The 121,896-nt window shown below is 51.4% G+C and overlaps 1 protein-coding gene across 4 annotated transcripts; it reads right to left on the bottom strand.

Annotated features, from left to right (window-relative positions):
- Positions 1–25,412: 25,412 nt before the first annotated feature.
- Positions 25,413–118,109, bottom strand: PHF2 (PHD finger protein 2). Of its 4 annotated transcripts, XR_009051436.1 has the most exons (23): positions 117,942–118,109; positions 62,503–62,588; positions 57,907–58,021; positions 52,420–52,580; positions 48,482–48,623; positions 47,495–47,681; positions 46,011–46,173; positions 44,961–45,048; positions 44,382–44,488; positions 42,735–42,826; positions 41,283–41,372; positions 40,349–40,708; positions 39,211–39,330; positions 38,652–38,770; positions 36,699–36,877; positions 36,495–36,565; positions 35,515–35,678; positions 31,064–31,338; positions 29,704–29,799; positions 29,074–29,183; positions 28,063–28,468; positions 27,163–27,386; positions 25,413–26,086 (listed from the first exon to the last, which is right to left on the bottom strand). XR_009051436.1 is itself a non-coding variant. In XM_057723222.1 (22 exons), exons 1-22 carry the CDS (start codon positions 118,037–118,039, stop codon positions 27,298–27,300), a joined length of 3,315 nt encoding a protein of 1,104 aa, XP_057579205.1. In that variant the 5' UTR covers positions 118,040–118,109; the 3' UTR covers positions 25,413–27,297. The 4 variants fall into 4 exon arrangements, 3 of the variants coding, with proteins under 3 accessions (XP_057579205.1, XP_057579206.1, XP_057579204.1); XM_057723222.1 differs by having other exon boundaries at positions 25,413–27,386; positions 35,515–35,675; XM_057723223.1 differs by having other exon boundaries at positions 25,413–27,386; positions 31,064–31,317.
- Between the last annotated feature and the right edge of the window lie 3,787 nt (positions 118,110–121,896).

The following is a 121,896-nucleotide window of genomic DNA, read 5'->3' on the forward strand; positions in this document are numbered from 1 at the left end:
TGAGAACTTGGGCCTCATGTGGCCAGAGCTCCCAACTTTTTCTTGAAAAATCAAAGATCCAGATAATTATGTAAAATATCTGTAGCAATCAAGATTGTCTTGTTTTGTTGCAGTAACAAACAACCTCAAATCCCAGGGGCTGGAAGCAGCAGAGGGTTTTTTCCTTGTTCATTCATTGTCTGTGTCCCACAAAATCTGCAGGGGCCCCTGCAGGTCATCATTTACTGTGATTTTTTGTCCCATGTGGCTTGTTGGCAGGATTGAGCAGACTGGCCCAATTCAGTGTTGGCTAGAGGAACAGCCCCCATCCCAGATGTCTCTATAGCAGGAGAGAGTGTTGGAGGACCACCCCTCCTGCAGTCAGATGCTCGGACCCAGAAGAGACACGTCATCTCTGCCCATTTCACTGGTCAGAGCCACACACGGAGCCCCATCTGGCGCCACGTGGCATGAGGTATGAGCTAGCCACAACCTTCGGAGGAGGTCCCAGCCAACTACATGGCTAGCCACCCCATCTCCTGATTAGTCAAGATTGGCATCAACCTGCAGGCCACACAGAACCCATCTCAGGTAGGATGTGGCCAAGGCACCCAGGCTTGTGTCCTGGGACTGGGAGATAGTAAGGAGTGGTGCCAGAGACCAGATGTGGCAGGCAGCCGAACACAGAGCCTGCCCACTCCGGCACGTGCAGGGACTGGCAGATGCCATCCCCACACTGCCCTCACCATTCCTCCATCTCCTCTGAGCTGGTACCTCTCCAGAAGCCTCTGCCCTCAGGCTTGCGAGTGTGTGTTCTCAGTGGCCTCATTCCTGCCCTTTGATCTTTTTGAATGGGATCATCCCGTTGCACCTGTCCCCCTCCCTGGCCCGCAGCCGCCAGGATGGACCAGCCCCGTCCCAGTTCTGGGCCCGCAGGACAGGTACTCAGTAGAGTGGTTTGGAAGAAACAACAAATGATCACATGGGATCCCCATTTTTCCGATAAAAATTATTTCAGCCAATATCGTTGCCCATTTGCACATGTTGAGTACTGAGGCAAGTACTAGCCTAATAACCCAGCACTGGGTACTGGGCATTTCCTGTGTAGCAGAACCTGCTCTCACTCACTCCTCACAGCAGCCCCCAAGGTTGACAGCATCATCCCGGTCTACAGATGGGGAGACTGAGGGATGGAGACGCTAGGAGCTTGCTTTTAGCCACCATCTTCACCATCTCCCCACAGCCACCCAAGGGTCCTGGAGTGAGTAGGGGGCTTGGGTGGGCCGTGGGCTGTGTGCACCCCTGGGGCCCACACCCCTCCCACCTGCAAGCTCAGAGTCCAACCCAAGGTTCCATCTCCATCGCCCCCTCTAGAAAGCTCTTGTTTCTCCGGGTGTCGGCAGAGGGTTCCCAGCTCCTGGAAGCCAGGCCAGTCCAGAGACAACATCCACCCAGCTCAGCCCCTGCACCCCCGTGTTGACCTTGGACACCTGCTGTGGTGTCCTCCTCAAAGCCTCGTGCTGGGGAGAGGCAGCATCTCCCACGCTATAGGTGAGAAGAACCACAAGGGCCGGCAAGCGTGGAGGCACATTCCAGCCAGAGCACCCCCCGCAGGGGATGCCTTTGAATAGAGCCACTGCATCAGACGGAACTGATTTGGCAAGGAGGAGGACACAGATCTGGGAAAGTATTTTTAATTGTGGTAAAATATACATAACATAAAGTTTACCATTTTAACCATTTTTAAGTGACAATTGAGCAGCATTAGGTACATTCACCGTGTTGTGCAAACACCATCACCATCTCTATCTCCAGCACATTTTCTCCTTGCAAAACTGAAACTCTATCCTTGTTAGACGCTAACTCCCCATTCCCTCCTCCCCCAGCCCCTGGTCCCCACCTTTCTACTTGCTGTCTCTATGAGTCTGACTTCTCTAGGAACCTCACATAAGTGGAATCATACCGTATTTGCTCTTTTGTAACTGCCTTATTTCACTTAGCATAATGTCCTCAAGTTTCATCCATGTTCTAACTTGCGTCAGAATTTCCTTTTTAAGTCTGAATAGTGTTCCCTTTATGGATGTACCGCATTTTGTGTATCCATTCGTACGTCAGTGGGTTGCTTTCCCTTTCGGCTTGTGAATAATTCTGCTGTGAACATGGGTGTGCAAATATCTCTTCAAGAACCTGCTTTCAGTCCTTTGGGATATATACGCAGAAGAGGAATTATTAGATCATGTGACAATTCTATATACATTCTTTGAGAAAGAGAGATATATTTTTTAAAAGACACTTTTAGTAATTATATTGATTGTAGAAAAGTGGAAAAAATATAGTTGAGAAAAAAAAGAAAATCAAAAATGACTGTCCTTTTCAATTTTGCAGAAGAAACCCGCTATTAAGATATGCGTATGATTCCCTCTGGAGGTGTCAACATGCTTTCAACCCATCCCTCAGTTCACCTCCTGTCGGCGTCCTTCACAGCTGTGTGCTCTGGGCTCAGCTGGACTGGGTCATGGGCCTTCCTCACGGGTGGATGTTGGGAAGAGAGCCCCAGACACGGGGTGCCACACAGGCCTTCCCTCAACAGAGGTCAGTGCTCCTCGAGGTCCCACACCCACAGGACCTGGGGTCCCCAGTGCCTCCCCCTCTACCCACCCTAGGCCAGGCACCAGGCCCCGCGTGCTTCGCAGGTGCTGGGGGCCCAGCCTGCCCGGCCTCCCAGCGGCTCCAGAGTCATCGAGAGAGTATATTCGAGCTGTCGTGTGGAGTTGAGTTTCTTTTGGCAAAGGCTGGAGACTGACAAAAATATTCATGTCAAAACATTTCTGGTGCAAAATTTATGAAAGCATTTGAATTTGGCCTGGGCGTTTTTTTCCTTTTTCCTTCTCCCCCTCCCCCGCCTTGTCCTGAGTTGGGGGTGGGGAGAAGAGATAGAGTCCAGATGTTGGTAGGAGTTCACTTCTCTTCTCTCCCTCCCCCAGCCCCTCTGGCCAGAGGAATGGCCGAATCAATGGTCGCTGTGTGTCCACACAGCACAAAAGGCCGTGCGGCCGCGGCCTGGGCTCTCCCTGCCTCGTGAGCACCGAGGAAGTACCCCGGCCTGGAGTTTGCCCCCTAACCCCAGGGTCTGGGGTAATTGTCTGCAGAGGTAGCCTGGGGCCGGCCGGGCCATAATGATTTAGGCAGGATCTATTTCACTTCAAGCCTTTTCTACTCCGAAGAGGCCTAATCGAAAGTAATCTGAAAATTAGGGAAAATAAAAACCATGCCCACCGTTACATAAATACCCATTTCCTCGCATCGGCTGCTCGAAATCACCTCATTCCAGAGCAATGTGATGTTTCCCTGATGGGCAAGGCCGAGCCCCCAGGGGCCTTTTGATCCACACCGCCCACGCCCAGCTCCCCAACAGGGATCCCAGACGGAGGGTGGGAGCTGGAGGGGGAGGAGAGCAGCCGGCCGTGGGGTTGGCCCAAGCCCCTGGGGCGTCAGCGCTGCAGCCCTCTAATGTGGCCTGGGGGTAAAGAGGGTTTGGGTTTGAGGTGCCCCATGGGCCATTCCTGCACTCCTCAGCCCATTTCCTGCCCCAGCCTCAAGACTTGCAAAACCCTCACGACAGCTCCAGACCCGGTGCTCATACCCTCGCCCTCTCCTCCTGAGCCATTCCTTTCAGCCCTCAGATACAGCCAGCTCAGTTGTACCCCAGGGCCTTTGCACAAGTTGTTTGCAACGCGTGGAGGGCCCTTGTCCAGGTTTGCCTTCGCCTCAGGCCTGCTCTGCTCTGCCATCTTAGATGGAAAGTCGCTTTCTCAGCGTCACCTTCCCTTGCTCTGTTCATCACGAGACCCCTCCTCGTGGCACCCCCATCTCACACCACCTGAGCCCGGCCAGTCTTTGCTGGCTTCCTGTTTTTCGAGCCCTGTGTTCAAGCTTCAGCACGCAGGGGCCACATCCAGCTGGGTTGCCGTGACTCAACTTCAGTGGACATTTGCTGCCAGAATGGAGAAGTTTTTCACACAAGAACAAAGTTTTGGTGGTTTACAGAGTGGGGTGGGGTGGGGTCTGGAGCTGGGGAGGAAACCTGGGTTAAATTCTGCCCACACCACCCACCTCCACACGAATCTGGCCGGAAGCAGCAGCGTCCTGGGCCCGCAAAGCCCCCAGGTTGGCGGCCGGCACACTGAATGGTGACCTTTGATGCGGTGCACACCTGCGGACATTCCATCAAGGAGTGAGGCTCCCCTCGGCTGCGCTGGGCCTGTGATGCAGAGGCTTCCACGTGGTTCTGGAGGTTCCCAGCCATTCGAGTCTTCCAAGTCAGGCCCCATTGGAATGTAGGAACTGACTGTCTGGGCCAAGCCATGTGCTAGTCATGGAGATGTGACGGGGAACCAGATTCTCTCTGTCTGTGGGAGATGGACCCACCCTGTGTCCTTGCACAGACCCTGCCACGGCCCACCCACACTCACTCAGCAGCCCTCACTGTGTCAGCCACCCCAGCCTGAGCTGGGACCCTCTGCAGAGCCTCTGCCTGCGCCAGGCAGGTGGAATGGGTCAGGATAAAGTGCTCCTTTGCTGACAGGGGTGGCAGGTAGATGTGCCCCAACTCACGCAGGTGGGGAAACTGAGGTTGGAGTTGTACACTAACATCCACGTGCTTTATTGGGCTCTTTCTCCCCTGTCTCCCTTCCTCCCTCCTCTCCTGGCATTTGCTGGGCCTCCTTCCACACACTGCTGCACTCAGATCCTTGTCTTAAGTCTGCTTGCAGAGGAGACAGCCCCTCTGGGCCTCTGTCTCCTCACTGGGATGAGGAACAATTGTTGATAGTGACAGATGATGGGATCTCTGTTGGCCAAGGGGAAGGACACAGACTGCCCCAGCCACACAACCAGGAGGTCGGCCATTCTTCCCCAGCACAGCCATCTAGCTGGTGTGAGTTTTGCTCATGGCAACATTTATAACAAGAAGAGGGTGGCTGAGGTTCTGCATAATGGAGTCAAGTTTGCTCCCAAAGGCCCTGTCTGTCCTGGGTTACAGAGATCCCAGAACATTAGAATTTGGGGGGGTCTTAGGGTGGGACTTGCCCAGAGACACCAGGCCAGTCAGAGTCTCTGAGTCCCTGAGAGCAGGAGTGAGCCCCTGCATCTCAGGCTAGGAGTCACCTGGACCTATGTCCACAGCCAGCTGTGCCCATGGCTTTTCAAGAAGGTCTCCAGCCCCCAGTACCTGAGAGGTGGGGCCCTTGCTCCAGAGCGAGGAGGGCATTTTTGGAACCAACAGTTGTGCCAATAACTCACATCTGTCACATGCCCAGAGGAGTACGAATTTCACACACGGTACTGTACTTGACGCTAACCACAGTCCCACAAGTTAGAGACGAACAGCCCCATCTTTTTACAGATGAGGAAACTGAGGCACTGTGAGGTGGAGTGACTGAGTCCACTGTGACCTCTGAAGCCACAGAGCGGCTGACACCCAAGTACTGGTAGCTCCTTTCCTGCCCCACAGAGATCCGTCTCGGCGCTGCCCCCACCTCAGCATCGTCTCAGCGGCGCTGTGGGAGGCACGTCTTCCCAGTGGGAACTCAGGCAGGATGGAGGGAAACGCCCAGGAGGAGGGAGAGGCCATCGCTAGACCATGAGCAGGGGCAGGCAGCGCTGAGGCAGGACAGCAGCTGCCAGTCTTGGGTGGAGGCTGGGCCAGGGCCCCTTCGAGGCCTCTGACCCCCAAGTTCCATGGGCCTGCCTGTGTGCCACAGGGAGATGAACACGTTCAGAGGCCCCGACCCTGGCCACGGGCAACCCCCACCAGCACTGCTCTCATAGCCAGGGCTTTGTCTTGGCTCCCCACCTGGAGCACATTGTCACCCATTGCACCATCCCCCACCTGGCCAGCCCCATCTCAGGGTCTCCCCTGGGCTCTGAAGCCCCACTCCGGCCTCCTCTCCTGGCAGCCTGTGGGGTCGCATGCATTTCTGCATCAGCCTCCCCACCAGCCTGGGCCCCTCAAGGAGTCACTCTGGGTCAGAGCAATGCCCAGCAGAGGGCCCAGGGGCCAGCAGCTGCTGAGGGGATGATGCCTGAATGAATGAGTGAAGTGAAGAAATGCATGATGTGGGCTGCACACACACCCCTCCTCTGGGTCCCTGAGTCCAATGCTTCACAGCATATATGGATTTATAAACACATGGCTCCCCAGAGGCCATCTCATGCAGACACACTTGCCCCCTCCATCCCTTACGTGCACCCAGTGGACGCCCACACCTGCCCGGGATGGACCCCAGCCCGTCCACACTTCTCCAGGTCCCAAGGCGAGGTGAGTCACCCTGTCACTCTCGTTTCTACTCTGGAACCTGGTGCTACGTCCAGCTCTGGGTGTAGGATGTGTGGCAGGGGCAGCCTCAGGCCCACCCAGAGAGTAGCCTGGGCTTCAGGAGACCAGGTGTGGTCCCTGTGCCAGTTGCTGTCACAGGCCTGGAGACAAGGCTTTGTCCAGCAGCCCCAGATGACAGCCTCTGCTCATTCAGGCTAGGGGTCTCTCAGTGGCGGAGACAAGCCCCTGCAGGACCCACAGGACACTGATCCCCTTCCCTGAACCTTGCTGGTCGGCGTTGCAGGAATTCCATGTCTGCCTTTGGAATGTCTCATCTACTGTATCAGGGGACTTTGGCTGAAACTTCCATTTAATAGTCCTGCACCCTGGCCAAGTCTTCCCAGGAAGGCACCGGCCCCAACCCAGAGCCCAGATATGGTCCAGTCCAGTGCAGACAAGGGCCACACACATCACTCTGAGAAGATTCAGAAAAGTTGTGAAGCAAGAGAAAGTCGTGCAGCTGGGAGCTCTGGAAAGGCTGCTCTGAGTTATAGCAGGAGATAAGTATTGAACAGAATTGCAAATGGCCAGTCCCAGGTGAAGGCCTCCCCAGGAGCCAGGCAAGGTGAGCCAGGGTGGAGCGTATCACGGAAGCACAGGGCTGGAGTGTCCTCCGAGCTGAGGCTGGAAGGGGCAGGCCCAGCTGGGTGGGCCTGCAGGACGGGCCTGATGGAATGAGCCTGGAGGCTGGACACCATCAGGAAGCTGGGGAGGAGCTGCTCAGACCTGAGCCAAGTCAAGGAAGGCTCCTCTGGACTAGACTTTGTGGATCGGAGCTGAGGAGTGAACAGAGCTAACCAGGAGAGATGGGGCACCCAGAGGCCCCAGGAAGCTGGAAGTCCCCTTTCCCCACAAAAAGAACCCTTCCAGAAGCCCTGCCTCTCAGTCTGGGGTGGGGGCCCAAACTGGCTCATTTTCAACCCTTGAAGCTTTGGGGAGTGGGTGCTTTGGGGGCAGGCAGGGGCTCCTGGGGGTAATGTGTGTTTACCCGCAGTAGTCGGGGAAGGCAGGCCATGTGAAGGCTCCCGGAGCAGAGCCGGTGCTCTGTTGCAATTACCCGTAAGCCTGGTGTTTACATGGGGGTTTTACAGAGAATTCAAAGCATATCTTCCTGTTGCTTTGGCAGGGAAGGCGTATCAAGTGAGTGTTCAAAAGGGCCGAACCGCGTTTGCAAAAATAAAAACCAAATGGCTGAGTAATTTCCACCAGAGAAGGACTTACTCTTGCAATTGCACGGTCTATTTAGCATGCTTTCATAAAACCTTTTAACGAATCAGCCCTGAACTCGAGCTTCAGGCCCAACCCACCTGTCAGCCTTGCATTTCCAAACACAGGTATGGCCGCTAAGGAGATTGGATGCAGGTTTCCGTCCCCGCACAGAGTAGAAGTCCCCAGTGTGCTTCAGGACAAGCCTGGGGCAGGAGGCAGGCCCTGCGCGCCCAGCAGCAAGGATGTGAGGAACCTGTGCCAGCCAGAGATGGAGGTCCCAGCCCGGAGGAAATCCCGGAGAGGGGGGACAAAGCAGCAGGTCAGTGCCGTGACACCATGGGGACATGGGGGGAGCCACAGAAGGCCCGACTCAGCCTGGGGAATCAGGGAGAGCTTCCAGAAGGAGGAACTGCCTGAACCAGACACTGGAACGATAAAGTAGGAGAGGACAGACCGTAGTAAAGGAAGGCCCTGCGAGAGGAGAGCACCCTGAGAGGAGACCAACCTGGTCCAAGGAGGGTCGGTGGTTTGCATGTAGTAACCTAAAGGAGACAAAAAGAAAAGTGTTTTCACAGGGAAGATTACATTCCAGAGTCATTCAGCCAAGTTGGGCGGATGGGGGTTGTTAAAGGAGCAGGCACTCAGCCTCAAATGAGGGGAGACATGGAAGTTGTTATTAAGTCAGCCTTACTGAGGTATTGGGTCTTAGGGTAACTATGCGTTTAACTTAGGAAACTACCAAGATGCTTCACCCAGTGGGGCCCATTCAATCTGCTATCTGTGGTGTATATGAGTTCCAACATGCTCCACGTTTTCTTCAACACATGCTATTGTCAGTGGTAGTAATGTCAACATTCTAATGGACACAGTGAGTGATATCTCATCACAGTTGTAATTTGCATTTCCTTGATGAATAATATTGAGACCATGCTATGTGCTTACCAGCCCTCTGAATATCTTCTTCTGAAAAAGGTCTTTCAACTCTTCTGCCCTTTTTTGCTGTGTTTGTCTTATTATTGAATTATGAGTTCTTTATGTGTTTTGGAGACACAAATTCTATTTAGATTTTTTTCCCTTCTGAATTTTGGCTTGCCTTTCATTTTAACCTTTTTATGTCAAAATAATTACAGATTTAAAGCAAGCTGCAAAAAATGTTTGAGGAGTCCTATACACCCTTCACCCTTCCTCCCCCAAGCCTAATGTATTACATAACATTAGCGTATAATCAAAACGAAGAGAATCACATTGATACGATCCATGGCGCTTATTCAAATTCCTCCAGTTATAGGTACATTCATGCGTGTGTGTGTGTGTGTGTGTGTGTGTGTGTGTGTGTGTGTGTGCAGCTCTATGCATTTTTATCACGTGCAGCTTAATGTAAGTGTCACCAGGATGAAGACACTCATAAGACTCCCTCACGCTGCCCCCTTCTAGTCACTCCCATCCCATCCCTATACCATGGCAACCAGTAATCTGTTTTCCATCTCTATAATTATGTTATTTAATAAATGTTATATAAAAGGAATCCATAGTATATGTCCTTTTGAAATTGGCTTTTCTTCACTCAGCCTAGTTCCCTGGAGATTCATCCACATTTCTGCGTGTGTCAATATTCATTCCTTTTTCTTGCCGAGCAATGTGGTCCTTTGTATGGATGTACCATAGTTTTTCCAAATTCACTGGTTGAAGCTCATTGGATCCTCTCAGATTTTAGCTATTACAAATAAACATTCCTGTCCAAATTTCTGTGCGAAAATACATTTTCGTTTTCTGGGATAAATGCCCAAGCGTACAATTGCTGGGTCTTCTAGTAATTCCATTAATAAGTTTGAAAGGAACTGCCCGAGGATTTCACAAAGTGGCTGCACCATTGTATAGTCCAAGCAGGGACGCCTGAGGGATCCACTTTCTCCGCATCCCCACAGCATTTGGTGTCATTGCACTTTTTTGTTTCAGCTATTCTGATAGACATGTAATAATATCATTTCCCTAATGATTACTGTTTTTGAGCATCTTTTCACAAGCTTATTTGCCATCTGTGCGTCATCTTTGGTGAAATGCCTGTTTATGTATTTTGCCCATTTCCTAATGGGATTGTTTATCTCTTACTGTTAGATTTTGAGAGGTCTTTATATATTATAGACACTAGTATTTTGTCATACATGTGGCTTGCAAACATTTTTCTCCTACTCTGTAGTTTATCTTTTCATCCTTTCAATAAGGGTCTTTCACAGAGGAGCAAAGTTTTTACTTTTTAGTCATTTTCTTTTTATGGGTCATTCTTTTGATATCAAGTCTAAGAACTCTTTGCCTAGCCTAGGTCCCAAAGATTTTGTCCTATTCTTTTTCTAAAATTCATTTAGTTTTATGTTTAAATCTGTGATCCATTTTGAGTTTATATTTGCATAAGGTGTGACACTTAGACTGAGGTTCATTGCTTTGAATTACAGCCCACTCTAATCACCTCATTTTGACTTGATTACTTCTATAAACACTCTATCTCCGGGACTTCCTTGGTGGTGCAGTGGTTAAGAATCTGCCTGCCAATGCAGGGGACACAGGTTCAAGCCCTGGTCCGGAAAGATACCACATGCTGCAGAGCAACTAAGCCCATGTGCCACGACTACTGAGCCTACGCTCTAGAGCCCATGAGCCACAACTACTGAGCCCACATGCTGCAACTACTGAAATCTGTGCACCTAGAGCCTGTGCTCTGCAACAAGAGAAGCCACCTCAATGAGAAGCCGGCGCACTGCAACCAAGACTAGCCCCCACTTGCCACAACTCGAGAAAGAAAGCCAAAGTGCAGCAATGAAGACCCAATGCAGCCAATAAATCAATCAATTAATTAATTAAAATAGAAAAAAAAGACTATCTCGACTGAGATTCAGTTACATGAGATCACTGAGCAAGCCACTTGGCATGAAAAGGTGACTCTTTCAATGGGGTCTTTCTTTGACTTATTTGATTTCGATTGGTTTGTGTCTTGAGGACCATGGCTATGAAGTGCTCTCCAGTACAGCTCCTCTTGACCTGCTAGATGGGATGCTGCCTGATTCATAAGTTGTTCAATAAAGCCAATTACATCTTTTGAATTAAAGAAAGACTATCTCCAAATAAGGTCACATTCTAAGGTATGGAAATTAAGATGTCAGTATATGAATCTTAGGGAACACAATTCAAACCATAACACTACTTTAAGGCCTGTGCTTTTTAATATAAATTTTAGAATGAGTTTGTCTATGTCCACCCAAAACCTTCTTGGAGTTTTGATAAGAATTACATTAAACCTATAGATCAACTGGGGGAGAACTGACTTGTTTATCATGTTGTCTTCCAATTCACGAACATGGCATGGCTCTCCATTTATTCAGGTCTTCTTTGATTTCTTTCATCAACATTTTGTAATTGTCAGCTATAGGTTTTTTGGTAGATGTTCTTTAGCAAGTTGAGGGAGCTCACCTCTCTATTCCTAGTTTGTTGAGGTTTTTTAAAATAATAAATGCCTACTGGATTTGTCAAATTCTTTTTCTGCATCCATGCATATAATCATACTTTTCATCTTTGACCATTTGATGCTGATGGTATTGATTGATTTTAAAATATTAAACCAGCCTTGAATTCCTGAAATAAATCCCACTGTGAGTGGGTAATTTTTGCTTGATACTCCTGGATTTGATTTGCTCATATTTTGTTGAAGAGTTTTGCTTCTAGGTTCATGAAAGATATTAATCTTTCATTCCCCACCCCCACCTCATACTTTTTTGGGTTTTGTTATCAGGGTATAAGTTGGCAAGTGTATTTTGCATTTTCTGAAATAGATTTTTGCAGAAATGGTGATAATTCTTTTTTAAATGTTTTCTAGAATTTTCCAGTGAAATCATTTTAGCCTGCAGGTTTGTTTTTCGGGAGTTTTAAAAATTATCATTCCAATTTATTTAATGGTTATAGTACTATTCAATTTGTCTCATTCACCTTGGTTGAGTTTTGGTTGTTTGTGGTGTTTGAGGAATTGGTCAATTGGTTTCTTCTGAGTTGTCAAATTTATTCTCATAGAGTTTATTGCAGTATTCCCTTACTATGTTTTAAATGGCTGCAGAATCTCTTATAATACCCCCTGTTTCATTCTTGATAGTGGTGATTTGGGTCTTCTCTCTATTTATTTTAGTCTTGCTGAAAGATGATCAATCTTAATGATATTTTTCATTAATTTTCTGTATCACTTTCCTTTTATCAATGTCATAAATTTCTGCCCTTATCTTGGTTCCTTCCTTCAGATTGCTTAGATACATTTTGCTCTTCTTTTTCTAATTTCTTGATGTATGAATATATATTATTGTTTTGAGAACTTTTCTCATTCCTAATATAAGCATTTAATGCTATAAATTTTCCTCTCAGCATGGCTTTTGCTGTATCCCACAATTTTGGATATGGCATGTTTTTTGTTTTTACCCAGTTCTATTTGTTATTGCATTTTCTTTGAAACTCCCTTTTTGTCCCATGGATTATTTAGAAATATAATTTCCCAATCTCTATCTTTTAATTGATGTATTTGTATCATTTACATTTAAAGCAATTATTGACATGTTAGGGTTTCAGTCTACCATTTTATTATTATTTTCTGTTTGTTCCGATTGTGTCTACTCTTTGTTTATTTTTTTTTGCCTTCCTGTGGGTTATTTGAACATTTCTGAGATTCCTTTTTTGATTTATACTAATTTTGAATAATTTTAAATCTATTGATCTGTATAGTTCTGTTAGTGGTTGCTCCAGGTATTACCACACAGGCAGCATTTATCAGAGCCTAGTGGTGTAGATGTTTGACCAGTCTGAGTGATGTGCAGAAAAGTTTCTTCCATATAGACTTCTTTTACCCTGCCAACTTTTAAAATATAATTTTTCTAATTATTTCTTCTACATCCATTGAGCACCACTTATTTTGTTTCAACAACACAATATGATTAAAGAAATTCTTGAGGTGAAGAGAATGCATCTACTTTTCTTCTCTTTTTATCTATTTTGTTTCCTTATATTTCTGTCTATTCCTTCTTCCATTTTTACCTATTTTGTTGTTCTTCTTTCCTTTCTGAAGTTCCCAGTCTTCTGTTATCATTTCCTTTCTGCTGGAGAGCTCCCTTTAGCCATTTTTTTTTTTCTCCTTCCAGTTTTTAATTGAGATTTGATTAACATACAGCACTGTACAAGTATAAGGTGTATAGCCTAAGGATTTGACTCACATACATCATGAAGTGGTTATCACAGTAAATTTAGTGGATATGCATTATGTCATACAGATACAAAATAAAAGAAAAAAATATTTTTCCTTGTGATGAAAACTCTTAGACTTTACCCTCTTAACAACTTTCGTATATAACATATATCAGTGTTAATTATATTTATCATATTGTGCATTACATCTCTAGTGCTTATTTATCTTTTTTTTTTTTTTTGGGGGGAGGTACACCAGGTTCAATCAACTGTTTTCATACACACATCCCCGTATTCCCTCCCTTCCTTGACGCCCCCCCCCTCGAGTCCCCCCCACCCTCCCCGCCCCAGTCCTCCAAGGCATCTTCCATCCTTGAGTTGGACTCCCTTTGTTATACAACAACTTCCCACTGACTATTTTACAGTTGGTAGTATATATAAGTCTGTGCTACTCTCTCGCTTCTTCTCAGTTTCCCCTTCACCCCCCGCCCTCTCCCACACCTCGAGTTCTCCAGTCCATTCTCTGTATCTGCTTCCTTGTTCTTGTCACTGAGTTCATCAGTACCATTTTTGGATTCCGTATATGTGAGTTAGCATACAATATTTGTCCTTCTCTTTCTGACTTACTTCACTATGTATGACAGATTGTAGTTCTATCCACCTCATTACATATAGCTCCATCTCATCCCTTTTTAGAGCTGAGTAATATTCCATTGTATATATATGCCACATCTTCTTTATCCATTCATTTGTTGATGGGCATTTAGGTTGCTTCCATGTCCTGGCTATTGTAAACAGTGCTGCAATAAACATTATGGTACAAGTTTCTTTGGGGATTATGGTTTTCTTTGGGTATATGCCCAGGAGTGGGATTACTGGATCATATGGTAGTTCTATTTGTAGTTTTTTAAGGAACCTCCAAATTGTTTTCCATAGTGGCTGTACCAACTTACAGTCCCACCAACAGTGCAGGAGAGTTCCCTTTTCTCCACACCCTCTCCAACATTTGTGGTTTCCAGACTTTGTGATGATGGCCATTCTGATTGGTGTGAGGTGATACCTCATTGTGGCTTTGACTTGCATTTCTCTGATGATGAGTGATGTTGAGCATCTTTTCATGTGTTTGTTGGCCATCTGTATGTCTTCTTTGGAGAAATGTCTATTTAGGTCTTCTGCCCATTTGTGGATTGGGTTATTTGCTTTTTTGGTATGAAGCTGCATGAGCTGCTTGTATATTTTGGAGGTTAATCCTTTGTCCGTTGTTTCATAGGCAATTATTTTTTCCCATTCTGAGGGTTGCCTTTTAGTCTTGTTTATGGTTTCTTTTGCTGTGCAAAAGCTTTTAAGTTTCATGAGGTCCCATTTGTTTATTCTTGATTTTATTTCCATGATTCTAGGAGGTGGGTCCAAAAGGATCTTGCTTTGATGTATGTCAAAGAGTGTTCTGCCTATGTTTTCCTCTAGGAGTTTTATAGTGTCTGGCCTTACATGTAGGTCTTTAATCCATTTGGAGTTTATTTTTGTGTATGGTGTTAGGAAGTGTTCTAATTTCATTCTTTTACATGTTGCTGTCCAATTTTCCCAGCACCACTTATTGAAGAGGCTGTCTTTTTTCCATTGTATACTCGTGCCTCCTTTGTCAAAGATAAGGTGCCCATATGTGTTTGGGCTTACTTCTGAGTTCTCTATTCTATTCCATTGATCTTCCTTTCTATTTTTGTGCCAGTACCATGCTGTCTTGATCACTATGGCCTTGTAGTATAGTTTGAAGTCAGGAAGCCTGATTCCACCAACTCCATTTTTCCTTCTCAAGATTGCTTTGGCTATTCGGGGTCTTTTGCATTTCCATACAAATCGTAAGATTTCTTGCTCTAGTTCTGTGAAGAATGCCATTGGTAATTTGATCGGGATTGCATTGAATCTGTAAATTGCTTTGGGTAGTACAGTCATTTTCATGATGTTGATTCTTCCAATCCAGGAACATGGTATGTCCCTCCATCTGTTTGTGTCGTCTTTGATTTCTTTCATCAATGTCTTAAAGTTTTCTGCATACAGATCTTTTGCCTCCTTAGGCAGGTTTATTCCTAGGTATTTTATTCTTTTTGTTGCAATGGTGAATGGGAGAGTTTCCTTAATTTCTCTTTCTGCTCTTCCGTTGTTAGTGTATAGGAATGCAAGAGATTTCTGTGCATTAATTTTGTATCCATAGCCATTTTTTTAAGAGTAGGTGTGCTTGCAACAAATTCTCTCAGTATTTGATCATCTGAGAATGTATCTTTATTTCCCCCTCTGTCATGGAGTTAGGTGTACAACTCTTTTCTTCCCTTATTTGAAAATCATTATGCTACTTCCTTCTGACCTTCACAGTCTCAAATAAGGAAACTACTGTCACTTGAATTGGTGCTTCTTTGTAGGTGATGTGTCATTTCTTTCTGAATTTAAATTTTTTCTCTTTGTCCTTACTTTTCACAAGTTTAACTCTGGTGTGTCATGGTTGGTGTGGATTTCTTTGGGTTTATCTTGTTTGGAAACACTCAGCTTCCTGAATCTGGAGGTTTATGTCTTTCATGTGGCTTGGTTTTTATTTTTTAATGGAAATGTACAAAAAGCAAAATATTCTTATTTTGATGAAGTTCAATTTGCCAATTTTTAACTTATTTTTTGTTCTTTTTGTCCATTCTGAGAAATCTGTGCCTCTACAAGTTCATGAAGATTTTCCGCTATGTTTTCTTGAAGATGTATAGTTTTAGCTTTGAAGGTCTCTGGTCCTTTTGACCTTAATTTTTGTGTATGAATGAGGTAAGGGCCAGAGCTCTTTTTTTTTTCCTGGTAGATATCTAGTTTTCCCAGTACCATTTGTTGAAAAGAATTTTCTTTTCATAGTTAATTGCATTGGTACCTTTGTTGGACATCAATACCATATACATGTGAATAAATTTCTGGACATTCCATCCAGTTTTATTTTTCTGTATCAACTACATTGTTTTATTTGTTTAGTTTAATAACAACTCTTTATTGGACTTAAACTTGAAACCAACAAGTGTAAGTCCAATGTTGTCCTTTTAAAATTGCTTGGTTTGGATGTTTTTAGGTCCTCAATTTCTACCAAAAGAATTTGCTAAGACTGGAATTGCAATAGATGTATAGAATGATTTTGGTGAAACTGACATCTTTAAAAAAATGATCTTCCAATCAATAAATATGATTTATCTCTTCATTTTTTAAGTCTTTAATTTCTTTCAGCAGTTTTTGTAGTTTTTAGTGGAAACATTTTTATTAAATTTATCCCTAAGTGTTTTGTGTTTTTATGCTATTGTGAAAAGTATCACTTTATAGTTTCATTTTTTCCAGTTGTTCATTGCTAGAATATAGAAATACAATCAATTTTTAAATTCTGATCCTGTATTCTGTGACCTTGATAAACTGGTCTTTGCTAATCTCTCCAGTCTTAACACTTTTTCCTCTTTCTCTCTTTCATTGTTCATTACACATAAAACTGATTTATGCTCCAGGTCTTTGCTCAAATGAGTTCCAGTAGCACTTTTGCATATTCCTTAGGAATTCCTATGTATACAATACTAGCATTTATGAATGCCGTCTAATAAACAGGCCTTTTATTTCTTTCTTGCCTTATTGCTTTGGCCAAGTACACTATTAAACAGAAGTTTTAGAATGGATTTCCTTACCTCAATTTTGTTTTGGGGGATAAGTATCTAGTCTTCTCACAAAAACAGATGACTTTTATCAAGTTGAAGCTATTCCCTTCCATTTACAGTTTCATGAAAGAATTGTCTTGAATGGGTGTCCAATTTTATGAAGTGGGGTTTTTTTGTTTGTTTTTGTTTTTTGAAATGATTATATGGTTTTATTCTTTATTCTTTTAATTTGGTGAATTACATTGATTGATTTGAGAATGTGAAACCAATCTCACCTTCCTGAGATAAACTCCACTAAATATGATGATCCTTTTTTTATATTGCTGGATTTGAATGCTAATATTTTATGGAGAATCTTATGTTTGTATTCATAAGGGATATAGATTTATAGTTTTCTTTGTAATTTTTGGTAACGTTTCTAGTTTTGACATCAGTGTAATGCTGGCCTCATAAAATGAGATAAGAAGTGTTGCCTCATCCAGTATTTTCTGGAAGAGTTTATATTTTATATCATTATGAAATGTTAGCTAGGATTCACCAGTAAAGCAATCTGGGCCTGGAATTTGGGAGGGGGGTGCTTTTAAATTATTAATTCAAAAATTTTTATACACAGAGCCTAACCAGATATTCTCTTTCTTCTTGCATCAGTTTTGGTTATTTGTGTCTTTCAAGGAATTTGCCCATGTTATGTCAGTTGTCAGACACTTGCATAAAGTTGATCACGATCAACTTTTTTAATGTTTTTTTAATGTCTTCAGGATCAGAAGTAATGACCACACTTTCACTCTTATATTGAAAATGTGTATCTTCTCCATTTTTTTCTTATCTGTCCAGCTAGATATTTATCAATGTTATTGATCTTTCCAAAGAACTAAATTGGGGGTTCACGGATTTTCTCCATTATTTTTCTATTTTCTATTTCATTGATTGTTTCACACAACCATTTACATTTAAACTTAAAGTAATTAAAAGTAAATAAAATTAAGAATTCAAAACTCAGTCACACTAGCCATATTTCAAGTGCTCAACTACACTATATGAACATTTTCATCATTGCAAATAGTTTATTGGTCACCCCTGTCCTAGAGTGTGGGAGGTCTGTTTCTCAATTGGTCCCATCTCTCTTAGCTAGGCATTTTCTCTAAGCTTCTTAAGGGTCATGGGAGGGCCAGGTGGCTCTTGAAACCATCCTGTCCTCTTGATGACCCTGCCCTTGGTCCCAGCACAGACCTTGTGGCCACCTCCCTTCTTCTTGGCCCCTTTGCCTCCTCTCAGTCCCAACTGTCTGTTTTCCACCTTTGCTTCCAGAAGAAGCTTCCAACACAGTGATCTGCCCCTGCACCACCCTATTCAAATCTTCCAACGTAGCTATCTGCCCCTGAACCATCCTTCTCAAATTGCAATGCTCCCACTGCCTGGACCCCCATAGGACTTCTCAGCAGGGCATGATCTGTTTCCCCCATAGGCCTGAGCCAGCCCCCACTTTTAAAAAAGCCACCAAGAACATCCATGTCACTTGCATCACTTGGCCTCAGTCACCCACTGGACTACCAAAAAATGGGGACAGGAAAAAATGCCACCAGCCCCAGAGCTCCATAGACCTGGTTTATGGCCTAAGCCCCAGAGCCAAGCCCCAAGTTACCTCCTCTCCAGGCCTTCCAGAGCCAGCCTAGGAAGATAGGTTGCAGATCTCTGAGTCCAGCCAAGTTTAAGACTGAGACAGAGACTACAAGAGGATGTGAGCACCCCATCAGAGGTATTAGGGGTGTGGGATTGAGGGCCAGACAGCACTCATCTGGAATGGGCTCCGAGGCTGTGGCTGGGATATCTTACACTCTGTCACCCGGGCTCCCAGGATCCTAGGCCTGCCTGCACAGGTCAGCCCAGCCCACCATGTGGGAGTGGCCATGACTCCTCCCTGCTGGCCCAGCCATGCCCCTGACTGCCTGCCCATCAGCCCTCAGGCCATGAATCAACAGCAGCCTCACAAGAGGAAGCAGTGATAACCCCAGGCCCCAGAAGGGCCGCCCTGGATGCTTGTCTGTCCTAATCCACCCCTGCAGGGCAGGAATTAACAGCCCTGCTCCACACCCACCAGGAGTCCCTCTGCCTGGAGCCTCCTTCCTAACAAACCAACTCCCTCCCCCCATTTGAATACCCCTCTTCACAAAGTCCCCTTTTGTCCCCCTCCCACCTTCCTGTTCCCTCCCTCCTCTGGGGTCCCTGGTCCTTCAGTCCACCAGCCACTTGTGCCCTTGTCTGCCCCGAACAAGGGCCTCCCCATGGCTCCAGGGTCCACATCAAGGACATAGACTGTCCCCTGGGGTGAAATGGGCCGGGAGAGGTCCATTTGACACTCAGAGGATACCCTGCTGTGGCTGCAGGCATAGAGGCATGAAAGGATGGAGGGCCTGGAATGTAGGGATCCCATAGGCAGTTAGTGGAGACCTATGGAAGGTGGCTGAGCTGAATAATGACCAGAGGAGGTGGTGTTTGGGGCTGAATTTGGGGACCATGAAGAAGGAAATCAGGGAAACAGAGGCAGGGCAGGGCTGGTACAAGGTGCCCTGGGGAAGGCTAAGGCAGGGCTGACAGGACCATGAGACCTGACAAAGCCAACACCAACCCATCTAAGCATGTTGGGGGAAGGACAGATAAGAAGGGCCTCAGGGGTCCAAGGCACTGAAGATTGAGGGTTTGGAGCAACTGAGTGGGCACAGCTGAGGGGTCCTCTCCAGAAGACTGCAGGGTGGGGGCAGGAGAGCCAAACCCAGAGAAGGTCTGCATCTGGGGAGAGGAGGAGGGAGGTTTGAACAGATGGGGAGTATGAGCCCCCTTCCCCCACTTTCAGAACTTGTTCACAGATTGCAGCACAGCAATTCAAGAAGCACATGGAGGGTTTGATAGATTGGAAATATATTCTAAAGCCACAGTAATGAAAACTATATGGTCTGAGTCTGGAACAGAAAAAACAAACAAAAAATGAAAGAATTCCCCAGAAAGTATCGTTATTTACATCTGCCACAAGCCGCCAGATGCCTCCTTTTCATAGAACCACCCCCCAACCCCTAACCCTGGCACTGCTCCTGGTCACACCCTGGGAAGAGCAGAGTACAGACACCGATAAACCCTGCCGTAGATTAATTCACAGTCACCAAGAGAAGCCCACCAACAAATGCCGTGTGACATGGGCCACAAATGCCTGGATGTTGATGGAGGATAAACTCAGGATCCTAGCTCTCAGCCATGAACTACAGTTCATCCCAGGGGGTCATAGTTAGATCATTTAAAAAGAGAAGAATAAGAAAGTAGGACTGGGTTTTTTCCCCAGATTTAAGCATTTGAGCAAAGATACTGATCCCAGAACACTGTAGGGACCCATCTGTGAGCCTGGCATTAGTTTATCCCTATGACTCCATCGAAGGTAAGATAACTGTCCCCATGTCACAGCTCACAGAGGTGGCATCTCCACCAGCTGCAGGTGCAGAGCAGGGAGACCCCTGATGGCCCATCTCAGGCAAAGTCACGCAGTTTCCCTAAACTCTAAAAGAAATGAACCCAAAACGGAGGGAAGGAAGGAGATACAAATGTGACAGACCAAAGCTTACTCTACAAAATGTGTAAAGAATTGTGGCCCATTTATACGAGATTTCCCTTTGGTACGCAGAAGAGGTATTATTGGTGTACACATACACACGAGGTATCACTGATTCTAGACAAAATTCTAGAACAGCATTCTACAAAAATCCTCCCTCTCCAGGGGAGAAAGGCACATGTTGTAACACACGTGGCTTTACACACGCAGCCAAAATGAGTAGAAAAGGTAAAGGGCAGTGCTGGCCAAGCTGAGCCCACATCTGGGGTGCAGAGACCCTGCTGGCCTGTGGGGGCTGCGCTCTCTCAGCGCCTGACCCATCCGGGCCGAGCAGCCCGAGACAGCACGTTCGGGGGCGTGAAGATGCTCTAGCCCAACTCAAGCCAGGCACACAGATCCTGTGCTCCTGACAATCCAGGGGTGCGGGGGGTGGGCCCGGGCCGATGGCTCCATTTTACAGGCAGGAAGTTGAGGCCTGCAGAGCCAGGACCACCTCTCTGCTCCTTCCTACGAGCTCCAGCACATCCGCTGTTTGGTAAATGCAGTGGGGGGCGGGGGGCAGGAGGGATTGCAATCTTGAAATAACACGGGCTGGAGTGTGGGTTCAGGCCGGCGGGGCGGGCGGGCGGACAATTAATTACGAGGATCCCGCTTTGAGCCGGGCGAGGGCCCAGCTAGGCCGGGTGTTTACATGCACGCTCGTCTGTTTGGGGCCTGCAAATCCGTGTCAGATGTTAATGGAACAGCATCATTTTTCTGCCGAGGTGGCATCCCCTGGGATGTTTGGATGAGGCGGCCGATGGGACTCGGCCTGGGAAAGGCGGGCTGGCGGCTGAGGCGGGAGGCCATTTGTCAGGCTGCCCGACAGCCCGCAGTGCTCCCCTCCCACCACCACCCCTCCTCAACCCCGCAGCCCCACCCGGTGTCCCTCCATCCACTGCGCTCTGGGGACGCAAAACTGTGAGTCGTGAAAAGTAAGGATCCACTCCAAAAAATGGGAAGGCTCCTACAAAGTGGAAGTGAATAAACATTTAACTGGTCATCGATGCAACCGAAGGGTTCACAGCCAGCCCAGGGCGCAGCCTCTGCTCCACGCCTCGCACCTCTGCAAGTCGGGGTACACATAGCATGTCCATTGGCAGGCCTGGCCACCTGACGCCGGGCTGTGTCCTGCGTCCTGCTGCGACTTGCCTCCTGCAGGAGCAGTACTCCTCAGGCCATAGCAGAGAAGGTTTAGGGCAGACCAGGTGGGGACATGCCACCCCCCAGCCCCACCTCCCCACTCGGTCCCCCTCCTTATCATCAAGAAGGCTGATGGGAGAAGAGGCCCAGAGAGGGGAAGTGATGTGCCTGAGATCACACAGCAAACAGGCTGTCAGGGCAGGCAGGTGGAGGAGCAGGGTGCGCCCCAGCAGAGGGCCAGGTGGGAATGGCGGGCCTGTGGGGAGAAGTCGGCCCTGCAGCACCCCTGTGTGGGGTTGTGCCATCAGCCACTCTGCAAATGAGGAAGCTGAGGCCAGCCCCGAGACTCCACAGCCAGGCTGGGCAGGGCCTGCCATGGACCTTGGCAGGGTATAGCAGAGTATAGCCACTCACGTCAGGGCACACAGCCTGGACCAAGGCCTGGGGCAAAGAAAGCCTTGCTGGAACCTGGCCCTGCCGACCTCTGCACCCACACTGCTCCATGCTCCTCACAAAGCTTGATCCTGCTCCAGGGCCTGTGCTCTACTGTTCGCTCGGTCGCAACACACTTCCTCCATGCTCTCTGGGCTCTCACAAAGGTGACCTCCTCAGAGAGGCCTTCCAGCCCCAGGACCCAAGCCTGAGGTGTAGGGACAGAGGCAAGTGATTAGCCTGGGAAAGCTGTGGTACCCTGCCCAACACACAATAGACACTCAGGAAATGGGACCACCCTGGAGGCATAACCACTAGTGAAGCCTGTGGAATTCAGCACCAGCGCTAATATCTTTGGTATGAATCTTACGCACCATCATCACTATGGAGAATTGCTTTCAAAGGGCTGAGAACAGCAGCAGCACCTTTAGCCTTGGAGAGGGAGCCCTCTTCACTCTTCCTCCCACACGCCATCCACCTCTCAGTACCACGGACAAGGAGGGCAGAGACCCCTGGCAGCCACATGTCCAACACAGGACCTGCCTCAGTGTCCTCATCTGCAAACAGGGCTCCTTGTTCAGGGCTGTGCACAGAGGCAGGGTGGGCTGGGTCCAGAGGGGGAAGTGTGGTTGGGGAAAGGGGACCTGAAGGTCTCTGCACAGCCTGGGGCAAAGGGAGACCCCAAGATGGAAGAGAGCTGGGCAAGGGGATGGCCCAGCCTGCTGCCCTGTCCAACCTCCCACCCCCTCCCCTGTGCTCAGCCCCTCGCCCCGGCCACTCCCAAAGATGGCACCTCAGCTCATCCCCACCCCAGAGCCTTTCTCTCTGCTCTGGCACAACTCTTCCTGCTGGCCGCTGTTTGCCGGATGGTGTCTCTCATAAGCTCCAGGACTCTGTAACAGTCCTGCCTGGACTTGAACCCCAGCTCCACCAACTGTGAGACTCTGTGCCTCAGTTTCCCCCTTGGTAAGATGGCGACCGTTGTAGGACCTGCCTCAGAGGGCAGCTGTGAGGTGTGAACGTGCTGATATACGCCCAATAAGTAAACAGGTCCTGGCACACCCAGCACGTACCTAGCCCAGGACCGAGCTGATCTGATTATCATCCTCTCCTTCCCAGCCCTCACAGCATGCCGATAACTTCACTTCTCTTTGCCCATTGCTGTCCCTTCGGCCATTGGCCCCAGGGTCTTGCCTGCAGGACGCCAGACGCCAAATGAACTGCTGTTGCCATCGCGGGAGGACTGTTCGTTCCTGGCCCTCCCCTGCCCCCTGGTGGTCACCCTCAGTATTGCCCCAAGGCACCAAGTAGGACCCTTTCCTGCAGGTTTGGGAACCGGCTCTGGGTCCGTCCAAGGCTCTGAGCGCCCAGGCAGGACCATGCAAAGCAGACTGGGCTGCCGGCGGTGCTGAGCTCCCCGTCTGCACAGAGACGATGGGGACGTGCCTGACGGGCACAAGGGATAGAGGCGGAGACCCAGGGCGAGGAGGCGCCTTTGAGGGGAGAGGGAGCCCTAGGAAGAGGCGCATCCTAGGGGAACAGGATCCAGGGGGAGAGTAAAGCCCTTGTCCTCAGCTGACCCTGCAGCTGGCTGCTCTCTCAGAGAACCCACTGAATCTGCTCGCTAACCTGCAGGGACTCCCCAGGGCCTGCCACGTTCCCCACTGTGTGGACACACCCCGCCTGCTCTGGCCCACTCCAGCCCCACCTCCCACCATCTGACCACCCTGAGGTCTGGTCACCTGGCCTGGGGACTTTGCTTTTGTTGCTGAAGACATTTTCATCTCATGGGCTGCTCCAGGGAAACTCCCAGACCCCCCTCACTCACCTGGAATATAAGACGACACCACGGGTGTATCTCGGCACAGCCTGTCCCGTTGTACACAGGAGCAGGTGCAGTGTGGGTCCCAGGCAAGGCCCACGCATCCCAAGAGGCGCAGGGGAGCAGGTGTCTCCTCTGAGCTCCGTGTCCTCCTTGGCAAAATCGGCCCCAGTGAAGCCTCCGGAAGGTTCTCAACATGGAGCCTGGAATCATAGGTGCTCAAGAAATGACTGTAAAATTCAGCTGAACTTTGGAAGCGGAGTTAAGGGGCAGTTTGTTTATTTATACCGTGGTCAATGCACGGGACACCAGCCGCACGTGAGTCTCAGTCAGACAGAGCCAGGGCAGCCTGCAATAACAAACAGCTCCAACATCTCAGAGGCCTAACATGCAACCCTTCATGTTTCCTTTCGCAAAGTTTGTTGCTGGTCAGGTGGCTGTCCAGGACCCTGCTGCTAGCATCCTGCGGCCCCCTGGAGCTGCCTCAATACGATGGTGGTGTTTCACTTACACCTGTCACCAGGGAGCTGAGAAATTATGGTGTGCAAGGGATGACCCCAGAGCACTCAAGTCTCACCCATGGAGGGTTTCAGTCTGGGCCTCAGTTTATCTACCTGTCAAGTGAAGGGCTGGGTCTGTGGGGCCGGGCAGGGAGTTTGCTCAGCCCCTCTCCTTCCAGTTCACTGTCATGGGACTGTTGGCCCTGCATGGAGATGGGGAGGGCTGGAAGGGCCACAGCCAGCACCAAACATGGAGCGACACAGGCCCCTTGCTGCTCCTGCTGCGGGGACACCCAGAAATGCATGTCCCTGGTCCACCTACAGGCATTCCTGGACACACGGGCTGCTGGGGCCACAGTGAGGGCCCAGGGCATGACCAGGCCATGCTGCACCAGGATGGTGTGGGTACAGCCCAGGACAGGGCCTAGGGCCGGGGAAGAGACTCTGGGCACCTTCTGGGAGGCTCTCCCCAAGCCTAGGGCCCCAAGTCCTAGATGGCCCTCTGCAGACCCAGTCTCTACAGCTATGCTTGGGTGGGGAGATCCAAGGAGCATCCAGATAGCTCAGCCTCAAGGACTCCAGCTCAGAGGCAGGGCAGCCAAGGCCAGCCCTGGGGGCGCTGTACAGAATAGCCCAGGACTCGGCATGGTCCCCTAGTGGCTGTGGGATGAGAATGTGGGGACCCCTGGGGGATCCACAGGGCAGAATCTGGCTGGATCTGTGCAGGGACAGGACAGCTGCCAGGAAGGGTGAGTGCCCAACCTGGGGGTGTGCAGAGGCCTCTCTCGCAGGATCCAGCAGAGCGAATTCAGGCTGTGGAGCTGCCTGGACTGTACACTGCATCCCAGGGCCCATCAGTGTCCGAGATGCCTGGCAACTGGGGCAGCCCTAGCATGGGCCCGGGGTCTCCTCTATGGCGGCCTCTCTGGCCAGCTGGTCTTTCTCCCTAATCCTCGATCCTTACTGTGCCCTGCTCTGTGCATCTGTGTGTGGGGGTGGGGGGCGGTGAATAACATCCGCTTTAGATTGAAATCCTGCACATGTTCTCAGGTTCCTCTCACTGGACTCAGCTAAACTGCACACCTGTGAACACTATGAAGGTACTAGAGGCTCCTGAGGATGCTGGGGGTGGGGGGGGGTATTGCCAGGGTCTCAAAGGCCTGCCCACTCTGACCCAGGGTCTCTTCTCCCTGCTCCTGCAGGCTGGCTCAGGGTGCTGCAACTTTGGGGTACAGGACAGAGCATATGCCCTGTGGGCAACCCAAAGGCTTTCCAAGGGGAATGTTGGCAGCCAGGGCCTGGGCCTGGGTAGGGGGCCTGGCCCGACTGCCCACCCTCACACCCAGCCCATTCACTGGCCCACTCCTCTCCCCAGTGTCGAGGACCCCCACCGCCCTCACTGCCAGAGTGGGTGACGGCGAACGAGGCAGAAATGACACAGACGTGGTTCTGTACAAAACCTGAAATATTTTTACTCTTTAAAACTTTGATCTAAGTTACCTTAGACCTCATGGACTCGATACAAGAGTAATATGAATTGGGAAATAAAACACTTTAATAGCCACAATAAACTTTGTTAGAAATGTACATGTTGCCAAAATAATAATAATAAAATTAAAAAAATAAAAGAGAGAGAGAGAGGAAGAGAGAGAACAGCTTGATGGCCAGGTTAGATTATATAAATGTTCAACAAGGACAGGAAAGGAAACCTTCAAAACGCCGGGTCCGGATCGTCAGGGCCCTCTGAGGCTCGCCCCTCCCAGCCTCTGGGCCCCCAAACAGGATGAGCAAGGGTGGCAAGGCCCACATGAAGCTGCCTCTCCTCATGGACAGAACACCCAGGGATGGGCATACAAACAAAGCTCATAAGAAATGTACAAATATAAAAAGCTACAAACATTAATAAATTACAGCATCACAAAACACAGAAACACTTCACAAGGTGCTAGTAAAATAACTGTACCCCCACCCCCTTCATCAACAAGAAGGAAAGAAAGAGCTGGTATTCAAGTTGAAGATTCCTCTTCAAATGTGTCTGAAATAGATCTTTTGTGTACTGTTTGCTTCTGTAAAGACAGATATAAGGCTGCACAGACATCACTTGTTTTTCAGGCAATACCTTAGTTCCTAAAAGAAATAATAATAGTAATAATAACCATAATAATACAAAGAAAGACGGAAAAGGAAAAGCATCGGAAACCCAACTGTTTCATCATACTCGGCAAAAAACTCGTATAAATGTTAATGAAGGACTCTATAGAAAGAAATTCCTAAAGATACTTTTACTCTTATAAAAAAGAAGTTATTTAAAAAGCTATTTACACGCTACATTCTATGAAAAATATGCTTCAGGAAATACATCTAAAATTAAAATACAGGATTGCCTGAGAAACAAATCCAGCCCCTCCGTGTCGGTGGGCAGACACGTGGTCCAGGAGCCACCCATGCACTCGACACCAAACGTTAACAGGTGACAAGACAGAAGTGCCTGGCCCCCAAGTCCTCGGGCTACCCGGCCACCATCTGCCCCACCAGGCATACGGCGGGGTGCCTTGGCTGGGAAGTGCTTCTCGGGGTACAGACGATCAGGCTGGACAGGGCCCACCCGTGTGGCTTAGCCTGGGCCCCTGGGGCCCCACACTGTGGCTGGGCCTGAGCCCTTCCCTGGGGACCCCGTGATGGCTCCCCCCCACTGACACACTGACCCTGCTGCCGGCCCCAGCCAGCCCCGAGAAATGCCCCAGGCATTCAGGGCACAACACCCACCAACTGGCCCACTACCCACCAGTTAGGGAGCACAGAGACTCCTCTCCTGGCTGGGCCGAACACTCTCTGGACTTGTCTGAGAATCACTTGGGAAGAGAAGGGGGGCACATACACACCCCGATTTCTCCTCCTCTTCCTCTCTAGTGTTCTTTGCCTTTTTTAAAGCCTCTGGAGGCTACCAGCCTGTGGCCAGCTCAGACTCTGGGCCTGATGAGCATTGGCTCACTCCTCCTTCCTTGAAGGACTCATGCTCCCAGCAGAGCTGCAGAGGCCCTGCAATCACACCCATGCTTGGGGATGCCTGGAGGCTGTCCTGAAACTGGAGTGGTCCTCAAACTGGCAGGGCCACGTTTCGGGAACTGGTCACTCTAAGCAACTTGAGAAAGGACATCTGTCCACATTGGCGAGCTCCGCCTGCTGAAGCAACAGATGCTCACGTGAGGGGGGTGGTTGCTGGGAGGAGGCCAGGCCCTCCCTGGGGTGAGGCAGCGAGACCACCCTCCTGGGGGCTGATGTTCTAGCGGGGCTCCGGGGGTCCTGAGCGGAGCAGAAGGATCCTGGCTTTCCAAACTTTAAAGGAGCAGTTTTCCATTCCGATGAATTTTCAAAATTTTCCCAAGCCTCTGTTTGGCAGTGGCCATGCCCTTTTTTGTACGTTTTCCTGGGGGAGGCGGAGACACAAAAAAGACAGATGAGTGAGAGGAGCGGCATGTGGGACGGGAGGTCTGGACCCCTCCTTGAGCCCCCACCCTGTCTGTAAAATGGGCCTGTGATGCCCAAGTCCGGGCAGTTCTGCATCCCTCCAAAATCACCCGCTCTCGACAAAGCACCCCACTCACAGGCTATGTCGACGAGGGGCTGGGCTGTGGTGAGGAGAGTAGGGACAGGCCAGGCACGGCGTCAGGGCCACCTGGAGCCACACTCCCCACGTCCACGGCCAGTGGGCCTCACGCCCAGAGTGCAGGAGGCCTCGGGGTGACAGTGGGGATGCTGTGAAACCCAACCAGCCGTCCCACCCCTAATTCACACAGAGCAGCCTGAGCCACCTTAGGCCCCTGCCAGTGAACCCTCGCAAACCAAGCACACGCTGACTCCAATCCAGGCCCCAAAGCCGAGGCCCTGGGAGTCTGAAGGGCCAGACCTAACTCCAAGGTAATCAGGACCGCCCCCTGCCCCGGTGAGTCACCAGAGCTCTCAGCCTTGAAAGGGACCACTGCTTTCACACATGACCGAGTGCCTGGCCACAGACATGCATGGCTGCAGGGACAAAGCAGACCTGTGGTCACCCACAGGGACCGTCTGCACATCTAGGTGACACGGGTCGGCAGACAAGGTACCTTTGGCAGCGGTGTTGTTGGGGGATGAGGAGGAGGGCCTCCTCTGCGTAAGGAAGACCCCAGGGGCCATGGGCTGAGAGGCACGACCGGCTTGGGCCCCGGCGAAGGTGCCGGCCGCCGTGTACTCGTGGTCGACCAGGCTGCTGCTGTGGGACTCTGGCGGGGGCTCCGGTGAGCTGCCCTCCTGTGAGGCCTGGCTGCTGGCCGTGCTGGTGGAGGCCGGGGTGGTGGAGGCCGGGGTGGTGGAGGCTGAAATGGTGGAGGCCGAGGTGGTGGAGGCCGAGGTGGTGGAGGCCGAGGTGGTGGAGGCCGAGGTGGTGCTGGCGGAGGCAGAGGCGGAGGGGGAGGTGGTGCTGGGAGCCAGCTTCCTTTTGGTGTTCTTTTTCTTTTTGCTTTTCTGCTCCTCCTTTGAACAAAAACATGCAGGTGTGTCACCCCCACAGGATGGACCAGGCCTCAGACGCTGGGGAGCAGCCCGCAGCCTGCGAGCAGCCTGGTCTGCTGTGCACAGGGCTTCTCCCTTGGAGCTGAGGAGCCAGCACTGCAGGAGCAGAAAGTGCTGGACCATGCCTGAGCCCCGCCTCCAGCCACCACAAGCCCCTAGAGCAGTACTGGGACCTCTGGAGGGACCAGCAAGGCCCCCTCTGCGAGGGGGACCATCCTGGACACAGGGATGCATGGGATGCGGCAGCAGCACTCGGCTGTAGTGGACAGACCCTGATCAATCTGGGTTCACCTACTGGTGGGCATGTAGCATGGGCCCCCTCCCTCAACACCCTGACCCCCTCCGTTCCCCACCACCCCACTCTGAGCTGCACGGGACTCCTGCCACCAGTTCCCAGCTTCTCTGCCTCCCGAAAACAGGGCCTTGGGAGCCTGGAGGAGCCAGGCTGAGTGATACTCAGTGTCCTCCAGGCTGCGACAGCGCCAGCCTAGGTGGTCTCTGTGCAGGAGGGTGGGGGAGCAGAGGCATCTGGGGAGCCTAGAGCTCAGGCGGGGGCCCCTCCTCACCTGCTGGGACAGTTTGGCTGCGGCAGCTGCCAGCCCGGTCTCAATGGAGGCCACTCTGGTCCCCTCGCGCACAGGCCTGTCCTGCCTTGGCACCGACGGGCCGACCCTCGCTGCAGGAGAAAAGGTCAGCCTGCCTCGAGCAGCCTCTCACTGCCTGAGTGCCCTCCTGGGAGCCCCTGGTCCTGCCCCAGTCTGTCCCCGAAGCCCAGGGACAAGTCCAACTCAGAGAGCATGGGCCCCAGCCTGGTGTGGGAGTGGTTTCCCTACGCCAGCAAGATGGGAGAGGTCAGGAGGGAAGTCCCGTGTTAGGTGAACCAGACCCCACCCCGCTGGCTGCCATGGTGGGGGCCAGGTGCAAACGTGACCCTCCCAGAGCTGCTCACTGAAGAGAAACTAGGTGGAGGGCCAGCTCACCGCAGGGACACCAAACTGCCCTACTGGCAGGAGCGGGGATGCCTTTGGGAGCTTGCAAAAGCACCTGGGCTGAGGTTCCAGAAGAGAAGTGGAACCCCAGTCAGGCTCCTGCAGGCAAGCGACACCCTCTCTGAGCCCCGCAGAGAGCTGGAGGGTGTGGACACGGCTGCAGGCATTCAGTGTGGACGGAGCTCCCCTCCCAGCCCCCAGCACTACCTGTCGGGCTGTAGGGAGCATCGTCTGAGCCTTTCCTCTTCTTGGACCTGGACTTGAAAACAGGACTGTCCTCATCCGACTCCAGGGAGGGGTACACTAGAGGGGGAAAGGGGAGGAAGGGCTGAGCTGCTGGTGTGGCCCCAGGAGGGAGGGCGCTGCAGGCTACTGGCATCCCCCAGGCTGTCCTCAAGTTGCCCCATGCACAGGTAGAGGATGCACAGGCACAGGTGGCCCCCTTGAGGTCCAGAGAGGACCAGACAAGGGGCTTGACCCAGCCCCCACAGCCCCCTGACCAGCCTCGCCATGGGAGGGCACTCCAGGGACAGGCTCTCCAGGACAAATACGCAGCCCTCGGACCATCAGGACTGCACCGAAGCCAGGCTCTGCACCACAGCGGCCAGCACAGCCCTGGCCCTGAGGAGCACCCATGCCCTGCGGGGGCTGGGACCGCCACGGGCAGCAGGCTGAGGCATGGAGGAAGGTCCTTGCTCCAAGCCCCCCTCAGCTGGCCAAGAGCAGCTCCCTCAGAGCCCGTCGGAACCCGAGTGCCGGGCCTGTAAGGGCTGTAGTGGGAGGTGTGGGGCCATGGCGCTGGGCAGAGGCCACAGCTACGGCCCAGCTACCAGCTCACTGCCCACCTCAGACCCGGGCCACAGAGCCACCCTGGGCCTTGGTTTCTCTGTCTACACAGACACAGGATGGACGTGGTCTCAACGTGTCCGAAATGGTATAGCCACGTGGAGGACAGTCGGACAGGTTCTCAGAAGGTGAAGTAGACAGTGATCCAGGTACATGCTGCGGGGGCACCACAGACACAGGCCATACAAAACCCCTGCACACCAACATTCCCAGCAGCACTGTTCACAGCTGCCAAAAAGTGGAAGCCACCCAAATGCCTGTGGATGGATGGAGGGATAAACAAACATGGTGTGTCCACGTGGTGGAGTATTATACAACTGTTAAAAGGAACAAAGACCTGACACGTGCTACAACGTGGATGAAGCCTGAAGGGTACACTCATGAAAGCAGCCAGGCACCAAAGACCAAGCATGGTGCAATTCTGTTCATGGGACATGCCCAGATTAGGAAAATCTATGAGGCAGCATACATCCGTGGCTGCCAGGGGCCAGGGGAGGGGTAGTGACTCTTCATGGGTACAGGGTAGGGTTTCCTTTCCGGATCATGAAATGGTCTCAAATTGGGGGTGAAGATGCCAGCACACCCATCCCTCTAAATACCCTAAGCACCACTGGGTTGCGCGCTTTTAAAGGGGGACTTTTAAGGCCTGTGAATTACACCCATCAGAGGGCCTGGCTCCCAGCACCCAGCATCCGCACCCTCCCCACACAGCCGCGCTCACCGTAGTCCGAGTCCTTGAAGCAGGCGTCCAGGTGGTCCTGCTCCTCCTCGTAGTCGTCCAGGTCCACACTGTTCTTGGCCGCCCTCTTCAGCAGCCGCTTGCCTGCGCTCTTGCCACCAGCCCCATTCTTCCGGGCGCCGTGGGCCGCCAGCGAGCTGCCCTTGGCCTGGCCGGCACCCCACGTGGTCTGCAGGCAGGAGTCGGATGCCTGCAGGTTGGCCATGGACAGCATTCCCTGAATGGCTTCCTGTGTGCTGGGGGAGGCGGGGGGCTGGCTGGAGGCACAGAGAGACAGGCACTCAGCCCACGGCCCACACATCCCCCCACTCGGCAGCCAGCAGAGGGTGCGGGGTGGAGGATAGTGGTGGCTGGTAACGTCCCCGTGGAAAGGGCCAGCTACTCCCTTCCCCCACCCTCTGCCCCTGCCCCCCCAACACCGAAGGGAGGGCTACAGGCCTTGGCACAGAGAGGGGCATAAAGAGAGAACAGGAGGAGAAAGTGGAGGGAGGGGATGAAGAAGGGCAGAGGGATAGAAGGTGGCATTACTTTCAATCTCTCCCATAGTGAAGTCAACAAGCAGATTCCCCCAAGGACCCAGGCCACCCCCCTCCCTCCCTCTTCCACTCCAGCTGGTTCTGTGCCCCCTCCACCCACCGTGGACTCCTGCACTCAGCCCCAGCCCCGGCGCTCCTTCCCCCAGGTCTTCAAGGGCATCCTCGCACCCGGCACCTGAGACGAGGCAGCACAGCCCCCTCCCTCCCATGGCGCCCATCTCCCCGGGTGACCCACATCATCTTTTCATGCCTGCACCTACACCCGCACCCAGACCGTCGCCCTTGCCCACCAGCCCAAGCTTCTGTCCACCTGGGTCAGAACAACCCACCACAGCTTCTAGGGAGCCTGGCCCCACCTCTCATTGCTCCCTGGGATGGGGCAGGGCACGGCTTAGCCCTCCCCGCTGGCCACAGATCCAGGAGGCCCAATGGCAGGCCTGCCCTGTGTGTCTGACACCCAGGCCCCCTTCTGCCTGCCCCACGTGCCCCCAGGGGATGGACCCACTCACACAGCTGCCAGACCCAGAAACAGCACCCGAAAGTGCTGGTCCACACGGGCCCCTGGTAGTTCTGCATGGTCCCTGCCCCCTCCCCGACTTCCAAGAAGTGTTTGAAGCATGTTTAGTAAGAAATCAAAAAAGAAAGAGTCCCTGCTCAGAAATAAGGGTCCCAAGACTGAGGCTGGAGGGTGCAGGGAGATGGAGCTGGCCCCCGGAAGCACAGACACAGAGGGTGGTCCCCCGTGGTCCTGGGGGCCCACCGAGGCAAGCTTGGACAAACACCATCCTGCGAGGGGTATTGCTGGGCTCCAGGCCAGGGACTCTGCCCCAAGCCAGGAGGAGGCGACGGCTGGGCGCCTCTCTGGGCAGCCCTCCACAGATACCACTTCCTCCAGCCCTGCCCCAGACGCACTGGACCGCAGTGTTCTGGGGTTTTGCTGGAAGTGAATGGCTTATGGTTCCAAAGCCGCAAACAGTAAGAAAAATCAAGTATGGTCAGACCGCCAGGGAGAGCTGGGACCCAGCCCTCCACCAGACCCTCCACCTGCCTCAGCATCCCTCCAACCCCCACTGTCCCATGCCATGAGCGCAAAGGACTACCCAGACCCAGCCAGGAGCACACGGTGTTTGGTGGCAGCAGTATCACTGCTGTACCATCGTCACTGAGGCTTTCTGAGCAGGGACAGACCCCAGAGCCGGCACTAGAGCCAGCAAGAGCAGACACCTGGCCCCCATCCTCTGCCAGGCTCTCCGGTGCTGAGAACCAGGCCCTCCCAGGCTCACCCTGAAGGTCTCAGGCACCCTCACCCAGCCTCCTGGGCCGGACAGACACCAGGCTTCCTGCAGGGATGGGAGGGTGGGGGCCAGGACACCCACCACGAGGGTCCTCCAGGAGCCAGCATGGAAGCCAGCCGCCTGCCTGTGCCATCTGGACCAACCTCGTGGTCCCAGCCCAGCTCGGGTGCAGCCGAAGAGGGAGGGGCCTTGGAGCCCAGGGCTGCAGTCTGTCCACGTGGGCCGGCGAATCAAGGAGCAAAGTCTAACCAGTGCGCATGGAAAATAATACCTTAATCCTCCAATTATCATACCAAAATCCTCTCCTTTCCCCCCCTGCGGTAAACACTGAGCAAACCATCCACAAGAAATTAACATATTTTCCTCCATTTTCTTTAGCTGTTTTTTTCCCAAACAGTGAATACTTAAAACAGAGCAAATGGACCATCAAACACTGACCTACACTCTAAATGGGAGACTTGGGAAAGGAACTGCCTGCGGCGGCCAAGGGGGCCCAGCCCCAGCAGGCACACGTGCACGTGTGCAGGCGTGTGTGAGCACACACGTGTGTGCCTAAGGAGCAGTTCACAGCACGTCCGCAGACTGGCTGCCCTCCTCCTGGCAGGCTGTGCCCAGGTTCGGCCAGGAGCCCAGGATGCAGCACCGGTGTCCCAGCTCCACACAGAGTTCTGGCTCCAGCCCCATCTGCCCTCATTCCGGGGGTGCCTCTCCCTGGAACTCGTGTGCAGGGCACCTCTCCAGGGTCTGAGCACCAGCCTGTCACTGAGGTGCCAGCTAGCCATAGTCTGCCCAGAAGAAAGCCACCTCCAAAGAGGTGAGGGTCCAGCCAGGGAAAAGGGTGCTCACAGCCAGGCTTCTCCTCCTGGGCAAAGGGGCCTCATGTCAGGGTCCCTCCCACCACCGCAAAGGCCACAGGGCATCTCTGCAGTGAGGGGCTTAGGTTTGCTTATCTCCAGAAACCACTTAATGCTGAACAGGAAATCTGCACCCCACAGCTCTGTAGAAGCCTCCAGCCACACTCCACTCCCATGAGAGAAGGTGCTTACAGCTGTGTCAGCGTTAACACTGCACAAGAAAATGGTAATTTATGAAAGAAAATACAACCATTTAATTTAGCAAGAACACTTCTCAATCAAGCCCTAATCCACCTCCCGGAGCCCCACCGTCTCAGACGGGGCTGACGTGCCGACTCCACAGGCTCGTGTGGCCCTCGGACGTCGACTCTGGAAGCACAGACTGAGAGGCGGAGGTGGGTGGGTGCAGGGGAGACCCGGAGGACCAAGCTAACCCCGTGCAGGCCACACGAGCCCTGTCCTCCTTAGGCCAAGTCACTTCTGGCCAGACGTCACCACCCAGCATGGGTAACCTTCCAGGAGCCCCGCCCTCGGGTTCCCACAGCAGCAGAGGGAGGCTCTGGTCTGCCTTTGCTGCTTGCTAGCAGTGTGACCTTGGGCAAGTCACCTGAGCCCTCTGAGCCTCAGCTTCCCCATTGAGGCAGCAGGAATCTGGACTAGGAGGGGAGCCATCCCCACCGTGGTGGCCGAGGCCCCCAGAGTGGGGAGGCTGCAGGGGGGCGCAGGCCCTGATCCCTCAGTTGTTTGTCTGTGATACTTGCAGAAATTCCATGTGAAAAAGTTAAAAAAGGCCCTAATGCTTAAAAAAGAAAGTTAATTGGGATCAAAAGAGAATTTAACTGGGACCACCATAAGAAAAACAAGCCCTGTGGCTTTCCATCTGATGCAAAACCCAAAGAGGATTAATCCATTTCTCTCAAATCAAAGGACTGAAACTGGGCAGGCCTAGGCAGGGAGGACCGCCTGAGCTGAGCGGACACACGTCCTGGCCTGCCCCACTGCCCAGAAGCTCACGGCCTCCAGGAAAGGCCTCCAACATACCCACCAGCAGTGAGGGGTTCCTGAGGCCACACACCTGTACTCACCCAGGTCTCAAAGACAGCCCGGCTTGCTTCCCACCTGCCCCCAGTTGGTGTGGGAATCCAGGACCCTGGCCAATGCAGCCCCCCCTCAGAGAGTGGGCTTGCATGTCCCTGAGCTCTGAAGCCATCACCATCCTTGCCGCGGATGAGGGTTCTGCAGGGATGCCAGCTTGGGGTCCCAGAGAGGCCCATTAAATGTCCTTGACCCCGACACTGGGCACACACTGTAGAATTTTTCTCATGTTATTTTTACGGCATTCGGGAAGTAATGAGACAAAGACAGCTGGGTAGCCTGGCCTGGAACAATCCTGACACCCTGCAGGTGCCCAGCCTGGCCCTGCTTCCCCGCGGGCACCTGCAGGTATGGTGGCCCCACAGAGCCCTTCCACCAGGGCCCCAATGTGGAACTGCTTCTCAGCCACCTCCCCCTTCGGCAGCTAGAAGCACCTGTCCTCAGAGCTCTGTGCCCTCGCTCAGAAGCTCCACAACGCACAGGACCTGCACAGCCAGTCCCCGCTCACCCCCTGGCCACCCGGCACCACCTCCGTCAGACAGGGGTCCTGTCCTGGCCACCTGGCCTCTGGGACATGGGCTGACGGAGCCCTGCGTGGCCCACCTCTGCAGACACGCCCACTGCCCTAAGTTCCCTGTGGGCCCCGGGCCTACCTGTTGGGGTTGTACTCGAGCGCGCCAACCTCCTCGCTGGCCTGCAGCAGGTCCAGGATGCCCGCAGCCGAACCCCCACCGTCCTTCTTCACTTTGGCATTGCGGGTGGGCTTGGTGTCCGTGTCTATGTGCAGCGAACCCTCATCAGAGGAGTCATCGCTCTGCTGTGGGGACAGAGCAGCCGGTCAGAGAAAGGCTTGGGCACAGGGATAGGGACTACTGTTTCCCTCCAGTGACAAAAAGAGGCTGTTTAAGAGCCTGTTCTTGTAATAAGCACCACAGGGCTGGCGGACCAGACGCACACAGGGCGCTAAAGCTTTGCACTGGCATCTAGGAGCCCCACCTGCACCGTTTCCCCAGATGAACCCTGGTTCACAAGACCTCACATGACAGCCCCAATACTGCACACAGACACAAAAGGAGTCAGCGTGGTTGGACGGGAGCAGGCAGGTGTGCCTGCACCCGAGGGACACCAGTTAACAGCCCCTGGCAGGTGCCTCTGCACGAACACACTGGGCTCTGCAGGTAGGGTGTGACCCTGACAGGGAACCTGGCTTCCTTGGGGACGGCCACCGTGGCCTGGGTTGGACATGCATGGCCTTGGAGGACATCCAACTTAACCCCCATACCTTAGCACAAGACCCAACCCACAGCAGGCCCGGGCTGCTCCCCGCTGTACCCCAGTCCTCAGGCATCACGGAGATGCTTGATCTTCACGGCAGATCTGACCGCACAGCGCGGCTCCCGAGGCCCCACCACTCACAGAGACTTGCAGACCTTCTGCAAGTCCCACATCTGCTTGTGTTCCTGTGGGCAGAGCCCTGAGGCTCAGAGCCCCTCATCTGGAGCCCAGCCAGCCTCCCCAGTCAGAGATGTCCCACCACGTGGCATTCAGGCCACGGCCTTGAGGCCAGCCAGAGGCAGGGATGGACATTTCGCTCAGCCTCCTGTGACCAGGGTCCCAGAAGGTACTCACTTACCTTGTAGAGGGCGGAGTCCAGCTTTGGCTTTGTAACGGGTGTGGGCAGCGGCTCCTTCTTGTCCAGTAAGACTGAAAGCAGAGCAGATGGGAGTCAGCGGCAGCTTTGGAGGAGCAGAGGAGGACCCTGGTTCAGCCACACCTGATGCCCGGGATGGGCCCTACGGGGCTGAGCCTGCCCCTCCCCTGAGTTCCCCCAACTCACAGGACAAGTCCCTCTTCGGAGCATTCTTCTTCCTCCTAATAGGAAATTCGTCAATCTTGAGCTCCCCGTCATCCGACACGTACTCATACTCATCCCGCACCGGCTGGGACTTGTCCTCCTTGAAGTTCTGCAAGGCCCCGAACACCCCCGGGCCCGGCTGTGGCTTGAGGGCCTTGGAGCTGGGGCGGCAGAAGTGGCCCAGTCAGTGGGCATCCACACAGCCTGGCCAGTGCCCTCAGCAACCCCCACCCCCCACCCCACCACAGGCCTTGGAGGCCCCACAGCCGGCTGGACCCTTCCCAGTCTCACAGCCTCCCCTCCAACGCCGTGACCCCGGTGAGGACAGCCCACAACCCACAGGGTATATGCCTGGCCCTTCCTCGGGCTGTTTCAGGCTGTGCCCCTCTCTGCCCCCCCAACCCCAGCCACTGGATGAGCACGGCCTTCTTTTGGGCCGCTCTGGGGCCTGATACAAGCCCAGTGTCAGATGGAGCCAGTACCTACTGGCCTTGGTTTTCTACATAGCTATTCAGGAAAATTAATTTCAGGGCCGAGGTGTAGACACAACAGTCTAAAAAGAATCAAACAATGCATCACCCTCCTGGGGTAAGACAAGGCTACTGCAAGCGAGGAGAGTCCAGCGCTGCAGTCACTGCCTCCCTGTGGGCTGAGGGCACCAGCGCACACGCAGCACTGCAGACAGCAGGCGAGGCACAACGGAAGCACAGAGGACAGCTGGCAGTGAGCCCCTGGGTGTGCGCGTGAGCTCCGTAACACAACACACGACACACACACCCACGTACACACGCACAGGTGTGACGTGTCCATAGACCCCCGTCTCCCTTTCTCCCCTCCACTCGTAAACTCTGCAGCACCATCAGTCACAGAGTTAACACTGTGCAGAAGCTCCCTGGGACCGAGCAGCTGAGCTTCAGATACATCAGAGACCCGCTCAGGGCCATGGAGTCAGGGCGACAGCCCCTGCAGACCAGACCCATCCCACCTGCTCACCACGCAGCCTTGGCACATTGCCGTGAACTCTTGGGAATAATGGGCCCACGTATGCCAGGCTCTGCAAGAGCACTGGACGCTGACTAGCTCTGTTCCCCCACTACCTGAAAATGGCCTTCTCCTCCCATCTTGCAGATGAGAAAACTCAGGCCTACAGCAGAAAAGTGGCCCCGTTCCCACTGGGACGTGTCTGCTTCCTGATTTCTGGGCACCCACCCTGGATTTTGGATTCAGCATACAACTGCATGTGGGACCGAGGCTAGCAAGGGGCTTCTCGGTGGGCACAGGGAGTCAGGCCCACCCACCTCCCATCTGGCCAGCCCACCACACTGGTCAGCAGACAGAGACCCCTTATACAGTCTGGAACCCAGACACACCAGCTCACACACACATACCCTCCCAGGCTAGGTGCCCCCATTTCTCCACTTAGTGCCTTCTCCTCCAGGAAGCCCTCCCACCAACTCCCTTGGGCAGACAAGGACTCCACAGCACCCCAGGCCCCACAAATCCTTCTTCCATGGCCCCAGTCACAGCCATAATTTTAGACAGATTTGAGAGTACTGGATTCGTACCAGCCCCTCCCCACTGGCCTCTGGACTCCAAGGCCAAGATCCTGATGCCCACCACATCCCCTGTGCCAGCCCAGGACAGCCACTCGGCTAACAGCTGCCCAATCACACTATCCCCTCCTCGCTGGCACAAACCACTGCCCCCTCCCCACCTACGGGAGCTTTTCGGCTTAGGAGGCAGGGAAGGAGTCTGCCTGGTGAGGCCCTCGTGAGGGCTGTGCCTGGCGACAGCAGCCAGCTCAGAAGCGGGGCTTAGCTGCAGAGCTCTCCAGGAGGGTGTATGTGTGTGTGACGTGGAGGGGGCTGTTCGGGGGGTGTGTGTGACATGTGGCGCATGTGCGACCAGCCCCTCCTGGCACGAGCACTCACGTACCCTAGCAGTTTCTTGTTGGAGAAGGAAAACGAGAACTTGGTGTCCTTGTTCCCTGACAGAGGAGACTTCTCCAACTTCTGCTCTTCCTCCATCTTCAGTAGGGAGTCAGGTTTGCTGTTCTGAAAAGCAAACCCCCACATAGGTGGCCAGTGGGCAGAGGCAGCAGGACTGGCCAGCTTCCTCCCTCTGACATGTCACCATGCCCACGGCAGCCCCAGGCCCACAGGACCTGCCCTCGGAAGCTGCCCAGCTTCAGGGAGTGTGAGCTTGAATCAGGGCAGGCCACAAAGGGCCACGCCATCCACCCTCTTAGGCCGAGATGTGCCCACGCCAGCCCCTTGGAAGGCGACTCCATGGAGGTCACGTGCACACCTGGACCCTCACAGCCCTTCACGGCATGGCCCACCTGCGGACAGGTGGACACACACCTGACACACCCTACAGGCACACACACACCCCACCAGGCCCACACTTGCCCCACACACCACCTTCTTTCACTAACTCAGCCCTCCCTGAGGGGAGACTCACTCACCAGCCCACCTGTACACACACATCTCACCTTGTACTTCCACTTGGCCTCCGACTTGCTCTTGGTTTGCTCTCGGATTTCCAACCTCTCCACGTCATTCTGCGTGCTGATCACCTCCTTGTTGGGCACACTCAGGACATTCTTTGTGGCCTAGAAAATACTAGCCATGATCTAGTAGCGGACGTGGGTGGGTAGCAGGGCTCCATCACACTACAGTACAAAGTGAGAACCACACAGCACAGAGTCCCTGCCTCCAGCTGGCCGACATGTGTGAGCTCATCCATCCATCAATCTACCCAACCACCAATCCAACTAACCCTCCACTATCCACCCACCTACCCATCCTTCCATCCATCCACCCACCCATCCATATATCCACCAGCCACCTATCCACCCACCCACCTGCCAGCCACCCACCCACCCACCCACTCATCCATTCACCAACAATCCATCTATCCACCCACCCATCCAACAAACCATTCACCCACCCATTCACTCATCTACTCTTACTCCTCCCTCCCTCTCTCCTTCCTTCCTTCCATCCATCCATCTATTCATTCATACATTCATCTACCCTCTTTTGCCTTGAGGAAGGGAAAACCAATGTGCCCCACCTAAGCCCTGCAACACTGGCTCCGATGGCCACCAAACCCCTGGGAAGTGAGTAATGACTTTCCACTAGCAGGAAATCACTTCAGTGCGGCCCGGTCTCAGGGATTCACGGCCCCCAAAGCCCACACCTAAGACCCTCTACTCACACTGGTGGGTCCTCAGGGCCAGGCATGCCTCTCTCACTGCCACAGGGGCTCAGGCCCCCAAGGAAGCCTGTCCCCATCACCAGCTCCACTCCTGCCTCCCCACTGCCCCCCACTGGGTGCCTTGGCCACCTTCAGGTCTCAGCCAATGTCTAGGCCGCAGGGAAGACTCAGCCGGCTCGTCCCCTCAGGTGACCCTCAGTGGTGCCACCCTGAGCCAGCGCAGACACTACTGCCTTTATCGTGAGGGTCTCTCCCCAGTTACCCACTACACCAAGCTGGCTGGGGCAGACCCCAACTGCCCAGGGTCTCTAGCACAAGGACACGACAGCCCCAGCAGCACCCCACAGGCCTGGTCCCTGGAGGTGTCTGCAGGCCTGCTGGCTGCAGGTGGGGAGGGCAAGGCCACCCACCTTGCCCTTCTTAGGAGGCTCGATCTTGGTCAGTGCCTCCTTGGTGTGGGCTTCCAGCAGGTCCAGGTTGGGGATGGTGGGTGAAGCAGAGCCTCTGCACTTCTTTCCTTTCTTCTTGCCCCCATCCTTGAGCTTCAGTGATTTGGGAGGCTTGGGGGGCTTCGGGGGCTTGGGAACTTTGGATGGCTTGGGCATCTTCACGGTTTTGGGAGTCTTTTTTTTGGATACTTTCTCCAGGAAGGACCGAGGAGGGCTGGCCTCAATGGGGGACGGGGGCTCCTCCTTTTCCCGGTCCCCAAAACAGACCTCGTCCGAGGAGACAGCCGCAGTCACTTCAGGTCGGGAGGCCTTGGAGGCACTCTGGGAAGAGGACAGGCAGAGGTGACCAACCACGCCCCGCCAGGAGGGCCTCACGGCCCCAGGCCACGGCAGACACTCAAGCAGAAAAGGAGTGTCTGTCTATGCCGTCAGTGGCACGCGCACATTCATCCCACACCGTCTGTGAACACAGCCACACCGCCTACACCACCTGTGTAACACAGTCACATCTGTCCCACACCCTCCGTGAGACAGGGTGCCATCCATCCACATCACCAGCCACTTGACCCCTCCACCTCCTTGGTGGGGACTGCTGTCCCACCCTGGGGGCTGGACAGGCTCGCACAAGCAGGGTCTCAAGGGGCCAAAGGAGTGCTCCCTGCAGAGTCCTTCCCCACCCCCACAGGGAGCTGCGGGGAGCCTCCCTGCTCTCTCATCCCAGGGCTCCCCGCCAGAGCCTGCAAGTCTGCACCAGGGCCCAGGGGTCCAGAGCCACCGTGCAGGTGCCCCTGCCGCAGAGGCTGGAGGAGGGGCCGCTGCACACACGGCCAGCTCCGATGGGACACAGGCAGGGCCTCCCTCAGCCGAGGTCCGTGGGCCTCAGCGTCAGCCCTACCTCGTTGAGCCGGATCTCTCTGGCGAGGTCTTTGATGAGCTGCGAGGGTTTGAAGTGCTCTGGGAGCTCATCCTCGTGTTCCGCCAAAGCCTGCAGGGCAGCCACGCACAGGGTCAGAGGGCAGCCGCCGGGTCTGGGCACGGGCGCCCACCCCCTCCACCCACGGGGCCCCAAGCAGGCTCGGCCTCCGTGGTTTCTGACTCCGGCCCTCTGCCCCTCCAGGCTGTCCCCCACCGACCCACCCGGGACCTCTGGTTCCACTGCCGTCCAGACAGGCACACGGGCAGGCACTGCCACAGGCATGGACCGGCTGCATGGGGTCCCAGGGGAGCTGGCCTGCTCTGGCCAGACGCTGCCCCGACGGGGAGGCCCTGCCGCGACTCCGCTCTACAGGCGGACAGACAAGTCCCGGAGAGGACGGGTGCAAACAGCCACTAGCAGCTGTGAAGTCAATGTGCGCTATGCCTCCCTCCCGGGCACGAGGCCACTCCACCTGGTCACACAGCCAATGTGAGGGGGGAGGGACACCCTACATCACTCCAGCCCTCAAGGCAAGAGGAGATGTGGCCGAAGGAGGGCCCTAGGAGGTGACCTGCTGCCCCACCCCACCCAGCTCACCCATGAGAGCAGCAGGAAGTGCACAGGTGTTTCCCTCCTGGACTCCCCACCCCAAGGCCTCCTGCGGGCCTGCTGGGACCTGCTCAGACCGTGCTGGCACCCCTGACTGGGAGGGAGTCCCTAGGCAATGGACAGGAAGTCCCAAGGCTGACCAGGCCTCCCCCCTCCCTCGGTACCAACAATCCAGGCAAGATGCCAAGGGAAGTTGGAAGTGGCTTCCCGGAGCTTCCATAAGGAGAAGCAGCTGCTGCATGGAGGCTAGTGAGGGTGCTAGTGCCCCTGTGGGGCGCGAGGGGGGCCCAGAAATGCTGCTTCAAGGGAGCCATGGGGGGCAGAGGGCAGTGCCACTGCGGGGGGCCACGGGAGGCACAGGGCAGTGCTACTGTGGGGGGGGGGAGGGGGAATGGAGGGGCATAGGGCAAAGGGACTGTCCTAGTCACAGAGCAAAGCCAGCTTCTGAGTTGATGCCGGGGCCAGTCAGGAGGACGACGAGGACATCTCTGCTCTCCTATTCAGAGCCCTGAACATCCAACCAGTCACTGACTCAAGTCCTCCCTGCTCCCTGTCCTTCTGGGTTCATGCAGTGCTGTCTCCACCACCTGATTTCCTCCCACTGACTCTCCCTGCCACCCAGCCCCCAGCCCTCAGGCCAGGTCCCTAGATGGAGGGCTCTCTCCTGCATCTGCCCCCACCAACGTGTGTCTGACCTGGCCAGGTGGCACCCACCTGCTTTTCACATGCTAGTTCCCACCAAAGGAAGGACAAGCCCTGGGGACGGCTACCCGCCTGCCACCTTCCCTTCTGCCCTGGGTCATGCCTAGCACACTCTCCTACCTGCTTTTTCGTCCATGATCTGAAAGCACCATTGAGAATTTTAGCTCCTTGGACTAAATGAGGGGGCAGCTGCTTCCCAGATTTGTGAGAACCTGGGGGAAGACAAACGGGTTTGCTCAGGAGAGTGTCCACTCTCACCTGCCGCCTGCAGGTGACTTAAAGCCCCAGTGGTAGGGCGTGCTCAGGGCCGGACCTTTCAGAGGCCTCTGCCCACCGCCACCTGCCCAACTGCCAACGGTTCCTCTTGGAACCTAGGGGACGCCCATCTAAGATGCCTTGCGAGGGGCAGGACTGGCCTTCCCACTGTCCACCCACCAGGCCCCTCGTGCATCAGTGAGGGGCCACAGTGATGCCCCAAACCAAACATCCCCAGATGCTTGCTGACTGCCACCCTCACATGCCCCCTGCATAGCTGAGGGATGCCGGGCAGTGGGTCCAGTTCCTGCTGGGGCGGCTCACGGCAAGCACCACCTGAAACACACCCTTGGGAGCCGGAGCCAGCCCCAGACGAAAGGGACAGAGCATCCCCGCTTCAGGCGGAGAGCTGACCACGGAGGCAGAGCAGCCCTGAGCTCTGACCATTTATCTGGCCTGCAGCAAATCCCTGGGTCCTCTCAGCTCTGGGGCTGCTGAGCGGTCAGCCCCTGCACAGAGGAAGGCCCCAGGCAGAGAAGCAGGGGCAGCCCCGCGAGGCCCAGCTCATCAGCGGTCACCCTGGTCAGGCTGTCTCCGGTCCCCAGGGTGTGACTCCACCCACACTGCCCCCATTCCATCTCCCTGGCAAAAGGCCCCTAGGGCAGGGCACTCCCTCTGCCAAGGTGGAGCGCAGGGCTTGAATTTGGAGAGCGATGGACGAATTTCACTGAAACCTGGCCCACCCAGGTTAAGAACCATTTTCAGCTTTTTCATCTCAAACTAGAGCCAATGTGCAAAGGGGTCCTGATAAGATGGTAACCACTTGTGGCTCTTATCAGAACACAAAAAAGCAGCTTCTGGGAAGGCGGGTGCTGCTGAAAAAGGAAGCTCTCCCTGAAAGCAAACGCTGCTCCTGGCTCCCACACGTGGCTTCAGAGAGTCTGGAGACCTGAGCAGCAGCCGGCCACCAGGAGCCCGAAGGCACGGCCTGGCAGGGCCTGGGAGGCAGGGCCACGTCCACAGAGGGCAGCGACCCAGTGGAGCCCACTCACTGCTCCCCACGGGCCTTCCACAGGGGACTCTAGCAGGCACACCCCTCCCCCGCCCCGGTTCAGCAGGGATGCTGCAGGGGTCCCTTGGCTGGTGGTCCGGCGGACCCCCAGGCCTCTCCATGTCCCAACTGAGGCCTGTCAGTAACCACACAAGGCCACAGGCACCGAGCAGAACACACACCAGGTCTGGGAGGACGCAGCCAGTGCTCTTTCTGAGACACCAGACAACCCTGCAGGCAGGAGTCCCGTCCACCCCCACGGCACACAGACAAGGAAAGCAAGGCCCACGAGCTAAGGGGACTTGCTCGGGGCCCAGGAAGGCAGCGCTAAGCCTGTCCCCTAGGGCCCAGCCACCCTGCCGCATGACGGCACAACTGTCACCGCTCCCCGGCGTCCCTGAGCTCCACACGCAAACAAACCGTCCAGAGCCGCAGGCTGAGACGCTGACCAGGGGACGTACTTTTGAACGCCTCCAGCAGGTGCTTCCCCATGTACCAACAGGCAGTTTCGAAGTTGGGAAACTGAGTCAGGCTCCCCAGCTTCAACCTTCTTTCCACTTCGTATGCTCTGGAAGCCACAGCAAAGAACTGTTCAGTGCACTCAGCCCTGAGCAGGCAACGGTACAGGCAAGGGAACCCCCGCCACGACCAGAGGCCACACCCAGACCAGGCCCGCTTTGGCCTCCCTGCTGGGACCTATGAAGGGAGGTGGACCAGGAGACCACATCGGGGCGAGCGCTTTGCCTGAGGGCGACCCGCATGGGCTGTGACTTCTAGAGCTGTGGGTCGGTGCCCACAGAGAAGGCAGCTCGGCCTTTCGGGTCACCCCAACCCACTACAGGCCTGAGGCTGTCCAGTGACCAGGCCCCTCAGGGGCCCTGGTAGGATCGTGGCCCATCTCCTCCTTCCTCCCCACCACGCAGAGGCCCAGCTAGGCAAACAGCCGTTCCCAGGGCCACCCACGGGCTGGGCCCAGCCAGGACTCAGGGCAGGTATCATCACACTGCTCAGTGGAGCCTGGGGGTCAGGTGCGGCCCTACCTCATTTGCATCTCCACGCTCAGACTGTGGAGGAAGTGTCCCGCGAAGGCCAGGCAGTCCACAGGCGTGAGTGTGGCGTAAATCCAGCCTGGGGAGACAGGGATGTGGCTACCTCTTCAGTGTTCTCATGCCAGGCTCTGGGCAGGTGTTTGGCCTGACTCCAGCCAGCAAAGGCTCGGGCTCCTGGCAGCCCTTCCTCTGTGCCCCTGTCCACCCGGGCCCCCTGGAACGTGCTCTGGCCCTGGCTTCCGTGTAATGCGTGGGTGGGCCCTCCCAGAAGGACAGACTGTGTCCAAGCTGACTCAGTCTGTTCTATCCTGCCCTGTACGGTACAGATGGGGAAACCGAGACCCAGGAGTCATGCGGACTTGCTCAAACCCACCCCAGGGTCGGGCTGCCCGGCATCCCTGATCTCTACATGCAGGGGTGGAAAGAGACAGGCAGAGTTACCACACCTCCCAGGAGAGCTGGGTTTGTCCCTACAGACTTTGGGAAATAACTGTGATGGCAGGACACAGGCACAGGGGCTAGAGCAGGAGGGACTCAGAGGCACACACATCAGTGGACATGTGAGGGCCTCCGTATATGACAACCAGAAAATCTGAACATTGACTGCCTATTTAGTGATAGTAAGGAACTGTTAACTGTTCATTTTTTAAAGTGTGATGACAGTATTGCAATCATGTTATTTTTAAAAGGATACCTTATAGATACAGTGAAATATTTATGGGTGAAGCAACATGACATCTGTAAAGGGTATCTATCTGCTCATGTCACGCTTCCACCTCCTGCATATGCTTGAAATGTCGAGATCAGCAAACACCATCTCTGACAGTGTGGCTGGGCTCTTGGGGCCCCACGCAATCCCACGTGCCTGGCCTCTGTGAACACAGCCACGCTGGAAGCTGCAGGGGCTCATGGCCCCGAGGTGGCCCCCGAGGTGACCACAGAGCAGGACTGACCCCGAGGCAAGGCAGGCAGCAGCCAGGACATGACCCCCACCGGGAGACATCGGAGGTGGGGGACAAAACACGGGGACAGGGCACTCACCCGAGGGGATGAAGAGCGTCTGGCCCTGCTTGAGGGTGCACTTGTAGCATTTGTCCACCTGGTCAGCAAAGAACATCTCACTGTGGTTTGAGGCCGACTGCCAGCGCTCATACAGGGAGATGTTGGCCGAAGCTGGCTTGATGAGATAGAAGATCTTCTCCCCCTGCCAACAAGAGGCCATTGGCAGAGCCTGTCATATGCTGGGGATGCTGAGAGGGGACGGAGCCCACCATGTCCTGGGGGTGCTGAGAGGGGACGGAGCCCACCACGTCCTGGGGGTGCTGAGAGGGGACGGAGCCCACCACGTCCTCGGGGTGCTGAGAGGGGACGGAGCCCACCACGTCCTGGGGGTGCTGAGAGGGGACGGAGCCCACCACGTCCTGGGGGTGCTGAGAGGGGACGGAGCCCACCACGTCCTGGGGGTGCTGAGAGGGGACGGAGCCCACCACGTCCTGGGGATGAGTCCTAGCTTCAACACCAACCTGGCCAGGCCCACCATGCCTCCCCTGAAACACTGGGGCCACATGTGCTTTTTAATTCAGAAGTTTGCATGTTAGGAAGACTCTAGGCATAGGCGCCCCCACCATCTTCAGGGCAGCCCCTGCCACTCCACACACCATATCTCTGCAGCCCTACAGATGCCATTCGTGCCAAGGGGAACCAAGTTGTGACCTGCTGTCGGACGAGTTACAAGAAAGCTCTACTCTTGAGAGTGGCTTGGGTCCCAGCTGGAGATGGGAGGACGGCCCTACTGCCAGCCCCAGCCTAGTCCTGCGCTTGGACTAGGAGATACAGAGGTCCTCACGCACAGGGCAGACAGGCCGAGGGTGGGGATGCATAGGGAGGGGGGCAGGGCTTGCTCAGAGCCTCGAAGGGCTGGGATCAGAACCTGAGCTGCCTACCCTAGCCCGGGCTCCAGCAGCTCTGGGGAGACCCAGGGTGGAGTGGTGAGCCCAAGGCTTAGGGGCCCCTTTTTTGTTTGCCTTCACATCTCCCTCTTCCCTTAGCCTCCCTATCTGTCCCCGGCCAGAAGTCTGCCAGCTCTCTTGGCGGCTCAGGTGCCACCGCGGCCTCGCTCCCCAGCCCCCAGCCCAGCCCCTCACACTCCCCGTGGGGTATGCTCCCTCATCCCCTCTCCAGGACGTCTTCCCAGCACTGTTCTCCATTCCCTGGACATGAGCGCCTGGTCACCACTAAAGCGGGCCTCCGCCGATGGCCTCGCGAGCCTCAGTCTTTAGAAAAGGCAACACATGTGTGCAGCCCGGCCCTGAGGTGCTCCCCCCACCCCGCCTCCCACGCCTCCCGAGGGCCCCACATCTGTTCCTTCTGTGGAGAAACATCCCGTCTCTCATCAGCCACCTGATGCTGGCCACTGGTAGGGCCTATGGAGACCATACGTGGTCCTGCAGTCTGAGAGTGAGTGGCCTGCTCAAGAGCAGGTCTTGCCCCTGAGGCCCGCACAGGGAGCAGAGGCTGGCACTCACCTTGAGCACGTGGTACCAGGCGGAGGCGCCCCCGGAGTCTATGTGAAAGTCAGTGTAGCTGTCCTTCACACAGATCAGGCAGTACTTGGTCACCTTGGGCTTGGCCAGCAGTGCGTCATCCGGCCAGTAGTTTTCTACCCAGGACAGTTTCTTCACAATGTCAGGAGGCTCCACGAAGCTGGACATTCTGGAGGCAGGGACAAAAGGCAGTCAGCAGTGATGGGAACCGTCAGCACATCTGCTATGCCCTCTGGGCAGGGCGGGAAAGGTGCTCTGAGATGTGCGTTCTGTGCCTATTTCTCCATCGCGGGCTACGTGGCACTGCTCCCATTCTACAGATGAGCAAACCGAGGATCACAGCTGCTGCGTGTGGCTGTGGCAGGCATCCAACACTGGACCCTCCACCCAAAGACAGGCGTGGAGAAGGCCCGAGAACCATCTACCCCAGAAACAACTTCCTTCCTGAAGAACTGGAAGGAGAATTTTCAAAGGGGCTCATGCTAGTGTCACTGGACACGCTGGGGCCCTGACAGTAAATACCATTGCTCATGCACAGCCCAGGCACTTCCTGGCATCACCTAAGGAAAAGCCGCTGCTCTCCAGAGCAGACAAGAGGGTCCATGCAACTCCTTGCCATGCTGGCCACGTCAGACCAGATGACTCATCTCGAGGGAAGATGAGAAAAGGCAGAGGTAGCCTTTGATTCTACCACATGTCACTGTCCTGGACAGAGTGCACAATACTGCATCCAAAACACCAGCTCAGCAGCACCTGTGCAGTGACGCTTCAGCCAAGCCGAGAACAGGGTCTCAGTGTTCTTGCTGCCTTGGGCACATCTCTGCCTTCAAGGCCATGCCTGCTCGGACAAGGTGGTCACAAATCATAAGCCAGGCCACCCCGACCTCAACAGCCTCAGTCACAGGCTGAAATCTCCAGCATGTTCCAAACTAGCATCCCTCTCCGTCCCTCCGCCCTGGCCCCACGCACCTGGTGTCAGAGAACTCAAGGTTGGTGAGGTTAAGGACCCGCTTGCGGTTGGTGCTGTAGTAGTAGTCCACAAACTCCTTCAGCTTCATCTTGCAGTCCTTCTGCTTGGTGACGTCTGTCACGTCCACACTCCTCTCTGGGCCTGGGGACGGCAGGGGAGGGAAGATGGTGTGGCCTACCGTGAGGGTGGGGGCCAGGATGTGCAGAGGTAGCTCTCACTCGCCCTCAGAAGACAACCAAGGGTAAGGCTGAATGCTGAGCTCCAGGCTCTAGTGTCTGACCCTCCCCCCAGCTGCCCTGCCCCCTCCTTCCCTTGGGTGGCCAAGAAGACCCCCTGGTGCGGTGGGGTGGCATGTCACAAGCCTCAGCTAAGGTGGCCAGAGAAGCAAGTAAAAATACAGGACCCCAGGTGAACTTCAGCTTCAGACAAACAACGAAGATGTTTTTAGTGTAAATATGTCCCAAATCACGTATGGGACATACTTCTAAATTTTTTTTAATCAAAAAAACTTGCAGGAACTTCCCTAATGGCGCAGTGGTTAAGAATCCACCCGCCAATACAGGGGACATGGCTTTGATCCCTCGGCTGGGAAGATCCCACGTGCCACGGAGCAACTAAGCCTGTGTACTGCAACTACTGAGCCTGTGCTCTAGAGCCCACGAGCCACAACTACTGAGCCCACGTGCCTCAACTATTGAAGCCCGTGTGCCTAGAGCCAATGCTTTGCAACAAGAGAAGCCACCACAGTGAGAAGCCTGCACACTGTAATGAGGAGTAGCCCCCACTCGCTGCAACTAGAGAAAGCCCGTAAGCAACAACGAAGACCCAATGCAGCCAAAAAAATAATAAAGTTCTTTAAAAAAAAAGAAAAACAACTTGCATTTCTAGGATACCAACTCATTATTCTGAAAATTGATAAGCAAAAGGAAAAACATTTATCCTACATTTTCTATACTTGCTGGGAAAAGTTCAGGGTAAAAATTGCTGCTGACAGAAGAGAGTTCTGGATAACCAAGTAACTAATAAGAGAAAGCTCTTTACAGAAGACTCACAATAGAGGGAGAGAGAAGGACAGAATGAGCAAATTCTTCCTTTGCAACAGTCCTCACCAGCTGCTCAGACAATGAGCTGAGCTTTCTGTGGACAGATGAGACCGCACCGCCTTGACCACTGGAAAGAACTGGACGGCAGCACCTCCACTCCAAGGAGTCCTGCCGACAACTTGAATACAAATCTAAGCAACCTCTAACCACCTGTTACAGGAGCCACCAGGCACAGGAGACCACGTTAAATGGTGCCACAGGGACGCTGTCAGCCAAATCCTTAATGTGATATTCTCCAGGACAAACAAGCCCATTTCTCCAACAAACCCAGGGAATGGAAAGCAGACAGGGGCTGTTACAAGAGAGATTGAAGGGACAGAAAACCCAAGTGCAGTGCGTGGCTCTTGTCTGGATTCAGATTCAAACATCCAAATATAAAAAGGTGTTTTTGAGGCAACTGGGGAGAATTTAGGTGGGTCTTAGGTGATTTTAAGGAATTATTGTTAGTTTCGTAAAGTGCAAGATGGAACTGTGATTATATATATTATTTTTCTATTTTTAAGGACTTTTATTGAGATATAATTGACATACAATATATTGCATACATTTAAAGTGTAAAATTTGATATTTTTTTCTTATTAGTAATGTATATATGGCAATCCCAATCTCCCAGTTCATCCCACCCCAACCTCCCTACCCACTTTTCCCCCTTAGGGTCCATATGTTTGTTCTCTACATCTCTGTCTTTATTTCTGCCTTACAAACTGGTTGGTCTGTACCATTGTTCTAGATTCCACACATATGCGTTAATATATGATATTTGTTTTCTTTTCCTGACTTACTTCACTCTGTATGACAGTATCTAGGTCCATCCATGTCTCTAAAACTGTCCCAATTTTATACCTTTTTATGGCTGAGTAATATTCCATTGTTTATATGTGCCACATCTTCTTTATCCATTCATCTGTTGCTGGGTATTTAGGTTGCTTCCATGGCCTTGGCTACTGTAAATAGTGCTGCAATGAACATTGGGGTGCATGTGTCTTTTTGGATTATGGTTTTCTCTGGGTATATGCCCAGTAGTGGGATTGCTGGCTCATATGGTAATTCCATTTTTAGTTTTTAAGGAACTTCCATACTGTTCTACATAGTGGCTGTATCAATTTACATTCCCACCAACAGTGCAAGAGGGTTCCCTTTCCTCCACATCCTCTCCAGCATTTATTGTTTCTAGATTTTTCTAATGATGGCTATTCTGATCAGTGTGAGGAGATACCTCATTGTGGTTTTGATTTGCATTTCTCTACTAATTAGTGATTATATATTTTTTAAAACCGTCTGTTAGCACTGTGTACTGGAGTTTTCATGGGTGAAATGACGTATGTACCAGAAATTTGCCTTCAAATACTTGGGGGAGGAGGGAGTTAGGGAGATAGCAAAAACAGCCAAAAGCTGATGGGTTTTGTGACGAGTACTGAGTACATGGCAGTTCACTGCTTACTTCTCTCATTTTTTATGTGTGTGTAAAGTCGCATAATAAAAAAATTAACAGGTGAAAGAAATACCTTTACAATAGAAAACTCTGGACCTTTTCCTCCCTATTTGGTAAGTTTTTTCCCACTCCTGTAGACACAGTGGGGGCGGGGGGGGGGGGGCGGGGGGAAGCCTGGCCCCGCCCTTTGCAGCTGGCTGAGCCTTGGGGCCTGGATGACAGAGCTGTGAGCAGGACTACACTAGCTCCTATGCAGAAACAGCTTAGAAAAATGCCTGGCACCTGGGAGGCACTCACTAGATATTATCTGTTATTACAGGTGCTACAACATGGCAGAAACAACCCTGGATGGGGGTCATTGCCAGACCGAAAACACGAGTCCCTTCTTCCTCCCTGCCACAAGCTGGTCAGCCTCAGGGCCTCCCCTGGTGGGCTTCAGCTCCGGAGGAGAGGTATCCCCACCCCCTGCCCCCCACCCCATTCTCTGGAATGCCACTGGCTTCCTATGTGGCTTGTACAGATCTCATTTAATCCTCACACCCATCTGCCCCCTGCCCCCAACTCACAGGCTTTACAGATGCAGAAGGTCAAGAGTTCAGTGATGGAACAACTTATCTGAGGGTCTCAACACCTGTGCTCTCTCCTGCCCAGTGTGCGGCCAGAGCTGGCCTGGGCATTTGCCTTTTCAGGGTGTTTCCTCTCCCCTCTCTGAACTGGCCACCCTAGCATCCCTGTGACACCCCAAACCCCGGCAACCATGAGGGCCTCAGAGCCAGGGCTGTGTGGCCACCAGCCCTGCCAAGGTCACTGCAAGCGCGTGCTGGCCTCTTTGTGCCAGAGGATGCCCCAGCACATACAAGCACTTCCTCCACCCAGAGGCATCCGGACTGAGGGGTCCACAGCACGGGGAGCTGCCAGGGAACACAAGACAGGGTGCCGACAGCACCAGGTAGAACCCACAGGGATCCAGAAGCGGAGGTAGCCCTGGGGCCATGGGAAGGCGTGTCCAGGGCAGACGAGGGAGGTCAGCCCCCAGGCTGGCCCCAGCAGAGGCTGAGGAGGACACGACGCGAAGCTTAGGAGCAGTGGACCCCACAGCCGGGGCCCTCCCACGCATGACAATCATGAGTGCCCAACAGTAATGAAATCTGTAGCTGCAGAATCCAGGGGTCCCCACGTAGCCCTCATTTTGTGGGCAGAGTAACTGAGAAGGGAAGGGGCCTAGGTCACACATCACTTGCTGGGGCATGGGGTCTCATTCTAAGAGCAACTGGAAGGGAGCACAGAGACCCCGAGTCACACTGGCTCACGTGGCTCTGGGACACAGCCAGGGCCTGGGCCATGTATACAGGGACTCCTGGCTCCGAGAACCCGCAACTCACCGGCAGGAGAGGGCACTTACCCACGTAGTTCTCGACGTCACTGACGTAGAAGGTGGGGGCTGGGACCGCCAGGCCCAGCCCATCTTTCTTGGGGACGAGGATGGGCTCGGTGAAACCATGCTCTTCCATGTAGCCCAGCGTGAGCTGGCTCCCTGGCACACGGGCCACCACGTCCTCCGCGCTGCGGGGAAGTACAAGGCGGAGGTCATGTCAAGCCCAGGTCCCAGCCTCCACAACAGGCCTGGACAGGGCCTCAGGGATGGAGACATAGAGCCTGAGCTCCAGCCACACACCTCCCACGCCCCAGAAGGAGCACCAGCCACCGTGCCACACTCAGTGGTCACAGGGCAGCCACAGGGTGGACACGGCAGGGTCCCACACACTCGGCACAGACAGGAACCTTGAGGTCCGGGAGATCCAGGCACCTGTCCAGGGCTGTGGTGAGTGGAGAATGCGGACACACCACACCGTCCCTCTTCCTATGGCAGAGGGCGGCTCAAGAGGTGTGAGCGAGCTCCCTCTCCCCCCTCCCTTGCTCTCCACTCGCCCCCCAACTCAATAATATTCCTCTTGAGTGCTCAGAGATCAGACCCCTGCGTGGGGGTAGGTCCAGGGCCTAAGGACACAACAGATGGAGATAAGCCCCTTTTCAGAGAGAACCTACCCCCTGAACAAGCCAAGCACAGGACCCTGGGTGGGGTGGGGCTGGGATGCTGTGGTCTGCAGGTCCCTGCCCTCCTGTGTGCTGGATGCTGCCCTGGGCACTGGAGACCTGCGGGACCCAGCTCAAAAGACCCCTGTGTGGTGATGCTGGAGAGGGGCTTTCATCACTGCTGAGAGCAGTGCTGTGGTGGAGACAGCAAGAAGCAGTGTCAGGCTGGGCCTGTCAAAGCCTGGGGGAGCAGGAGTGAGGGGCAGGGCTCTGAGCAGAAGAAATGTACCAGCGAAGGCCTTGGAAGGAGGAGGATGTGGCAACAGTGAGGAATGAGAGGGACCTGGGCAGCTGGGGGCAGAGGGGCGGGGGGAGGTGGTGGGCCAGGCCACCTCGCGCCAAGAGCCCTGGGGAGCCACTGGACAGCCTGCGCAGGGCAGCGACAGTCAGGGCTTCATCTGGCTGCTGCGTGGACGTGCAGTGGACAGCAGCAGGACCAGGGGGCGGCAGGGCAACCATGGAGGAGGGGACTCCGCACGTGGTGCCTGGACCAGAAGGTGACAGTGAGAGGGAGGTGGTGGACTCAGGAGATCAGATGGAGGTGGGAGAACAGGGGGAAGCAGAGGTGAACGGCCAAGGGACTGGCCTCAGTGACCAAAGGGCCAGGGCCACTGGCTGAGGCCTGGAGGCAGAGCAGGGGTGGGGGTGGGGCAGATCCAGAGCTGAGTAGGGACACACTTGCTGGGATTGGCCAGTGGAAGCACCAGCTGGACAGACAGGTCAGGAACTCAGAAGGACTACTGGCTGGAGAAAGAAGTTGAGGAGCTACTGGCCAAGGGACACTCTACGAGGCCAGGGAAACCGACAGTAGGGAGTGAGCAGAGTTCCCAGAATCCCTCAGGGAGAGCTGTCAGCAGGGAGGGGACAGGCAGGGGAGGACAGCCAGCAGAGCATGGTGTCACGGTCTGCACAGAGGTCAGGACTCAAGGAAAGGGGGGCTGCACCGCTGCTATGTGCTGACAAAGGTCAGTTAAGGTGAGGACGGAAGACTGATCCTGGGTGACGGAGTGTTAGGGATAAACCAGAGGAGTGGGTGGAGGAGGAAGACGGAGAAGTAGTGTGGGGGCAGCTGCTGTGAGACGCTCTGGGAGTACCAGGACAGCACAGAGTCAGCGGTGGAAGCCACAAGGCAGCCACTGTAGAAGGCTGCCCCGGATAAACCGGAATCCCAAGCTCTTGTCACACTAGTGAGAGTTCCAAATTCACACAACACCCATGGATTTGGTCTGGAACTGTGAAACCATGAGGACACAGCAAGAGGTAAGCATGAAACCATCCTGTAGGGACACCTCAGAGCCCAGGGCAGACTGGCCGCCACGGGAATGGTGCGCCCTGAAGACCATGCCTCCCAGAAGGAGGTGAACCCCCAGCAGGGAGAGCCAGTAGCCTCATCTGCCCAGAAAAGCAGACTCCAAGAACTAAGGATAATAGGATAATTGAAAAGGGGATTTTAATACATTAAAAACATCCAAAGGGATAATGAGAGAATAAGGCAAAGAACAGGGAAGGAGGGAAAAGAACAGGCAACACTGAAAAGCAACAGAAACTGTAGAAAAGAAAAATGTAATGACTGAAATTTTTTAAAACTCAGCAGATACACTAAATGGTAACTGGCTGAAAAAAACAGTGAATTTGATGAAAAGATTTGAAAAATAAGACAGAGAATGGGGAAGACATGCTATTAAAAAAGAAAACAACATTTTTCAGAATTGAGATAAAATATGACACCTCAAATTAAAGGCACTTACTGAGTCATGAACAGGATAAATAAAAACAAATGCACATTAGAGGCACGGCAGTATACCTATGCTATATCAAAAATGAAAAAATAATCTCAAAAGTTTTCAGAGAAAAAAAACAGAGTATTTACCAAAAATGAAAATGAAACAAAACAAAAACTCCAGCAACTAGGCTGATATCGGTAACAAGAAATGTCAAAAGACAACAAAATAGTATCTCCAAAGAGTTCAAAGAAAATAACTTTCACTCTAGAATTTTAGATCCATTTTAGAAAATTAGAATCATGCAAGAATAAAGATGAAATAAAAATATTTTCAGACACAGAGAATGTTTTTATAGGGCTTTTCTGAAAGAACCACTAAAGGATATAATTCAGCAAGAAGGAAACCAAATCTAGAAGGAAGACGTGGGATTCAAGAAATAATGGAGGGACCTCCCTGGTGGCGCAGCGGTTAATCCGTCTGCCAATGCAGGGGACATGGGTTTGATACCTGGTCTGGGAAGATCCTACATGCTGTGGAGCAACTAAGCCCATCACCACAACTACTGAGCCTACCCACCACAACTACTGAAGCCCAAGCACCTAGAGCCTGTGCTCTGCAACAAGGAAAGCCACCACAAGGAGGAGTAGCCCCCATTCGCCACAACTAGAGAAAGCCTGTGTGCAGCAACGAAGACCCAATGCAGCCAATAAATAAATAAATAATAAAATAAATAAATTTATATTAAAAAAAAGAAATAACGGAAAACTGATCTACAGATTCCACACAACCCCTATCAAAACACCAGCTGACTACTTTGCAGAAAGTGACATGCTGAACTTGGAATGCTGAATGAAATACAAGGTACCCATAACAGTCTTTAAAAAGAAGAAAGTTGGAGGGCACTTCCCAATTTCAAAATTCACTCCAAAGCTACAGTAATCAAGATTGTGTGGTACTGGCATAGCAGATATGACATACAGACCATATGGATCAATGGAACAGAACTGAGTGTCCAGAGATAAACCCAAACATCTATGGTCAACTGCTTTTCATCAAGCGTGCCGAGATAATTCAATAGTGAAAGAAGAGTCATTTCAATATGGTGCATGGGAGAACTGGATATCCGCATGCCAAAGAATCAACTGGACCTTTACCTCACACCATATACAAAAATTAACTCAAAATGAATTAAAGATCTAAATATAAGAGCTAAAACTATAAAACTTGTAGAAGAAAACACAGGCATAAATCTTCATGACCTTAAACTTGGCGATGGTTTCTTTTTGTTTTTGTCTAACACAAAAGCACAAGCAACAACAGAAAAAATAAATAAATTAGCCTTAATCAAAATTAAAAACTTTTGTGCTTCAAAACACACCAAGAAAGTGAAAAGACAGCCCACAAAATTGAAGAAGGTAATTGCACATCATATATCTGATGAGGGACTTGTATGTAAAATATATAAAGAACTCTTACAACTCAATAATAAAAAGACAAAAAAAACTTTCAATGGTCAAATGACAAATGGCCAACAAGAACATGAAAAGATGCTCAACATCACCAGTCATCAGGGAAATGCAAATGAAAACCACAGTGAGAGACCACTTCATACCTACAAGGATAGTTAGAATCAAAAAGTCAGACAATAACAAGTTCTGGTGAGGACACAGAGAACTGAAAGCTTCAGACGCTGCTGGTGGGAATGGAAAGCGGTACAACCACTGTAGAAAACAGTCTGGCAATTCCTTAAACAATTAAATATTGAGTTACTCCTAAAAAAAATGAAAATATATGTCCAAACAAAATATTTTACAAGAAAATTTACAGTAGAATTCTTCACAGTAGGCAAAAATCAGAAATAACCCAAATGTTCATCAGCTGATGAATGGATAAATAAAATGTGGTCTATCCACACAATGGAATATTACTCAGCCATAAAAAAGGAATGAAGTGCTGACACTTGCTACACCCTGGATGAACCTTGAAGACATTATGCAAGTGAAACAAGCCAGTCACAAAGGCCACATATTGTATGATTCCATTTAGAAGAAATGTTCAGCATAGGCAAATTTAGAGTGACAGAAAGCAGATTAGTGGTAGGACTTCGGGGAGAAGAGGGGAGGACAGAGGATGAAAAAGCTACAGATTTCTTTCTGAGGTGATGGAAATGTTCTAAAACTGACTGGTGGTGGTGCACAGAGCTGTGAATACACTGAACTGTAACCTTTAAATGGATGGATTGTATGGTATACGAATTATAGTTCAACAAAGGTGGAAAAAAGAAAAAAAAATGAAAGAATCCAGACAGGAAAAAATATCTTATCCATTAAGGAGCAAGGGTAAGAATTACACTGAATTTCTCATCAGAAACCATGCACTCAAATAGAGAATGGGATGAGCCATTTAAAGTGTTAAAAGAAAAAACCCACCAACTTAGAATTCTATATCCTTCAAATCATCCTTCAAAAGTGAAGAAGAAGTAACGACTTTGTCAGACAAACAGAAACTGTCTTCCAGCTGTGAAGGGCCAAGGGTGATTCAGAGCAGCTGTCTGTACCTCTGCACGTCCACGCAGTCACCGTGGCCCCCTCACCAGAAGCCATTCCCCATGGCCCTGCTCTCTGGCCTCAGCCCTCACACAGGACAAGGGTGCGCGGGGGGTGGAGGCACTCTAAGAAGACCTGGGGATGCCCCACCAGGCCGTGGGCATAGAGGAGAGCCACAGGACCTACCACCTCCAGAGGGTGGTCTCAGGCTGGACACCAGCCCCCACTCCTGGTCCATAAAATGGGGACAGTGGCCTCTCTCTCAGGAAGGTTCCACGGGAAGGGCCATACCAGGTGGGGGAGATGGGTCCCTTCCCTCCCGGGCTGTGAACAGGGTCATCGTCAGCTGTCCTCCGAGGTGCTGAGAAGGGAGCGATCACCCCCGTGCCGGGAGCACCTGGAGTTTCAGGGACGTGCTGCTCCCCCGGAGGGAAGCCCATGGCCCTGGAGCCCCAGTGCGGAGTGTGCATCTGGACCGCGGAGGGAGCAGGCAGGCTGGAGCGGGAAAGACTGCCGCCTGCTCACCTGGGAAAGGTGCGACTCCGCAACTCCTTGATGAAGAGCTGGCTGCCGTTCTGCACGGGCTTCACTTCGGGCGTCTGCCCCGGGCCGTGTTTGTGCCAGGTTCGCTTCTTCTTCACTGCGGGGGGAAACAGGAGGCAGGTCACCCCCCGCAGCCCCCTCCCTGGGCCTCCAGGGGCCCGGCGGGGAGGGCAGCCACCGTGAACACCGCAAGACTCAGACCCCTCAGAGGCAAAGAACGTGGGGTTCGCTGACCATGGCCCATCCGGTCTCCGCTGCCTCTCAGGACCCCGAGCTGTCACATGGTCAGGAGCCCCCACCCTCCGCATCCCTGAGTCACAGCCCCCACCTCAGCCCATACCTCCCGCACGGCTGGCTCAGACGACGGCACCCGAAAGCTGGGGCTTCCGGGGACCCCACCCCACTCAGCACTCAGTCTGCTGAGGACGCGTCAGGAGCGCCTCCTGAGAAGGTCCCACTGAGGCTCGCTATTCAGGACACCTCCTGCCTGGCTCCACTCAGACTTGCCCTCAAAAGCACAGACCCTGTCCTTCCCTGCTGGGACCTTTGCGGCCACGACAGCCCACAACTCACAGGCAGGGCAGGCCAGCGCCACCTGCTATGCCCTCTGTCCTCCTCATCCCTGCCTACCACGCCTGCCCCTCCCTCAGGCGGTCCTGCTGTCACACCGGCTCCCCGGGCACTGCACACACTCACCTGGGCCTTTTCATGCGTGAGCACGCACACCTGTCCCTCCTGGGCTGTGACACATGTACCCATGAACGCACACCCACACGCGCGCACACATGCCCCTGCTGGACTGGGACAGGCACGTACACACAAGCGCACACACACACACACAAGCACAGATGTGCACACGCACACACACGAACACACTCCCCTACTGCACTTCGAGCCCTCAGAGGGAAGGAAGCTATTCCCTTGATACCCTTGCCCCCATTCAGGGCAGGCACAGATACCTCGGTGAGTGAGGACGGGCCAGGCCCGGAGACCAGGGTCTGAAACAGGCTGACCCTCAGGCAGAGATGAGGCTGGCGGTGAGGGAGAGCCGGCGGGACCCTCGGGGTGCCTGTCCTTCACAGATGGGGATGGGGTGGGGGCTGCGGTCCTCCTGCGTCTCGGTGTTTGTGGGGATGAAGGAGCAAACAACTGCCCCTGAGAAGGACCTGCCTAAAGCAGGAAGGGGAAGGTGCTGGATGGGCGGTGGCTGGGCTGACCCTTGTTCCAAACTGCCCACCCCTTCCCTGTCTCATCAAGTCATAACTCCTTGAGACTGTCTCTTACAGCCGGTGATGTTTACACCATGCCTGGTCTCCAAAACCAAGGTGTGAGTGGATATGATGGAAATCTGTCAAGACCCTACGAAGGGAGGGCAGGAGGTGGGGCTTCTGGTGGCAGCACCAGGCACAGACGGAAGATCCAGAGGGCTCGGTGTCCCCTGCCCAAATCTTCCCTGCACAGCTATCTCATAGTTGTGCGACCCTGGTCAAGTTATTGGGTGTCTCTGCGCCTTGTCATTAACGCTGGTCCCGGCTTCCCGGGCTCCTCGCGAGCATGGAGTGCCCTGTGCCAGAAGGCCACCTGGGGAAACCGAGTCTTGGAGGGGTGTGCAGCCCAGCGACGGCAGACATCCAGGGGAGCAGTGGGCAGCAGGGAAAGGACGCCGCATCTCCACTGCCTGGTGGGAGCTGGACCTGAGAAGCGCGTGCTGACCAGGGGACAATGGTGGTCCTGGGCCATCTGGGCCTCCCAGGGCCTCACTCGGGACTGGGCAGTTCCAAGCACCTCGTGCAGAGGCTGGAATATGCCTGACACTGTGGATGGAGCAGATATGCTGCGACAACAGCCTAAGATGAAGCTGGGAGGCAGGGTCCGAGCTCCACGGGGCTACCCTTGAACCTCTCTGCAGCCCTGGCTGGTGGGCTCCCTCCCTCCCTCCCCAGGGCCCATGAGCCTCCTGAGCCCAGAGGCTGAGCCCTCTCCTGCCTATGGTGGCCCAAGGCAGCCTCTGACAAGGTGCCCAGGGGACAGCAGGAAGCTGGTGGGGTCTCAGTGCGCCCCCCAGGGTTATGGGGGGCAACAGGTGTCCCAAAGGCATTTGGCACCAGAGCCTGGTCCACCCTTCTAAGAGTGGTTCACCCCACCCCAAAGATGTGACACCTACACCTGCCTCAGGGAGGAGCAAAGTAAGAAATCAGTGAGTAACCTCTTAAGCAGTCACAGAGCTAACAAGAGACGACACCAGGATTCAGAACCTCTTCGAGGGCCATGCCACCCTGCCTCCCGTGAGCTTTCACCTCAGTAAGGATACCTCGTCGAGTTCCCACAGGGACCCTGGGTTCCCACCCCAAATCTGGGAATTGGGTACACCTGTGGGCCCAAGGGTCACAGACCAAAATCAGCCCAAGAGACAGGCGGCAACAGCATGGGGAGGGAACCCTGTGATCCCGTGAACATGAGGCAAAGCTCGAGGGACGTGGCCTCAGGTCTAGCTCACTCTGGGAACCCCGCCTCCATCCCACCCTGGTGCTCCATTCCCCAACTCCAGCCTGTTCTGGTCTCTCCCCACCTTCCTCACCTCACTGTGCCCACCACGAACCCCACCCAGGCCAGGGCAAGGAAAGAGGGCAGGCCCGTGGGCTTGGGTGGCCCCCAGGAGGCACAGGGTCACCAAGGGGCCTTCCCCTGGAAGGTGTGACTGGAGTTCACGCAGCAGAAACCAACCAGTGTGCCACAGATAGGCTCTGGTCGGAGCACACACGTGTAAAATGAAGGGTGATGGGGAATCTGGGAGCGTACACTGGCAGAAGGTGCTAGAACCTGTGCCTCTGTCCCTGATGGGCACACAGCCCTTGATAACAACAGGAAAAGTCCCATTCACAGAATTTATAAAGCACATAAGCACACACACGTGCATGCACATACACAATGCACACACACACACACACACGCAGCCAGGGAACGGCTGCTGGGTCCCGCCAGGCTGCCGTCCCACACTGTCTGCTGATCTAGAACAGCGCTCACAGAGGCGGCTCTGCCCCCCACCCTCCCTGAGCACGCCCCAGGGAAGTGCCTACCCAGGCACTCAGCTCTAACGGGAGGACACGGCGTGTCTCCAGGGTCTAGCTCTGATCGGCCCCCACCCCACCCCCAGGGCCACGAGGTGCAGCCCTGGGTCCACATCTGTTCACCTCTCCTAGGCCCTGAGCTTCCCTGGGGGTTCGTGAGGTGTCAGCAGTGCAGGTTAAGCCACGGGGTGACAGTCGCCCTCCTGTATCTGTTGTAAAGCAGTTACCGGGGGTATCAGGTGATTCAGGGCAGGTGTGCTGTGGGCGTCCGTGCTGCCAACTTCTGGGGGTATGAGGGTAAGTTAGGAACTTGAGAACCTTCATGCCAGGGAAGTTCAGAGGCCACCAGGCCTTCTCTTTTTCATCTTCTCATGCATTTACCACATGCCCACAGTGTGCCAGAGCGTAGGGTCCAAGAGCCTAAGCGAACACAGCTCCCACGGTCACGCAGTGGTGATGGGCACGGGTCAGGCACAAAGAGAGGCCAAGGAAGGTCGTCTCGAGAGGTGAGACCCCACTTCACTCAGCTTCCCAAGGGGCTATGCTAGGCTCCTTTGGCTGGCCTCAACCCACAGAACAGGGGTGCTGGTGGTGGGCTTCCACCCTGTGCAGGTGTCCTCCCTCTAGGCCCACTGGATCCACAGGCCTCGCCCCATGAGGGCTGCAGGGGTCCAGCCCCAGAATATCATGGCACTTCCCCCACACAGACTTGGCCTTGGAACTCGCCTCCCAGCCACAATGTGGGGCCCCCTAGAGCCACCCTAGATGAGCCTGTGCCTTGGGGAGCCCCCACTGGAACCCCCACACTCCTAAAGGACCAGATGGAAGGGGAGGAAGATAAAGTCCTTGTGATGCACAAATAGCAATTTGAAAAAAGGAACTCTTTTGCATTTCAAAAACACAAAATTCCTTGGCCATATACTTCAATTTTTAAAAAAAAAACTATTAATTTTCCTCCCTATACTGTTGCTTATTAATAATGTAGAACTGAAAGGAAATAAAATGATTTTCACTGCTGAAAAAAAAGAGAGAGAGAAAAAGGAATCACCTAAGATTCCATGCAGGGGATGCTGGAGAAGGGAAGGAGAGCAGATCCCTTGCATAGCGGTGGCCAGCTGGGCAGAGGTGGGCAGGGCTGGGAGGGATGGCCCCTTGGACATCTCCCAGCCTATGTCCCCATCTCAGGTTGCCTGATCACTGCAAATGCTGGAGTTTGCAATCGCTGTCCAGGCCTTTGAAGGCTGGTGGGCTCTCTGACAAGGCCATGAGGGGCTCCAGCTACATCTGCAGGCAGGAGATGATCAGAAGGGGCCACAGTGGGCCCAGGAAGGCCATGAGGGGCAATAAATGAGGCAGGAGGTGGTCCCTAGACACAGAGTCCCCTGGCTGCAACGACACAGGGTGGTTCACTCCAGCAAGGTGGGGTCCAGCTGGGGTCAGGGTCAAGGCCAAGCAGAGACCCTGCCCCCACAGTCAGATCCACGAGGCAGCAGCATGGTGCTATACTTACGGGTGGACTTCCCGTGGGTTTTCTCACAGTTTGGGCAGTGGTATATGTCGATGTCTGGGGCCTCCTCCTCCTCCACTCCAACACAGCTGAAACAGAGGAGAAATAGACATCACCACCAGCAGTGAGCAGCTCCTCAAGTGCTTCCCCTGCAGAGCTCTGCAGCACCTCCCACTCACTTTTCAGGAGGAAGGGCAGGGTAGCATGAGGGCAGCTGGGGCAGAGTGTGTGTGGTGACAGTGGCCCACAGGGATGGGCTGGGAGACTCGAAGAGGAGAGGGAGGGTCAAGAAAGGCCTCACCATGTGTGACTGAGAGAGGCAGAGGGAACTGGCCATCCTTTGGGCTTGCCTCCATGAGGGCCATCACTGCCCTGTCACCACAGAGCCCTGGGAGGCTGGGGTGGGGGGATGTTTCAGAGCCAGGGCACCCTCATCATTTCACCATAGGCAGTTTGCAGCCATGGGCAGGGCCCCTCCGGACCCCATAAAAGGGATTGCTGTAAGTCACCTTCCCCAGGGAGCTGCACCACAGTGCTGGGACAACTGGATATCAAAAGGGTGAAGTTGAACACCTACCTCACATCATATACAAAAAAATTAACTGAAAATGGATTAACAATCTAAATATAGGAGCTAAAACTGTAACACCCTTAAAAGAAAACACAGGGGTGAATCTTCATGACTATGGATTTGGGCATGGACTCCTAGACATGACACCAAAAGTACAAACAACAAAAAGAAAAAGAGATTAAATTAGACATCATCAAAATTTAAAACTTTTCTGCATTAAAGGACACTATCAAGAAAGTGAAAAGGCACTGTACAGAACAGGAGAAAATATTTACAAATCATATACCTGATAAGGGTTTATCATCCAGAATGCATAAAGAACTTTACAACTCAATGACAAAAAGACAAATCAATTTATTTATTTTTTAAATGCTGTCACTTCTTATTTTTACACCTATCAGATTTAAGGAAAAGACTTTTTAGCCAGTATTGATTGGTTTTAGTTATAGGTCCAGACCAGTGCTGAAAGTAAAGATTACAGCCAGTGTTCTTCTGTCTTCCATAGTTACTATAACTGTGAGGGCCCCCCACCAAGGCGTCTATCAACTCAACTCTCTTTCTTTGTCTTAACATTGACATGCTTGTTTATACAGAGTGGATGACCAAACTAGCTCAGAAGAGGAAAGCGAGAATTAAAGCAGGTGATTCTTCCCTTGTGGGAGAACTCTCTAAGACAAATCAATTTAAAAATGGTCAAAGGATAGAATAGAGAGTTCTCCAAAGAAGAAATACAAATGGCCAACAAGCTCGTGAAGAGATGCTCAACATCCTTAGGCATCGGGATGCCACTGAAATGCAAATCAAAGCCATGAGACACTACCACACACTCACTAGGATGGCTATAATTTTGAAAAGAAAAAAAAAAAAACAGGAAAATAGCAAGTGCTGACGAGGATGTGGAGAAATTAGAACCTTCTCACATCACTGGCAGGAATGTAAAATGGTAGAGTTTGTATGTAAACCAGTAGGGTGGTTCCTCAAAAAGTTAAACATAAAATTATCATATGACCCAGAAATGCCACGCCAAGGTATAGACCCCAAAAGAACTAAGAACAAGTTCTCAAACAAATCCTGTACACAAATGTTTACAGCAGCATTAGTCACAACAACCAAAAGATGGAAGCGATCTGCCAACTGATGAACGGATAAGCAAGCTGCAGTGCCACCATACAGGGGAGTAGTACTCAGCTTTGGAAAGGACTGAAGGGTTGCTGCACGCGACAGCAAGGATGCGCCTCAAGAGCACTGTGCCGAGTGAAAGAAATCAGACAGGGGAGGCCGCATACTGTGAGTCCATTTGTATGATCATGCCCAGGATAGGTAAATGCAGTGCGACAGGGGCCAACTGGCAACTCCAGAGGGTGGGGGCAGAGAGGAGTGCAGAGTGACTGTTTAGTGCACACGGAGTTTCCTTTTGGGATGAAAATGTTCTGGCACTAGATAGAGGTGATGGTTGCACAATGCTGTGAATGGTATTAAATGCCACTGAATTGTTCACTTTAAAATGGTTAATTTTACGTTATATGAATTTTATCCTTAATGAAAAGGAAAAAGAAAAGAACGTGGCCCTGTGAGAGTGACACCATCCATCATCACCAAGGCGGGCTGAGTGCTCACTCTGCGTCTGGCAGCACCAAGAACTCTACGTGCACTTTTCTGCAACAATCCTGCGATAATGGGGAAAATTATCATTAGCCCTATTGTACAACGAGGAAATGGAGGCTTGAGAGGTTAGCTGTCTGCCCACACCCAAAGGTCTTCTCACCTCTCAGAGGCACCGTTCTCCCCCCACCCTCAGCCATTGTCTCAGGATGAGCACTCAGCAGACAAGACCCTCTGCAAGCCACCGGCGCTCCAGGGCCCCTGGACAGGACACTGCCTGCCACAGCTGCCACGGTCCCGCAGCCCTGGGAACAGAGCCTGAAGCCCAGAGAGACCTTGGCAAGTGTTTTTTGAAAACATAGAGTTCGCTCTTCACTTCAGAACATAAAAGGTAATTAAGTGCAAGCAGTCTAAAGAGTCAGATGTAAAAGACAAAGCCATCAAAATCAGAACATGAGGGCAGATTTGCTCTCACAAGGCAAAGTGACTTTCTAAACAAACAAAAAAGAAAACGGAAAGGAAACCAGAGAGGACACGGATGGATTGAAATGGTGCTCCAAGTCATCAAAGCAAACATCAAAGTGCTAACTATGAAAAGTATGTACAGCAAGGATAGCAAAGTTCTTCTACTCTTCCTCCATGAACTATACACCATGGGCCTCTCCCAACAGAACAGAGCAGCGCCAGGGACAGAACAGGCCCGCGCTCCTGCTGTGTGGAAGGATGTCCCACCTCACTAACCACACATGACAGGCAAGCTAAAATCACAATACCTGCCACTTTCAACTGACAAATTAACCAAAACCAAACACATTGAACTGGTAACACTCCATGCTGGCAAAGGTGCAGTGAGGGCAGTAAACACAGCCAGATCTCCCCAGCCCCCTGGCACGGGGCGCTCCCTGGAGGTCAGGGCAGCAGAAGCCAGCTTCTCTCCACCCATGAGGAGGAAGAGCTGGCTCACCTGAACCCCCACCCCCCGCCCAGGGCTAGCCCACCAGGCCTGACCCTCTGCTCCTTCCCCACCAGTCCTCCCCAAGCCCCTGCCCTCCAGAGTCAGGCCACAGAAAGGGTCCTGTGTCCTGGGTCTGCTCTGCACAGCGGGCCCTGAGCTGGCTGTCCTCAGTTTGCCCACCCATAAAGTGGGCTTCTGATACCAGTGATCACACCAGGGTGAAGATAGCTGAAACCCAGCAACTGCAGAGCTGGGCACACATGAGCCCCCACTGCCCATACCCACTAGCAGCCATGGGCTGAGAGAAAGGCAGAGCCCTGAAACTGCTCAGGATTGGCCAGGTCCAGAGACTGGACCCAGAAGCTACACCCCATGTCCACACCTGGAGTCCTGTGAAAATTAATAAACAGAACCCTCATTTAAAATGGACTCAGGGACATCCCTGGTGGCACAGTGGCTAAGAATCCACCTGCCAATGCAGGGGACACGGGTTCGAGCCCTGGTCCGGGAAGATTCCATATGCCGTGGAGCAACTAAGCCCCTGTGCCACAATGACTGAGCCTGTGCTCTAGAGCCCGCGAGCCACAACTACTGAGCCCATGTGCCACAACTACTGAAGCCCAAGCACCTAGAGCCCGTGCTCCACAACAAGAGAAGCCACTGCAATGAGAAGCCCATGCACCACAATGAAGAGTAGCCCCCGCTCTCCACAACTAGAGAAAGCCTGCGCACAGCAACAAAGACCCAAGGCAGCCAATAAATAAATAAATTTTAAAATTTTTAAAAAATAAAAATAAGACCCAAGGCAGCCAATAAATAAATAAATTTAAAAATTTTAAAAAAATAAAAATAAAAAAATAAAATGGAGTCAGGAGGCCAGAAGGGAGAGCTCTCTCACACCCTATCATTTGATGTCAATTATAGACCCACAGGAAGAGACTATACCTTTGTATCTCCAACAGGAAGAAGGTTACTATTTTACTAACCAGGAGGAAGAATTTCTCCTTGGCTGGCAACAGCCCAGCCAACCAAAGGCTGTCACACTCAGCCAATGAAAATCCACTACATTTCAAACTCCCAATTTCCTCCAATGGACTTTTTGTTTACAACAGCTCCTTCCAACTCTCCCTTCTTCTCTATAAAAGAATGTTCCTCTCCTCTGTTCCCTGGACTTGCCTGTGGCTCGCAGAGATTGCCTGTCCCACACTGCAATTCTTTGCTGTGCCTGAATAAACCCATTCTGCTGGTAAAATAGCTGGCTGTGTTATTATTTTAGGTCAAGAGTGCACACTGCACGACCACACTGGGCAGTGGTTCCAGGCTGTCTTCTCACCGGCAGCTCCTGGAGCTCACAAACACTGAGGATGGCCGACCTCCCCTGACGGGTCTGCCTCTGTCCCAGCAGGGCCCATGCACACCCATGGCCTGTTTTGAACCCCTGCCTGCCCAGGTCCCAGGGGCCCCAGGGACAAACAAGGAGGGCTGCAGCAGGTTCTGCTGCAAGGCCTCTATGTGCCGGCACTGACCCTGCAGGTGGACAGGAGGTCTAAGGTTGGATGACACAGACTCAGGGCCCTTTCAGCAGGTCAGGAGGCAGGTGCACCTTAGAATGCCCAAGGGGCTTCTCTGACAGAGGCTCTAGGTGCGCCTTAAAATACAAACCCCCCGCTTGGCATTCCTCAGGCCTAGTTACTGGGACTGGATCCCCCACACACCACCTGCTGGTCCCCCACATCCCTGAAGCCTCATCGTGCTCTGGACGGCCCAGGGCAGGGGCCCCTGTGACAGGTGGGGAAGCTGAGACCCTGGGGTCACAACCATATGCACTGTGCATGCTGACACCCCGACTCCACCCCTGGGGGCTCCCTCTTTAGAACACCACCACCTGGGGAGCTCAGGTCTCACCTGGGCCAGGAGGGGTCTGTCTGCTTGCTGTGTTGTGCAGGAAGGCCCCGGGACTGAAAGAGAGAGTGAGAGGCAGGGAAGGTGGGTCCTGTTGTGCTGGCAACACCTTAGAGCTGCCCCTCACCTCGGAGAGCCGCCCAGGGCTTGGCGACCCCAGGCAAGCCCACCCGCTCTCCTAATGGGGGGGTACCAGTAGCACCGCTCACAACTGGCCGGGCATCACCGCTCTGCCTGCGCCCACAGCCCTAACAAGGGCCACCTGACATGTGGAAACGAAGGACCCAGAACCAGCCCCCTGACTGTACCATTTGCAGAGGGGACAGATCCGAATCCTGGGGTATCTTGAGGGTCCAGGGACCCACTGTCCAGTGTGAGCTACTGTGCAGGGAGCACTAGGCCACATCGCGCTCACTGCCACCCTCTCAGGCAGGCTGTTTACTGAAACAGCTCATTTATTTTATTACCCCAAAGTTAAGGCTCTCTGAATGCTCCTAGGAAATTATCTGGGAAGTTATCAAAAAATGTGAGAAGAGCACAATGCTACAGAGAAGTCAGAAGCATTTTCCCTGCCCCAAAAGCCAGAAGCAAAAACACTGCTGTTCTGATGGAGATTATCACCCTGAAACACATCCGGATCGATCACCTGGGTGATGACCTGGGCATCCATTATCAGCGTCATCACAGTGACAGCAGAACTGCAGAAGTATCCACCTTCAGCAGCTGCTAGTGTGATAAATCATTATTTTAAAGACAAAAAAGAAGCACATGCTTCACGTTAACATACACCAACTCCGCTTCGCCCTCACTAAGCACAGTGGGCAAGTGGTTAAAGAGCATCAGTTTGAAGAAAATCCCAAATATGCACGTGCCTGCGGGGTGGACATCTACAGGCACACCCTCTGCAGGAGCCCTGTTAGGAGCCACCTGAACCCAAGCAGCCAGATCTTACTGATTTGGAAGGACTCCTCCCCATGGAGACCACTGCTGGCTCACAACAATAGCTGGGTACCCAAGGACTTCCCCAAAGGACGTGGGGGGACCAGCCGGCTCAGCCCGCCAGTCCTCCTGCGTCCACAGCAAGGCACCCAAGGGACTCGCCTATCCCCTGCCCCCTGCCCCTGGTGGGACTGCAACAGAAAAAAGCTCCATGAGGACACAGTGAGCTTCTTGATGGAAGTGGCCATCGCCCTCCTGGGAAGCAGGCAGTAGAGGTGGCCACACGCTCCAGGCCCAAGCAGGGGTTCACAGTTACCTGCCAATGGTCCAGAGGGAAAAGTAGGATGAGGGGCATCAGCTGCAAGCTGGGCCCCGGACGTGGCTGGGCCCAGTTAGTTACACTGTGTCCCCAAGATCATCACACCTGCACAAGGCAGCCCCAACTGCAGCCTGGGAGGGTCAGGCAGGCCTTGGGCTGAGCTGGCCAGGTGAGCACACTGTGGTGTCTGGGGGAGGGCATGAGGGTAAGAGAGAAGGGGGAGAGGCAGGGAGAGAGAGTGGAGGCAGGTAACTCAGGGCAGAGCAGAGCAGGAGCTGGGAGAAGTGTTGTGGGACCACGGCAGAAGCTAGATGGGGACAAACATCACCCAGAGCATCAGTTCTAAAACAGAACAACAATTTCAACAGCTCTGACACCTCGGTGAAAAGACACAGGCAGTCACGTAACTGTAGTGTTTGTCTTTTTAACTCTGGTGAGAGCAGCAATCCCCCAAGCACCCCATAGGCCACATGCCTTCCTAAAGGACAGACGCTTTGGGGGCCAAATCCAGCCTGCCCAGCACCAGTGCCCAGGGCAGAAAGCGGTGGCCCACCCAAGTGGCGGGCAGCAGGCAGAAGCACGGGCTACCAGGCCCACCTAAGACACCAACACGGACCTTGCTGACCCTGCTCTCCTCCCTTGGAGAGAACCCAGGTTGCCAGCACCCAGGACCCCAGGTCCCTAGAAGGCTCAAACGGATGAGCGACGTTTCCATCAACTTGCAGACCTCCCAGTGCCTCAGGGATGGCTCTGCCCATGTGACAGCTGAGAGTGTGCGACACGGACTGAGATTGGACCCAGGCCTCACAGCATAAAGGAAACCTGGAAACCACCTGCCCGGCACAGGAAGACGGTCATGCAAAATGCTCTGTGCAGCCAGGATACTGCCAAACTAATTTAAAAATAAAAAGAATCAGATAGATTTTTACACCCTGACATGCAAAGACATCCACAATAATTGTAAAGTGAAAAACTGTAGGTAATAGGAGAATGTGTATGGTATAATTCCTTTGGGTGGCAAACCCAAAACAAAATTATGGGCTGTGTGAATGTGTGTGTGTGTGTGTGTGTGTATGAGTATATGTGCACTACATGCATGTGTGCGTACCTGTGTGCACTGCACATGTGTGCATATGTGCGCCCACATGTGTGCGTACATGTGTGTGCAAATGTGTGCGTGGGCCCGTGTGTTCCTGTCTATGTGCTCATTCAGGCCACTCCACTCACCTTGCCACTGAGGGGGCAGGTGGTGAGAAACAAGGAGAGATGCAGCTGCATTTTCAGGGGCTCACGACCCAGTGAGGCCAGGAACTGGTTTGATCTGAGCCACCAGTGACCCCAGCATACCAGAAAGTCGACCCCAAACAAGTGTTAAAGCGAATTTGGTGCCCAGAGCCTAGTAAGTAGAAAGACGACATAATTTTCAAAGGCAGATGTGAGTGGGGGATAAGACACCAAAGAAAATGATGAAGAAGAAGGGAACTGAGGCTGCAGATTTCAGACACTTGCAAAGGCAGCAAAATCACTTCAGAATTGCCAAAGTGGCCATCCGCCCTCCAGAAAGTCCTGCTCCCTAGGAAGCCTGGGTTCCCTGCTCTTAGTGCAAAATCTGAACCTGCCTCTTGGAGATGCTATGGTTGTGAGACCCTTGTGACACCAAGGGCCAGGGGGACTGAGAGAGGAAGCAGCTCTTCTGAGGTTGTCCCACAGTAATCCCTGCTCTGCCATCCAGTAGGGTGACTTCCAGCAGGACTTTCTAGAATCCCAGCCCCAAGCGTGCAGGATACGACCTTGCAGTGGTGGCCCTGCCAGAGGAGCTCCCCAGGGCGCAAGCTCCTGGCCGGGCGCGGGCACCCCACCACACTCCTCTGCTCAGCCTTTGACAATCAAGGCTGAAATTTTCTCATGAATCCACAATTAGATAGCATTGTGGGCTTTTTCTATTGTGTTGTCAAGAATGTTGATTTAATGTAAATCACAACTTCTGTAACACTGTTTTGACTTTTTTTTTAAGTTAGGGCAGGAGCCTTAAGAAAAGGAAGTGGCTCCCTTCAATCCCAGAGGGGAGCGGGGACAGGCGGAACCTCCCCTCACGTGCCAGGCCCTGCAGGGTGAAGCACCCAGGAGCTCAGAGGTGGCACAGCTGATGTGTCAACAACAGTCACGATGCAGGTGGGGCCACAGGGACCAGGCACTCATCCTGCCCGTGGAGGAACTAACACGGGAAGGAGCCTTCCTAAGCACGGTCACGTGTGCCACGAGCTTTAAAAAGGTTTCTATCCTTCAGGCCAGGAACTCCACAACTACCAACCTATTATAAGGCAGAAAGTAGAAATGCACACAAGATTCACATGCAAGATGGTCCACCCCAGGATTATTTAAAATTGTGAAAAATTAGGAGCAGTAAACTTTTCCAGCCAGAAAGTCAAATACCCAGGTCACATACCTAAGCTTACACAGAAGAATAGTACACAGTCATCAAAACGCAGGTTTTATACAGTTTTGAGTTTACACATTTAAGATCTGCAGACACAGAAACTACAGCCCTGGCACACAGTGACACAGGAGGGCTCCACTCTGGTGCTGGCAGAGGCATGCTTGTTTTCTCTTTACATTTTTCTATACTTTCCTAAATCACTGAAAATGAGTGCGTATTCCTTTTATAACAACCAGCAATAGTCCTGCTTTATTTGGAAAGTCAGAACAGTGCCCCTTCCCAGCTCACCTCCTCCTGCATTTCTCGGGCCCTGGTGCCCCACTGAGAAGGGCTCCTGAGCTGTCTCCCCTGCAGTGAGGCTGGGACACCCATCTCAGGGCCCCTGGGTCTCCCTTTGGGAGCCTGATGGAGGGGAGAGGCCACGTTGGAGACAACAGGGAGAGGCAGGGCAGGTGGACACCTGCATGGAAGCCTAAGCTGGCCAGGGAGCCCCGGAAGGCATGGGGGCATTCAGCGATTCCCCTTATGCTGACCTCATCCTATGTCAAGCCAGCCCCATTTCAGGGCCACCCCTTTCCTCCCTCATCCTCCCCCATTCCTGCCTGCAGTCCCTGGAGGGTACCCAGAAACCGATCACTGGCACATTTTCACATGATGCAGCCCTGGGGACCACAACTCAGTCATCACTCAGCTTCAAGGCGTTCATCACCCACATGCCACACTTAAGGTGGTCCTTTAGACCCTAATCGTGCAAACTACCACTAAATCACTGAGTGCCCAGCCACTAGTCCAGGAGCCACACAACCTGTTCCACACTAGGGGAGAAATCACAGTGGGAGAAGAGAATTGACACCTCAGAGCCACACATGGGTTCAAGGCAGTGTCTGGGTCCCACCTCAGGATACCCCCAGGCAGCAGCTGTCCGTGGGTTTTGAGGTTTCACCTTAAGAGCCTCAGGCATGCTGTGCAAGGGGGAAAGTGAGCCCCGGGGTGGGGGGGCTGCATTTGCCAGGACCACATGAAAAGGGGGCAAGAGCAGGTGGGGGCAGCCGGGTCTGTTTGCATCCCACACCTCGTACGCCAGGCTCAGGAGCCTTCACAGCTCCCAGTCGGCCAAGGGCCTGCTGTGCAGGAGGGGGTAGCAAACACTCTGCCACAGGGGGAGGTGGAGGTTCAATAAGGACTGGACCCCTGCGGCCGCTGAGCCCTCAGAGGACAAGTTTATAAAGAGGAGCAGGAAAGGAAAAAGAGAAAACAGCTGGACCTGGCCCAGCTGGAAGAGCCTGGCCCCCGGGGAGGGGGTTGCGGGTGTGCAAAGGATGACAGGGTGCCTGCCATGGCCTGGGGGGTGGTAGGTGACACTGCACCACAGAGGAGGGTCTCACTACGAACCCTAGAGGGCAGTCAGCCTGGGGAATCAGTGTATCAGGACCCCCAAGGGTCACACAGACCATGTGGCTTCCACCTGGACCTCGTGGGGATCCAGCCACAGAGCAATGACAAAGCTTTGGTGGGGGCGGGTCTGTCTGCTAAGCCCAGATGCAGACTCGTGGGAAAAACCCACATGGTTGTTGTCAGAAGCCACTACGTTTTGGGGTGACTATTACACAGCCAAAGATAACCAGGACTATGGGGAGGGACTGAATACTCAGAAGAAATGAAAACAGGTTCTGGAACGTGGAGAACAATTATCCTCCCAGCCCCTGCTGGTGGAGCAGGTAAACTCAAAAAGGGCTGTATGTACAATGCCCAGCACCATGCGTGACACACAGCAGGAGCCTGCAAAGACAGTGTACTGCTTGTTGCAGTCACCATCACCATCATCATCACCATCATCACTACAAGCATCACATCATCACCAGCATCATCACCATCACCATCATCATCACTACAAGCATCACCATCCTCACCATCACCATCATCACCACTACAAGCATCACCATCATCATCACCATCACTACAAGCATCACCATCATCCTCACCATCACCATCACTACAAGCATCACCATCATCCTCACCATCACCATCACTACAAGCATCACCATCATCATCACCATCGCCATCACCATCACCATCATCACCATCACCATCATCATCACTACCATCACCAATATCATCACTACCATCACCACCACCGCCATCACCATCATCATCATCGTCATCACCATGTTCTCCTGCTGGGCTGATGGATCATGACACATGCTCTCATTTCTGTCAGCAAGTGACTGAGACAGAACAAAACTGCACAGGGAAACACAGAACCTGCATGCAAAGAATGTCAACAAATATTCCTCTTCCCAGCTGTGACACGTTCACTCCCCCAGGGCTCTGAGGTGAATGGACACCAGCCCAGCCCCTGTCTCCAAGGAGAGAATAAGGGGCCAGTGGCCTCTGACCAGCTGAGCCCCACCCCATCTTGCCCAAAGTTTATCCTTCCTGGCCATAACACCTTTGTTTGTGTTTCTCTACACTTTCCTCAGCAGGATGGGGCACCCAGGGGAAACAGACGCCTCCAGGGGGATGGAAGCCACAGAGGGATGGAAGCCAGGGCGGGGTGAAAGCCATAGGCAGACACACTGGAGAGGGGTCTCCATCATCCTCCAGGCCAACGCTGAGAGCATCACCCACAGGAATCTGGAGGAAGCACCACTGCAGGGGAGGAAAGCAGAGCCCAAAGAGCCTTTCTTTCTTTAACTTCCCAATTTTCACAATTTATCACAATCTCTAAAAGGAACACTTGCGTCCACACTTAACAATAGAAGCAAACATTCATAGGTGTACCTTGCAGGACACATGGGATTTCTCCTCTCTCCTAGTTCAAAGGTTTGAACAAGGTGGGTCATGACCCTATAAACTGATGTTGTTCACTCTAGTAGGTGGAGGTGGAGGTCAAGGTCCCCAATGTCCACACACCTCTCTTGCCAGCCACCTTGGGGCAGGTGACTCACATCCCTAGTCTCCTTCATCTGGTAAAGGCACCAAAGGCATTGTGAGGGGCAGTGACAGGGTTGACAGGACAGAGAGGACCAGGGCGGGGAGACCAAGCACAGGGCCCCATGAAGGGTCCCACGTGGGACGGACTGCAGCCCTGGGGAATCTGCAAACAGGTGCCCTCTGGGATGGACAAGACCCAAGCCCTCCCCTGGCACAGGTGAGGGACACAGACAGAGGCAGGTATGTGACAGGTCTCTGTCTGCTCAATGTCACCATCACCTGAGAGGGCTCTCCCAACCCACTTGCCGTTTTGAAATTTTAAACCCTACAGAAAAATTACAATGGATACCTTGTTCCCTTCACTCAGGTTCTCCAGTGGTTAACAATTCCCCTCATTTGCTTTATTTTTTTAAAAAATTTATTATTTATTTATTATTGGCTGCGTTGGGTCTTTGTTGCAACGCACAGGCTTTCTCTAGTTGTGGCAAGCAGGGGCTACTCTTTGCTGCGGTGCGCAGGCTTCTCATTGCGGTGACTTCTCTCGTTGCGGAGCACAGGCTCTAGGTACGCAGGCTCAGTAGTTGTGATGTATGGGCTTAGCTACTCCGTGGCATGCGGGATCTTCCCAGACCAGGGATCTAACCTGTGTTCCCTGCATTGGCAGGCAGATTCTTAATGATTACCACCAGGGAAGTCCCTCCCCTCATTTGCTTTATGTCTCTGTAGCTTTTTTCTGAAACATTTGAAACTATGTTACAGACGTGAGGACTGGCCCCCTAACTCACCAACCTGTAGTCTCCTAAGAACCGAGCTGTCTCCTCTGTAACCACAACGTCAGAGTTAACATCGTGCACATGTCCGCATGTTCACGTTTTCCTGGTGTCTCGACAACATTCCTCACATTCCTCACATTCCTGTATATCTGACCCAGGATCACACATGGCACCAGCTGCCCAGCCTCTGGGCTCCGCTACTTGTCTTTGGTGCTGTTGCCTTTTGCAGGCTCCAAGCCAGGGATCTCCTACAGACACCACATTCTCGACTGTCTGACGGTGATGATGACGCGACCCCCTGAGCTGGTTTCGGACCTGAGTGACCTGTGGATGCTGCTGGTGCAGATCACAGACTCGGGTCAGGCTGTGACCCCTGGGCATGCAGTCTCTTTGCCAGGGCCAGTCCACTACCAGGTGATGAAGAAGGGGCTCTGTGAGGGGTCACTCTGTTGCCCCCACAACGTCTGACCTGTGGCTTCAGTGTCAGAGGCTGATCTTGCCCTGGGGTTTCCATTTACCAATATGTCTTGGCAATTACATTGTCTTGGCAATATGCCCAGACAGGATGGGATGGTAGAGCCTCTGGGAAGATTCTGAAGATCTGGACCCCAAGCCCCACCTAACTTACTGGCTCAGGCCCATTTCTAAAGACAAGCTGGGGCCTGGGAGCAGCTATAGCAGGGCCTATTTTAGGAAGCCAGGTGGGGCCAGGCCTATGCTCCTCTCAGCTCTCACCTGGGGTTTCCATGAGCCATCAGGGCTATAACTTCCTTCTTAGGGGGACACACAGCCCCTTCCAGAAAAGCAGCCCGCATGCACAGCCTGAGTCCCGGGCTCACTCCTGGTCGGCATCCTTGGCCCTCAGCCACAGCCTGCACCTGTGTGCCAGCTTTGCCCAGGAATTCACTGCTCAACCTCAGTTCTGGGCTAGATCTGCTGAAGAGTGACTGGTGGAAACCACAGATGGAGCAGAGCCCCCCACACATGGGACATAAGTCACTAATCCTCCTGTTACCCAGCCCTAAGCAAACCAGTTTGCCCAGCACATCTCCAAAGTCCCAACAGCACTAAAGCTCCACAACCTAGAAACCCACAGGTAGCCCTGTCCCAGAGGAAGCAGGAAAGTCCTTGATTCCCAGGCAGCATGGAGACTCCCACAGAGATCACAACTGAGCAGATGCCCTCCCCCACCCCTGTGAGCAAACAAGAACAGGAGGGGACCAGAGGGAAGTCAGCACTCAAGGGCCCACAACGCCCACGTGGTTCTAGCTGAAACAACCCTCTAAGGGTTGCCTTCTAAAAGTCTTACTCCTAAAGCATTTAAAAGTACAAACCCACATCTGCAGGTTTAGTGTTTATGGAAAGTATTTGTTGGAGAGAAGTAAGCAGGACACAGAGGCTCATGGCAGTAATTAACCAAGGCCATGTCAGGGCTGGTCGTAGGCCCTGAGGGAGACCTGGCCCTTCCCACACTCCACAGAGATGCAGCTGAGAGAGGACACCTCCCCATGGCCCTGCAAAGGTGCCCTGCCACTGGCCTCAGGGACACAAAAATCTAAACAATTCCAAACAATGAACGGCAGCACCAGGAGTGAAAAATACCAAGCACCCAAATCAATGACTGCTTTCCGTGGAGTCTTATGTGCCTCGACAAGACCTCAGTTTACTTCTGGACCACATGTCAAGAATGGAGTAAACAGTAGGAAGACTTTTTGTAGGGAAAAAAAACATAGTGAAACTGCCTGATCAGTTATTCAAATCATGGCTTTAAGTAAACAATTTACAGAAAAGGACACAGTGGTTTTTCAAAATGTGGAAAGAGGTACAACAGCACTTGTAGTAAGATATGCAAACTAAAACTGCAATGTTTTCCACCTATCGGCTGGCACAGCCCTAAGAGGTTGAAGAGTACCCGGTGTGGTGATGCTACAGACAGATGAGCATTCTACGTCCTCAGCAGAAACACACATTGGCAACAGCCTCTAGGATGGGAGCCGCTGAGACTGAGAACACGTGCACCCTTGTCTGTGGCCGTCTTCCAGGAATGCACAGGTACACTGGCACAGGTGTGCACAGGGCATTTACTGAAGCAGCAACCAGGTGCCCATCCAGGGGAGACTTAGGTAAATGTCTGTAGTGCCAAGAAGTACAAACTCTATACTTGCTATCTGGAACAATCTCCAGGATGTATTGTGCAGCAAAGAGCACAAGTTGCAGAAAAGGCCAGGGCGCAAACCCATTTTTTTGTGGGGCACTGAAGGAAATGTGTACAGATGCTCCTCTGTAGTCAGAATGTTCTGGAAAGACTCAGAAACCTAACCCCAGTGGCCACCTTTGGAGAAGTCTGGTGGTCAGCAGGGAGGAGACAGATTTGTCACTGAAGACAAATTCTTGACTGTTGAATTTTTTCCTGTGTGTACATGTTGCTATCTCCCTTTAAACATTACAAAAAACAACTGTAATCCCAATAAACTGATTTGATTCATATTAGAGCTATTTGAATTTTTTTACATATACACAAATAGACTTTTGGACTTCCCTGGTGGCACAGTGGTTAAGAATCTGCCTGCCAATGCAGGAGACAAAGGGTTCGATCTCTGGTCTGGGAAGATCCCACGTGCTGAGGAGCAACTAAGCCCGAGTGCCACAACTACTAAGCCTGCGTTCTAGAGCCTGTGAGCTACAACTACTGAAGCCTGCGCACCTAGAGCCCGTGCTCTGCAACAAGAGAAGCCACCACAGTGAGAAACCTATGCACCACAATGAGTAGCCCCTGCTCGCTGCAACTAGAGAAAGCCCACGTGCAACAACGAAGACCCAACACAGCCAATAAAAATAAATGAATAAATAAGTTTTTTTAAAAAGTATATACAAACAGACTTTTAAAGAAATACTCTTCTGACTCTCAAAAATAAATCTGCATAGAATGTAGGTCATAAGCAAGTGCTGGAGTGTGCTTATGTTAAGTGCCCAGAACTTTTCGAGAGCAGCTTCAAGCAAGTAAGAATTGTAGGCTCTTGCAGCATCAGAAAAGAAGGGACTCTCAGCAAAAATCCATCCCGTCTAGCACTCTCACTTGTGAGATAAGGACACTAAGGCCAAGCATGGACAGTGGGCCTACCCACCCTGCTTTCATTCCTTCAACAAATCACATTTAGTGCTGTTCTGGGACACAGCAGGAAGCAGGCAGCCCAACGCACAGGGACAGCCTTCCCTGGCACAGCTCTAAGGAAATGACAGAAGCCCCAGAGGTCATCCACACTGCTGGCCATCAGAGACCCATCACATTTCTGCACAGCAAGGACCTGAGGGTCATCTGGGACAACCCACCAAATGGGCCCTGCATGCATCCCACAGGGAGAAGCGCGCAGGTGTGAGGGGGCAGAGGTGCAGCCCCTGCTTGGTTCAGCAAGCAGCAGAGGTGCAGCCTCTGCTTGGTTCAGCAAGCAGCAGAGATGAGAACACCACAGCCGAGTGCTGAACCCTGTGGGGGCACCTTGTGGATGTCTCATTGAGCTCTGTCAGATCTCCTGATTTTTCAAGAAAACCTGGGAATACACATCGTTATGTGAAATCTCTTGATTTTAATATGTTGCAGCTAGTGGAACTGTTTTTGAAAACCCTGTGTGGACCAACATCGTGGGCCCAGCACACACCTGTGGCCCAGTGGGCAGTTTGCCACCTCTGCCCCTCCCCCCAGTCATCAGGTCAGAATAGACCCCCTTGCTCTGGGCAGCTGAGCCCACCTGAGGCCCTCCTGCACAGCACAGGGTCGGGGGGCCATGAGAGGTCCCACTGGCCTCTGAGGCCTTCCGGTGCTCCCTCCTTGGCCAGGACTCAGTGGTGATGTCCAGGGTAGCATCCCCTCCTCCACCACCAACATGGGGTCTGCACACATCCTCACTGAAAGGCAGTCCAGCAGCAGGGGGACTGCATCAGTCCAGGGAGATTCTAGGCCTGGAGCTGCTCTGGGATATTGACCTGCAGAACTAACAGCATAGCTGATATGTGCCCACAGGAGGACGCTGGGAGGCCAGGATGCTGGAATGCCAGGAGTCCTGGTCCGACTTAGGCCTACAGCAGTACCAGGGTAAGCAGGAGGGAGGAGGCTGGCCTGGGTGCTGCCCCTCTTGGCCTCTCTCAGCCTCTTTGTGCATAAACTACAGCAAGAAAGCCTGCTTTTCAGCTTCCCCAGATCAGGAGAGGCGAAAAAACTCACAAACTAAAGTATCCAACGACAGGGGAGCCATTAGTCTGTTTCCACCTAACAGATTATTATGCACCCAAAGGTTTGTACTGACAGGGACACATTTATGCCGTAACACAGGAACAGCACACTGAGTCATCCCAAAATTCACACAGAAAAGAGATGGGAGGGAGGCTACTGTGTACAGTGGTTACGAGTGAGCACCTCTGGATGGGGGACAGTTTTCTTGACTTTAAAATAGTTTTTTCCACAAAAAATAAGCGTACTAAAAGACAGAGAGAAAAAAACACAGACTGAAGAAACAGAAAGCATGAGATATGCTTTCTCAGATATGGCAGGGATGTTGGAATTATCAGATAAGGAATTAAAATAACTATGATTACTATGTTAAGGGTTTTAATGGAAAAAGTGGACAGCATGTGAGAACAGATTGGCAATGTAAGCACAGAGATGGAAATCCTAAGAAAAGAACAAAAGGAAGTGCTAGAAATCAAAAACACTGTAACAGAAAAAGAAGCAGAGAAAATCTTGAAACAAAAGCCATAGGGATAGAGGCTTGAAGGAAGATGGCGGAGTAGGAGGACGTGCGCTCATCCCCTCATGCAAAAGCACCAGAATTACAACTAACTGCTGAACAATCATCAACAGAAAGACACTGGAACTCACCAAAAGACACCCCACATCCAGAGACAAAGGAGAAGCCACAATGAGATGGCAGGAGGGGTGCAATCACATTAAAATCAAATCCCATAAATGCTGGGTGGGTGACCCACAAACTGGAGAACAGTTATACCACAGAAGTCCACCCACTAAAGTGAGCGTTCTGAGCCCCATGTCAGGCTTCCCAACCTGGGGGTCTGGCAATGGGAGGAGGAATCCCCAGAGAATCAGACTTTGAAAGCCAGTGGGATTTGATTGCAGGACCTCCACAGGACTGGGGGAAACGGAGACTCCACTCTTGGAGGGCACACAAAAAATGGTGTGCACACCAGGACCCAGGGGGAAGGAGGAGTGACCTCATAGGAGACGGAACCAGACCTACCTGCTGGTGTTGGAGGGTTGCCTGCAGAGGTGGGGGGCAGCTGTGGCTCACCAAGGAGACAGGGACACTGGCGGCAGGGATTCTGGGAAGTGCTCACTGGAATGAGCCCTCCCAGAGTCTGCCATTAGCCTCACCAAAGAGCCTGTAAGTTCCAGCACTGGATAGCCTCAGGCCAAACAACCAACAAGGTGGGAACACAGCCCCACCCATTGGCAGACAAGCAGATTAAAGGTTTACTGAGCTCCACCCATCAAATTGGATTAAAGTTTTACTGAGCTCTGCCCACCCAGCCCAACCCACCATCAGTCCCTCCCATCAGGAAGCAGCACTAGCCTCCTAGATAGCTTCCTCCACAACAGGGCAGACAGCAGTATCAAGCAGTATCAGCAGTATTTTGTTCTATAGAACTGAAAACCACAGCCACAGAAAGATAGAGAAAATGAAAAGGCAGAGGACTTTGTACCAGACGAAGGGACCAGATAAAACCCCAGAAAAACAACTAAATGAAGAGCAGATAGGCACCCTTATAGAAAAAGAATTCAGAATAATGATGGCAAAGATGATCCAGGACTTTGAAAAAAGACTGCATGCAAAGATCAAAAAGTTGCAAGAAAAGTTTACCAAAGACCTGGAAGAATTAAAGAACAAACAAACAGAGATATGCAACACAATAACTGAAATGAAAAATACACTAGAAGGAACCAACAGCAGATTAACTGAGGCAGAAGGGTGAATAAGTGACCTGGAAGACAGAATGGTGATAATCACTGATGCGGAAAAGAATAAAGAATGAAGAGAACTGAAGACAGCCTAAGAGACCTCTGGAACAACATTAAACACACCAACATTCACATTATATGGGTCCCAGAAGGAGAGGAGAGAGAAAAAGAACCTGAGAAAATACTGGAGGAGATTATAGTTGAAAACTTCCCTAACATGGGAAAGGAAATAGCCACTGAAGTCCACGAAGCACAGAGAGTCCCAGGCAGGAGAAACCCAAGGAGAATCACACCAAGACACATAGTAGTCAAACTGACAAAAATTAAAGACAGAGAAAAGTTATTAAAAGCAACTCGAGGTTTGGGAGGAGGCAGGGGATGAAGGGGAAGCTGAGACAAAGCGAGAGAGTAGCACAGACATATATATACTACCAAATGTAAAATAGATAGTCAGTGGGAAGTTGTTGTATAACAAAGGGAGTCCAACTCGAGGATGGAAGATGCCTTAGAGGACTGGGGCGGGGAGGGTGGGGGTGACTCAAGGTGGGGGAGTCAAGGAAGGGATGGAATACGGGGATATGTGTATAAAAACAGATGATTGAACTTGGTGTACCCCCAAAAAAATACTAAAAAACCTCAAAAAAATAAATAAATAAAAGCAACAAGGGAAAAATGACAAATAACATACAAGCGAACTCCCATAAGGTTAACAGCTGATTTCTCGGCAGAAACTCTGCGAGCCAGAAGGGAGTGGCACGATATATTTAAAGTGATGAAAGGGAAGAACCTACAACTAAGAATATCTACAACCAAGAATACTCTCATTCAGATTCCATGGAGAAATCAAAAGCTTTACAGACAAGCAGCAGCTAACAGAATTCAGCACCACCAAACCAGCCCTACAACAAAAGCTAAAGGAACTTCTCTAAGTGGGAAACATAACAGAAGAAAAGGACCTACAAAAACAAAAACAAAAACAAAACAGTTAAGAAAATGGTACTAGGAACATACATATCGATAATCACCTTGAATGTAAATGGACTAAATGCACCAACCAAAAGACACAGACTGGCTGAATGGATACAGAAACAAGACCAATATATATGCTGTCTACAAGATATCCACTTCAGACCTAGGGACACATGCAGACTGAAAGTGAAGGGATGGAAAAAGATATTCCATGCAAATGGAAATCAAAAGAAATCTGGAGTAGTGGTACTCATATCAGATAAAATAGATGTTAAAATAAAAAATGTTACAAGACCCAAGAAAGGGACTTCCTAGGTGGTGCAGTGGGTAAGAATGTGCCTGCCAATGCAGGGGACACAGGTTCGATCTCTGCTCCAGGAAGATACCACATGCCGTGGAGCAACAAAGCCTGTGCACCACAACTATTGAGCCTGTGTGCTGCAACTACTGAAGCCCACATGCCTAGAGCCCGTACTCCACAACAAGAGAGGCCACCACAATGAGGAGCCTGTGCACCACAACAAAGAGTAGCCCCCACTCGCTGCAACTAGAGAAAGCCCATGTGCAGCAACGAAGACCCAACACAGCCAATAAAATAAATAAATAAATAAATAAATAAATAAATAAATAAATAAATAAATAAAAGAAAGAGAGAGAGAAGAAAGGACACTACATACAGATCAAGGGATCAATCCAAGAAGAAGAGATAACAATTATAAATATATACGCACCCAATATAGGAGCACCTCAACACATAAGGCAAATGCTAACAACTATGAAAGAGGAAACCGACAGTAACACAATAATAGTGGGGGACTTTAACACCCCAGCGGACAGATCATCCAGACAAAAAATTAATAAGGAAACACAAGCTTTAAATGACACAATAAACCAGCTTGATTTAACAGATATCTATAGGACATTACATCCAAAAACAGAAGATTACACGTTCTTCACAAGTGCACATGGACCATTCTCCAGGATAGATCACATTTTGCGTCACAAATAAAGCCTTGGTAAATTTAAGAAAATTGAAATCACATCAAGCATCTTTTCTGACCACAATGCTATGAGATTAGCAATCAATTACAGGAAAAAAAAAAACCTGTAAAAAACACAAACACATGGAGGCTAAACAATATGCTGCTAAATAACCAAGAAATCACTGAAGAAATCAAAGAGGAAATCAAAAAATATCTAGAGACAAATGACAATGAAAACACAACGATCTAAAACCTATGGGATGCAACAAAAGCAGTTCTAAGAGGGAAGTTTATAGCAATATAATCCTCCCTCAAAAAACAAGAAAAATCCCAAATAAACAATCTGACATTACACCGAAAGAAACTAGAGAAAGAAGAGCAAACAAAACCCAAAGTTAGCAGATGGAGAAAAATCATAAAGATTGTAGCAGAAATAAATGAAATAGAAACAAAGATAACATTAGCAAAGATCAATAAAACTAAAAGCTGGTTCTTTGAGAAGATAAATAAAATTGATAAACCTCTAGCAAGACTCATCAAGAAAAAGAGGGAGAGGACTCAAATCAATAAAATTAGAAAAGAAACAGAAGTTACAATGGACCCTGCAGAAATAAAAAGCACTGTAAGAGACTACTACAAGCAATTATATGTGAATAAAATGGACAACCTGGAGGAAATGGACAGATTCTTAGAAAGGTGTATCCTTCCAAGACTGAATCAGGAAGACATAGAAAATATGAACAGACCAATCACAAGTAATGAAATTGAAACTGTGATGAAAAATCTTCCAACAAACAAAAGTCCAGGACCAGATGGATTCACAGGTGAATTTTATCAAACATTTAGAGAAGAGCTAACATCCATCCTTCTCAAACTCTTCCAAAAAATTGCAGAGGAAGAAACACTCCCAAACTCATTTTATGAGGCCATCATCACCCTGATACCAAAACCAGACAAAGATACTACAAAAAGAGAAAATTATAGACCAATATCACTGATGAATTTGATGCAAAAATGCTCAAAAAAATACTGGCCAACAGAATCGAACAACACATTAAAAGGATCATACACCATGATCAAGTGGGGTTTATCCCTGGAATGCAAGGATTCTTCAATATACACAAATCAAGCAATGTGACACACCATATTAACAAATTGAAGGATAAAAACCACATGATCATCTCCATAGATGCAGAAAAAGCTTTTGACAAAATTCAACACCCACTTATGATAAAACTCTCCAGAAGGTGGGCATAGAGGGAACCTACCTCAACATAATAAAGGCCATATATGACAAACCCACAGCAAACATCATTCTCAATGGTGGAAAACTGAAAGCATTCCCTCTAAGATCAGGAACAAGACAAGGATGTCCACTCTCGCCACTACTATTCAACATAGTTTTGGAAGTCCTTGCCACAGCAGCCAGAGAAGAAAAAGAAGTAAAAGGAATCCAAATTGGAAAAGAAGAAGTAAAACTGTCACTGTTCACAAATGACATGATACTACATATAGAAAATCCTAAAGATGCCACCAGAAAACTACTTGGGCTAATCAATGAATTTGGTAAAGTTGCAGGATACAAAATTAACACACACAAATCTCTTGCATTTCTATACACTAACAATGAAAGATCAGAAAGAGAAATTAAGGAAACAATCCCATTCACCATTGCAACAAAAAGAATAAAATACCTAGGAATAAACCTAACCAAGGAGGTAAAAGACCTGTACTCAGAAAACTATAAGACACTCATGAAAGAAATTAAAGATGACAAAAACAGATGGAGAGATATACCATGTTGTTAGATTGGAAAAATCAACACTGTGAAAATGACTATACTACCAAAAGCAATTTACAGATTCAATGCCATCGCTATCAAATTACCAATAACATTTATTCACAGAACTAAAACAAGAAATTTTACGATTTGTATGGAAATGTAAAACACCCCGAATAGCCACAGCAATCTTGAGAAGGGAAGATGGAGTTGGTGGAATCAGGCTTCCTGACTTCAGGCTATACTATAAGGCTACAGTGATCAAGACAGTATGGTACTGGCACAAAAAGAGAAATATAGATCAATGGAACAGGATAGAAAGCCCAGAGATAAACTATCGTTAACTAATCTACGACAAAGAAGCCAAGGATATACAATGGAGAAAAGGCAGCCTCTTCAATAAGTGGTGCTGGGAAAACTGGACAGCTACATGTAAAAGAATGAGATTAGAACACCCCCTAACACCATACACAAAAATAAACTCAAAGTGGATTAAAGACCTAAATGTAAGGCCAGACACTGTAAAACTCCTAGAGGAAAACATAGGAAGAACACTCTTCAACATAAAGCTCAGCGAGATCTTTTTTGATCCACCCCCTAGAGTAATGGAAATAAAAACAAAAATGAATAAGTGGGACCTAACGAAACTTCAAAGCTTCTGCACAGCAAAGGAAACTACAAGCAAGATGAAAAGACAACCCTCAGAATGGGAGAAAATATTTGCAAACGAATCAACAGACAAAGGCTTAATCTCCAAAATATATAAGCAGTTCATGCAGCTCAATATCTAAAAAACAAACAAACCAATCAAAAAATGGGCAGAAGACCTAAGTAGGCATTTCTCCAAAGAAGACATACGCATGGCCAAGAAGCACATGAAAAGCTGCTCAACATCACTAATTATTAGAGAAATGCAAATCAAAACTAAAATGAGGTATCACCTCACACCAGTGAGAATGGGCATCATCAGAAAATCGACAAACAGTAAATACTGGAGAGGGTGTGTAGAAAAGGGAATGCTCTTGCACTGTTGGTGGGAATATAAACTGATACAGTCACTATGGAGAACAGTATGGAGGTTCCTTGAAAAACTAAAAATAGAGTTACCATATAACCCAGCAATCCCACTGCTGGGCATATACCCAGAGAACACCATAATTCAAAAAGACACATACACCCCAATGTTCATTGCAGCACTATTTACAATAGCCAGGACATGGAAGCAACCTAACTGTCCATCAACAGATGAATGGATAAGGAAGATGTGGTACATACATACAATGGAATATTACTCAGCTGTAAAAAGGAATGAAACTGGGACATTTATAGAGACATGGATGGATCTAGAGACTGTCATACAGAATGATGTGAGTCAGAAAGAGAAAAACAAATATTGTATATTAACACATATATGTGTAATATAGGAAAAACAGTACAAATCAACCAGTTTACAAGGAAGAAATAGAGACACAGATGTAGAGAACAAACATATGGACACCAAGTGGGGAAAGTGGGGAGGGTTGGGGGGGGGGAATGAATTGGGAGATTGGGATTGCCAAATATACATTACTAATAAGAAAAAAAAACCAAATTGTACACTCTAAATATATGCAGTTTATTGTATATTAAAAAAGTTTTTTTAATTAAAAAAAAAAGCCATAGAGGTAAACCATCGTATTCATAGAAGAGCAAGCATAAAAATTACATGGACTTCTCTTTAGAAATCATTCAAATATGAAGAAAGCAGAGTAAAACATTTAAAGTGCTGAAAGTAAAACCACCAACCTAGAATTTTGCATCTTGCAAAATTATCCTTCAAAAGTTAAGGAGAAATGAAGACTTTATCAGACAACAAAACTTGAGGGAATTTGTCACCAGTAGACCCACCTTGCAATAAATGTTAAAAGAACATCTTCAGAGAGAAGGAAAACAACATAAGTCAGCAATGTGGATCTACATAAAGAAAGGAAGAGCACTGCAAAAGGCATAAATTAAGGGAACATAAAATCTTTCATTTTCTTACTCATAATTGATCTAACAGATGATAATTTGTTCAAAATAATAACAGCATCAATGAACTTGATGATTCTAGCTTATGGATAAGTGAAATGAATGATGGCCACATCACAGGAGATGGGAGGGAGGAATAGGGGATACTTTGTTATAAGGAACTTGCACTATACATAAGTGGTATGGTGTATTTGAAAGAGGACTTGGCTTAGGCATAAATATATATATTGCAAACCCAAGAGCAACCACTAAAAAAAATTTTTTTAAAGTTCAAAAAGAAGTATATACACTAAGAGAGGAGAAAAAAATGAAATAATGTAAAATGCTCAATTAAAACTAGAGAAGGCAGAAAAAGGGTGGAAGACAAAAACCAAAACAAACAAGGGCAAAGAATAAAAATATATATATATAATAGATACTAATCCAACATTTTCAATAATCACTTTAAAAATCAACAGTCTAAATACACAAATTAAAAGACAGAGACTATAAGAGTGGGGGGGGGGAACAAAACCATATGTTTTCTATCAGAATCTCACTTTAAATATAAAGAGATAGACTAAAAGTAAAGGGACAATGTGGGGGCAGGGGGGATATGGGAGCTCTGTGCTTTCTGCTCAGTTTGAATCTAAAGCTGCTCTAAAAAATAAAAGTCTGTTAGAAAATAATAAAAATAAAAAATTTTAGATGGGGGAAAAAGTAAAGGGATCAAGAAAGATACATCACTGCTTATACTAGCTAAAAGAAAGCCAGAGTGGGACTTCCTAGGTGGCGCAGTGGCTAAGAATCCGTCTGCCAGTGCAGGGGACACGGGTTCGATCCCTGCCCCAGGAAGATACCACATGCCACAGAGCAACTAAGCCTGCATGCCACAACTATTGAGCCTGCGCTCTAGAGCCCGTGAGCCACAACTATTGAGCTTATGTGTCACAACTATTGAAGCCCACGCGCTTGGAGCCCATGCTCTGCAACAAGAGAGGCCACTGCAATGAGAAGCCCACTCACCACAAGGAAGGGTAGCCTCCGCTCTCCGCAACTAGAGGAAGCCTGTGTGCAGCAACAAAGACCCAACACAGCCAATAAAATAAATAAATAAATAAATAAATTTATTTAAAAAAAGAAAAAAAAAAAAAAAAGAAAGCCAGAGTAACTAAACTAATATCAGACAAAGTACTCTTCAGAGTAAGAAAAATCACCAGCATAAAGAGGGTCATTACATAATGATAAATGGGTTCATTTTCCAAGAAGATATAACAATCCTCAATTTGTCTGTGCCTAATAACAGAGCATCAGATACAAAGAGGCAAAAACTGATAGGTTGCAAGAAGAAACAGACAAATCCATTATTATAGTACAGATTTCCACATCCTCTATCAATAACTGATATATCCAACAGACCAAAAAATCAGTAAGGATATAGCTGAACACCACCACGAACCAACCTGATCTACTTGACATTTATAGAGTACATCACCCAACAAAAGCAGAATAAACATTCTTCTCAAGCTCACACAGAACAGTCACCAAGAAAGATCACATCCGGGGCAATAAAACACACACTAACAAATTTAAAAGACTAGAAGTCATACAAAGGATGCTCACATACCACAATGGAATTACACTAGAAACCAATGACAAAAAGATATCTAGAAAACCCCCATATACTTGGAGGTTAAATAATTCATCTCTAAATAACACATAGACAAAGTCTAAAGAGAAATTTAAAAATATTTTTAACTAAGTGAAAATGAAACACAACTTAAGAAAATTTATGGCATTCAGTGAAAGTAGTGCTTAGAGGGAAATTTATAGCATTGAATGCAAACATTAGAAAAGAATATCTAGAATCAGTTATCTCTGCTTTTACCTGAGGAAACTAGAGGGGAAAAAAAAGGAAAACCAAATCCAAAGAAAGCAGAAGGAAATTAATAAAAAATCAGAGCATAAAGTGATGAAACTGAAAAGAGCAAAGAGAGAAAAATCAAAGAAAGCAACATATTATTCTTTGGAAAATCAATCAATTGATCAGCCAGGTTAACAAAGAAGAAAAGAGAGAGAAAACTCAAATTACTTAAGTCAGAAATGAAAGAGGAGCCATCACTACAGATCCCATGAACATTGAAAAATTAATGAAGGAATACTGTGAACAACTCTATGCCCACAAATTTGAAGATTAAATAAACCAACTCTTTTAAAGGTTCAATCTACCAAAACTCACACAAGGAGAAAAAATCTGCTAATGACTGTATCTATCAAAGAAATTGAATCAATATTTAAAAATTTTCCAAAATAGGAAGCACCAGGCCCAGATGGGTTCTCTGATTAATTCTACCAGACATTTAAGGACAATATTATACCAGTTCTCTACAATCTCTTCCAGAAATTAGAAGCAGAGGAAATACTTCCTACCTCATTCTATGAGGTCAGCATTACCTTAATACTAAAGTCAGACAAGTACAGAGAAAGGAAAACCAGACAGACAAAGATAAGAATGGAAAACTATGGACCAATATCTCTAATGAACATAGATGCAAAAATCTTCTGCAAAACATTAGCAAATCAAATTCAACAATATATAAAAAGACCAAGAAGGATTTATTTCACCTAAGCAAGATAGGTTCAATATTTGAAAGTCAATTAACATAGTCCACCACATAAACAGGCTAAAGAAGGAAAATTATATAATCATATCAATAGATGCAGAAAAAGTATTTGACAAAATCCAACATTCCTTCATGTAAAAATTCACAGCAAACTAGGAATAGAGGAGAATTTCCTCTATTTGGTAACAAAGACCTAAAAAATAAACAAACAAACAAACAAATAAGCAAAACACACACACAAAAACCTATGGCTAACATAATACTTAACATGAGAAACTGGATGTATTCCCCCTAAGATCAGGAAAAAGCAAGGATATCCATTACCACCACTCTTATTCAACATGGTACTAGAAGTCCTAGCTAATAAAATAAGACAAGAAAAGGAAATAAAAAATATGCAGATTAGGAAGGAAGAAACAAAACTGTCTTGTGTTTGAAGATGATGTGACTGTCTACGTAGAAAGTCCTAAGCAATCAACAAAAACACTTCTGGAACTATAAGTGATTATAGCAAGGTTGTGGGATACTAATGTTAATACACAAAAGTAAATTCCTTTCTTATATATCACAATGAACAACTATAAATTGAAATTAAAAACACAATACAATTTACATTAGCACCCCCAAAAATGAAATACTGAGGTATAAATCTAATAAAATATGTACAAGACCTATATTGGGAAAACTATAAAACTGCAATGAATGAAATCAAAGAACTAAATAAATGGAGAAATATTCCATATTTATGGGTAGGAAGAATCAATACTGTCAAGATGTCAGTTCTTCACAACTTAATGTATAGATTTTATGCAATCCCAATCAAAAGGACAGCAAGTTATTTTGTAGATATTGACAAACTGATTCTAAAGTTTAAATGGAAAGGTAAAGAGACAGAATAGCCAACAGCGAAGGAGAAGAAAAGTTACAGTAATCAAGGTAGCATAGTATCAGTGAAAGAATAGATAAACAGATCAATGGAGCAAAAGAGAGATCCCAGAAATAGACTCACATATATACAGTTAATTGATAAAGAGGCAAAAGCAATACAATGGAGAAAGATGGTCATTTCAACTAATGGTGTTGGAACAACTGGACATTCACATGCAAAAAAAGGGGGGGATGAAAGACCTAAATGTAAAATGCAAAACTATAAATCTCCTAGAAGAAAACCTATGAGAAAACCTAGATAACCTTAGTTTGGTTATGACTTTTCAAATACAGTAACAAAAGCACAATTCTGAAAGAAAAAAATGATAGACTGAACTTCATTAAAATTAAAAACTTCTGCTCTGCAAGACACCTTTAAAGAATGAAAAGATAAGCCACAAACTGAAAGAGTCTTTGCAAACATATATACATGAAAAATGACTAGTATCCAAAATATAGAGAAAACTATGAAAAATTCAACAATACGGAAACTAACAACCCAATTTAAAACTGGGTCAAAGAGGGGTTCCCTGGTGGCACAGTGGTTAAGAATCTGCCTGCCAATGCAGGGGACACGGGTTCCATCCCTAGGCCAGGAAGATCCCACATGCCGCAGAGCAACGAAGCCCGTGCGCCACAACTACTGAGCCTGTGCTCTAGAGCCTGTGAGCCATAACTATTGAACCCACGTGTCGCAACTACTGAAGCTCGTGTGCTGGGAGCCCATGCTCTGCAGCAAGAGAAGCCACCTCAATGAGAAGCCTGCGCATCACAACGAAGAGTAGCCCCCGTTCTCCGCAACTACAGAAAGCCCATGCGTAGCAACGAAGACCCAGTACAGCCAATAAATAAATAAATACTTTTTTTTTTAAAAATGGGTCAAAGATATGAACAGACATCTCACCAAAGAAGGTACACAGCTGGTAAATAAGCATATGAAAAAATGGTCCACATATGTCATCAGGGAAATGCATATTAAAACAATGAGATACATCTGCACATCTATCAGAATGACCACAATCTGGGACACTGACACCACCAAATGCTGGTGAGGATGTGGAACAACAGAAATTCTCATTCATTGTTGGTGGGAATGCCAATGGTGTAGCCACTTTGGAAGACAATTTGTCAGTTTCTTACAAAACTAAGCATACTCTTACCATTTGACCCAGAAATGGCACTCCCTGGCTTTTACTCAAATAAACTGAAAATGTACATCCACAGAAATACCTGCACATGGATGTTTATAGCAGCTTTATTCATGATTGCCAAAACTTAGAAGCAACCAAGATGTCCTTTAGTAGCTGAATAGATAAATAAGCTGTGGCATATCCACATGATGGATATTATTCAGCACTAAAAAGAAATAGGCTATCAAGCCATGAAAAGACATGGAGGGTGGGATGAATTGGGAGAATGGGATTGCCATATATACATTACTAATAAGAAAAAATATATAAAATTGTACACTTTAAATATATGCAGTTTATTGTATGTCAATTATATCTCAATAAAAATTCTAGAAAAAAAAAGACATGGAGGAAACTTAAATGTGTATTACTAGGTGAAAGAAGCCAGTATGATTCCAACTATACGACATTCTGGAAAAGATCAGTGGTTGCCAGGGGGGATGAGGGGAGGGATCACAGAGAATTTTTAAGGCAGTGAAAATACTCTTTTATACTACTGGGTTGGCCAAAAAGTTCCTTCGGTTTTTAAGTAAAAATAAAAGACACATTTTTCATTTTCACCAAGAACTTTACTGAGCAACATATTCATCATTTTGTTCCACTACCTTCTGCCATTTTTCAGGCAACTTCAAAATTCATTTTCCCGAAACCTTTTATCTTTTTGAGCAAAGAACTGTTCCAGGTGCCTTTATAGTCTTGCAGGGAATTGAAACATTTTCCATTAAGATAATTTTATAAAGACCGAAATAAATGGAAATCCGAAGGTGCAATATCTGGTGAATATGGTGGATGAATCAGAACTTCCCAGCCACGCTGTAACAGTTTTTGCCTGGTCATCAAAGAAATGTGCGGTCTTGCGTTATCCTAATGGAAGATTATGCACTTTCTGTTGACCAATTCCGTACGCTTTTCGTCAAATGCCGCTTTCAGTTGGTCTAATTGGGAACAGTACTTTTTGGAATTAATTGTTTGGTTTCCCAGAAGGAGCTCATAATAGAGGACTCCCTTCCAATCCTACCATATACACAACATCACCTTCTTTGCAAAGGACAGACCTTTGGTGTGGTTTGTGGTTGTTCATTTCGCTTGTCCCATGATCTCTTCCGTTCCACATTATTGTACAGTACCCAAACATCACAGCAATTAACAGAGCCGAGCTGGTGCAAATGATTTTCAGTGCTTGATTTGGATATTTTGAGCATGTCAGCTATCTCCCATGTGGTATAACACTGACTGTTCTCAATGAATGTCTCGATTTGATCACTATCAACCTCAACTGGTCTACCTGACCGTGGAGCATTGTCCAGCAAGAAATCTCCAGCAAGAAACTTTGCAAACCACTTCTGACACGTTCAATCAGTCAGAGCACCTTCTCCATACACTGCACAAATCTTTTTTAGTGTGTTTCAGTTGCATTTTTACCTTTCTTGAAATAATAAAACATAATATGCCAAAAATGTTTTTTTCTTCCATCTTCAATATTAAGCTGGTTACACAAAAATTCACTAATTTTGATCATTTTTTTTAAATGCACACTGAGATGACAGCTGTCACAATACAATCTAACAAAACTGTTCCGAATGAAGTTAAAAACAACTAAGTGCTACTAGAGCCATCTTATGGAAAAAAGCTGAACGAACTTTTTGGCCAAACCAACGTAACGGTGGATAACATGTCATTACCATTTGCCCAAACCCATAGGGTGTGCAACACCAAGAGTGACCCTCATAAACTATGGACTTTAGTTGGTAATAACGTATCAATACTGGCTCATGAATTACAACAAATACATCACACTAATGCACGATGTTAATAATAGGGGAGGCTGGGGGCAGTTATGAAGGGGCACATGGGGACTCTGCACTTTCCACCCAACCTTTCTGTAAATCTACAGCTACTCTTTAAAAAAGTCTTTTTTCAATCAGAAAGGAAAAGTTCCACGTGTGTCCATGTGTGTCCACGTGTGTAGTAACTGAAAGATCCTAGAGAGACAAAGGAGCCATCCTGTGAGAATGCTGGGGAAGCGCTGAGAAAACCTTATGGGAAACCTTATGAAGGAAATACGCATAAAAACCTACAGAACAACACTATCTCAGATATTACTTAAAGTAACTTAAAAATGAGCAGGCAAATGGACAAGGACTAGGATATAAGAAATACTGACTTACTGTGTAATGAGATGGTAAAATATGCTGCTATTTAATTTTGGAATCCTATACAAATGTAAATCATCTCTCTAAATTTAAAAGCAAGGCCCAGGCCTCCTGTTCACCCCCACTAAGCCCGTGCTTCTCCCTGATTCCCTGATACCAGGAGCAGAGCTCAGGGCTCCAGGCTGAGGCCTCAGCCTGACCCTCAGCCCCCACCTAGTGAGGGCAGGCCTCCACCCCACCCACCATCTGCCTCTAAGCCTGATGTTTGGAGCACCATCTATCTTCTCCCACCTCGGGGGGGCCTCCTTATCTCAGGGTTTTCTCCTCCACACTCTTGGCGCTCCCCTATAAGCTCCTAGGGTGTCCCCCCAAACAGCAGAAATGCCCCCTTGGCCAGCAGGCTTCTGAGATGACCACAGACACCCTAGCAGTGTCCAGTGGGCACAGACTGGCCCACGCAGACCGTGAGCCCATCAGGACCAGAAGTGGTTGTGGGCTGGGGACCCAGAGGTGACCACTGGGTAGCCTCCAGGTGTTGACGAATGGGGCACTCACAAGGTGAGCACTGAAGGTGAGTGCACCATGCCAGGCCCACACACAGCCCCGTGGGGATGCCATCAGATAGGAGTTCTGGCAGCATCTGGAACAAGCCGTTCTACAGGGAAAATAAGGCTTCCTTCCACAAGCAGCTTTGCAGGTAAGGGGTGCTGCTGGGCTAAGGTGCAGGGTATGCCAAGGAGCCCGTGTGGTCCTGGCTCGAGACAGGCTGGCAGGGACTCAGGATGTACCCTGCATGTCCTGACCGAGGCTGAGGGTTGCCACTGGGTATGCAGACAACGGAGGTGTCCAGGACTCCACATGGTCAGCCCTAGCGGAGAGAATGTTCGGGCTGCAGGTATAGCCGGGCTTGGGCGAAGAGAGGCTACAGACAGACACCAGTTATAAAGGCCCTGAGGTGAGGGCTAGCCTAAGGAAGGGGGGGGGCTGTGATACCAGCTGTGTGGGCAGTGGGAGTTCATCACCAGCAGTACTCTGGGGGGGGGCCCTTGGCACCTCAAAGTCAACCAAAGGACAGACTGTGTCCACTGCTTGTGAACGCCCTATGCTCTGTGCTGGAAACACAGGCACCATCCAGAAGCCAAGCATCCCTTCCCCAACCTGGCCGCTCCCACCAAGCAGTGACAGGGCCCTGGGCCCAGAATCTAGGTTTGGCCTTGTACTACCCGTGCACTGTGGCCCAGGGCACCAAAATGGGGCTCCCAGCACTGGCGCCAGCATCTGGGCCAGCTGCCTCTGCAGCCTTGGGTCCCTGGGAAGGGAAGCCACAGACCTGGGAGTCCATCTCCATTTCTCAGTTTCCTTTCCATATCTGTGTCCCCACTGGTCCAGGAGATGCAGGGGTCCTCCCTCTTGGGGAGGGGCCCATCACCCCTCCCTGCAGGAAAGACCCCCAGGCAGGGCCCCCAACCCCAGGCTCTGGAAGAATTAGAAGGTTCCATCTCCCCATGGCCTCACCAGTCTGTCCGGCACTAGCGCCACCCCTGAGTGCCCCTGAGGGGTAATATCGCAACAAATGAGCCACACAACCAGCCTCAGGTCCTTTGACCAAACAAGTTCACTGCAGGGACACTGCCCCAAAGACGTGATTCCAAACAACATAAGAGGATGCTTCTGATGTTCCGGGTGCCCCACACAGGGAGGAGGCCAGTCACCGAGGCCCTCACGGTGAGCCACACCCTGGGAAATCTGAGGCCGTGGGAAAACACACGGAAGCAACGGCAGCATCAGGATGTGTCTCCAGCGCTGTGGAAATGGCACACATGGCCTGGAGGCCAGGCCAGCAGAAGCAGGGCTGCAGTCCGCGCTAGACCATAGGTGGGCCTGCTGACGTGGCTCGCTTCTCCTCATGCCACTGCAGGTGTCTCTGCTGATCAGTGACCCTTCTCACGCTCCGCACGGCTCAGTCGCGGCACCCGTCCCTGAGAGGTCTTGTCAGGGAGGCAAACCAACGCGGGACCAGCCCAGGCCCACAGAATATCAGAAGCTGGCCGAAAGCCACCACACAGGGCTGGGGTTTCCAGAGCCCATGGAGCAGAGAAGAGGGGACACACTTTAGGGGGTCCTCTCAGATGCTCCAACACCCCTAGAAACTACACTGCGGGGCACGTGCCAGCTGTGCCCCACAGACCTGGGTGGGGATGGCAGCCCCCTGGGGCCTCAGGAGGACAGGTTTCCAAATACAAGGAGAGGACCGACCCTGAGGGAAAGTAAGACTAAACCCCCAAGAACGTTATGTAATAATAGTCATCTAATAGAAGATATAAAACAATTTTAAATGATCGTAGAAAAAAAGATTCAAAAGCATGAAAAGCACAGTCACATATGCTGGAAAAAAAAATGATCAGACAAAGCTGAAAAACTAGAACTTCTAGAAATGAAAAATGATATAAAATTTAAAACTCCATGAAAAGTTTAAGCAACAAGTTACACACATTTGTTTAATGTGTCCACGGAGTTCAGAGAATTGGTGAACTGGAGTCAACAAGAATGAAACACAGAAAGAAAAAGATATGGGAAAAGGTGAAAACCAAGTAAAGGGCCATGAAAGAGAATGAGAAGGTCCAACGCAAGAAAAAACAGCTCCAGGAGGTGAGGAGACAACAGAAGGAAGGCCAAGAGATGGAGGCGGAGGACTGTGTGGAATCGACGGAAGGCCTAGCTCAGCTCTAGGAAGCAAAGCCAGGGCTGGATGGACTGTAGTAGTTGGAGAAGCACAATATCCACCTCACCACCACTTGCATCAGCCAGGGCCCTGCCGCCCCTTCTCCAAGAACCTCTTCCCATCACTGCCATCATGTTCACGGGGGTGGGGGCGCTGCTTCACCACCGGGAGCGTCCTGGGGAACAAACAATCCCCCATCCTCCAGAAACAACGTTCGGGCTTTGCTCCCACCCTCCTGAGAGCCTTTCTGGTGTGCCCATTAGGCACAGGGGCTCTCACTAGGCACTGATCTACCTCCTGGGTCCTCCCAGATCCACAGAGACCCTCCTGGCAACAGTGCATGAGGTTGGGATGTCCATCCTCCTGCTAGCACACATTTACCCCTCCTGAAATATCAAGTAGCCCAAAACACTGATTTGTAACATGCATAGTTGCCTAATTTATCCATTATTCTTTACAAAATAAACACATTAAAAAAAAGGGGGGGGGGGGGCTTCCCTGGTAGCGCAGTGGTTAAGAATCTGCCTACTAATGCAGGGGACACGGGTTTGAGCCCTGGTCCAGGAAGATCCCACATGCCGTGAAGCAACTAAGCCCGAGCATCACAACTACTGAGCCTTTGCTCTAGAGCCTGCAAGCCACAACTACTGAGCCCATGAGCTGCAACTACTGAAGCCCGAGTGCCTAGAGCCCATGCTCTGCAACAAGAGAAGCCACCGCAATGAGACGGCTGTGCACTGCAATGAAGAGTAGCCCCCGCTCGCCACAACTACAGAAAGCCCATGCACAGCAACAGAGACTCAACACAGCCAATAAATAAAAATAAATTAATTAATCAATTAATTAAAAAAAAAAAAGATTAGACCTCTTTTGTGTGTTTTCCACCAGCCAGAGTCTGGCTATAAACTCAGCATGACTGTGGTGTCATGATAGTCTTCCCCACTCTCAGGCTTGAGCAAAACTTAACTCTTTTATGACGTGATGCTACTTAGAACTTCTCCTGCTGAGCCAGTGGGGCTTCAGCCAAGTGCCTGCAGGCTGTGGGGCTGAGACCCATCCACACTGGCCTGCTGAGTGTGACAGGTGCCAGGACGTGATCACAGAGAGGCTGCTGGCCTGGGACTCAATCTGCATGACAACCTGCAAAGTGGCCCTGTCACGTTCACTTTACAGGTGAGAAACTGGGACAGGTGAGGGGCTTGCTCGGGTCACGTGCTGAAGGTGGCCGCACAGAAGTGAGGTTGCACGGCCATCCCACACTGCAGGAAGGCCAGGCAGCCTCACATCGGTAGACCAGTGGCCCAGGCTCCCACAGTGAGGACAGGTTTCAGACTAAGAGATTCACACAGGGGATGTTCTGGAAAAGTCCTAGGCTCTCTTCCTAGTACGTCTGCTTTCCCTTCAGGAGAAAGCACGTGGGGCATCCGTGGCCTTGAGGGTTTATGAGGGCCTCCCCACAAATTCTCAGAGTGATGAACACAGGCTGCCATATGCTACTCCACCGCTCTGTGGCACACACACACACACACACGCACACGACCCCCACATACACCACACATGACACACACACACACACACTAACACACCACACACATGCACACATACCCACACACTCTACACACGCACACAACACACCCCACATGTACCACACACACACACCCCACTGCAGGGTTCTCCTCTCACTGGTAAAGCAGGCTGGACCAAACTGGGGGGGCACAAGGCAACCCAACAGCCAGATTCCCTCTTGAGAAGTGCTGGGACCCTGGAAGTCCTATCTTTCCTGGCTGCAGCATCTTCACTGACAAAGATACAAGGCTGGGCTACACCTAGGGTAGCCAGAGTTAGCAAATAAAAATGCAGGACACCCAGGCAAATATGAATTTCCGATAAATAGAAATTCAAACTGGTTTTATCTGGCACCCCCACCTGCACGTCTAAGTCCCTTCCAGCTCTGAATCCCACAACGTGTGAAATGAGAGCTGGACCCCATGAGTCCCAGCTGAGACTTCATGCTTTAGTGCAGACCAGGAAAGGTGAAATGCAGGGGTGATCATCGAACACTCCAGGTGGCAGGCTGGCTCCCCCACGAGCTGCTCACTGGCACTGGATCTCGTTTTGAAACACTGGCATTCAAATGATGAATGCAGCACACTCCTTTACTTGGTTTTGCAACCTCTGGGCATGTCATCTCCTTGCACAATCTGACCATCACTCACTTGGAATTTGCCTGAAACCCCCTTCTTGTTCCCTCTGGAAACTCACTTCTTGGACTTACAGAACAGGAGGCTGACCCAGGGGTTGTGGACGGGCGGCAGCATCACGGCGCACAGCGTGATCCTGTCCGGGGCAGTGCATGTCCGCTTCCAGGCCAGGCCAGCACCACCTGATCTCTGCCTGTCACTGCCACAGCGAAGTGAACATGACGGACATAAAACTAACCCTGAGAGTAGCCCCAGCCCCACAAGCCTCCCCTGAAACTGCCCTCGGGAGCCTCTGCAGGGTCCTTAGGGACAGGTGTCTGAGCTGCTCCACCCCCACGAAGGGGATGGTCAGCAGACCTCACCCTGGAGACTCTGGGACAACTGAGGGTGTCCAACAGGGTTGGCTCACTGAGGTCTGACTGAAGGGAAGAAGGGGCTGCAGAACAATCGGTACAAATGAAGTCACTTATAAAGAACATACACAATAAAAACCGTTTCTGAGGGTGCAGGGAAGAAGCAAACACGCGGAAAGGTGGGGGCTCGTGCTGGCCTCCCAGCAGTGTGGGGACAGAGCCAGGCCAACAGGATGGCATGCGATGCAGCTTCTTAGGGAAACGCCCTCCTGGAGGTGGTCCCAAGTCCCCTGCGTGGGGACCTCTGTGCCGGACCCTCTCCCAGGGTCAGAGGCTGTGGCTGGCCCATCAAAACATGCTCACAGCACACACCTGTGGCAGAATCTGCTGGAGGACAACTGTACTTTCTGGGGCTCAGGGCCAACAGGACACCCCACTGGGCTCTTCCCTGGACCACAGCCAGTCCTGGGACAGAGAGACCCAGGCCCACATGGGCCTAGATTAAGGATGCCATTCTTGGGGACATGAAACAAGGATGAGACCTGAGCACTTGGCAGCCAAGATTTCCAGCTGTGGAGCCGGCCTGGCCCAGAAGGCCTGTGGAAGCTCCTCTCCAGTCCAGCCTCCCAGCCAAGGGGACCCTGCCCCAAGCTTCAGGGCCAGCCTGTCGGGTCTTCTCACAGCCTGGAAGCTGAGTGGGGCCAGGATCAACATGGGCACGGCGCTTCTCACTGAGACTGGTGGCTCTCCCAGCTCATCACCCTCACGTGTGGAAGTCATCCAGCCCACGGGGACCCTGCTGGCTGCTCCTCCCTTGAAAATACCCCATGTCCCTCTCCACGGTCTTTCTGGTGGGATGGGAGCCAAGTCTCAAAGCTCTGACAGTGAGAAAGTTGGCAAGGCTCCCACAAAGCACAGCCACATTCCTAGGGCGTTGGTGCCTGCATTGTCACACAGCCTGATTCTCACCTGTCAGAGTAAACAGGGTTCACGGTGGGCTGTGTGCCTGCATGGGTCAGGTGCTCCTGTCTTCTCTGAGGCACAACAGGACTTTTGCCCCCCACACCCCCCAGGCTGGTGGTCAGCAGACAGGCAACAGGCCTCCCACCAAGGCTGAGCAGCTGAAGCCTGAAGGGGCACACCGGCCAGCCCTCCAGAAAGGTGAAGTGCAGAGGCCTGTCAGCTGACCTACTGGAAGTGCTGAAATTGGCAGAGGGTGCTCCACTGCACACATCAGGACGCCCCCCTTCTGGGGGCCTAGAGGAGGAGGATGCCAGGCCGAGGTGCACTCCAGGGGAGGGACGGTGTTGGAAAATCAGAGAAGCAGAGAGCCAAAAAGGGAGGAGATCTTTAAAACCCCCTACTCTTGGCTATGTGGATGTTTCCCACACTGTATAGAAAGAGAGGCGGAAAGAACCCACAAATGCAGGAGGGGACAGAAGAAAGGGCTTCAGCAGCAGGGAGACTGAAATCTCACTTACAGGATAGGTCTCAGCCCCCCGAGGGGATGTGCCAGGTTCCTCCTAGAGACAACAGGGGCCCTTCCCCAGCAGATCTCAGAACACTCAACCATCTCCTGCATCCCAACACAGTCAGGGTTGCTAAGCCACACCCCTCCGTGAGCACTGCATGTCCTGCAGCCCCACGCACCCAGCAAACAGCTGCTTCCAGCCCCGCTGGTGTGGAGACTGAGATTTGGCAGCCTCTGCTCTCCTTCCCCCCCACAGCCCCTCCCTCCAGGGCTCTGTCTCCACCCTTCCTTCCCACAGCCGGCAGGCAGGGGTCCAGGAGCAGAGAGGAACCAGGATGCAGGCCCCAGAACACTTGCCCCTCCTGCCGCATGTCTTCCAGAACCTCACAGCCAGGCACTTTTTGTTTTCTTAAGACTTGGCAGAAATTCTGAGACTCTCAGGCACAATTCCCTAACTCTGCCCAGGGACACACCTTCAGTCGTCTGCATCAGCGTCATCCTGGGAGGGAAGCCCCAAGAAGCGAGCACACCCCACCCATGCACCCTGCCCACCAGCTCCTCAAAGCTGCGGGGGCCGGCTGGGACCGCCAGGAGCCCTCTCTCTCACCAGGATAGACCCAACCCACCACAGAAGACAATCATATTCAAGAAGTGTGTGGTTTTAGGGCTGGGAGAGTACTTGCCATCACTTGTCTCCTCCTGCAGAGGTGTCAGGCACATCCGGCAGCCTGTGAGCCCACACTGCTCATCATCCTCAGAGCCCCAGTACCTGCCCGGTGCAGCACTGGGTTGAGCCAGGTGAAGAAGGCAGGGCCCAACAAGCTACCAGTCTCTCCTGTGGTTCTCAGTAGGCACCTCCAGAGCCATTTGGGTTGCTGGCCCAGCACTACATGCAGCTTCTCTCCCTCCCTCCCGCTCTGGGCACAGGATGCTGACAGGAACCAGGTCCCTCCTTGCCTTCTCCTCATCCACAGGTGTTCAAAGTTGCCCCCCAGGACAGCCACCCACTCAACCTGGTTCTGTCTCTTCTGCTTCAAGCACCCTGTACCTGTCTCAGCACAGACCCTATATCCAGAAAACAGGAGAGGAGGAGCCTGGCTCAAAAAAATAGTCAGGGACGGCTGGGGCAGCTCACCTAAGAGCACGGACGGTTGGTAAATGAGCAACTGGGAAAATGCCCACTCCTGCTGGCTGCTGTGGACACAACAATTCAAACAGAAACCAGTTATCAAATCTGAAAGAGTACAGTATCACCCCGTGCTTGTGAGACAGGAGTAAAACTAACAGTAATATGAAGCTTGGTGAAGTAGAGGAAGAGGGTCAACTTAGGGATGTCGACTTTCTCTTTGATGGAATCATCTTAGTAATTCCAGGTCTACCATCCCTCCAAGAACAAGGCATCTTGGTGGGGGGCAGGGGGAGAAGAGGCTGGTAAAAGGGCACAAACTCTCAGCTACAAGATGAATAAGGTCTAAGGATCTAATGTGTAACACAGTGACTAGAGTGCATAATACTGTATTACATAAGAGTAAAACTTAAGTGTTCTAACCAAAAAAAAAAAAAGTAATAGCTATGTGAGATGATGGATATGTTAATTGACTCAATTGTGGGAATCTTTTTACAATGTATACATATATTAAGTCATCACATTGTGCACTTTAAATATATTACAATTTTCTCAATTATAACTCAATAAAGCCGGAAAGAGTAAAACTGAATTTTGGAAAATGTATAAGAAGAAAAGAATAGGGCATCTTTGAATATGCACATATTTGGTGCAGACCAGCCGTGTGGACACACATACTTGTAAAAGATGTGTGCCCAGTGGGTGCATCTGTAGGAATGCAAAGTGCACCTGACACACTTAGAAAGGATGTGTGTACAAGCACACAGATGCACACGTTCTCAGGGTGTTCCAGAATGGGCATTTTAAAAATGAACGGTCACACAATGAACGTGGTCAGGAAGTATTTTCTATAACACCAAATCCTAAATCTCTCAAGGCTTACATTCTATTTCCAGAAATCTTGCTATCATCCCTAAAGTAGATCCAATTGAAAGTGGCTCCCCATATTTTTGGCCTTAGGTTACTCTACTCTCTATCTTTAGGTGGAGCATCTGTAAATAATAATTTAGTATCTGTAAGTATGCAAGTGTATATAAGTAATCATTTGGTATCTGTAAGTAATGGTTAAAAGGTCTGTGAAGGAGGACTCCCCATTTATATAGCAGTGTTTAGCCTCTCAGACTGGAACTAACCTATGCTAGCCTGCGCCTTCAGCATGTCTGATAAGCCTGATGTCCGCTGGGATCTCCCCAAGAGCCCCCTCTTGGGTCACACCGACATCAGCCTTGCAAACCATACATTTTGTGGCACCGAGGCCCCACTTGCTCTCCCCTCGCGTGGAGTGCAGTAACTAGGGGCTTAGCTGACAGTCTGCAGGAGAGGAATGTGAGGACCGACCAGAGGTAGTTTGGCTTACAGGCTCGGTCCTCCAAAGCTGGCCGCATGCGTGAGTCCCCACCTAGGGTGGGACACTGCTGCGTGAGAGCAACTGGTGACAGGATGGTCCTGCTGCTCTGGGAAGTGGTCACGGGGCTTTGGTCACTGCTCCTAGTTAGGTGGGGAGCCCAACTTCAACCTGTTAGACTGAGGCCCCATCCCTGGGATGATCCCAAAGTGGGGTTCTGACTGGACAGGGTCCTATGTGGCTTAAAGCTCCACTTGCAGAAAGACGCTTGGGGCAGATGGGGCTCTTGGGTGGCAGACAGAGCCCCTTCTCAGCAGACAGGCTGCAGGCCAGGCTACCATGCATTACTGGCAGGTGGGAAGGTCACATCTGAAGAGGGGTTGCCAGAAGGGCCTTTAGAGTCAAGGGTCCTAAAGAAGGCCTCCCTCAGCCTTGCCTCCAGGCAGCTGTGCGGTAGGGAGACACTCAAGCCCAAGTGTCTATAAAACCTATAGTCCACAAAATCTGTGAGATGGCAGGCAGGGCAGGATGACCTCTACACTCTGACAATCTTATTTTCATGCTTATTTTATTTCTGATTATAAAAGTAATATTATACTCCTGGAAAACAAGTTGGAAAGTGCAGATAAGTATGAAAGCAACAGGAAAAAAACCACTTTCAACCTTCTAACGTTTGCTTCCAGCATGTCTTCTGTTTTAACTGATTCACACCAACTAACATCCTATATGGACAAAGTAGAATCTTGCTTTTTCCCCCCCACTTAACATTATAGCATAAACATTTTTCCATATCATTGAAATCTTGTCATAAACATCACTGTTGATGACTGAGTAATTTCCTATTGTGAGTACATTATAATTTACTTAATCATCTCCTCAATTCTACCATCTAAGAATCTTGAATCCTTGATATATTAAATGACTATTCGAAATGTCTCTTTATATGTTTTTAAACCTGTTCCAGGGGATTTTTAATAGATATTCCAGATAAATGGCGTGGTCTCTTTAAAAATCAGAAGCAGGTTTTAGAGCATTTATTCCAGCAGTTTCTAGGGAAACCAATTGTATGCAGATATAGAGCAAATACCTCTGTCAGGAAGCTCTGGGAATTACAGCTTTCCATCTGGATAAAACCCTCAGAGACTCACAAGGTGGCTAGGAAGACAAATTTGACCTGAGAGCAAATCCAATCCAAGGTCATGTTAGCAGAAATACCACTAAAGACCAAGGAAGGTGAGGCCCCTGTCCTCAGCTCTTACCACACCCTTGAGGGCATCAACCTGGAGGGTGTTTAGGGATGGGGCCTGGGAACCAGCTCTGTGCTGTCACTCTCCAGGGGGCAGCCCAGAATGAAGGGTGGTCTCTGGTCCCCACTGCTGCTACATCTGGAGGGAGGAGTGATGGTGTGCTCCAAGGTCCCATTCTGCTGCAACATTCTAATATCTGACCTTTGCCCCCTCTTTTTTTTAAACTATAAAGGACAAGAAAAGCAAAGATCAGGATATAGAAACCTGGATGGGCTCCAGCGGACCCCTGCCCCAGACCCCTGTAAGGTACAAATGCAGGGTGTGGGGCCTGGAGCAGACATGTGCTGCGGCCCCTGGGGTGAGTGCCTTTTGACAGACCCTATCCCAGAGGGGACTGGGGCCATGAGGCTAGGGTGGTGCAAGCTGGGCCTCAAGAGACACTTCAACAGCAGCCACGTGACCAGTGGGCAGTGAGTGTGGTAGAAGGACACTGGCTGTGCTCGATCACCTCCAGCCTAGCGGTGTGTTGGGAACACTGAGCATCAGTGTTGCCATCTCTAACTCAGGGACCTCGCCTGGCTCATGGAGCGGGTCCTGGGGACAAGACGAGGCACACACAGACCTTGGCCCTTGCTGTGCAGGGGGCACCAGGGCCCTCCATCCATCTGAGGTACTCGCACGCCAACAGATACCAGCAAGCACAGCATTAGTCCTTGTCCACAGTTGTGCCCCACAGACAGGACGCTTCCGGAAAGGCCTTGAAGGGTTCTCCTGCCAAGTGCTGGGTAAGAATGGCAGGCTGCCAAGTGTTTCTGGGTGACCTCGCCAAGAGGCTTTTCCTTCACTAACTGAAGTGCGTACAGATCACGGAGAACAGGCCCGTGCCGGGAGGTGACTGTGCTCCCAGAGGAGGACACTCCGGTACAACAGGGCTCTGTGACAGTGTGCTGTCATCCAGACCAGTGGCCCAGCACAGGGCCAACTGCACAGGGATTCCCCCAGAAGTTTAAAATGAACCCGAATCCTGGAATCCCCAAGTGTCGGGAGAGACGCGGCAAGGAGATAACCAGGCCCAGCTCTGCCTCCAGTGGCCAGCTCTGAAGGGGGGTGAAGACGGGCTGGATCCTGATCCGCGGTTCCAACAAGCGACCTTGGGGAGCTGGCCAGGCTGCCCGGGCGACGCAGAGGGCCTGCAGAGAAGGCAAACGGGCAGGTGGGGAGGGGAGGCCCCAGCAGGATGACCCCGGAGAGGGGCAGGCCTCTACCGGGACAGGCATTGGGCCACCTCCTCCTGACCCCAGAACCTCAAGGCCTCCCACTGCAGACAGGCAGCCCAGCCACACGGCGAGGTGTTCCAGAAGGGGGCCCACAGTCATCACTCACCAAACCACGGGAGGCACAGGGCTTCCCGCATGCAAACGTGTGTGGCTCAGGGGTGGGGGGCCTCCCCAAGGGCAGAGCCAACCGAGGGGGTTCCAGCTATCTGTGGGGAACACCCCAGAGTCTGGAAAGAGCACCAGGCTAAGAGAGGACACAGACTGCTGGGCATTTGTGAGAGAGAGGCTTGGACCAAGTGCTCCCTGGGATGCCCCCACTCGCACATCCTACTCCAGTGGTGTGTCCGGCCAGCAGGAGCCACTGAAGTGGATGGTGGTAACGCCGGCCTCTAAGGCAGAGCCCAGTGGTGGGGGGACCGCTCTCTTAGCCAGCTTTACAGAGAGGCAGTGCAAAAGAGTAGTTTGAAATCTAATGAAACAATACAAGTCTGAGATCTAGAAGAAACTGTGAAAGGGGAATAGCACCATGGTCCTAAATGGTAGCCCTTGTGATCAGGAGCGCACCCCATGTCTGTGTCTCAGGGACCACCGCGGGGCTGCTGAGTGACGCCCAGGTCCCTCACAGGGTCACAGGCAGCCCCGCAGGCTATCAGGGTGCCCACACTGGGGCTGCGGTCCCAGGCTCAGGGGTGTGTGAAGGTGCCTGGGGGAAGACTGCACGAGAGAAAAACACGGTTCCTCAAAGGTACACAGACCCTGAAGGGTCTTCAGTGTCAAGATCAGAGGACAAAGGGGTCCGGGAAGCCACCACAACTGGAACAGCCTGGCACGCAAGGCTTCCGGTAAACCTGGCTCTGTGGGGAGGACCAGCAGTAGAAAGTCGTGGCAATGGAGCAATAAGGACTCCGGCGCTGCGAACAAGGTACGGCAGGGATGTGAGACGCTAACAACCTGGGGACGTCTCAGGCTGGGGCGTGCGCAAACTCCACCATGGCTGCAACTTTTCCATAAATATAAAACAAGTCTAAAATAAAAGTTCATGAAGAAAATAAAAGCAAATGACGCTGACCTCACAAGAAGACTCAAAAGGAAAGGAGAGGGGATATTTAACAAACAAGTGAGGTTTCACCCTCTGCCAGCCCTGGAGGTTTGCAGGGGCTCAGAGCACCGCTGGAGCAGGAGGAGAGAGAGGATGGGAATGTACTGCCCCCCCCCCCCCCCCCGCCCCTGCCACGCTGCCCGGACACATTAGAGGAAGGCTACCTTTCATTTCACTTCTCAGATTCAACCTGCTCTTCTGTCTTTATTAGAAAGCATCTGGGCCACCTACAAAATCCTACAATTGTAGGGAGAAAAGGATTTAAAAGTGAGTAAGCTTAATAATCAGACAACTACAAACTGAAATGATTATAAAAATACAGCACAGGGAGATCAGCTTGAAGCTTTGTGAAGACCTAAAGGGGTGAGATAGGGAGGTTGCAAGGGAGGCGATGTGGGGATATATGTATACATGTGGCTCTTTCATTTTGTTGTACAGCAGAAACTGACACAATACTATAAAGCAATTATACTCCAATAAAGATTTTTTAAAAACTGCACTCTAAAACCATAGTGATATATAATTTTACACCTTCCAGACTGAATTGACAAAAGATTAAAAAGTTCAGAAAATGTGTTGCCAGTGTGTAGAGAAATCTGTACAACCTACCTGTCGATTTTAAAACCTGATACCCTGTCCCCTTCAACTCAGCACCTTTACGTCTTGGTATTTATCCAACAGATAATGTTGCACATACGCACACAAAACTGTATGTACCATGATGCTCCCTGCGCAAAACTACAGTTGCTGCAGAGGAGAAGCAAGCTTAATGCCAACCAGGACCGAGGAGATGGGAAAACGCATCCCCGAGCGCAGCCCACAGGACAGAGCCCTGCATGGGAGCCGTATCCCACAGCGTGCGCCTGTGTGCCTGAGAAATGGGAGAGGGGGTGGTGGCGCGACACAGATGTTGTATAAACAGAAATCTCTCTGGGGCTGTTCCTAAGGAGCTGCGACCGAGTTGGTTCTGGGGAGAAGACAGATTTCACTACAAATTCTTTCATACTCTTTTTTAAAAACCCATGTCCTCCTGTTCCACTTGCAAATGTGTTCAATTAACTATTTTTAAGTGAATAAATGCAGTTATTCCTTATCACACTACACATAAGAAAAGCAAAGGGGTCAGAAGCCCCATCTTCTGCCCAATAAAGGTGAATACGTGTCTGCAGAAGTTCCATTGCCTCTTGCCCTCAACGGGGGGCAACTGTGTCCCCCCAAGAGACACCGGCCATGCCTGGAGGCACTTCTGCGGGCACAGCTGGGGGCAGGTGCTACGGGACTGGCAGGCAGAAGCCAGGGATGCTGCGGCACACCCTGCAGAGCAAAGACTTTTCTGACCCCAGTGTCCACAGCGCCCAGGTTGAGAAACCCTCCTCTAACATACACACTATTTCCCCAGTGTCCGGTCTGGGCCCAATGTCATTCATTAAAAAGTTTTTTCTCAAAATGAATGCAAATCTGTCTGCCTCCTTCTCCAAGCTTCAATCCAGCAATTGGTCTTTTTCCAGCCCCGCGGCTGGGATGGCTGCTCTGCAGAAGGGTCACGGCAGGGCTGTATCTCTGGAGCTCAGCCTCTGAGTGCGAGGAGACACAGGGCCATGTGCTGCCCTCTGTCCCGCCAACACCCACCTTCTACCCCAGAGGGTCACGTCACCTGTGGAGGAGAGGAAAGGAATCACGTGCCCTGGGGAGGCGAAGCGCACGGGATGGGCAGGACTGGGACACGGGGCGGGGGGGCCTGGGAAAGCAGCCTCACGGCTCCCTGCTCCAGGGTCTCCCCCTCACCTCTGCCCAGCATCACCGTCAGACCTCACAGACATTTTAGAGAGTCGGGAGTTGGGGGGAGTGGCTGTGGGATTGGGAAGGGTCAGCGAAAGGCCAGAAAAGGACCACACAGTACATGCTGGGCAGAACTGGGCTGAGGACACAGGGGAAAAGCATTTGTATCTGTCTTTCAAGGCAGGAAAAAGGTAAAAGGTCCTCAGAGCCCTAGTCCCACACCTAGCAGTGGCTCAGTAAAAGGGGGAGGTGACAGAACATGGCCCCTAGGCTCACAAAGATGCCCCACCCTCACTTAGTGAGCCACCCTGAGGTTCACCTGTCTACCTCCACATCTGGAGCCAGGGCCTGAAATGCAAATGCCTGATGCTTGCACACTGGGCAGGTGGCAGGGCCCCTGGCAGACAGGGGCCCACGTTGCTGAGGGGGATGCTGGAGAGGCCCGGAGGCAATATGAGGATCAGTTGGGGGCCAGCTACACAAGCACCCAGACTGGGATTGAAAGGTCACCATGACAACACGGTACCATGAGAACCACGAGGCCAAACAGCAGCTAAGACTTCCACCCTCCAACAGCACAGATAAAGCTTGGGGAAAGAGCAGTGCCTGGCAGACTTCGAACTTGCCAAGGGGAAGTCAGGGTGGTAAAGCCCTATGTGCCACTTATCAGCCGGTGACCCAGGCCGGCTGCTGGCCCTCTCCGAGCCAAATTCTCCTAAGCAGACCCAAGTCTAGTGCCCTTGGGGAACTGCTGAACGAATAAGGGGATGGCAAAAAGTATGTGTTGCCGGGAGCAAACAAGAGACAAGAAACACCCCTCACTGCCCGTGGCACCCCTTTTTTTTACGAGCTATAGCTCCAAAACAATTGGGAGGTTAGTCACAGACTTTCCAGGAAGGACTCCACAAGCACCACTGGCAACTAATCCTGGGGTTTTGCAAAGGTCAGCAGAAGGATGCTTAGGGAGAAGCCACCCCTAGCTCTGATGCACACCCCCTGTGTTGCTTCCTGTGGTGCTGCAGGATCCCCCTCCCCACAGGGTCTGGGAGCTCTCCTGGGGAGCTCACTGCACACCTCCTCTGGGAGGCAGGCTGCAGCAGGCTGCAGTTTCCTGATTATTCCCGGGTGCCAACTGTCATGCTGCACCAGGACCCCAAGCCTCAGTCTCTTCTGCAGGAAATGGGGGCTGAACCCCTCAATCTGTGTTGATGACAAGTCAGCCTAGGAGGGTGGTGAGATGGGGCCTGGGCAGGAAAGCACACATGTTCCCAGGAAGCACCTTCTCACTGCCCTTCCCACTCAGCCTGACTTCCCTGAGAGTCACATCCAGAGTCTGACTTGGGGGGCAGTTCTAAGGGGATGGATAAAATGAGAGGTGAAGTCAAAAGCCAGAAGAAGATTTTCAAGTATCAGAGTTCATGTAGCTGGGCTGGTTGTACATCATTCTGGGATTGCCAGCCCAAGTCTGGGTGCCCCAGGGGTAGGCATCTATGAGCTCAGACCTGGCCCCAGGGCACTCTCCAAGTCCCATCCAGCTGCTCACACTTATCCAACACCATGGGACCTGTGCCCAGACCACGGTGTGTAGGGCGCAAGAAGAACTGAGTTCCACCCTGTGCTTCTGTGTGAAGCAGAAAATGGCACCCCACTTGGGGGACCCACACTCAGATGCACCCAGCCAGAGACTGTGCCCAAAGCTCCCTAGGCACGTGGCCCACCCCAGCATACGGCTCACGGTTTAGTCAGCAGCTTGGGCTACTGTCCCAGGGGCTTGTTCACTGCCCTCATGCCCTGCTCAGCCCAATGAGCAGTGTTGACCCATCCTGCATGTTTGCATCCGCTGGGACCTCCCACCTTCTGGGGTCCTGGGCACTGTCCCCCTCACTAACATCAGTGAAGGGGTGCTGGCAGGGGGAGCGCCAGGACAGACACACTGCTGCTGTCCCAGCCTACCACGTTGTAGTGTGGACCTCAGCGAGCTGACCTCTCCAGCCTCAGTTTGCTCGCCTCCCAGTCAGAACAGCCCACCACCCCCAAGGGCAGTGAGAAGGTCAGCAAGGCCACATGCAGCGCATGGCCAGCAGTGGGCCCTGATCTACACTCAGTTGCAGCTTCCTCAACGGTCAGGGTAAAGGAGATAGAGCCCTGCATGGCAACCCCCACATAATACAGGAAGGAGCCCCCCACACGTGTATGAAAAATGCCCAGCCTGGGATGTGACAGAGGCAAGGCTCAACAAACACTTAAGGTTAAAAAGGAAAGTAGCACCCCTCCCGGGGCCCGCAGACACACTCTGGACACAGGACAGCCACAGGCACCCTGCTGAGTGTGTGCACATCCGAGCACGTGCATGGACACCTGCACCCCACACATGTGTGGTTCTGGAAATTCAGCTGCCACATGTTAAAAGGTGATTTTTTTTTAAATAAAAAGGGTAAAAGCACCAGCAATGAACAATACAAAAAGGAAATTACAAAAATGATCCCACTTACAGCTGCATCCAAGGGAATGAAGTACCTAGGAATAAACTAAGTCGAGAAATTTAAAACTTGTACACTGAAAACTGCAAAACATTGCTGAAAGAAATCAGGGAATACCTAAATCTAAATAAGTGGAAAGACAGCCCATGCTCATGCACCAGAAGATGTAATACCAAGATGTCAATACTACCCAAACAGATCTATAGACTCAATGCAATCCCTGTCAAAATGCCAACAGCCATTTTTGCAGAAATGGAGACGCCAATCCTCAAGTTCATATGGAATTGCAAGGAGCCCCGAAAAGTCAAGACAATTTTTTTATTTAAAGAACAAGGTTGGAAGTCTCACACTTCCTGATTTCAAAACTTACTACAAAGCTACAGTAAACAAAACAGTGTGGTACTGGTATAAGAATAGACATACAGACCAACAGAACGGAACAGAGTCCAGGATTAAATCCTCATGTATACGATTTTCAACAAGGCTACCAAGACTTTCAATAGGGAAAGAATAGTCTTTTCAACAAATGGTTCTGGGACAACTGGATATCCACATGCAAACGAATGAAGTTAGATCCCTACCTCAAATCATATGTTAAAATTAACTGAAAATGAGTCAAAAACTACACATAAGAGCTAAAACTATAAAACTCTTAGAAGAAATCAAAAGGATAAATCTTCATGACCTCAGATTTGGCAATGGATTCTTAGATATAACGCCAAAAGCACAAGCCACAGAAGAAAAAGACAAACTGGACTGCATCAAAATTAAAAATGTCTGTGCATCAGTGTGCATTGCCACAGAAGTGAAAAGACAACCCACAAAATGGAAAAGTATGTGCAAATTTTGTATCTGATAAGGGTCTAGTGTCCAGAATACATACAGAACCCTTAAAATTCAAAAATTAAAACAAAACAAAACAAAAACCCCAATTTTAAAGTGGGCAAACTGTTTCAACAGACATTTCTCCACAGAAGATATGCAAATGGACAACAAGCACATGAAAACATACTCAACATCATCAGGCATCATGGAAATGCAAAACAAAATCACAACAAGATACCACCTCTAACCCACTAGGACGCCCATAATTTTAAAAGCAGAAAACAAGTGCTGGTAAGGATGAGGAGAAATCGGATTGCTCCTACACTGGTGGTAAGAATGTAAAACAGTGCAGCCGCTGCAGAAAACAGTTTGTTGGTTACTCAAAAAGTTAAATATAGAATAATTATATGACCCAGCAATTCCCTAAACAATTGAAGGCAGGTCTTCAAACAAATATTTGTGCACAAATGTTCACAGCAGCACTAATGACAACAGCCATAGGTGGAAAAGCCCAAATGCCCATAAACAGATGAATGTATATACAAACTGTGGTATATCCTTAAAATGGAGTATTATTCAGCCATAAAAAAAAAAAGAACAAAGTTCTGATACATGCCACAACATGAAGGATCCTAAAAAACATTACGCTAAGTGAAAGAAGACAGATGCAAAAGATTACATACAGTATGATTCCATTTAAATGAAATGTCCAGAATAGATAAATCCACAGGGACAGAAAACAGGTGATTTTCTGGAGCTGAGAGGAGAGGGATGGGAAAGTTATTTAACGGATTTTCTTTTGAGGTGATGAAAATGTTTAGGAACTAGATCGACGTGACGGCTGCAAATCATTCTGAATGCACTAAATGCTATTAACTGTGCACATTAAAATGGTTAATTTCATGGTATGTGAATTTCACTCTAAGTTTTCTAAAAAGGATGAAAGGCTGGTTTCGCCATCTGCCCGGACAAATACCACAAGGACTTTCAGTTCTTATGCTCTGAGGTCAAAGCCAGTCACTGGCTAGAATTCTAACTATGTTTTCCCATGGATGACCCAGGACTTTGGGGGGAAGTGAAGAGACCCTACACCCTAAAGCACAGGGCCAAGCCCCATTCCAAAGAGCACAGTTAGGCTCACTTACCACCAAGCCCAAAAGCTGAGAACCAAGACAGGCAGAAGTAGGGGAACGGAGATGGAGTGAGAAGGAGAGGTGCAGAGGTGAAGACACAACTCTAAGTGGGCAGCCAGTGGGACACTGCGCACACCTGAGACATTGGCTGTGGCCTTCCTGCTGAGATGTTCCCACCCACACTGCATTTTCAAAACCATGGACAGGAATGGGGTTTTCAGCACCCTTGAGCCGGAATATGCCAAACACCACTTCTGCCCCTGTACCTGGTGGAGGTGCACACACCTGGTGCCGGTGAGAAATGAGACACACACCCCACCTTGCTAGAAGTGGGAGCACAAGGTGGCCCACCTGGCCCACCCCCCAGGTAGCTGTGAGAACCAATAAAGAGGATGACTATGAACTAATCCTGACGCCAGCCCGAGTGTGAGGCCTGCAGCTCTATTAGTCACATCAGTCATTTAGAAGTCAACTGACAGCTTTGCTTTACCCACACCGGAATCTTAAGAGATTCTTCTAGCACACTTTGTTGTGGAACATTATTTTCTGGCCAATACTCCCTCCTGACGGCAAATCTTCTCATTCTTTTGGAAAAAGGCCCTGCCACATGGCCAGGTGCCACGAGCACAGAGGCGAGGGGACGGCCCCAGAGGACTGCGTACCCAGGAGCCGCAGGGTACACATCAAGTACCCCAAACCTTTGCCCGATCTCAGGCCATCTGCAGCCGCATCTGAGGCAAAGTGGCCCCAAATAAATGTGCGCTGCAGGGCAGAGGCTCACACCAAGCATGTTTCTAGGCCAATATTTTCAATAAGAGCAAACATTTTGGTGATTCCCATGAGCTCCAAGTCGCTTCTTTTGAGATTCATCTCATTTGGAAAGGATCAATGGACAGGGGACATCTGCTCTGCCCTCCACAAGCTGGCAGGACATTCCCCCAACCTCCTCTAGAACTTCTTAAACTCACACAGTGAGAATTCCTCATTTAGAAATGACAAATCGTTATTCTTAACCATGTCAAACACACTACAACTCCATCGCCATGTGAATGGAACTTCCCCTGGTACTAAGGGATCTCAGGTTGGAAGGTTTAATTGTCAGCTCTGATCACCTAGACTGCAATGTTGAGGCCTGACCCCTGGCAGGCCTTCCTTTCCCTGCAAGTGCACACACTTTGCGCCACCATAGCCAGTCAACAGCCCCACTCTGCGGTACTGAGCAGCCATGAGGGCCGAGGACTCAGGAAGAGGCTCTGCCCCAAGAGGCTTAAGGCTAGGTAGGGTGAAAGACACAGTGAGAGCCCACAAAGGCCAAGCGGTCCTGGGGAAGATGGGCACAGAGATAGGGCCCTGGCGAGGAGGGCAGGCGGAGCCCAGATCGAGAGACAAACACACAGGAATCAGAGGGTATCTACCGCCAGGAAAATCTTATCAGCCCACCTTTCTGAGTACTTGCAGAATTCCACCCCTTCTCCCCACCCCAGTCCCCACCCCCAGGTCCTGCCTGTCACCTCTCACCTGGACAGGTGCTCCTGTCCCCATACTCTTCCCCAACTGTGTCCACAGCAGCCAGAGATACTCTGTCAAATCCTCAGTACCTTCCCACCGCTGCTCTGCTCAGAACCCCCACTGTGGCTCCCGCCTCCTGCCCACACCTACAGGCCATCCCGGATGCAGCCTCCTTGCCCCACACAGTGCTTCCTCAGGGCTCTGAAACGGCTCTCCAGGCTGGCGTGCAATTCCCAGTCCCTGTAAGAGGCAAGGGAGCTGCCTCATTACCCCAGGAACTGAAGAGCCAGCACTGCACCCCACACAAAACATGCACCCCATAGTACTTACTGAGGGATAAATGAAACTTTTGCCACTGAAAGACGTGCACAGCACCTTCAGCTTTCAAACTCTTTAAAATCAACTTTACTGATTATGCTTCCAAAAACCCTTCAAGTTCAATACAACAGGAACTTAAAAAGGGCCAGGAAGCTTCAGGATATCTGACACTTTAACAGAATCATTCCTATTTCCCACAGGCAGAGACTCTTCACATCAAGACGGTGACAAGGTGAGACTCTCAGGTCACTCCCTAGAGCAAATGGTCCATGGTCTGACGCCTTGCCGAAGGCAGGGGTGGAGGGACACACGGGGTCTGGCAGAAGATACAGGCATGAAAAGCCCCCCAGTTCTTGGCCTAAGTGGCTTTGTGGCACCCTAATTGGGGAGGAAGTTTCCCAATGCCTGAGTAGTGCCACATTTCCCTATCAAACACACAGATAAGACAGCTCTGAAGACAACTGGCCAAAAAATCCACCCATTCCTAGTCAAAGCCAATTCCCAGGTGACGCTACAGTGGGTGCCGGTGAAGGCAGACTGGGCTGACAAGGTATCCCAGCCCCAGGAGTAACCAGCCATGGTCAAGATGGGCTGCAACATGAGCTCCTAACTTCCTGGCTAAACAAGTACCAGCACAGTCCAACAGAGTGACCTCCCCAGAGAATGCCGGAAGGGGTGGTTAGGGTGCTTGAGGCTTCCTGCTGAGGTGGACACATCCTGGGAGCAGGTTCTTCCCCTAGAAGGGGACTTCCCTGACCACGATCTCAGCCAGCGATGCTGCTAGGGTCCTACCAACAAAGAGTTGGCCACTGTGAGTGAAAGTAACCTCAGAGACCCTCTTCCAATCTATCCAAAATGGGGTGCATTATAGGGATGTGAAGGGTCACGGGCAGAACAAGAGAAAGCCTATTACTTTCACAGCAATGTTTATTTTTACAAGTACCGTCTATGGCAAGTTATACTAATGTTCTATTTCAAGGAATGATACGAAGTTTCCTTGGAAAAGAAAGATTCAGGAGAGTAAGAAGACACGAAAGTGAAACGCAATGTGGGGTCCTAGAACTAAATAAATCTGCCCGAGGCCTGGAGTTTGGTTAGCAGGACTGCCCCAGTGTTTCTGCCTCAGTTTCCATGCTTCCAGCATAATTTGATAAGATGTTAACTTCAGGGGAGGCAGGGTGTGGGGTATAAGGAAACTGTACCTCTTTTGTAACTCTTCTGTACATCTAAAATTCTCTCAAAATAAAAAGTTGCAAAGTATTCAAACTTTTAAAAAGTGAATTGAGCTGCTGAATACGAAGTAAACAACAATACAGGTGGTACATGGATCTGGAAAGAGTGGAGGGTCATCCCTCCAGGAATATCTGGGGATTTGAAAACATGTGGATCATGTCACACACCTTTCCTGTCACAGTGAAGAAGGGCTGTGCCAAGGGGGGTGGGGCAGGGTGCCCAGGGCTGTGAGGGCCGCATGTAATCTTGCCCACAAAGGTCCCAACCCCTGACCCTGTGTTCCCCTGTCACAGCACTTCCCTGAGCCACCCAGAGAATGAGGACTACAGGAGGTGTACCAGAGGTGTAGGAGGACTATAGGAGGTGTTCTGGCTTAGGGCTCACTCAAGTGCATAAGGGACCCTTGATTGGGTGCAAAGAAGATGTGCCCCATGGCAGAGGGAAAGCACAGCCCCTTTCAGACCCTAGCACGACCCCACATAGGTGGAAACAAACCTGTGCTGAGCAAATGATACGTGTGTATATCAGATCAAATCAAAGACCTCACATGAGAAACGAGAAATAAAGAAATAAGACCTCCCAAAAACATCCCCCTTAAGGTGTCAGGACGCATCTTTGTCCCTGCCCCTGCCTGAGCCAATCGAGCAAATGCCACCAGCCCCTCCCGCCAGCCCTCAGCCCCCTTCCCTGCCTGCCCCTCATTCCTAGCTCTCTCCCTCCCTCCCCCACTTCTCCCACCCTCTCAAAGTCTAGCTCAGAACTGGCCTTGCCTTCCCAACCCAGAGGAGAGGGCCCCTGGGCAGCCAGACAAGGGTCTTCCCAGGCCCTCAGGCTCCCCCAGCCTGGGCACCTGCGGAGTTCTGCAGGCCCTGGCTGGGGGTGGGGGAGGGGGAGCAGCCCCGCCACTTTCAGGTCACTCAGCACCAGCTTCTCAGCATCTCTGGAACTGAGGAGCCGTGAAGGATCACATGGCAGCTCTCACCCTTGATCCAGTCATGAACTCTGAGAGGAGGCCAACGGGTGGGTGTGCGTAACAGCACTGCCCTGGGCACAGCCCAGCACTCACCCTCCGGCCTCTGCTGCTCTGTGGGGTCTCCACAGCCCTGGACATCCACAGGAAGGCAGCCCCGGAGGCCCAGGAGATTTCAGTGGGAGTCCCTGTCCCATGGAGTCCCACCCCTCCTCACTGGGGTCCCTGTCACAGGCACTGAGCAGGGACTCAGGCCTGGCGCTGACCAACCTGAGTAAGCCCTGTCACATCTGGCTGTCTGGCTCCCCACACGTAAACTGGCAGGACTAGACACCACAGCCCACATTTAAGGGCCACTGGCCCATCCACAGTTAAAACCAGGGGGAAGCTCTCCTCTCTTGCCCGCAGCCCTGCTCCTGCTGGGTTTAAGACTAAAGCATAGGCGGGCATACTACCCTGGCCAGCCTCTGGCGGGTCCTGCTGAGGCCCAAACACATGAGAACCTGTTGGAGCAGTTTGGGCACCAGGATCACCTCCTCTTCCTCCTCCTCCACTTACTTCTGGGTGGGAAGGGGCCTCGGGCTTTTGAAAACTTGGCACAGGGCCAAGTCATGGTCACGGGCAAAGGCCAGGCTTTACCTCCCCCTACCCCATCTTCCTCTGAGAGCATAAGGTCAAGTCAAAACCAGGTTGGGCCTGTGTCTGAAACAGAGAGGAGGGGAATGGGGAAACGTGACAGCCAGGGAGGAGGCGGCAAAGCCACAACACCCCCACCCACACAGAGACACCATTCTGTCACCCACACTCCGGCCCGGGGACGTGCAGGCCGGCCGGGTCCAGGAACCCCGCGGGGGCCGGGCAGGGGTCCCGCCGGCCCGGACGAGGTGCCGGGGCTCCGGGCCGCGGCGGAGGGTGGGCGCGCCGGCCGCCACCTGGCCGGGCCCCACGTCCGTCCCAGCCCCGCCGGCGTCCGAGCCCGCCACTCGCGCCTCTCCGGGGCCCGCGCGGGGAAAGTTCCTGCAACTTCGCGGGGGAGGCGGCGGGCGCCGGGCCTGGGCCTCGGGAGCCCGGCCTCCGCGGCCCCGCTGTCAGGCGGCCCGGCCGGCCCGGGGCCCCAACTTCCCGGCCCGGCCCCCGCCCGCCGCCCCCCGCGGGCCCGCTTTGTGCGCGGCGGCGGCGAGGGGCGCCCGCCCGGCCCCGGCCCCCGCCCCGGGCACAAAAGGGCGCGCGGCCGGCGGGAGGCGGCGGGCGGGGGCCTGCGGGGCGCTCACCGGGCCGGGCCGGGGCCGGGGGGCCGGGGGCCGGGGCCGGGGCCGGGGCCGGGCGGCTGCGCGCTCACCTGCCGTGGAACCAGTCCTTGCAGGCGTCGCACTCGATCATGAAGCGGGTAACATCGTAGGGGAGCCGGCAGACGCAGTACACGGGCACCGTCGCCATGTTCGCCGCGCCGCCCGCCCGCCCCTCGGCCCGCGCTGCGCTCCCGGGTCGGGCCGGGCGGGCCGGGCCGGGCGGGGGCCGGGGCCGGGGCCGGGGCCGGGGACGGGGCCGGGGGCGCACGACAGCCCGCGCGCACCCGGCCGGCGCGTCCACACAAAGCGGGGCGCGCGGTGCAGGGCCGCGCCGGGAGCCGCCCGCCGGCCCGCGGGGCGCAGGGCGCGAGTGTGCGCGGGGGACGGGCCGCGCGCGGGACACAAAAGGGAATGGACGCGCGGGGGCGGCGGGCGGGGAGCCGCGGCCCCACCAAAGGGACCCCCGGCCGCCGAGCGGCCTCTACGTCAGCGCCCCGGGTGGCGCCGCCTCCGCCCGCCAGCCTGGGCCGCCGCTCCCGCCGCTGGAAGGCGGGCCGGGGACCGCGGAGAAGGCGGGCCGGGGTACCCCGCCGGGGGAGAAGGTGGGCCCGGGAAACCCCGCTGGGGGAGAAGAGGGACCGGGGGACCCTGCCGGGAGAAGGTGGGTCGGGGGACATGCAGGGAGAGAACTCTGGTGGGCTAGGAGACCCCTCCAGGGAAGAAGGTGGGCTGGGAGACTGTCACCTGGAAGAAGGTGGGTCGGGGGATTCCCCAGGGATAAGGTGGACTGAGGATAGGCAGGTCTGGGAGACCCCCTGGGTGTGGGGTGAGACCCCGGAGGAGGAGGACAACGACCTTCTTCCTGGTTAAGAAGGCCGAGGAGCAACTACTTGGCTCTAAGTTTCTTCTGATAAACAGCGGAGCAGGGGCCAGTCAGGGGTGGGGGTTTCCTCCTGTTCCCTCCTCCTTCCTACCTTCCCGACTGAGTTTCTGGCTGGAATACAACTTCCCTTTCCCCTTTTTCCTGGCTGGGGACAGCCCACCCTCCCTCACACGATCTATAGACTTCCCTCCCTTGATGTTCAGCCCTCAGAGGAGGACAGAATTCAGGGGACCCGGGAGCATGCTGGCACGGGGCAGCTCTGTAAAGAGAAAGGAGTTACCTGGAATTTGAGCTGCCCAGGAGCCCTGGTGGGAGCCCCCAGGCCTGGGAGACCTAAGGCGCAGGGAGGACAGCAGGCCCCAGGCCTCCTGTCTGTGTCACAAATTGCTGAGTTCTGCTGGTGGCAACAAGGATATAGGAGGAGGGGGAACGGAGAGATGCTGCAGTGTTACTCTGGGCCCAGCATCCTTTCCCCTAAAGTGGTACTCCCATCCCACCTGTGGTGGTCAGGATCTTTGGTCAGCATAAGAGGGGGAGGGGCCTGGCTCTGAGGGATCTTTCCCCAAGGCATTCTATAGCAGGCTCTCCCCAGCCCCCTACCCAGCTGCTGCCTCCTTTGGGCATCGGTAATCATTTCAGGATGCTAAAGCAGAGCTGGCTCCTATTTCAGAGTCAGGAACCTGTCTGCTCCCTCACGCTGTCGGTCTTCCCCACCCTCCCTAAGCAAAATCTGGGAGATGCTGGGAGATGCTGGCCACCACAAGCACAGAATTCCAGACTTGGGGCAGGAGACCTGGTCCAGCTCACCTCCCCGAGCATCCCTGATAGGTACTCAGCTGCAGCCTACAGCTGCTAAGGGCCACTTGCTCCACTTGTAGGCAGCTCAGTTGAGGTCCTCCCTCCTATTGAGTCAAAATCTGCCTTCACATTGTTGGTCATCTTCCCTCTACAGGTGACCCCTCAACCATAGCCTCAGCAGGGCCTTAACTGGGAGGGACAAGGTGAGCGTGGGAAAAAGAAGTGGGACAAGGGGGAAGAGGGGAGAAAGTGATTATCTCCCTCCCTCACCCTCTCACACATTGGTGAGTGGCCCTTCCTACCTGAATTCCAGCTGTCACTCTCCCCTCCAGAGTCCTTCCTCCTAGTGACATCCTGGATGGGTCTGGAAAGGGAGTAACTATTAAGCATTGTCCACCATTAACACCCTGATGTGAGTTGGTACAGGTACACAGTGCTCAGCCTATAGATCAAAGTCTGCAAGGAAGCCCAAAGAACCCGACCTGGGCACTGCTGAGTTACCTTCCCCCACGGCAGTACTCAAGTACTTAAACCAGCAGTGTCACATCCCCCCACTTATCATCCATTGAAGCTAGAAGCTTCTGGAGGCCAACCTGATTATGGGCAGTCCTTATCTCTGACACTTCCATTTCCTACTTTACAAATAATGATGATAGGTACTCAGCATTTATTAAATGCTTACCAGGTACGGCACATTGTGCTTTGTTCTTCAGACATGGACCATAACTCACCCAGATGCTTATAAATCACTTAGCATATCCCCTGGGTAGTGATTATTACATACTCAGCACTCACGTTGACACCTTAGGTGTTACTGCTGCCACTTTAGAGACAGGTCTATAAACAGGTGTCATAGAGAGGTATAGTATTGGTGCCATTTTTCAGAAGTGAAAACCGAGGCTCAAATGCAGTTGGTCAGCTGGCTAGTGAGAGGAAGGAGTAAGTCAGGAACCCAGACTCCTCCAGGGCTTGAGCCTGCACTGCCGCCCCTCGGTCGCTTTCCAGGGCACCCTGAGCACATACACCAGGCTTGGGAGCCCATCCTCGACCCCACGTCCTCCACTGCTCACCTCTGGAATGGTTCTGGCCACCCTGCCCCACCCACCTCCACTCCCTACCCTCCAGGACTCCCCTGTCTACAGCTGTGTCCACTTGCATCTGGAAGTGTCCACTGAGATACTTTCCTGTTACTCAAAGCTCTTCCAAGGCTGCCTGCCAACTACAGACTAAAGTATCAATATGGGTCCCAGACTCTTCTCTTTGGTTTCTCTCTTATCCCCCATCAGAAAGCCTGCCTTATCTCTGTGTCCTCCCTCTTTCTCATTCATTTACATCAACATATATTGAACACCTGCTGTGTGCTGAACAGTGTTGTAGTGTGGGGCACTCAGAAGCCCCAAGTGTTGTGGAGCTCATATGGCAGTAAAGGGAGCTAGGTACCACATGTCCTGGGGAAGCTGGCACAGAGTGGGGGCTGGGCAGAGGCGGAGAACTCCTGAGGTGGCCTGGAAGGGGTGAGCTGGGGAAGGAGAGCAAAGGGAACTTACTTGTAACTATCCAGAAAGGAATAGGAGTGGCCTTGGCACTCTGCCACCCCAACCTCCGTGGCCCCTCTCTGTGGTCTGCCCCTTGCCTCAACACCCGTCCCCCAAGTTTGCCCCATTCCCCAGGGCACAGCAGCCATGAGTCTGTGCAAGCATCAGGACCTCACCACCCACCCCAAGCAGTCTGGCATGCTGTAGGGGTGGGCCCGCAAACTACATGGCCTGCCGCACTGCCCCTCCACCCTGGTGCCCCGGTGAAGCATGACTACAGTGTTGCATACCCTACAGCATCTGAGGACAAGATGTGTTTTATTCACCTTATTACCCAGTGGAAAAGCAACGTCTTCCAGTATGTGTTTATCCACTCACCTACTACTCAATAAAGTGTACTGAATGCAGGTGCAGGGTTTTTGCTTTTTTTTAATTGTGGTAACAACATAAAAGTTACCATTGTAACCATTTTTCAGTGTACAGCTCTGTAGCATTAAGTACATTTACAGTATTGTGGAGCCATCAGCATCATCCATCTCTAAAACTAGTTCCATCTTTCCAAACTGAAATTCTGACCCTAGCTCCCCTTTACCCTTTACCTCCAGCCCCTGGTAACCACCATTCTATTTTCTGTCTTTGTGAATTTGACTACTCTAGAGACCTCATATAAGTGGCATCATACAGAATTTGTCCTTTTGTAATGCTTATTTCACTTAGCAGACTGTCCTCAAGATTCATCCATGGTGTAGCGTGTGCCAGAATTTCCTTCCTTTTTAAGACTGCATGATA

The sequence above is a fragment of the Hippopotamus amphibius genome, chromosome 2 (genome assembly GCF_030028045.1).
Source record: "Hippopotamus amphibius kiboko isolate mHipAmp2 chromosome 2, mHipAmp2.hap2, whole genome shotgun sequence".
Classification (NCBI taxonomy): Eukaryota; Metazoa; Chordata; class Mammalia; order Artiodactyla; family Hippopotamidae; genus Hippopotamus; species Hippopotamus amphibius.

What these genes read in the sequence shown, in the direction of transcription:
- PHF2 (XM_057723221.1), bottom strand. Translation starts at nt 118,039, where the DNA reads ATGGCGACGGTGCCCGTGTACTGCGTCTGCCGGCTCCCCTACGATGTT. An exon ending in AAGGACTGGTTCCACGGCAG is followed by an intron (nt 62,589 to 117,941) that starts GTGAGCGCGCAG and finishes CCTCTGTTTCAG; the next exon opens with CTGTGTTGGAGTGGAGGAGG. An exon ending in GACGCTCTTCATCCCCTCGG is followed by an intron (nt 45,049 to 46,010) that starts GTGAGTGCCCTG and finishes CTGTCTCCCCAG; the next exon opens with GCTGGATTTACGCCACACTC.